The sequence below is a fragment of the Atractosteus spatula genome (assembly GCF_055471065.1).
Source record: "Atractosteus spatula isolate fAtrSpa1 chromosome 10 unlocalized genomic scaffold, fAtrSpa1.hap1 SUPER_10_unloc_1, whole genome shotgun sequence".
NCBI classification, from domain to species: domain Eukaryota; kingdom Metazoa; phylum Chordata; class Actinopteri; order Semionotiformes; family Lepisosteidae; genus Atractosteus; species Atractosteus spatula.
Window position 1 is genome coordinate 4605182 of NW_028296612.1, and position 136644 is coordinate 4741825.

The following is a 136644-nucleotide window of genomic DNA, read 5'->3' on the forward strand; positions in this document are numbered from 1 at the left end:
AGCACCTGGAGGGGAGACTCCTGGGAGGAGAGCTGAGGTTGCTGCTGGAGGAGGTGTCAGTGAGGCCAGCAGGTGGCGCTCTCACCCTGAGGTCTGTGTGGGTCCTGATGCCCCAGTATAGTGACGGGGGACACTGGACTGTAAACAGGCGCCGTCCTTCGGATGAGACGTCAAACCGAGGTCCTGACTCTCTGTGGTCATTAACAATCCCGGGGTGTCTCTCGAGAAGAGTAGGGGTGTTACCCCAGTGTCCTGCCCCAATTACCCCCCTGGTCTTGACCCATCATGGCCTCCTAATCACCCCCCTCTCTGAACTGGCCCCATCCCTCTGCTCTCCTCCCCACTGAGAGCTGCTGTGTGGGGAGCGTTCTGGTGCACTATGGCCCCAGGTGGGGCTGCACATTGGTGGGGGTGGAGGGGATCCCCATGACCTGTAAAGTGCTTTGAGTGGAGTGTCCAGAAAAGCGCTATAGAAGTGTAAGACATTATTATTATTATTATTATTATTATTATTATTATTATTATTATACACCTTAAAGTTAAAACAATCATACAGGCCCTAAAAAAAAGGTGAGGCTTGAGTTTAGATTTTAAGAGAGTAAAGGAATTTGTCTCTGTTACAGACTGAGGAAGGGCATTCCATAAGAGACAGAAAACGTCCAGTCAGCAGAAGTCCTTTGTGAACATACTGCAACTTGCTGAGAGGGCAGTTATGGAGCCCGCAGAGGAAGGAGTTGGAGGAATCAAGGCTTGAGGTTATAAATGTGTGAGTCAGGCCTTCAGCTTCGGACACTGACAGAAATTCTTACTGTGAACAATATTTCCAAAGTGAAATATCATACAAATGGTCATTTGTAAAAAAACACCAAAATCAGCACCCAAAGACATATTCAGCGATCAGTTCGATCTCTGTTAGCAATCTGCAGTAAAACTGATTTCCTATACATTGAATTCAGATTGTAATAATATATACAGATGATCTGGGGTCTGATCAGGACTTTCAAATTAGTTTATAAAGAAAAGTGTTTTACAAAGGAAACTAGACTTTTTTCATTTCCATTCTTTAGTCTTTGTCATATTAATATCACAACTGAAACATGTAGGTAGAGCATGTGTTAGTTTATCTTCTCACAGGTGTGAACAGTTTCCTTGGCCACAGATGAAGAGCACACAGGTCACTCCAACAGTGACAGAGCTGACGGAGTCTGACAGACACACTGAGCAGGAATGAGTCCCTTCAGCAGCCCTGAGTCTCTGGATTCCTGTCTGTCCTCAGTGTCTGATAACTCCCTCAGTTCTTCTGTCTGATCTCTGGATGATCTCTTCTTCTGATCAAACAATTCACCTGTGGTCAGCTGGTCCTGGTTGTTAATTAAGAGGAACAATCTCTGGGTTTTCCCCATCCTGGGCTGGCTGTCGTCCTCCTGGTGGTGATCCATCCTGCTGCTTCATCTTCCTCCTCCTCCTACACCATCAGATCCCAAATCCTGCTGCTGCTACTGCTACTACCGAACCTATTACAGCTCCCAGGACACTGGATACACCTGCTGTCACACCAGTAGACCCATCTCCCTGGTCAGAGTCTGCAGGGAAACACAGCAACAGTAACAGACTGTTCTACTGCACTGGGACTGGAGCTCCTACTGTAACAGACTGGTCTACTGCACTGGGACTGGAGCTCCTATTGTAACAGACTGTTCTACTGGACTGGGACTGGAGCTCCTATTGTAACAGGACTGTTCTACTGCACTGGGACTGGAGCTCCTACTGTAACAGACTGGTCTACTGCACTGGGACTGGAGCTCCTATTGTAACAGACTGTTCTACTGGACTGGGACTGGAGCTCCTATTGTAACAGACTGTTCTACTGCACTGGGACTGGAGCTCCTATTGTAACAGACTGTTCTACTGCACTGGGACTGGAGCTCCTATTGTAACAGACTGTTCTACTGGACTGGGACTGGAGCTCCTATTGTAACAGACTGTTCTACTGGACTGGGACTGGAGCTCCTATTGTAACAGACTGGTCTACTGCACTGGGACTGGAGCTCCTATTGTAACAGACTGGTCTACTGCACTGGGACTGGAGCTCCTATTGTAACAGGACAACTCCTGTAGTAACAGGACTGGTTTAACGTGGTCTAGTTTCTTGACAAATCAGCTGGACATACATCATATACAGTACAAAACTCACCCAATGATAGTGTTACTTTATATTATAAGAGATATTTAACACTTACTTTTATCTGAATCTTGTGATTGTTTCTTGGTGTCTGGTGGTAGAAAGAAACAGAATAATTGTTACACACTATCTACCACTGTCATGATTAATACACTTTGTGAACCTAAACACTAACTAACAAATGAGCAGATTTAATTTGTTTTTTGCGACTTTCTCAGTTGCTGTTTTACTTAAATGTCCTGTACATATTGGTCACTCTGAACTCAACGGTGCAGTATTTCAAATAAGTAGTGGTTTTAAATATTTAAGCAAAATGTCAAAATTAACACAAAAGGTTAAGACTCCCAGACCACAGAGAGGGTAGCTACTAACATTATCTTCACTTGGACATGATACCAAACCGTTGTGTTATTCAATATTCACACAGCAAGCATTCATGGAGCTGAAAAATCGATGACAACACACATCCAGTTAAAGCTGTGTTTTCAGAAATGAAAAGATGTTGAAAGTTTTGAGCAGTGGAGGAATATTTATATTGGATGCTCATGTTACCTTCGACAGTGACAGTGATGACACTGACGGCCCTCTTGGTACTCCTGTCTCTCACAGTGTAGATGCCCTGATCAGCCTGCGTGACTCTGTGTATGATCAGGTATCCCTCACGCGCTGAGACACGATCTTGTTGGGTGTCTGAGCTCTTTGGATAAACCACAGTGTTGTGAAACAGCACCTCCACCTCATCAGCGAACACAGGGACTGAGAGATCTCCTCCAGGCTTCACACTGCGGGTCTCTGTATGAGCTGAGAGAGACACAGGTCATCGCACTACATACAGCCTTGTATAAAATGTGTCCAGTACCTTGTATACATTGGGAGAGAAAGAGGTCAAAGCCGTAAGGTAAAACTCAGAAGGAGAGCCTCACTATTGCTAGTGACAGAAAGCTGTATTCAAGGTAAGTTTGAAACAATGAGTAACAGGTCTCCATTCTAACCCCAGTGCGACTGGGCTCACTGACTGACTCCCCACTAGGCCCAGGCAGTGAGAAGCACTGGAATTCTGTCCAGGCATGGAAAGCACTGGAAGTTCCTGGATCGTTAGCCCAGTCGCACCGGGAGTGGACAGGAGGCCACACTGGGTTTAAGGACGAAGAGATAAAGAGGCATCACTTATTGAAATTGAGGAGTGGTTACCTCTCAGAATGAGCGTAACTTCCTCAAGAAACACTGCTTCCTGGTAATCCCTTCCCTGATAAAAACAGGAGTAAGTGCCTTCATCAGAGAGCTTTGTGTGGCGTATCGTCAGGGAGAAGTCGCCCTCTCGGATCTTCTCTCTGGACACCTCGACTCTGCTCTCGAACCCAGGGCCAGTGTAGTTTTTTCCATTGATTAAATCCCACACAGGTCTGGAAGGGAGCTCCCACTTGATCTGAAGCTGGTCTGCAGGGAGGTGCGAAGCTGCTTTTCCATTGCAGGGCAGAGTGACTGGGTCACCGACTGGTGCCGATTCTGGGAGAATCAGAGAAACTGCAAAACACAGCGAAGAAAGACTGAGACACACAGCAACACAACTGGACACCCCCTCACAGACACACACTGGAGAGAGAGAGACACAGCAACACAACTGGACACCCCCTCACAGACACACACTGGAGAGAGACACAGCAACACACCTAGACACCCCCTCACAGACACACACTGGAGAGAGAGAGACACAGCAACACAACTAGACACCCCCTCACAGACACACACTGGAGAGAGAGAGACACAGCAACACAACTAGACACCCCCTCACAGACACACACTGGAGAGAGAGAGACACAGCAACACAACTAGACACCCCCTCACAGACACACACTGGAGAGAGAGAGACACAGCAACACAACTAGACACCCCCTCACAGACACACACTGGAGAGAGAGACACACAGCAACACGACTAGACACCCCCTCACAGACACACACTGGAGAGAGAGACACAGCAACACACCTAGACACCCCCTCACAGACACACACTGGAGAGAGAGACACAACTAGACACCCCCTCACAGACACACACTGGAGAGAGAGACACAGCAACACAACTAGACACCCCCTCACAGACACACACTGGAGAGAGAGAGACACAGCAACACACCTAGACACCCCCTCACAGACACACACTGGAGAGAGAGACACAACTAGACACCCCCTCGCAGACAGGCACTGGAGAGAGAGACACAGCAACACACCTAGACACCCCCTCACAGACACACACTGGAGAGAGAGACACACAGCAACACAACTAGACACCCCCTCACAGACACACACTGGAGAGAGAGAGACACAGCAACACACCTAGACACCCCCTCACAGACACACACTGGAGAGAGAGACACACAGCAACACAACTAGACACCCCCTCACAGACACACACTGGAGAGAGAGAGACACAGCAACACAACTAGACACCCCCTCACAGACACACACTGGAGAGAGAGACACAGCAACACATCTAGACACCCCCTCACAGACACACACTGGGGAGAGAGAGACACAGCAACACAACTGGACACCCCCTCACAGACACACACTGGAGAGAGAGACACAACTAGACACCCCCTCACAGAGACACACACTGGAGAGAGAGAGACACAGCAACACATCTAGACACCCCCTCACAGACACACACTGGAGAGAGAGAGACACAGCAACACATCTAGACACCCCCTCACAGACACACACTGGAGAGAGAGACACAAACTAGACACCCCCTCGCAGACAGGCACTGGAGAGAGAGACACAGCAACACAACTAGACACCCCCTCACAGACACACAGCAACACAACTAGACACCCCCTCACAGACACACACTGGAGAGAGAGACACAGCAACACAACTAGACACCCCCTCACAGACACACACTGGAGAGAGAGACACACAGCAACACACCTAGACACCCCCTCACAGACACACACTGGAGAGAGAGAGACACAGCAACACACCTAGACACCCCCTCACAGACACACACTGGAGAGAGAGACACACAGCAACACATCTAGACACCCCCTCGCAGACACACACTGGAGAGAGAGACACACAGCAACACAACTTCTGGATTTGTTTTCCCATCCCAGTGTCAGTTACACAACTGAACTCGAAACCGACTCGATGAGATTCATACGAACGTCTTGACCGTGTTCAACTCCGGAACGTGTTGGAGGTGTGAAGTTTGACTTTTTGCCAGGACATTTCTGAGGTCCAGTAAAATTCCATTTCATCGGCATTTTATTTTACCTTTCAGATTTCCGCAGCGAGAGGATATACACGCTGGCGTTCGCATCATCGTGATGGGCTCCGAACTGAAAGAGTTCGGTACTTTGATTGAACCTTCTTCAGCTCTACTTACCCTGTGGGAAAGTCATCAGAATGGGCAGAATGAGAGAGATCCTCATGTCAGCTACCAGAAAAACAAAAACAACAAACTCGGTTTATACGAGAAAATGATTGTGTTAAAAACGCAATAGTTGATCTGTGCACAATGTTGCATGCTATACAAATACCGTAAATGACATTGAACTGTAAATGCAGTGATTTTGTCCCGTGCACAGTGACTTTAACAACAGCAGGATATCCTCACACTCCTCTGTTTTGGGGGAAAAAATATCCTAACGGGGCACATGTTCTGTCTTTTGTAAACATGCAGTACAGCACCGTGTCCGTGAGCTTTCCCGGGTTACACGCGTGTTTCTCGCCGTGTCTGTGACAAGTAGAAATGATAGGACTTTCCAAACACACGGTTGTCTTGACGTGAGGCTGCAGAAACCGGTCCTGTGCGTAGTTTTCGCCGACTCTTTGAACATTGAGCGGAATGCATTCATGCAACAGCAAACGGCGAGCCAGCAATGTACAGACCGTGTAACGGATGCGCTCTGGAGTTTTCATGAAACTCACGTACGTATGAGAATAAACCTCAACTTGATCTTGCTTAGAAATGACTTAAAAGAAGCCCCAGGGTATCGGCTTAAACATCCCAGCCGTGCTGCTTGTTCCCCACCCCCACCCCCCTCTGTGTACAGAAGAGCCTCCTGTCCTGACTGGAGGAGCTCATCCAGTCGTTTATATATAACGACAAGGCTTTCGGAATTGTACAGATTTTTATTTTTATTCCTCATGAATTAAGCGACATAAAATGGCCGACGAAATGAAACCGAAAGCTCAAAGTATTAAAGAGAAAAATTACCTCTGGCGGTTAATTGTTTTTTTTCTGTTTGTGTTTGTTTTCTTGTACCTGTTTTGATCCTCTGGTTGTATTTGTATTTGTAAATTCTTTATACATTTTAATACAAAAACGATCAAAATGGGGAACTAGAAAATCTCGTGAGCTGGTTAAACTTCATTTCACTTCTCTCTGAACAAAACATTTCCCGCAGAATTCGCTGATCAATGTCGCCTGTCGCTGTGCCCTTACAGCAATGAGATAATTGAATGAGATCCATTAAAACGTGCATATATAGATTATAGACTATTTCCACCGTAGCCTGATATATTATAGCGCATGTAGCAGTTCTCAGAAAGCTGAGAAAAATACTTGAGCCCCGCTTACCTGCAAAAATCAGGATCCCAGCTTCGCACAAGTGTTCAGGATGGTCCCCCACGCCAATAAGACTCGGCTATTCGCAGCTATCGATTAATTGATTAATTGATTAATCGATACACCGTTGAGAGCGAGCGTACTTCCTCCTGCTGGACCCCAGGAAGGGCGGTCCCTCGTGACGTCAGGCGACCACAGGGGACACTCACGTCAGGTCCCGCGATCGGGACACGGGGCTCGGACCCGGAGCCGGCGGCCTGTGGTTTTATCTCGGCTTGCCGAGAGTGTGCGACCGTCCCGAACAGGGTGGAACAACACGTCCTGTCCTAAAAATATCTCGCCTGGAATAGCTGTACTGCGGAAAGCATTTTTTTTAAGCGATCAACAGAAGCAAGGGACTTAAATAAATATAGATGTATAAAAATCGAACATTTCAGCTGGTTTTGAAGTTAGGAAAAACACAGTTTCACTACCGTTTCAGTCCCGTCTCTATCACTGTCACAGAAAATGCGTCTGACGGAAGAGACGTTTCTGGGGAAAGTACCTTGTCGGATATGCCCGCCCTGCATACAAAACTATTGTAACGCAACGGGGGCTCAGGCGGGCGCCCTCGCCGCATCAGGTCGGCCCCACACCGTCCGGGGCTCGAACCCGGGACTTCGGCGTCGCTCTGCAGCGACCTAGCCCCGTGAGCTAAAGAGAGGTCTCTCCACAGCCCAGTAGCTGTAGTCCTGCTATCACAGGGAAGGGCGGTGACGTCACCTGCTCTGGTACGCCGGCTCTTACACAGTGCCTGTCGGCCGTAAGCGTTACAATATGCAGGGATGAGCTCCACAAAAAATGAGCTCCACAAAACAAAATGTGGATCCTGAGCACATTTGTGGATGATCCACAAAACAAAACTTGTCCTTCCATTTGCCGAGCGGGCCGAGGGGTTTGCTGATCCTGCACCGCCACCTAGTAGCCACGAAGAACTGCTACCGCCATCGGCAAAACAAAAACAAACTTCCCGTACGCCCCCACTTCAGGTTAACAAATACGGCCCGTGGCCATTGCGCTCATTAACAATCCCGGGGTGTCTCTCGAGAAGAGTAGGGGTGTTACCCCAGTGTCCTGGTCAAATACCCCCCTGGTCTTGACCCATCATGGCCTCCTAATCACCCCCCTCTCTGAACTGGCCTCATCCCTCTGCTCTCCTCTCCCCTGAGAGCGCCCCCTGCTGGGCTCCAGGGGGCTGTGAGCTGGGTGAGAGCGCCCCCTGACCTGGGCTCCAGGGGTCTGCGAGCTGGGTGAGAGCGCCCCCTGCTGGGCTCCAGGGGGCTGCGAGCTGGGTGAGAGCGCCCCCTGCTGGGCTCCAGGGGTCTGCGAGCTGGGTGAGAGCGCCCCCTGACCTGGGCTCCAGGGGTCTGTGAGCTGGGTGAGAGCGCCCCCTGCTGGGCTCCAGGGGTCTGCGAGCTGGGTGAGAGCGCCCCCTGACCTGGGCTCCAGGGGTCTGCGAGCTGGGTGAGAGCGCCCCCTGACCTGGGCTCCAGGGGTCTGCGAGCTGGGTGAGAGCGCCCCCTGCTGGGCTCCAGGGGGCTGTGAGCTGGGTGAGAGCGCCCCCTGCTGGGCTCCAGGGGTCTGCGAGCTGGGTGAGAGCGCCCCCTGACCTGGGCTCCAGGGGTCTGCGAGCTGGGTGAGAGCGCCCCCTGACCTGGGCTCCAGGGGTCTGTGAGCTGGGTGAGAGCGCCCCCTGCTGGGCTCCAGGGGTCTGCGAGCTGGGTGAGAGCGCCCCCTGACCTGGGCTCCAGGGGTCTGCGAGCTGGGTGAGAGCGCCCCCTGACCTGGGCTCCAGGGGTCTGCGAGCTGGGTGAGAGCGCCCCCTGCTGGGCTCCAGGGGGCTGTGAGCTGGGTGAGAGCGCCCCCTGACCTGGGAAGAGCTCTGAGTGGAGAGTCCAGAGAAGAGCTCTAGATGTGTGAGGAGTTATTATTATTATTATTATTATGATTAAATTCCACTCTGAAGGGGACGCCACCCCACCTCTTTATGAGCAGAGCCTACTCAGAGTCAGGTTTCGAGCTGACACAGTACAATAACATCCCCTTACATCACCATCACCCTCTCTCTGCTCTGCAGCGCGGGTGGACAACTTCTCGATGGCAGCCGGAGACAGTCTGTCTCTCCCTCTCCACACTACTGAGCCAGCGGAGGACAGGACAGGAGGCTCTACTGTACACAGAGGGGGGTGGGGGTGGGGAACAGGCTGCCCAGCCCTGTGGTTGAAGCCGATACCCTGGCTTCTCTCACACAGACACAGCTGGGTGAGCTCCTCCAGTCAGGACAGGAGGCTCTACTGTACACAGAGGGGGGTGGGGGTGGGGAACAAGCTGCCCAGCCCTGTTGTTGAAGCCGATACCCTGGCTCCTCTCCAGACACAGCTGGGTGAGCTCCTCCAGTCAGGACAGGAGGCTCTACTGTACACAGAGGGGGGTGGGGGTGGGGAACAAGCTGCCCAGCCCTGTGGTTGAAGCCGATACCCTTCTGGAGGAGCTGGATGAACACCCCATGTTAATTACCAAACGAGCCAGCTGGGCTCACCAGCCTCCTCTATGCTGTAACGTCATGTTCAATGATATGGATACACTTACACTAGGACTACAGCACGATTGTCTAGTCTACATTATTACTTTCTCCGCATTCACATGCCGTTAAAAGCAGCGCGTCATCAAATCTGGAGACTTCAAGACACTACACAATTCCCAGAAAGAGGAAGCTGAGTACACCGCCCTGTTCTATCGTTGCAACAAAAAGCCGTAGAATCTGACTTCGTCTTACGAGGGACGATTCCAACTGTGTGCTCAACAGCACGGGGGACTGGTCACAACGCAAGATGGTCTTCTTCGTATTATTATTAACCTCAGGGAGTTGGAACGTGAACAAAACAGAATGCGTGTAGACAGGCCCAATTCACGGAACTTAAAAACGAAAGTAAATAAAACACACACACACACACTTCCTCCATGACCTGCTAGATAGAGCCTAACAGAAAAATGCGTTTACTTATGTAACGCAACGGGGGCTCAGGCGGATTAGGTCGGCCCCACACTGTCCGGGGCTCGAACCCGGGACTTCCGCGTCTCTCTGCAGCGACCTAGCCCCGTGAGCTAAAGAGAGGTCTCTCTACAGCCCAGTAGCTGTAGTCCTGCTATCACAGGGAAGGGCGGTGACGTCACCTGCTCTGGTACGCCGGCTCTTACACAGTGCCTGTCGGCCGTAAGCGTTACACTTACATCAGGAGTCGTTTTCCACATACAAGCCGCAGAAGTGAAGTCCTGTGCCGGTAACAGTTTTCACGAGTGGGAGTTTGGAGACCTGATGCCTGGGTGACGCAGTGATGACGCTCTGTCTCTGGGACCCGGACGTGTTTTGACACGTGGTCGGCACAGCTGACACAGAAAGACGCCAGAGACAACGAAGGATACAAAATGTCTTGCCCGCCAGCGCCAAAGTCTCAGCTTCCCCCGTTGGCCCTGCTGTGAAAAACTTTTATTTCTACATTTATTTTAATTTGCAACCCCGAGTTGGTTTTGGAAAAAAAAAACCCATCCACATTTTGTGCCTTAGCTCTTCACGCCGAGTTGCGTCCTCTGTAATGGCGTATTTCCCTGCTCTTTCTCTCAGTTCAGTTCAGTTCAGTTCAAGGTGCTTTATCAGCATGACCGACGGGTACAATCAGTGTTGCCAAAGCAAATGAAAGTAATGATATTTACATGAAACAAAACAAAAAATAGAAGTAAAATAAAATCTACAGACGTGTTACAGACATTTACAACAAAGACATATTATACAATATTGACACAGCTGACATACTGTAGGCGGCTGGAGCAGTATTGGGAGACAGACTCACAGATTCACTCATCTCTCTCACTTCTAACCTGCCGGAGCTGCTAATCAGACTTGGCGTCGAATCGATTTGAATTTTTTTTTTATATCACGCCACTCGCTTTTCAAGTGTGAAACAGTTTGATGTTCGCTAGGGGGCGCTGAAAGCCTTCATGTGGGATGAAGGTGGCTCACGCTATGAGCGTTTTTTAAAAACAGGCAAAACATAAAATCACAAGCGACAGAAGCCATTCGATCCTTCCAGTCTTTGTGGTACTTAGTAGTTCATTGATCCCAGGAGCTCATCCAGCTGCGTCTGGGGAGAAGCCAGGGCATCGACTTCAACCACAGGGCTGGGCAGCTTGTTCCCCACCCACACCCCCCCTCTGTGTACAGAAGAGCCCCCTGTCCTGACTGGAGGAGCTCATCCAGCCTGTTCCCCACCCCCACCCCCCTCTGTGTACAGTAGAGCCTCCTGTCCTGACTGGAGGAGCTCACCCAGCTGTGTCTGGAGAGAAGCCAGGCTATCGGCTTCAACCACAGGGCTGGGCAGCTTGTTCCCCACCCCCGCCCCCCTCTGTGTACAGAAGAGCCTCCTGTCCTGACTGGAGGAGCTCACCCAGCTGTGTCTGGAGAGAAGCCAGGGTATCAGCTTCAACCACAGGGCTGGGCAGCTTGTTCCCCACCCCCGCCCCCCTCTGTGTACAGTAGAGCCTCCTGTCCTGACTGGAGGAGCTCATCCAGCTGCGTCTGGAGAGAAGCCCCAGGGTATCAGCTTCAACCACAGGGCTGGGCAGCTTGTTCCCCACCCCCGCCCCCCTCTGTGTACAGTAGAGCCTCCTGTCCTGACTGGAGGAGCTCACCCAGCTGTGTCTGGAGAGAAGCCAGGGCATCGACTTCAACCACAGGGCTGGGCAGCTTGTTCCCCACCCCCACCCCCCTCTGTGTACAGTAGAGCCTCCTGTCCTGACTGGAGGAGCTCACCCAGCTGTGTCTGGAGAGAAGCCAGGGTATCGGCTTCAACCACAGGGCTGGGCAGCTTGTTCCCCACCCCCGCCCCCCTCTGTGTACAGTAGAGCCTCCTGTCCTGACTGGAGGAGCTCACCCAGCTGTGTCTGGAGAGAAGCCAGGGCATCGACTTCAACCACAGGGCTGGGCAGCTTGTTCCCCACCCCCACCCCCCTCTGTGTACAGTAGAGCCTCCTGTCCTGACTGGAGGAGCTCACCCAGCTGTGTCTGGAGAGAAGCCAGGGTATCGGCTTCAACCACAGGGCTGGGCAGCTTGTTCCCCACCCCCACCCCTCTCTGTGTACAGAAGAGCCTCCTGTCCTGACTGGAGGAGCTCACCCAGCTGTGTCTGGAGAGAAGCCGGGGTATCGGCTTCAACCACAGGGCTGGGCAGCTTGTTCCCCACCCCCACCCCCCTCTGTGTACAGAAGAGCCTCCTGTCCTGACTGGAGGAGCTCACCCAGCTGTGTCTGTGTGAGAGAAGCCAGGGTATCAGCTTGTTCCCCACCCCCACCCCCCTCTGTGTACAGTAGAGCCTCCTGTCCTGACTGGAGGAGCTCACCCAGCTGTGTCTGGAGAGGAGCCAGGGTATCGGCTTCAACCACAGGGCTGGGCAGCTTGTTCCCCACCCCCGCCCCCCTCTGTGTACAGAAGAGCCTCCTGTCCTGACTGGAGGAGCTCACCCAGCTGTGTCTGGAGAGAAGCCAGGGTATCGGCTTCAACCACAGGGCTGGGCAGCTTGTTCCCCACCCCCACCCCTCTCTGTGTACAGAAGAGCCTCCTGTCCTGACTGGAGGAGCTCACCCAGCTGTGTCTGGAGAGAAGCCAGGGTATCGGCTTCAACCACAGGGCTGGGCAGCTTGTTCCACACCCCCACACCCCTCTGTGTACAGTAGAGCCTCCTGTTCTTGCTTTTAACTCAACTTCCACCTGTGTCCTGTGGTTGGAGTCTCACTGTTGGTCCTGGAGACGTCTGCTGGGTTGATTTTGAACGAGAGACTCAATTCCTTCAGCCTGTTTCGGTAGTTTATTCATTTAAGCTTCGTTTGCTCTGCCCCAGACAGACCTGTGAAGAACATGAATGCCGAGCAGATGACACATCTAGAAGCACTGAAATAAACTGTTGCTCTGGAGGTCTGGGTCTCATACTGTCTCGTACTGAACAACAACAACAACAAGAAGGTTATTAACAACAACTGCTACACAGATACACTTGTTATTGCTTATCCAAATCCAAATGCAAATTCCTAAACCGAAATTATTGGTCCAGGCTCAAACCTGAACTGGAATCTCGTCCTTGACAACAGGAAAAACCGGTCTTTCCACACCTCTCTGCCAGAGCTGGCAACAGCGCTACCCTGGCACGATTGTGCGTTTTGCTAATGCCAAAGATATCCCAGAGGCAGCAGACCTTCAACAGGCAACATAAATACAGTAAACCAGATCTCAACGTGAAGCGCATCTGAAACTAAGGAAGGTACAATACCTCTTCCATTAAGAGTTCATCGACGTCACCGGGAGACTTCACACTGGGCTGACCTACAGCATCTACCTGGGATCTACATCTGGTGAAATCCTGGTTAATTAAGAATGGCGCCCGTACCTGTCACATCAAATCTCCAGTCCCAGCTACAGAATAGGCAGAGAGCTGGTTATTTCACCCGACCTGAAATCTCTACATTTCGTTACGTTCTCTATTTGTGTTCTTATGGGCGGTCCTGAACCACGCAGCTTCGTAGTGACGAAGGTGCACTTTATCGACACGGTGCTCTTTAACTCCTGCGACACTACCTCAGTCACTGCCCCCCGATCTACTACCCTCTCTCTATATACAGTATATCCACACTATTGACATATCCGTGTACTGTATCATCTGCGCAGTACGCCAACTCGTCAGGATCACACTAACAACCTGTAACACATTTGTTTCCTGTAAAGTCAGGCGCTGTGTTCAACACAAGATCTTGGTGCCGACTGCCAAGGCTCTGAACGCCCCCCGTGGGCTCTGCTCACTGTCCCCAGGACTAAATCTCGGACCCTTTGTGACCGCGTCCTTTTCCGTCGCTGCTCCAACGCTACGACAAGACCAATTCTTCAACTCCCCTCCAACAGCTCAACTTTTTTTTTACAGAGGCTCAAGTCTGATTGCCCTGCGTTCCGCAACTGTATGAACCTCTCTGACGTTATTATGATTATTTTTTTTTTACTTCTCATTGCACTTTTTGTCTTTCGGTATATACAGGTGGATTTATTATGAATGATTTTATAAATATATAGAGAGAGAGAGAGATTTTAATCAATCACTTGGACCGGTTTCACTTCACATACAGTACACTCGGGGTTAAAACACGAAATACAACCAAGATGCAAACGAAAAAATAAAATCCATGACCGTTCGAAATTTTCCGGATTCAGTTTGAAATGAAATTTCGCCACATGAACCTGAAATATTTTCACTACTAACGGGTAGTTTTACACTACCGGGCGAACAACACCAATCACACAGACGCGTGCTGTAGGGGCAAACAGAAAGTGAAAGATGGGTTTTTCTTAAAGTAATCACTTACCACCGCGCTCCTGCTGCCTTCTGGCACTGGCCGGTATGACAGCACTGATCCTCACATGATAATTAATCTGAACTCATGCGCACTTCGATGAATCTATTGACTTTACACGCCGTCGTCGTTGTGCGCTTTGCCATTTCAAACAGCTCATTTCACGTGTTGACGGCGTGTCGCACTGTAGGTCTGGGTGAGAGCGCCCCCTGACCTGGGCTCCAGGAGTCTGTGAGCTGGGTGAGAGCGCCCTCTGCTGGGCTCCAGGGGTCTGTGAGCTGGGTGAGAGCGCCCCCTGACCTGGGCTCCAGGGGTCTGCGAGCTGGGTGAGAGCGCCCCCTGACCTGGGCTCCAGGGGTCTGCGAGCTGGGTGAGAGCGCCCCCTGACCTGGGCTCCAGGGGTCTGCGAGCTGGGTGAGAGCGCCCCCTGCTGGGCTCCAGGGGGCTGTGAGCTGGGTGAGAGCGCCCCCTGACCTGGGCTCCAGGGGTCTGCGAGCTGGGTGAGAGCGCCCCCTGACCTGGGCTCCAGGGGTCTGCGAGCTGGGTGAGAGCGCCCCCTGCTGGGCTCCAGGGGTCTGCGAGCTGGGTGAGAGTGCCCTCTGCTGGGCTCCAGGGGTCTGTGAGCTGGGTGAGAGCGCCCCCTGACCTGGGCTCCAGGGGTCTGTGAGCTGGGTGAGAGCGCCCCCTGCTGTGCTCCAGGGGTCTGTGAGCTGAGTGAGAGCGCCCCCTGACCTGGGCTCCAGGGGTCTGCGAGCTGGGTGAGAGCGCCCCCTGACCTGGGCTCCAGGGGTCTGCGAGCTGGGTGAGAGCGCCCCCTGACCTGGGCTCCAGGGGTCTGCGAGCTGGGTGAGAGCGCCCCCTGCTGGGCTCCAGGGGGCTGTGAGCTGGGTGAGAGCGCCCCCTGACCTGGGCTCCAGGGGTCTGCGAGCTGGGTGAGAGCGCCCCCTGACCTGGGCTCCAGGAGTCTGTGAGCTGGGTGAGAGCGCCCTCTGCTGGGCTCCAGGGGTCTGTGAGCTGGGTGAGAGCGCCCCCTGACCTGGGCTCCAGGGGTCTGCGAGCTGGGTGAGAGCGCCCCCTGACCTGGGCTCCAGGGGTCTGCGAGCTGGGTGAGAGCGCCCCCTGACCTGGGCTCCAGGAGTCTGCGAGCTGGGTGAGAGCGCCCCCTGACCTGGGCTCCAGGGGTCTGCGAGCTGGGTGAGAGTGCCCTCTGCTGGGCTCCAGGGGTCTGTGAGCTGGGTGAGAGCGCCCCCTGACCTGGGCTCCAGGGGTCTGTGAGCTGGGTGAGAGCGCCCCCTGACCTGGGCTCCAGGGGTCTGCGAGCTGGGTGAGAGTGCCCTCTGCTGGGCTCCAGGGGTCTGTGAGCTGGGTGAGAGCGCCCCCTGACCTGGGCTCCAGGGGTCTGTGAGCTGGGTGAGAGCGCCCCCTGCTGTGCTCCAGGGGTCTGTGAGCTGGGTGAGAGCGCCCCCTGACCTGGGCTCCAGGGGTCTGTGAGCTGGGTGAGAGCGCCCCCTGACCTGGGCTCCAGGAGTCTGTGAGCTGGGTGAGAGCGCCCCCTGACCTGGGCTCCAGGGGTCTGTGAGCTGGGTGAGCGCGCCCCCTGACCTGGGAAGAGCTCTAGATGTGTGAGGAGTTATTAATATTATTATTATTATTATGATTAAATTCCACTCTGAAGGGGACGCCACCCCACCTCTTTATGAGCAGAGCCTACTCAGAGTCAGGTTTCGATGTGACACAGTACAATAACATCACCTTACATCACCATCACCCTCTCTCTGCTCTGCAGCGCGGGTGGACAACTTCTCGATGGCAGCTGGAGACAGTCTGTCTCTCCCTCTCCACACTACTGAGCCAGTGGAGGACAGGACAGGAGGCTCTACTGTACACAGAGGGGGGTGGGGAACAAGCTGCCCAGCCCTGTGGTTGAAGCCGATACCCTGGCTTCTCTCCAGACACAGCTGGGTGAGCTCCTCCAGTCAGGACAGGAGGCTCTACTGTACACAGAGGGGGGTGGGGGTGGGGAACAGGCTGCCCAGCCCTGTGGTTGAAGCCGATACCCTGGCTCCTCTCCCGTCCTCATGTGTGACCGGTCTTCCCATCTCTCCGATACACAGACAGACGCCACTCACAGTCCTTCACAGCTTCAACAGTTGAATGTTTTATTGTGTTCCCATTATAAAAAAAAAAAGATCAGCTGCACTCCTGTCTACTCTAAGGCAACGCTAAAGGACGTGCAGTCCTATTTCCACTGGGTCCTTCATCATTTGTCCCCCCCACCCGCCACCCCCCAGCCTCCTCTTCCTCACTCCTCCCTCCCACCGCGCTCGATCTCGGGGACGCTAACCCCCATCAACAAAAACAATCCGTCCCAACGCAACTACCGGGACACAACTGGGAAACCGGGGCACTTTTCCCTAGGGAGAGAGAGAGAGAGAGAAACAGACATCCCCCACCGGAGAAAGATAGGAAAAATAGTTGCTCGTACAAATTCTGAACGGATATGAAAAAGGTTTTCCTGTTGGAAGTGGTTCTCCTGACCCCCTATGTGGGGGAGTAGGGGCGGGGCTTCGTCAGTGGAGCCCCTCCCACCCGATGACAGGTGGGCGTGGCCACACCGCTGGGCCCCTCCCCCCCCGGTCGGCCGTGTTCCGCTTCTCCCCCCACCGATTGGCTGCAGCCCGCGGCGGGAGGGGCTAGAGCTCCGGTTTGCGGTTGATGAGGAGGCAGAAGGAGGACAGGCCGCCCCCCAGCTTGGCGGCTTCGCTGCAGGCGGTGGGCAGCAGCGTGCAGTCGGTCAGCTTCTGGAAGGCCTGGGAGGAGGGAGGAGGAGGGAGGAGGGAGGAGGAGGGGTTAGGACAAGCAGCTGGGCCGACAGGAGAAAGGTCACAGGCCCAGCAGAAAGAGAGGTCGCACAGACGCACACACCAGGCGAATCGTGCACGCACGCCCGTACCAGCAGAGCCATGCACACGCACGAGGGGCCAGTCGTGGACGCACGCACATGCACGAGGGGACACCCACACGCATGGGGCGACAATCCCATACACACACGCACGAGGGGACAGTCGTGCACGAGGACAGTCACATGTGCACACGCACGAGGGGACAGTCGCGCGCGCACACACACGAGGGGACAGTCGCGCACGGGAGGACAGTCGCGCATGCGCACGAGGGGACGTTCACGCACGAGAGGACAGTCGCATGCACACACGCGCACACACACGAGGGGACAATCGCGCACGAGAGGACAGTCGTATGCACACACGCGCACGAGGGGACAGTCACGCACGAAGACAGTCACGCGCGCACACGCACGAGGGGACACCCACATGCATGGGGCGACAATCCCATACACACACGCACGAGGGGACAGTCGTGCACGAGGACAGTCACATGCGCACATGCACGAGGGGACAGTCACGCATGCACACGCGTGGGGCCACAATCGTGTACACACACACGAGGGGGCAGTCGTGCACGCACGCACGCACACGCACGAGGGGACAGTCACACAGGGGGACAGTCATGTGCGCACACGCATGGGGCCACAATCGTGTACACACACAAGGGCAGTGGCGCACGAGGGGACAGTCGTGCGTACACGCACACACACGAGGGGACAGTCACGCGCGCGCGCGCATGGGGCGACAGTCAGACAGGACCGTCAGGCACACGACGGGGGGCTCCCCGGCCCGCGGTGGGACTCACGGCTGCGCTCTGGGGGTGCTCCTCGGCGGGGCGGTGCAGCAGGAAGCCGGTCCGCGCCGGCCCGCGCACGAACACACAGTTCGCCGCGTCGTCGTCGGGAACGCTCAGGATCTCGTAGTGGTGGTCAGTCAGCTGGCCCATCGTCTGCGGCGTTGGTGGGGGGGGGGGGGGGGGACGGACACGGGGTCAGCGCGGGCCAGGGTTCAAGAGCCCAGAGACAGAACCCCCCCACCCCCCCAGTAACAAACCCCAGACTTCAAACTGTACTAAATTACTAATCTCTCAGTCAAACTCTCCCCTGTCAGTCAGCTAGTGAATTCACAAACACGCCTGGACACTGCCTGGATCTGCACAGGACTGTCCATCTGTAGCACATGTCCGATCTCTTGAGCTCCACTGACCTTCAGAGCCTTCCTTGCCCCCTCACTGCCCCCAATCACCAGGGTGTCCGGCCCACCCATCGTACAGAAACTCTTCAGGTGTGTCTCTCCATAGACTGGTACTGTGGACACAGCAAAGTCCTGAGAGAGAGAGAGAGACAGGGATTAATACAGATACACTGACTGGACACTCCAGTACATGAACACTGCACTGAGAGAGAGAGGGGTTCATACACACACACTGACTGGACACTCCAGTACATGAACACTGCACTGAGAGAGAGAGGGGTTCATACACACACACTGACTGGACACTCCAGTACATGAACACTGCACTGAGAGAGAGAGGGGTTCATACACACACACTGACTGGACACTCCAGTACATGAACACTGCACTGAGAGAGAGAGGGGTTCATACACACACACTGACTGGACACTCCAGTACATGAACACTGCACTGAGAGAGAGAGGAGTTCATACACACACACTGACTGGACACTCCAGTACATGAACGCTGCACTGAGAGAGAGAGAGGGGTTCGTAAAGACAGTCCACTCACCCTGAAGGTATCGGCCACTGCTTCTGCCCCCTTGTGGTTTGTGTGGGAAGAAATGCCCACGAAGAACTCCCTCCCTGCAAGGGGGGGAAGAGCCAGGGGTCAGTCTGCCCACCCCCACCACAGCTGGGTGAGCAGTCGAACCCGCGGTCAGATCTGCAGCAGTCCCTGAGACTTGCAGTCAGGTCGGGACTGACCACCTTGGGGTCATCCCAGTCCAGGTCCACTTTTCTGGCCCAGTCCAGTCCAGTCCAGCTCGCTGGTGTGCAGGATCTGGCCCAGTCCAGTCCAGCCCAGCTCGCTGGTGTGCAGGATCTGGCCCAGTCCAGTCCAGCCCAGTCCAGCTCACTGTTGTGCAGGATTTGGCCCAGTCCAGTCCAGTCCGGCTCACTGGTGTGAAGGATTTGGCCCAGTCCAGTCCAGCCCAGTCCAGCTCACTGGTGTGCAGAATCTGTCCCAGTCCAGTCCAGCTCACTGGTGTGCAAGATTTGGCCCATTCCAGTCCAGTCCAGTCCGGCTCACTGGTGTGCAGGATTTGGCCCAGTCCAGTCCAGTCCAGCTCGCTGGTGTGCAGGATCTGTCCCAGTCCAGTCCAGCTCACTGGTGTGCAGGATTTGGCCCAGTCCAGTCCAGCTCGCTGGTGTGCAGGATCTGGCCCAGTCCAGTCCAGTCCAGCTCGCTGGTGTGCAGGATTTGGCCCAGTCCAGTCCAGTCCAGCTCACTGGTGTGCAGGATCTGGCCCAGTCCAGTCCAGCCCAGTCCAGCTCACTGGTGTGCAGAATCTGTCCCAGTCCAGTCCAGCTCACTGGTGTGCAGGATTTGGCCCATTCCAGTCCAGTCCAGTCCGGCTCACTGGTGTGCAGGATTTGGCCCAGTCCAGTCCAGTCCAGTCCAGCTCGCTGGTGTGCAGGATCTGGCCCAGTCCAGTCCAGTCCAGCTCGCTGGTGTGCAGGATCTGGCCCAGTCCAGTCCAGCTCGCTGGTGTGCAGGATCTGGCCCAGTCCAGTCCAGCTCACTGGTGTGCAGGATTTGGCCCAGTCCAGTCCAGTCCAGCTCGCTGGTGTGCAGGATCTGGCCCAGTCCAGTCCAGCTCACTGGTGTGCAGGATTTGGCCCAGTCCAGTCCAGCTCGCTGGTGTGCAGGATTTGGCCGTACCTGTGAACAGGACATCGCTGCCGTCGAGTGTGGCTCCCTCGTCTGTCACCTCGACCACCCGCAACTTCAGCTCTGAGAGCACCTGCCTCACCGCCTCAGCCTGCGCACAGGGCACACACAGTCAGCACAGGGCGCACACAGTCAGCACAGGGCACCTGCCTCACCGCCTCAGCCTGCGCACAGGGCACACACAGTCAGCACAGGGCACCTGCCTCACCGCCTCAGCCTGCGCACAGGGCACACACAGTCAGCACAGGGCACCTGCCTCACCGCCTCAGTCTGCGCACAGGGCACACACAGTCAGCACAGGGCACCTGCCTCACCGCCTCAGCCTGCGCACAGGGCACACACAGTCAGCACAGGGCACCTGCCTCACCGCCTCAGCCTGCGCACAGGGCACACACAGTCAGCACAGGGCACACACAGTCAGCAAAGGGCACCTGCCTCACCGCCTCAGCCTGCGCACAGGGCACACACAGTCAGCACAGGGCACACACAGTCAGCACAGGGCACCTGCCTCACCGCCTCAGCCTGCGCATAGGGCACACACAGTCAGCACAGGGCACCTGCCTCACCGCCTCAGCCTGCGCACAGGGCACACACAGTCAGCACAGGGCACACACAGTCACCACAGGGCACCTGCCTCACCGCCTCAGCCTGCGCACAGGGCACACACAGTCAGCACAGGGCACCTGCCTCACCGCCTCAGCCTGCGCACAGGGCACACACAGTCAGCACAGGGCACCTGCCTCACCGCCTCAGCCTGCGCACAGGGCACACACAGTCAGCACAGGACACACACAGTCAGCACAGGGCACCTGCCTCACCGCCTCAGCCTGCGCACAGGGCACACACAGTCAGCACAGGGCACCTGCCTCACCGCCTCAGCCTGCGCACAGGGCACACACAGTCAGCACAGGGCACCTGCCTCACCGCCTCAGCCTGCGCACAGGGCACACACAGTCAGCACAGGGCGCACACAGTCAGCACAGGGCACCTGCCTCACCGCCTCAGCCTGCGCACAGGGCACACACAGTCAGCACAGGGCGCACACAGTCAGCACAGGGCACCTGCCTCACCGCCTCAGCCTGCGCACAGGGCACACACAGTCAGCACAGGGCGCACACAGTCAGCACAGGGCACCTGCCTCACTATCCACAGGTACACACAGTCAGCACAGGGCACACACAGTCAGCACAGGGCACCTGCCTCACCGCCTCAGCCTGCGCACAGGGCACACACAGTCAGCACAGGGCACCTGCCTCACCGCCTCAGCCTGCGCACAGGGCACACACAGTCAGCACAGGGCACCTGCCTCACTGCCTCAGCCTGCGCATAGGGCACACATAGTCAGCACAGGGCGCACACAGTCAGCACAGGGCACCTGCCTCACTATCCACAGGTACACACAGTCAGCACAGGGCACACACAGTCAGCACAGGGCACCTGCCTCACTGCCTCAGCCTGCGCACAGGGCACACATAGTCAGCACAGGGCGCACACAGTCAGCACAGGGAACCTGCCTCACCGCCTCAGCCTGCGCACAGGGCACACACAGTCAGCACAGGGCGCACACAGTCAGCACAGGGCACCTGCCTCACCGCCTTAGCCTGCGCACAGGGCACACACAGTCAGCACAGGGCGCACACAGTCAGCACAGGGAACTGCCTCACTGCCTCGGCCTGGACAATAGCTCCCAGTCCACAGATGTCTGATCCACAGTGCCACCAGACGCACTATACCTGCCTCTTAGACCATAAAGCTGCCAGTAGCAGCTACAGATCTCAAGCGCGACACTGGGACTCCAGAGGCACTGCTCACTGAGCCTGATCCTACTTGTCTGCCTGCCCGAGGAGGTTCAACACTGCGGTGGTGGAGCAGGACCGGACCACAGAGCTGTACAGCTTGGATCCGACCCGTTTCCCGAAACCGCAAACGAGCAGGAAGAGTAGGAACACGCGCGCACACACACACACGTGCAGATGTTATTACAGCTGCAGACAGCTCGCTCAGTCAGTGTCTGGACCCTGGGGTTGTGTGCAGCAGGTCTAATCCCCAGATTGGGGTCAGTGTTACCGAGGGACAGCGCGGTAACTCTCGCTCTCCCTGTCGCTGGGCGCCAGCTTCCTACTACGTCCGGCCACCAGGAGGCGCTCCAGGCCACACTTCACCATATGAACAACGGCGTTCGATTGCGCTCCCCTTCGCACGAGACGCAATTCAAGTTCATCTGTGATCTCCATCTGCTGCCGAGATGGCCGGCTGAGGACAGCCTCGACACCAGCGCAGCGATACAGTGGGCAGCGATGCAGTGGTACAGTCTAGAGTACATTGTGCAGTGATGCAGTGTGCAGTGAAGAGTCCATTGTGATACAGTGTGCTGTAATATAATACAGTGTGCAGAGATGCAGTGTGCAGTGAAGAGTCCATTGTGATACAGTGTGCTGTAATATAATACAGTGTGCAGAGATGCAGTGTGCAGTGAAGAGTCCAATGTGATACAGTGTGCTGTAATATAATACAGTGTGCAGAGATGCAGTGTGCAGTGAAGAGTCCAATGTGATACAGTGTGCTGTAATATAATACAGTGTGCAGAGATGCAGTGTGCAGTGAAGAGTCCATTGTGATACAGTGTGCTGTAATATAATACAGTGTGCAGAGATGCAGTGTGCAGTGAAGAGTCCAATGTGATACAGTGTGCTGTAATATAATACAGTGTGCAGAGATGCAGTGTGCAGTGAAGAGTCCATTGTGATACAGTGTGCTGTAATATAATACAGTGTGCAGCGATGCAGTACGGTGTCCAGTGCACAGTGATACAGTGTGCAGCGATGCAGCGACGCAGGACGGCGTGCAGTGATCAGAGTGACAGTGTGCAGTGATACAGTCTAGAGTACACTGTGAAGTTACAGTGTACAGTGACGCAGTGCGCAGTGATACAGTACAGTGCGCAGTGATACAGCGACAGTGTACATTAACAGTGTTAGGTAATACAGTGATACAGCGATGCAGTACAGTACAGTGTGCAGTGATGCAGTGTACAGTGATACAGCGATGCAGTGTGCAGTGGCGCAGCGAAAGTGACACAGCGAGTGTGCAGTGACGCAGTGATACAGTGTGCATTGTACAGCGATGCAGTGTGCAGTGGCGCAGTGTACAGTGATTCAGTGACGCAGCGTACAGTGACGCAGTGATGCAGTGCGCAGCGTGGCGGTGATACAGTGACGCAGTGCGGCGGTGATGCAGTGACGCAGGGACGCAGTGCGCAGCGTGGCGGTGATACAGTGACGCAGTGCGGCGGTGATGCAGTGACGCAGGGACGCAGTGCGCAGCGTGGCGGTGATACAGTGACGCAGTGCGGCAGTGATGCAGTGACGCAGGGACGCAGTGCGCAGCGTGGCGGTGATCCAGTGATGCAGGGACGCAGTGACACAGTGACGCAGTGTCACAGTGTCGCAGTGCGCAGCGTGGTGGTGATACAGTGACGCAGTGCGGCAGTGATGCAGTGACGCAGGGACACAGGGACGCAGGGACGCAGGGATGCAGTGCGCAGTGTGGCAGTGACGCAGTGACGCAGTGACGCAGTGACGCAGGGACGCAGGGACGCAGGGACGCAGGGACGCAGTGTGGCAGTGTGGCAGTGTGGCAGTGTGGCAGTGACGCAGTGACGCAGTGACGCAGGGACGCAGGGACGCAGGGACGCAGTGTGGCAGTGATCCAGGGACGCAGGGACGCAGGGACGCAGGGACGCAGTGTGGCGGCGGCCGGGGTACCTCTCCGCGCCTCTGCTGCCGGAAGGGCCGGGTGACGAGCGCCGTGTCGCCCTGGACGACGGCCAGGTCCTCGAGCCGCCAGCTCTCGGGCAGCCGGGGGTCGGCGGGCACCTCGATCACCTGGAGCCCCACCTTCTGCCGCAGTGCCCCCGTCAGCACCCCGAGCTGCCTCTGCGCTTTGGCCAGGTCCACCGCCGCCGGCGCCGCGCCCCCCTCCTGCCCGAAGGTCTCGGGGATACCGCGGACCACCGCGTGCGTGAAGCGGCCGTAGGGGGAGACGCCGGCCATCGTCCGGGGGGGGCAGGGACACCCCAATACCGCTCACAGAGAGAGCGGGGGCAGGGACACCCCAATACCGCTCACAGAGAGAGAGAGAGCTGGGGCAGGGACACCCCAATACCGCTCAGAGAGAGGGGGGTGCAAGCGGGTCGCGAGTCCTGGTGCCGAGCCACAGAACCGGAGCTCTGGGGGGAGGGAGGGGAGGGGAGGCCCGGACAGACAGAGCCGGGAGACGGGAGAGGCGCCGGACACTCTTCTGTCCTTCTTCCCTCTCGGACCTGGGACCACGGATCACTGCTGCAGTCCCTGAGAGAGAGGAGAGAGGAGACAGGAGACAGGAGAGGTTTCAACAGCGAGCAGGAAGAGGAGACAGGAGACAGGAGAGGTTTCAACAGCGAGTAGGAAGAGGAGACAGGAGACAGGAGAGATTTCAACAGCGAGCAGGAAGAGGAGACAGGAGACAGGAGACAGGGGAGAGGAGACAGGAGAGGTTTCAACAGCAAGCAGGAAGAGGAGACAGGAGACAGGAGAGGTTTCAACAGCGAGTAGGAAGAGGAGACAGGAGACAGGAGAGGTTTCAACAGCGAGCAGGAAGAGGAGACAGGAGACAGGAGAGATTTCAACAGCGAGCAGGAAGAGGAGACAGGAGACAGGAGACAGGGGAGAGGAGACAGGAGAGGTTTCAACAGCGAGCAGGAAGAGGAGACAGGAGACAGGAGAGGTTTCAACAGCAAGCAGGAAGAGGAGACAGGAGACAGGAGAGGTTTCAACAGCGAGTAGGAAGAGGAGACAGGAGACAGGAGAGGTTTCAACAGCGAGCAGGAAGAGGAGACAGGAGACAGGAGAGATTTCAACAGCGAGCAGGAAGAGGAGACAGGAGACAGGAGAGAGGGGAGAGGAGAGGTTTCAACAGCGAGCAGGAAGAGGAGACAGGAGACAGGAGAAAGGGGAGAGGAGACAGGAGAGGTTTCAACAGCGAGCAGGAAGAGGAGACAGGAGACAGGAGAGGTTTCAACAGCGAGCAGGAAGAGGAGACAGGAGACAGGAGACGGGAGAGGAGAGATTTCAACAGCGAGCAGGAAGAGGAGACAGGAGACAGGAGAAAGGGGAGAGGAGACAGGAGAGGTTTCAACAGCGAGCAGGAAGAGGAGACAGGAGAAGGGAGAAAGGGGAGAGGAGACAGGAGAGGTTTCAACAGCGAGCAGGAAGAGGAGACAGGAGACAGGAGAGATTTCAACAGCGAGCAGGAAGAGGAGACAGGAGACAGGGGAGAGGAGACAGGAGAGGTTTCAACAGCGAGCAGGAAGAGGAGACAGGAGACAGGAGAGGTTTCAACAGCGAGTAGGAAGAGGAGACAGGAGACAGGAGAGATTTCAACAGCGAGCAGCAAGAGGAGACAGGAGACAGGAGAAAGGGGAGAGGAGACAGGAGAGGTTTCAACAGCGAGCAGGAAGAGGAGACAGGAGACAGGAGAGATTTCAACAGCGAGCAGGAAGAGGAGACAGGAGACAGGAGAAAGGGGAGAGGAGACAGGAGAGGTTTCAACAGCGAGCAGGAAGAGGAGACAGGAGACGGGAGAAAGGGGAGAGGAGACAGGAGAGGTTTCAACAGCGAGCAGGAAGAGGAGACAGGAGACAGGAGACAGGGGAGACAGGAGACATGCTTTCGGCTGTGTCTGTCGTGTCTCAGCCCGAGGCGCAGCAGCCGGCTTGTTGAAACTCCCTCCGCGGGAGCAGAGGAAGTGTCCAGGACACGCGGAAACGGCTCGCTTTTAAAAACACGGGGGGGGGGGGGCAGCTCCACGGACCCGTTTAAGAGCCCCCCACCCCACGCACACACGTCTCTCTCTCGGCCCCTCTCAACCTCAACGTGACGAGCTGGCCGCGCGTGTTCGCCGGCGGGACACTTCCACGGCTCGCGGGCGCGCCAGCCGCACGGCGGTTTCAACAAAGGAAATAAAACCACTACCCCCCCCACGCAACCACACGCCCACCCCGCGGTCACCAGCGGGCCGGCGACGCGCCGCTTCCCCGCGAGTCGTGTGAACCACAGAGACACAGAGAGAGAGAGAGACCCCGCTTTGTCTCGCGTTGACCTGGGCGACGCCTTCCCCCGGCTCCCCACTTCCACGCACAATCTCCCCCGCCACCCGCGCCGGCGCCTCGTTCGCCTCGGCAAGGAACAACAACAACAACAATAATAATAGAAATAATAATAATAGTAATAATAATAATAATAATAATAATAACAACAACAGAAACCTGGGGGCGATTCCCGACACGAGAGACGCTTTTCTTCTCCTTCTCGAGCGCGGATCAAGTCGCAGCCGGACACGGAGCCCACGCCCCGCGTGTCCCGGCGCGCCCGCACCGCGAGTCGGTTCCGGGAGGCGGAGCGGAGCGGACCGGACCGGACCGGACCAGACCAGACCGGACCGGGCGGACAGCGGCCGGCTGCTTTTACCCTGCGGATTATAATCCCCCTCCTCCTCCTCCTCTTCCTCTTCCTCTTCCTCTTCCGCTCCTCCAAACAACCCCGATAGCTCTCCGGTTCCCCGTTTTCTCCTCTTCCTCTCTCCTCTCTCTCCTCCCACCCCACGCTCCGTTAGACGGATTTCTCCTACTTCAGGAATCTCCCACCCCTCTCCTCTCTCCTCTCTCCTCTCCCTCTCCCTCTCTCTCTCTCTCTCTCCTCCTCCCACCCCTCTCGCTCTCTCTCTCTCCTCTTCTCTCCTCCTCCCACCCCTCTCCCCTCCACTCCACTCCATCTCCTCTCTCCTCCCCTCCATCTCCTCTCTCCCCTCCGTCTCTCCTCTCCTCCTCCCTCTCTCCCCGGCCGGGGGGGGGATGTGGCCCCACGCCTCGCGCCGCCTTCATGATCACGCCGTTCCGTTGTCTCTGTGTCGTGGATCTGTTTCGTTTCTCTCGTCCTCACGCCCACGCGGTCCACGCCGCGAGTGGACCGGCGCTGACCGGCGTCTCTCCCCCTTCCTCCTCCTCCTCCTCCTCCTCCAGGAGCGCCACGGAACCGAACCGGCACCCGGACTCGGTTCTGGTGGTGGTCCTTCTCTGATATGAGCGAATCCCAAACCCCCCCCCCCGATTCGTGTCCCTGTCTGCGTGGGTCTCCCTCGGCCCGGAGGTACAGACACGCTAATAAAACGGAGGAGCGGGGGTTTCACGCGTGTTTCTCTGCCCCGGTTTGTGGCGGCGGAGGGGGCATCAGGGGGGTGAAAGACTCAGCCCCCCTCTTTCGAATATTTAGATGTTTAATAATATTTATAAGACACTTCCGGCGGGAGCGGCGCGTCACGGCTTCCCAAATGCTGATTTTTGGAAAAAATATATTTTTAAAGCAGATTTTATTCGTGCCGGCTGCACCCCCCCTCTCTGTGCGTGTGCGTGTGCGTGTGTGAAACTCACCGGACAGTAAACAGTCACCCTCTCTCTCTCTCACAGTTCACGGTGCTTTATTAGCATGACCGATGAGTACAATCAGTGTTGCCAAAGCAAATAAAAATAAAAAAAATCACACGAAACAGAACAAAAATACAAGTAAAATAAAATCTACAGACATTTACAGCAGAGACATGTCCTAAAATATTGACATATACTGTGGACGGATGATCTCTTTCTCTCTCTGTCTGTCTGTCTGTCTCCGCCCACCTGGGAGTTTGGGGGGGACCCTCTGCTTCTCCGCTCTCCGCGCGCATCCGCCCTGTGTACCCCCCGCCCCACACCTCCGCCCGCGCGCCGCACAGCTGGCGTCTCGAGGGACCCCTCGTGTTTTGACAGGAAACGACTCCTCGAGACTCGCTGCTTTGTGTCTCTGTGTGTGTGTGTGTCTTTCTCTCTCTCTCTCTGTGTGTGTGTGTGTTAGTTTTTTGATTCGGTGTGTATTTGTATATTTTCCAATAAGACCATCGCAGTCCTACAGATACCGATTCCTGTCGCGGGCGGAGGAGCGTTCATTTCAAGTTGAAGTTCATTACTGGTGCCCGGAGACGGGGCTCATAAGACCCAGTGGACCAGTTCCAGTTCACAAACTCCAGTTCTGCCCGTCTCTGACGAGGAGCGGCGCGGCAGCGTCGGAGCCACGCGGGACAGTGGCGTGAAAAAGCAGCACGAAGCCGAGGCAGGGGATTCTGTGTGGAGCAGGACGCGGCGGGCGATGTCCTCAACAGCGCAAGGCGTCTCCGGCTGGAGCCCCAGGTCTGTCCCCCAGGGGCAGGGCTGAGAGGACGTCGCCGAGTCGCCCCCTTGCGCTCAGAACGCGGCACTGCAGCCGGGCTCTTCCACCGATCCCTGCTCGGAGGAGGGAGACGCACGTTGACTCCCATCCCCACCAGTGACCCCACCTGGGAGATGCTCAGCGATCATTCCACACCAGTAACCCCACCTGGGAGACGCACAGCGATCATTCCACACCAGTAACCCCACCTGGGAGACGCACGTCAATCATTCTGCAACCAGTAACCCCACCTGGGAGACACACAGCGATCGTTCTGCACCAGTGACCCCACCTGGGAGACGCATAGCGATCGTTCTGTCCCAGTAACCCCACCTGGGAGACACATAGTGGTCAGTCTGCACCAGTAACCCCACCTGGGAGACGCACAGCGATCGTTCTGGAGCAGTAACCCCACCTGGGAGACGCACAGCGATCAGTCTGCACCAGTAACCCCACCTGGGAGACGCACAGCGATCGTTCTGGAGCAGTAACCCCACCTGGGAGACGCACAGCGATCAGTCTGCACCAGTAACCCCACCTGGGAGACACACAGCGATCGTTCTGCACCAGTGACCCCACCTGGGAGACGCGCAGCGATCGTTCTGGAGCAGTAACCCCACCTGGGAGACGCACAGCGATCGTTCTGCACCAGTAACCCCACCTGGGAGACGCGCAGCGATCGTTCTGGAGCAGTAACCCCACCTGGGTGACGCACAGCGATCGTTCTGGAGCAGTAACCCCACCTGGGAGACGCACAGTAATCATTCTGCACCAGTAACCCCACCTGGGAGACGCACAGCGATCAGTCTGCACCAGTAACCCCACCTGGGTGACGCACAGCGATCGTTCTGGAGCAGTAACCCCACCTGGGAGACACACAGTAATCATTCTGCACCAGTAACCCCACCTGGGAGACACACAGCGATCAGTCTGCACCAGTAACCCCACCTGGGTGACGCACAGCGATCGTTCTGCACCAGTGACCCCACCTGGGAGACGCGCAGCGATCGTTCTGCACCAGCGGATCAGCTCATCTCCCTGTCTCTCCCCTCCCCTCTCGACCAGCACGCTGTGCAGTCACGCGCCTGCAGTCAGATGACAGTCACGGCTGCACCCAGACATCGTCCCTCATTAGAGCTGATTGAATTTCCTCCGCTGGGTGTGAGTCTGGAGCTGTGGCCTTGCTGTCTCTCCGAGCTGCTGCCTGTCAGTCAGTGTGTCAGTCTGTCAGTGTGTCAGGCTGCTAGTCAGTGTGTCAGTCAGTCAGTCAGTCAGTGTGTCTCTCAGTCAGCGTGTCAGTCTGTTAGTGTGTCAGGCTGCTAGTCAGTGTGTCAGTCAGTGTGTCAGTCAGTCAGTCAGTGTGTCTCTCAGTCAGCGTGTCAGTCTGTTAGTGTGTCAGGCTGCTAGTCAGTGTGTCAGTCAGTGTGTCTCTCAGTCAGCGTGTCAGTCTGTTAGTGTGTCAGGCAGCTAGTCAGTGTGTCAGTCAGTCAGTGTGTCAGTCTGTCAGTCAGCGTATCAGTCTGTTAGTGTGTCAGGCTGCTAGTCAATGTGTCAGTCAGTCAGTCAGTCTGCCGGTCAGTGTGTTAGTCAATGTGTCAGTCAGCGCGTTTGTCTGTAAGAGTGTCAGACTGTCAGTGTGTCAGTCTGTTAGTCAGCGTGTCCAGACATCAGCATCACACATGCATGCACACAAACACACGTACGCAATCACACACACAGACCCATGTACACACACACAGACACACTTGCATGCACGCACACAGACAGGCACACAAAACGACACACACAAACACATCCTTCTTCAGCCTCCTCCCTCCCAATTAAGTCGTTATCTGTCCAGTCGAGGGAGGGGGTCCCGGGTGTGGCTGGAGCTGTACATAGGGCTGGGAGAGGCGAGCTGGAGCCAGCAGAGCCAGAGAGGGACAGAGGGATCGTCTGGGACAGTGCTCACAGCGGACTGGGGGAGACAGAGAGAGACACACAGCAGGGATCGTCTGGGACAGTGCTCACAGCGGACTGGGGGAGACAGAGAGAGACACACAGAGAGAGTCCGATGTCCCGGCTGTTGATTCTAGTCCTGCTGACCTGTCTGCTCTCTTCGAGGGGTGAGGAGAGATAAGAGACGCAGAGCACAGGAGACAGAGAGGGAGACAGAGAGACAGATATATACAGAGAGACAGGGCATTGTGTGATGTACGAGTGTCTCTGAGAGTGTGTGAGCGTGCGAGGGGAGGTATGTGTGTCTGTGAGAATGTGTGTGTCTGTGAGCGTGCGAGGGGAGGTGTGTTTGTGAGAGTGCGAGGGGATGTGTGTTTGTGAGAGTGTGAGTGCGAGGTGATGTGTGTTTGTGAGAGTGTGAGTGTGCGAGGTGAGGTGTGTTTGTGAGAGTGTGAGCGTGTGAGGTGAGGTGTGTTTGTGAGAGTGTGAGCGTGCGAGGTGAGGTGTGTTTGTGAGAGGACAGAGTGTGTGAGCGTGCGAGGGGAGTTGTGTTTGTGAGAGTGTGTGAGGGGAGGTGAGTGTGCGAGGGGAGGTGCGTTCGTGAGAGTGTGTGAGTGTGCGAGGGGAGGTGAGTGTGCGAGGGGAGGTGCGTTTGTGAGCGTGCAAGGGGAGGTGTGTGTGTCTGTGAGCCTGCGAGGGGAGGTGCGTTTGTGAGAGTGTGTGAGCGTGCGAGGGGAGATGTGTTTGTGAGAGTGTAAGAGTCTGTGAGCTTGCAAGGGGAGGTGTGTGTGTCCGTGACAGTATGTGTGTGTCTGTACGAGAGTGTGTGCATTAACCCCTCTCTCTCTGCAGCAGACTGCCTGCGCTGTTACACCTGTGTGTTCCCGGCTATCTCTCCTCTGGACTGCATCAAGTTCCCTCAGAAATGTCCAACAGGTCAGAGCTGCCTGTCCAGCACTGCAGTGGGCACCAGAGGTACTGTCTGTGTGTGTGTGTGTGTGTGTGTGTGTGTGTGCGCGCTCTGCTTATCTTACTACCTGTCCAGTAGTCAGTATTAACCCCTCTCTCTCAGTGCAGTGTTCATGTACTGGAGTGTCCAGTCAGTGTGTCTGTATGAACCCCTCTCTCTCTCAGTGCAGTGTTCATGTACTGGAGTGTCCAGTCAATGTGTCTGTATGAACCCCTCTCTCTCTCAGTGCAGTGTTCATGTACTGGAGTGTCCAGTCAGTGTGTCTGTGTGAACCCCTCTCTCTCTCAGTGCAGTGTTCATGTACTGGAGTGTCCAGTCAGTGTGTCTGTATGAACCCCTCTCTCTCTCAGTGCAGTGTTCATGTACTGGAGTGTCCAGTCAGTGTGTGTGTATGAACCCCTCTCTCTCTCAGTGCAGTGTTCATGTCCTGGAGTGTCCAGTCAGTGTGTGTATGAACCCCTCTCTCTCTCAGTGCAGTGTTCATGTCCTGGAGTGTCCAGTCGGTCAGGATCAGTATTAACTCCTCTCTCCCTGTGCCCAGGTCAGCTCAGAGTGGTTCTCTATGAGAAGAGCTGTGTGGTTTCTGAGCTGTGTGGGCTGACAGGAGAGAAGTACACCATGGGCATCAACTTCACCTTCACCAACACCTGCTGCGACACCGACCTGTGCAACAGCGCCCCCCAGAGGCCAGGGATGCCCCCGGCGCTGGGGCTGGCCATGCTGGCTGCTGGGCTGAGCCTGGTGGGGGTGCAGGGTTAGAGTTCAAGGGTCATAGGGTTACGGGCGTTCGTATGCAGGTTTCACTGAAATTACTTTGGAGTGCACAGACTCACACAGACACAAAACAGACACACACAGACACACTCACACACACTTTCACAATATAGACAAACTCACAAAGACGCGCACTCTCACAAAATAGACACTCTCACAAAAGACACACACACCCTCTTATAAAAGACACACAAAGACACACACTCTCAGAAATGTATACACACACACTCTCACAAAAGACACACAAAATAGACACACACAGAAAGACACACTCACAAAACAGACACACTCACACACACTTTCACAATATAGACACGCACTCTCACAAAAGACACACACTCTCAAAAATGTATACACACACTCACAAAATAGACACATACAGAAAGACACACTCTTACAAAACTGTAACACATTCTCACAAAACACTCACAAAATAGACACCCTCTCACAAAATACGCATTCACCCACAAACGCACTCACAAGACAGACACACACTCCCTCTAAAAAGAGACGCTCTCACAAAGTAAGACACCCACATACACACAGTCACACACAACTTCACATACATACACAAAGACACACACACACACTCGGACTCTCACACTCACTCTCAGAAACAGACACATACCAGGCGATTATCCAGTTAAGAACTGGGAATACTGGGGACAAGATGTCCAGGACCTGCAGAAGATGCACTGATCCTGAAAACCTTATTTAAAAAACTGTGTAATTCTGACAGTCAAACAGCGCCACCTGCTGGGCTATATACAGTAAAACTTGTAATAATAATAATAATAATAATAATAAACTTTAAATACCTTTTTAAAGTATTTCTGTTTTCATTGTGTTTCTTCTGTACTGGGACTGGAGCTCCTATTGTAACAGACTGTTCTACTGGACTGGGACTGGAGCTCCTATTGTAACAGACTGGTCTACTGGACTGGGACTGGAGCTCCTATTGTAACAGGACTGTTCTACTGGACTGGGACTGGAGCTCCTATTGTAACAGGACTGTTCTACTGGACTGGGACTGGAGCTCCTATTGTAACAGACTGTTCTACTGCACTGGGACTGGAGCTCCTATTGTAACAGACTGGTCTACTGCACTGGGACTGGAGCTCCTATTGTAACAGACTGTTCTACTGGACTGGGACTGGAGCTCCTATTGTAACAGACTGTTCTACTGCACTGGGACTGGAGCTCCTACTGTAACAGACTGTTCTACTGGACTGGGACTGGAGCTCCTATTGTAACAGGACTGTTCTACTGCACTGGGACTGGAGCTCCTATTGTAACAGACTGGTCTACTGGACTGGGACTGGAGCTCCTATTGTAACAGACTGTTCTACTGCACTGGGACTGGAGCTCCTATTGTAACAGACTGGTCTACTGGACTGGGACTGGAGCTCCTATTGTAACAGGACTGTTCTACTGGACTGTAACAGGACTGCTCTTCAACATTAAACATATTTTAAAAACAAAACATCCGCAACCTCATTTCCTTCTATGGTTACGTTTATTTCAATTTTCGATAAAGAGGCACTGGGTGACAAAATGAGAACACAACGCCGACTAACTAAAATAAAAATCAATTCAGTCCCTGGTGATTTGAAATTAAAGGACTGTGCTACCTTTATCACGGGATCCGCGTTTTTAAATTAAATTAAAGAGAGATCAATCACTAGTATCCGCTAGCAAGTGCAACCTGCTTCGATTTAAAGGGAAGGTGCAGAAGGTGTCTTTAAATATTTGGCCAACACAGAATACACAAATACACAACCGACCGAGCACAGGGCCCAGGAGAGACAGGGAGAGAGAGACAGGGGGAGAGCCAGAGAAGGAAGGGTAGAGACAGGGTGAAAAAGAGGGAGGGAGAGAGAGAGACAGGGTGGAACAGAGGGAGAGAGAGAGTGGAAGAGAGGGAGGGAGGGATGGAGAGAGAGAGAGAGAGGGAGAGAGAGAGTGGAAGAGAGGGATGGAGAGATAGAGATAGAGGGACAGAGAGAGACAGGGAGAGGGATGGAGGGAGAGAGAGATAGGGGGAGTGACAGAGGAGGAAGGAGACAGGGTGAAAAAGAGGGAGGGAGCGAGACAGGGAGAGGGATGGAGAGAGAGTGGAAGAGAGGGATGGAGAGATAGAGACAGAGAAAGGGAGAGAGAGAGAGAGCCGGGGAGAGGGCTGGAGGGAGAGATAGAGGAGGAAGGATAGAGACAAGGTGAAAAAGAGGGAGGGAGAGAGAGAGACAGGGTGGAACAGAGGGAGAGAGGGAGTGGAAGAGAGGGAGGGAGGGATGGAGAGATAGAGCGAGGGAGAGAGAGAGTGGAAGAGAGGGATGGAGAGATAGAGATAGAGGGACAGAGAGAGACAGGGAGAGGGATGGAGGGAGAGAGAGATAGGGGGAGTGACAGAGGAGGAAGGAGACAGGGTGAAAAAGAGGGAGGGAGCGAGACAGGGAGAGGGATGGAGAGAGAGTGGAAGAGAGGGATGGAGAGATAGAGACAGAGAAAGGGAGAGAGAGAGAGAGAGACGGGGAGAGGGCTGGAGGGAGAGATAGAGGAGGAAGGATAGAGACAAGGTGAAAAAGAGGGAGGGAGAGAGGGAGACAGGGAGAGGGAGAGGGAGAGGGATGGAGGGGGAGAGAGGGGGTGTGTGAGAAGAGGAAGAAGGAAAGGAAACTGAAGCAGTTTCAGGTCGGGAGGAGAGGGAGCCAGACGCCACCCCCGCCCCCCACAGTAACACCGCAACGCACCGCATCCCTGCAGCCGTAGAAACAAGGGCGATAAAAATGACGACAACAGCAACAGCGACAACACAAAAATTGAAATTCCTTTGACCAGTCTGACAGCCGACCGTGATGCCTACAGGGGCGTGGGCGGTCAGGGGTGGGGTTGCGCCACTCTTGGGTTCTGATCACATTTCAGGGGTTCTCAGGTACCCCAAAATACAGAAGCCCCGTGGGGACCCCGTCCATCCCCCTCCAACCCCCCCCCCCCCCCCAACGACGACTCCAAGACCGAGAGTGCAGGAAAGTGACACGTGGAAACACAAGCTGAAGAGTGACCGGAGTGACCGGAGTGACCACAGCCAGGTGTCCTTTTTCCACACAGAGTGACCAGAGTGACCACAGCCAGGTGTCCCTTCTTCTCACAGAGTGACCAGAGTGACCACAGCCAGGTGTCCCTTTTCCACACAGAGTGACCGGAGTGACCACAGCCAGGTGTCCCTTTTCCACACAGAGTGACCAGAGTGACCACAGCCAGGTGTCCCTTCTTCTCACAGAGTGACCACAGCCAGGTGTCCCTTTTTCACACAGAGTGACCACAGCCAGGTGTCCCTTCTTCTCACAGAGTGACCACAGCCAGGTGTCCCTTTTCTACAGAGTGACCAGAGTGACCACAGCCAGGTGTCCCTTTTTCACACAGAGTGCCCAGAGTGACCACAGCCAGGTGTCCCTTTTTCACAGAGTGACCGGAGTGACCACAGCCAGGTGTCCCTTTTCCACAGAGTGACCAGAGTGACCACAGCCAGGTGTCCCTTCTTCTCACAGAGTGACCAGAGTGTCGAGCGAATGTGATCAGTGTGCAGAGTGTACAGAGATTGTGATCAGAGTGACCAAAGTGCACAGAGATTGTGCCCAGAGTGACAGACTGTGCCCAGAGTGTACAGCAATTGTGCACAAAGAATACGTAAAACAGTTGTGCCCAGAGTGTGCTGAGTGTGTGCACAGTGCTTGTGCCGAGAGTGTGCAGAGTCTACGCACGGCACTTGTGTCCAGAGTGTGGAGAGTGTACGCACAGTGACAGCGATTGTGCCCAGAGTGTGCAGTGTGCGCACAGTGCTTGTGCCCAGAGTGTGGAGAGTGTACGCACAGTGACAGTGATTGTGCCCAGAGTGTGCAGTGTGTATACAGTGCTTGTGCCCAGAGAGCACGTGTGGTGATTTTGCCCAGAGAGCGCAGTGTATGAGCTGTGCTTGTGAGAGAGGAGGAAGAGGGGGAGAGTGCACAGTGTGTGAGTTTTTACAGTGTCTGTACAGAGTGTGTGCACGTTTACTGCTATTGTACAGTGTGTGTTGTTACAGTATTTGCACAGAGTGCTTGTGTGTGTTGTTACAGTATTTGTACAGAGTGTGTGTGTGTGTTGTTACAGTATTTGTACAGACTGTGTGTGTCTGGGTGCAGAGTGTGTGTTGTTACAGTATTTGTAGAGAGTGTGTGTGTTGTTACAGTATTTGTACAGACTGTGCATATCTGGGTGCAGAGTGTGTGTTGTTACAGTATTTGTAGAGAGTGTGTGTGTCTGGGTACAGATGGTGTATATTCACCATCAGTGTCTGCCAACAGTAAACCCTACAGCGTGTGTGTGAGTGAGTGAGTGGGGGAGTGAGTGAGTGAGTGGGGGAGTGAGTGTGTGTGTGTGTGTGTGTGTGTGTGGGGGGGGGGGGGGGGGGTTGGGGGTCGGTGCGGGAGAGCGGGGGGCCCTGAAATTTCCTCTATTTCAGGGCCCGGGCCACGGAGGCGTAGGCGGTTTCGATCTCCTTGTCCGCGGGGCAGGTGGAGGCGAACTCCTCGCGGGCGTACGCGGCGTCCAGGTACCGCCACAGGGAGGACAGCGAGCGCGGGATCTGGAAGCCGCGGTACTTCAGGCACACCACCTGGCCGGGGACACACAGCGGAGCGGGCGGTTACTACGCCGGCACTACGCGGGGCGGCGGGAGGAGGCAGGACGGCGACGGGCATAGCCGCGGCTACCTTGACGATGTGCAGCTTGGGCAGCAGGTTGCAGTCTGCCAGAGTGAGGTCCTGTCCGTCCAGGAAGGGGCGAGTGGACACTGCGATGTCCTCCGCGCTGTTCTCATCGATCTCATCGGGCAGCGGCGTGGACAGGTAGTCATCCAGCTTCTTCAGGGCTTTGAGCAGGCCCTTCTCTAGATCTGGACACACACACACACTGCATCAACACCCAGACTGTGTATTTACACTGAAACACACACTGCATCAACACCCAGACTGTGTATTTACACTGAAACACACACCGCATCAACACCCAGACTGTGTATTTACACTGAAACACACACTGCATCAACACCCAGACTGTGTATTTACACTGAAACACACACTGCATCAACACCCAGACTGTGTATTTACACTGAAACACACACCGCATCAACACCCAGACTGTGTATTTACACTAGCACGCACTGCATCAACACCCAGACTGTGTATTTACACTGAAACACACACTGCATCAACACTCAGTGTATTTACACTGAAACACACGCTGCATCAACACCCAAACAGTGTATTTACACTGAAATACACATTGCATCAACACCCAAACAGTATATTTACACTAACACACACTGCATCAACATCCAGCGTATTTATACTGATACACACACTGCATTAACACCCAGTGTATTTACACTGAAACACACTGCATCAACACCCAAACAGTGTATTTACACTGAAACACACTGCATCAGCACCCAGTGTATTTACACTTGCACACACTGCATCAACATCCAAACAGTATATTTACACTAACAAACACTGCATCAACACCCAGTGTATTTATACTGATGCACACACTGCATCAACATCCAAACAGTATATTTACACTAACAAACACTGCATCAACACCCAGACTGTGTATCTACACTAGCACGCACTGCATCAACACCCAGACTGTGTATTTACACTGAAACACACACTGCATCAACACCCAGACTGTGTATTTACACTGATACACACACTGCATCAACACCCAGACTGTGTATCTACACTAGCACCCACTGCATCAACACCCAGACTGTGTATTTACACTGAAACACACACTGCATCAACACTCAGTGTATTTACACTGAAACACACGCTGCATCAACACCCAAACAGTGTATTTACACTGAAATACACATTGCATCAACACCCAAACAGTATATTTACACTAACACACACTGCATCAACATCCAGCGTATTTATACTGATACACACACTGCATCAACACCCAGTGTATTTACACTGAAACACACACTGCATCAACACCCAGACTGTGTATTTACACTGATACACACACTGCATCAACACCCAGACTGTGTATTTACACTAGCACGCACTGCATCAACACCCAGACTGTGTATTTACACTGAAACACACACTGCATCAACACTCAGTGTATTTACACTGAAACACGTGCTGCATCAACACCCAGACTGTGTATTTACACTGATACACACACTGCATCAACACCCAGACTGTGTATCTACACTAGCACGCACTGCATCAACACCCAGACTGTGTATTTACACTGAAACACACACTGCATCAACACTCAGTGTATTTACACTGAAACACGTGCTGCATCAACACCCAGTGTATTTACACTGAAATACACATTGCATCAACACCCAAACAGTATATTTACACTAACACACACTGCATCAACATCCAGCGTATTTATACTGATACACACACTGCATTAACACCCAGTGTATTTACACTGAAACACAACTGCATCAACACCCAGTCTATTTACACTACCACACACTGCATCAACACCCAGTGTATTTACACTGAAACACACTGCATCAACACCCAAACAGTGTATTTACACTAGCACACACTGCATCAACACCCAGTGTATTTACACTAACACACACTGCATCAACATCCAGTGTATTTATACTGATACACACACTGCATCAGCACCCAGTGTATTTACACTGAAACACACTGCATCAACACCCAAACAGTGTATTTACACTAGCACACACTGCATCAACACCCAAACAGTGTATTTACACTGAAACACACTGCATCAGCACCCAGTGTATTTACACTTGCACACACTGCATCAACATCCAAACAGTATATTTACACTAACAAACACTGCATCAACACCCAGTGTATTTATACTGATACACACACTACATCAGCATCCAGTGTATTTACACTGAAACACAACTGCATCAACACCCAGTCTATTTACACTAGCACACACTGCATCAACACCCAGTGTATTTATACTGATACACACACTGCATCAGCACCCAAACAGTGTATTTACACTAGCACACACTGCATCAACACCCAAACAGTGTATTTACACTGTAACACATTGCATCAACACCCAGTGTATTTACACTAACGCACACTGCACCAGCACCCAGTGTATTTAAAGTGTTTTGTACACTAACACACACTGTATTTACACCCCAAAAGTGTATTAACACTGATACACACACTGCATCAAGACCCAGTGTATTTACACTGATACACACACTGCATCAACACCCAAATGCTGTATTTAAACTAATGCCTGTATCAATACCCACACTGCATTACTGCATTTACACACTATGCACTGACAGGCTGCATTAACACACACTGTGTCTCACTCACTGTCGTTCATGCTGGGGTTCGAGTTCTTGATGTAGGCAGAGAACTTGGAGAAGACGTCCAGGCCTGCAGTGTTGGACTCGGGGTTCCTGGCAGCAAGTTTGGGGTACCTGAGAGGCACACAGACAGAGAGAGAGAGAGAGAGAAAGAGAGAGAGAGAGAGAGAGAGAGAGAAGATCGGTTCATCAGGGAGTGAAGGCACCCTACAGCACCAACCATCCCACCCCAAAAAATCTGGCTGTGACTGTCTGAAAAGAGAATCCCACCCACTGCCCCTACATGGCAGTGAAGTGTGGGGTCCCCTCACAGACCAGGATGACACTAACTGGGACAACCCCCCCGCAGAAGCCCTGCGCACAGAGGTCTGTACAAAACAACCACTCTGGGCAGAGACAGACTGGGGGAGAGAGAGGGAGAGATAGAGAGAAGGGGAGAGGAGGGGTGTTGCACTGGGGAGACAGAACGAGAGTGGTGTCGTACTGGGGAGGGCAGAGGTTCTCCTCCAGAAACTCCTCGATCTTGTTGGTGTCGGTCTTCACCTCCGTCCCGTACAGCAGGAAGGGGGGCTGGGCTCCTGGGGCCAAGTCCTTCAGGATCTCCGGTTTCCTACAGGGAGAGAGGGGTTATTACAGGTGACCAGGCAGACAGGTACAGGTGCAGACACGGGTTATTACAGGTGAGCAGGCAGACAGATACAGGTACAGAGGGAGGGAGACAGGTGAGCAGGCAGACAGGTAGAGGTGTAGACAGAGGGAGACAGGTGAGCAGGCAGACAGGTACGGGTGTAGACAGAGGGAGACAGGTGAGCAGGCAGACAGGTACAGGTGTAGACAGAGGGAGACAGGTGTACACTGAGTACCTCTTCATGTCCACTGTGGTGACGTTAAAGGTGACTCCCTTCAGCCACAGGACCATGAAGAGCCTCTGGGAGAAGGGACAGTTCCCAATGCTCTGTCCATCTGACCCTGCCTGCACAACACCACACAATTATTACACAGCACTACACAATCATCACAACATTTTTACACAACACAACACAACACTACACAGTCAATACAAAATCATCACAACATTATTAAACCACACTACACCACCATCACACCACAGCAGTTATTTGACAATTTTATTGACAGTAAAACCCCTGCTTCTGAGACACGGGTGCCACACGTCGAGACAGAACACGACCCAAAATACAAAGAAATATAGATTCTACAAGAGAGCCCAGCTCTGTTTATAACCTGAATTTAACCTTAAGTTTCAATTAGAATTAAAAGTTTTCACGGCGATAAGGGGAAGGGTGCGGTTCACTTCCCCTGTGGGAATATGACCGTTTTTTACAATGTAAAAACGTACATACAGTAGTAACATAATAATAATATACTCGTAGTAGTAAAAAAAAAAGGACTTAAAACCACCACGGTTATGAAAATGTTTATATTTTTTCGACGTAAGGGTCATAACGGACAGAAAACTGGACAGGACGAGCCAGATTCGGGAGTCGGAGGAAAGGAAGGATATTACTTTTAATATTTGTGTTCAAAACACAGAGTGGGACAAGACCCAGCGACCAGACAGTGACATGTGTGAGAAGAGGCTTTTTACTCGTTTTATGTTAAAAAAAAAAACAAAAAAGAGGGGGGAAAAACTCTTTAATTCATAGTGAATTAATTTCAGACTCTCCGCTCCCCCGGTCGGGCGACCGTTATAACGGCAGCCGAACCCGGGCCACGAGGCGGCGCCTCTGACGCGGCCTGGAAACGGCCCGGCTCGAGAGCCCTGTTGCTAAGGCCGGCCGGGGGGGGCGGGGGCTGCCGGGAGCGAGAGCGAGAGCGAGGCGGCAGGAAGCGGACAGAGTCGCCCTTCAGCCCCGACCGACAAGAACTACTCCTCCTACTACCACACACACACACACAGTGGCCGCTTTATTCCTGCTCTTTTCGCCTTTTTTTAAAAAAAAAATAAAGAGCACAGCCACACTCTCCACCCTCCGCCCCGGCCAGCCAGCCAGTTAAAATATAAACATTGACTGAAGCCGAGCTCCCCCATCAGAAACGCACTTCCTTTCCGAAAAACACACAAGGTTTTTCGTTCAACACCACGCGTTTCTCCCTCTCTCCAACTTTAGTTTTGGGCTTACAACCCCCTCCTCCTCCTCCTCCTCCTCCTTTCCATCTTTTTTTTTGTTTGTTTAGTTCGGTCATAAAAGCTGAAAGCGCCGCCACGCACCCTCCACGATGCTCGTCACGGCGCTTTCCGGTCCCCTTCAAAAGTTTGAGAGCACGAACTTTTTAAAATAAAAGTGTAAGTTCCCCCCTCCCTCCACACACACACTCACACACTCTCTCCTTCCAGTAGTTTCCGTAGCAAAAAATTCAAGTTTTGTTTTGGGGTAAAATAAAAAAAAAGACAGAAAAGGAAACAGGACATCCTCTGAGGGAAACGTCGCCTGTGTTAGCTGCGTTTTGTTCTCCAGAAAGTCAGTTTCCAGGCTCAATTGCACACAAAAAAAAAACGACAAGACAACGGTCCCCTTTCCCCTATCCCATCCCTCCGCTCTCCCTCATCCTCCCGGTTTTTTTTTTTTTTTTTTGGTGGGGGTTGTTTGACCGAACCGGACCGGACCGAACCGAACCGGACTCACCTTGACGAACAGCTCGACCTGTGGCTGCCGGTCCTCGTCGCCCATAACTGCACGTCTGCCACCGCCTGCACACGCAACAGGAAAAAAACACACACACACGGGTGCAAATTTAATGAATCCAGGTCTGTCAATGTTTCACCCCCACACGGCAAGAACCAGACGAATCGGGGGTTTGTTTTTTTTTGGAAAAATGCATCCCCTCTAGCAAAGCAAAGCCCCCCCAAAAAAGAGTTAAAAAAAACCCGCCTTCCGCTGGGCATGTGTAGGATTGAAAAGTAATTTTTTTTAAAAAAAAAAAACTTCCCCATTTTGCAGACTTTCCCTGTACTGTATATCCGCGGGCATCTCGCTCGTTTTTTTTTTGGATATGGGTTCGAGCGGCTGGGTCGGGTTGGTACAAAAAAAAAACCCCGATTAAATGAGAGAAAAACAGAGAAACAGACTCGCCTCTGATCCGGGGACTGCTGCGGCACAGGTGTGAATAAAAAACCCCCGCGGGTCAGGTCTGTGTTTTTGGGGGGTCTTGTCGCAATATGTCGCCGAGCAAGTCGTGAGCGGAGCAGAATGGGTCCGCCTTAATTTTTTTAGTTTTTTTTTCTCTCTTCTGGTGAGTGTGCATGCATGTAAAGGCGGTTTTGTATGACAATATCCTCTCTCCTCCTCCTCCTCCCTCTCTCTCTCTTTCGTTTCGCTTCCTGGTTTTGTGCACAAGAAATGACCTAATTGAACCGACAATGTCGTCCCCTCTCCGGTTTTGCCTCTACAGTATTTGCCAACTCCACCCAGCTCCGAGCTGACTAAAATAAAGAGAGATTTGTGTGTGTGTGAGAGAGAGGGAGAGAGAGAAAGAGAAAGAGGACGACGTCCCGTGTTTTATGGCTGAAAAACGTCCAATAATTTGGACTCCCTGTCCAAATGCGAGCAAATGCCAAGGGTGGCTCGTTAAGGGAGCTCATTTAGAGCAGCCCCCCCCCCCCCCCCCCAAAAAAAGGGGGGAGAAACACAATAAAATAATAAAATAAACTCGACGAGGTGTGGGAGAGCCGGGGTGATTATAAGGAGATTTACCCCCCCAGTTTAAAAAAGTAATTCTCCTTCACGGATGCGTCTCCCACAGACGTCCTAGTACAGCACCGTGGCGCCCAAACTGTCCAGAAATGTCATTTTTTAAAGGCGCAGCCGGGAGGTCAGACGTCCCACGGGTGTCCGTGTCAGCGCATTTTGTGTTATTTTGTGTTATTTGTAACTCTGGGAATAAAAGGGAGGGGTTGTCATCACCCACACGGACCGCAAGGGGCAACGTGCGAGCTCCCCCCAGAAGGGACCGGCAACACCGTCAGGAAAAAAACAAACAAAAAAAACACCTCTTATTTTTGTGTGAAATGCTACTATCTCCAGGAATGGGGGGGGATGTTCTTAATAATTCAACTTGTGATTAAAGAGCGTTAAAAAATCCAGTTTATGGAGAGGGGGGAGGGGGTTAAATCACTTATTTTTGTCCTTAGCAATGTGCTAAGTGTGGAACTATTATAAGAGACGGGCGTGGTTCAAGTACAGACGTGTCCGTTTATTTATTAATTTATTTTTGATGATCGTTAACAGCGTTGAACGCCCATCTTATATAGAGTATAGGGAGCGACGATGTCCACTTCCGAGACGGTTGAACGGTGTTTGTGTATCACACGTCAGTCGTATACAATATCAAATCACATCCAGCTGCTTCTCCCAGTTGCCTTATTAGAGGAAATGCGATTAAAAGTTGTGTAATGTGGCGCACAAACTGGACAGAAATATAATTTTAAAGGTACAGTCAGTAGGTAACTGGCGACTGGCGACTGGCGCCGTGGGGCTGTGGCGGGCGGGACCAACGGTCGGCGGCACGAGGGGTTCAAATCCAACGTTCAAAAATAAGGGCGGGTGTTGCCACGGCTACCCGGGGTCGATCGCCGCTCGAGAGGCTCGGCCTTACCGCAAGTCCGCTGGGGGGGGGGGGGAGGGGGCGCCGCCTGCGCAGTCGGAGTCCGAGCGGGGGCCGGTGGGCAGCGGGCGCGCAGCGGGCACGGCGCGGCAGGAAAGTCGCAGGCCTGAACACGGGCGGGGAAGGGGGAGACCGTTAAGGCCGGGCGAGGTGCGGACGGCGGCGTTTGGCGGCTGGAGCTCGACAGGCCCTAGGTGTGAAGGTGAGGTCCCCGGGGACGTAACGCTCACACATGCCCCCCCAGAATGTATGTATTGTTGACATTTCTTTAGTTTTTTGTTCAAATCAAACTTTTTTTTTTTTACTCTGCCCCTCGTCCAAAAAAAAGGCACCGGAGTAAAAAATACACCTCGGTCGGGTCACAAATTCACAAGATCAAACAAGCTTTCGTTTTCTGTCTCACGCCGGCTGAAATAACAGGTTTCTCCGAATTTTAATTTTACTCTTAAGACGGAGAAGTGCCGACACGGGTCACTGGTATCTTCAGAGGTGTCGTGTTTCTGAAATATTTCAATCCTTTACGCAGCCCGTTTGCCTCACGGGGTTCAGATTGACGAAAGTCTTAACGGCGTGAGGTAGAGAGTTGATGATTTGGTAAAAAAAAAATTAAAGAAACAAATTATAATGGAGACCCCGGTCTGGGACGTTAACTGCGACACGTTTCTGAAGAAGGACATAATGATCAGAAACGGCCTATTCCTGCTCTCGCATGGAGGCTGCGAATATATTTCTTCCTGAATTATTAACACGACAGTATTTGAAGCCGAGCTCTGACGGGGGGGGCTGAGGGTTTTGGTGTTTTGCCACAGAAAACGGTTCTGCAGGAATTGGAAGTGCAAGAGCCGTCCCTTGTGCTAGTCAGGGTGTGTGTGTGTGTCTGTGGTGTGTGTGCAGGATGGATCCCGGAGCTGACAGCGATCTGGGATCTACTGGGAGAGCAGCAGGAGCAGGAGAGAAGGACACGCCAGAGGTAACACACACACACACACACACACGCCTCACGCAGGCTAACACACGCCACACATGCCAGAGGTAACACACACGTGCCTAACACATGCCACACACACACACACGCCTCACGCAGGCTAACACACACCACACATGCCAGAGGTAACACACACACGTGCCTAACACATGCCACACACACCAGAGGTACACACACACACACACACACACACACGCCTCACGCAGGCTACCACATGCCACACACACCAGAGGTAACACACACATGCCTAACACGCGCCACACACGCCAGAGGTAACACACACACACAAACACACACAAACCTAACACAGGCTAACACGCCACACACGCCAGAGGTAACACACACAGGCCTAATGCAGGCTAACACACGCCACATACACCAGAGGTAACACACACATGCCTAACACTCACCACACACACATACACACATAACACACGCCAAAGATACACTTAATAAATGCTAACACATGCCATACACACCTAACACACGCCTCACACACCGAGACACTGTCACACACTGAGATACAGAGTCACTGTCACACTGACACAGTGAGACACCGAGATGGTGACACACACTCTGGGGTGTCCAGGCGCTGTGCTGTGACTGTGCTGTGCTCTCTTGTTGTCTCAGTCACTGACGCACAGTGTGCACAGTCACTCGGACACACTGTCACAGTGATACACAGTCACTCTGACACACTGACACACACTCTGCGGTGTCCAGGCGCTGTGCTGTGACTGTGCTGTGCTCTCCTGTTGTCTCAGTCACTGACGCACAGTGTCGCACAGTCACTCGGACACACTGACACACACTCTGCGGTGTCCAGGCGCTGTGCTGTGACTGTGCTGTGCTCTCTTGTTGTCTCAGCTCTATCTCAGCGTGCTGTTTCACCACGGGCAGCTGGGCCTGTCTTACTACGACACCGAGGACTACACTGTGTACTACATGCCCGACACCACGGACACCTGCAGCCTGACGCTGCTGGACAAAGGTACGGTCAGAGAGAGAGAGAGAGAGAAAGGGGTTGGTACAGACACGCCGACTCACAGTGTGTGTGAGTGTGTGTGCCCTGTGTCCCATGATGGACTGGTGTCCTGTCCAGGTTGTGTGAGTGTGTGTGTGTGTGTCCTGTGATGGACTGGTGTCCTGTCCAGGGTGTGTGAGTGTGTGTGTGTCCTGTGATGGACTGGTGTCCTGTCCAGGGTGTGTGAGTGTGTGTGTGTCCTGTGATGGACTGGTGTCCTGTCCAGGGTGTGTGAGTGTGTGCATCTGTGTGTGTCCTGTGATGGACTGGTGTCCTGTCCAGGGTGTGTGAGTGTGTGTGTGTCCTGTGATGGACTGTTGTCCTGTCCAGGGTGAACCCTGCCCTGTGCCTGTTGCTTGCTGGGATAGACTCCAGCTCCCCTGTGACCCTGGTCTGGATAAAGCTGCATCACCCCCGTCTCCCTCTGTCTCTGTCCCAGTCCTCCAGGAGCTGACCCCCAGGGCGATCGTCACCAGCGCCAAGCAGGACCGCAGCGTGGCCGAGTTCCTGAGGAGACTGGGTGAGGGAGGAGGCAGAGGGACAGACAGAGAGAGAGGGACACACCCAGAGAAAGAGACAGAGAGAGAGGGACACACCCAGAGAGACACACAGGAACATACAGAGTGAGAGAGAGACGGAGTAACAGACAGACAGATAGAGACAGACGGTCTCAGAGACAGATAGCTAGGTCAGAGGTCTGGGTGGGGTTCGAGTCTCCTCGCCCTGCGGCCAGGGGGCTGCTCATTACCCCAGCAGGTGAAGTAAGTTCCTCCATAATGATTCACACATCCACAAAGCTCTCGGCTCTCGGGGGGGGGGGGGGTTCCCCAGTGGAAAACGCTCCCGCCTGCGGCCCAGAGGACGTTCCTGATAACGCCGCCCAGCCAGCGTTCCTCCTGACCCGCCCGCTCTGTGTGCGAGACGCTCTCTCTGTGGCCCGGTCAGGAGTGGTGACCCCCCCAGCCTGGCCAGACACCCTCCTGCGCCCCTGAAACGCTCTGACAGTCCCCAGCGCTACCCATCAGCCCCTGCGCCGCGCCGCCCTCCCTCCTGACTCTCCGGGCCGGAGTGGGGTGGGGTGGGGGTGGATTCCTGGCTGTGGAAGAGCGGATAGTGGGGTTTCTCCACAGCCCGGTCCGAGGGCTCTCTCTGTGGGACAATGTACCGTGCCTGGACACTAGACAGCTTCGCTTCTGATACCGACTTTCTCTTCCTCCTCTCTCTCCCTCTCTCCCTCCCTCCCTCCCCTGTCCTGTGTTTGTGTGTTTCTGCTCGGTTGTCCCAGGCAACAGTGCGGGAGATAAGCCGGAGGTGGTGCTGTACCCGAACACCGACTTCGGTGAGAGCTTAGAGGAGCCTGTCGGGCAGCCCGGGGACGGGCCCGGTCACTCCCTCTGCCTGCAGTCGCCCCTCCCTGTTACTCATACTCACCTCGTCACCACCCCTCTCTCTCTCAGTGCAGTGTTCATGTACTGGAGTGTCCAGTCAGTGTGTCTGTATGAACCCCTCTCTCTCTCAGTGCAGTGTTCATGTACTGGAGTGTCCAGTCAGTGTGTGTGTATGAACCCGTCTCTCTCTCAGTGCAGTGTTCATGTACTGGAGTGTCCAGTCAGTGTGTGTGTATGAACCCCTCTCTCTCTCTCAGTGCAGTGTTCATGTACTGGAGTGTCCAGTCAGTGTGTCTGTATGAACCCCTCTCTCTCAGTGCAGTGTTCATGTACTGGAGTGTCCAGTCAGTGTGTGTATGAACCCCTCTCTCTCTCAGTGCAGTGTTCATGTACTGGAGTGTCCAGTCAGTGTGTGTGTATGAACCCCTCTCTCTCTCAGTGCAGTGTTCATGTACTGGAGTGTCCAGTCAGTGTGTCTGTATGAACCCCTCTCTCTCTCAGTGCAGTGTTCATGTACTGGAGTGTCCAGTCAGTGTGTCTGTATGAACCCCTCTCTCTCTCTCAGTGCAGTGTTCATGTACTGGAGTGTCCAGTCAGTGTGTGTGTATGAACCCCTCTCTCTCTCAGTGCAGTGTTCATGTACTGGAGTGTCCAGTCAGTGTGTCTGTATGAACCCCTCTCTCTCTCAGTGCAGTGTTCATGTACTGGAGTGTCCAGTCAGTGAATGAACGTCTCTTTCTCAGGTTTTGAGGTCAGCAAACAGAGGCTGCTGTCTGCTCATCTATCCTTCCTCCCAGCCTCCCTGACAGAGACAGAGAGACTGTCCTACCTTGGCTCCTCTCTCCCTTTAAACTGCACACAGATGGTGGGTCCCTGTCTTTATCCTTTCAATATAGTGTAAGATCAGATCAGATATACAATGTCTTGCATGAGGAATGTGTCTTCACGCAGACCCCAGCCTGCTCTCCATGAGACACACAGACAGGGAGAGAGAAGCTGGGGGTCAGAGCGCAGGGTCAGACATTTATACAGCACCCCTGGAGCAGCTGGGGTGAAGGGCCTTGCTCAGGGGCCCAACGGAGTAGGATTCCTCTGCCGGCCGTGGGATTCGAACCAGCAACCTTCCAGCCACAAGCACAGATCCTGAGCCACAGAGCCACCGCACCACCCCTGTGTTAATGTACTGGAGTGTCCAGTCAGGGTGAACCCCCCTCTCTCTCTGTGCCCCAGGTGCGCTCTCTCGGGGGGCTCCTTAAGCTGCTGGAGAGGCGGAGAGTGGGGGTGGAGCTGGAGGACAGCATCGTGGGGGTGCCCGTCCTGGCCCTGCGCAAGTTCTCCCTGTAAGCCTGCCTGTCTATGCATCGCCCGCTGAGTCCCCGCTGGGGGTGCCTCCTCTCCTCCTCCTCCTCCTCCTACACTGTCTTTCCCTCGCCCCCGTCTCCTTTCCCCACTGTCTGCCCCCCCCCCCCGCTGTGGGGTCTCACGGATCGATAGTTGCCCGGGCGCCCTGCTTCCTGTGTGACTGCGGGCGCCGGCTGTCCCGGCGGAGGAGGAGCAGAGAGCCGGGGAGGAACAGAGCAGGCCGCACGCGCGCCAACTCCCACCTGTCGTTCTCTTCCAGGGCCGACGCGGTTTACCTGGACAAGGACACGTACAGGTGAGCGTGAGGCACACACTCACACACACACACACACACACACACACACACACACACACACACTCTGGACAGGACACCAGGCCATCACAGGACACACACACACACCCTGGACAGGACACCAGTCCATCACAGGACACACACACTCACACACACCCTGGACAGGACACCAGTCCATCACAGGACACACACACTCACACACACCCTGGACAGGACACCAGTCCATCACAGGACACACACACACACACACACACTCTGGACAGGACACCAGTCCATCACAGGACACACACACACTCACACACCCTGGACAGGACACCAGTCCATCACAGGACAGACACAGGGGGCGGCGGTGGCGGCTCTCAGCCGCCCGTGAAACTCTCTCTCTCTCTGTGTGTCTGTCTGTCCGCCTCAGCGCCCTGCAGGTCTTCAAGTCTGAGCTCCACCCCTCCGTGTACAAGCTGGCGTCCGGCGTGAAGGAGGGCCTCAGCCTGTACGGTGAGTCTCGCGTCTCGGCCCCAGTCGAGCAGGCAGACCCGCCACAGGCCAGAAACGCAGACGGCGGCGCACCGGGCAGGTCAGGCGCCGCGTCCAGCGTGCACCGGAAAAGGCGCCGGGGTGAGACCCTCAGCCAGGGGCTGCCCGGAAGTGGCCTACGTCTGTCCTACGGCCAGGGGGTCGGCCCTCGGCCCAGCGGGTGAAGCCAAGCGCCGGCTTCACGACAGCTCGTCGCGCTTCGAATCTGGGCCTCGGCGTTCCCCCTGAAGCCCGAGCGCCCTTGACCGGTCGGCGGGGCCCGAGGCCGCGGTCGTGACCGGCGCAGGGGTCATCACCAACAACCTGCTGCTGCTGCTGCTGCACGGCTGCGTTGTCGTGCTTTTGACAAATAAACTTTGCTTTGATTTGATTTGATTTTGAGAAGCCGGAGAGCGAGGGGAGACCGAGGCGAGGAGCTCCGGCGGGGCGCCCCGTACCCCCGAGTCCCTCAGTCCTGTGTGTGTGTGTGTGTGTGTGTGTGTGTGTGTGTGTGTGTGTGTGTGTGGCACTGACGGGGTTGGGCGATGAGCTCACGAGCCTGCGTTTGCGAGGACTGGGAGCAGGCTGGTGTCTGCTCAAGGCCTGACTGGCCCATCCCCGGACCCCTCGGGGACCCCTGGGCATCCTGTCTCGTGTGCACACACACGCGGGGGGCCGCGGGGGGGGTCAGCCGTGCCGCCCCAGGAGCCGGGAGAGGCCCGTCCGGGACGTCCGCGCAGCGCCCCGCCTCGCCTCCTCGCGGGCCACTGCCAGCCGCCACCAGAGGGAGACAGAGACTGCGCGACCGTCCCCGACGCCCCTGCAAGGCCCGCGGCCCTGTGCCTCTCCTCGTCCTCTTTCCCCCTTCCTTGATCCTGTCCTGTCTCTCCTTGCTCTTGATCCCTTTTTATTTTTTCCCGCGGAGAGACGCCGCTCACCCCGGCCCCCCGTCCTGACCCTCTCGCCGTCTCGCTGTCGCAGGGCTCCTGGACCGCTGCAGGAGTCCGTTTGGCTCCAGGCTGCTGCGGTAAGGCGCCGCCCTCCCTCCCTCCCTCTCCCTCGCTTGACCCTTCTTCTCTCCTGTCTCCCCCTCTCCCTCTTTCTCCCCCTCTCTGAATTCCCCCCTCTCTCCCTCTTTTCCCTCTCTAAACCCTCTCTATCCTCTCCCTCTCCCCTCTCCTCCTGTCTAAACCCTCTCTCCTCTCCCCTCTCCTGTCTAAACCCTCTCTCCTCTCCCCTCTCCTCCTCTCTAAACCCTCTCTCTCTCCTCTCCTCTCCCCTCTCCTCCTGTCTAAACCCTCTCTCTCTCCCTTCTCCTCCTCTCTGAGCCCTCTCTCTCTCCTCTCCCTCTCCCCTCTCCTCCTCTCTGAACCCTCTCTCTCTCCCCTCTGTCCCAGGCGCTGGCTGCTGCACCCGACTCGCAGTCTGGGCGAGCTGATGAAGAGACAGGAGGTGGTTCAGTTCTTCTGCTCCCCCCGAAACAACGAGGTGCTGAACACCCTGCAGGACTGCCTGAAAAACATCAGGAGAGTCCCGGTAAAACTCTCTCTCTCACACACACACAGACAGTGTACGACACTCTGACACCCTGCAGGACTGCCTGAAAAACATCAGGAGAGTCCCGGTAACACTCTCACACACACACACACACACACACACACACACACACACACACAGTGTACAGCACTCTGACACCCTGACCATACCATCTGTAAGCATGTTTGCAGTGCTTCTTCCTGTTGGAGTGGGGGTCAGTGCAGAGCTGTCTCACCCTCGCTCTCTATCTCCCGTAGATGTTGATCCGCAGGATGACTCTCTCTCAGACCAATGTCCACGACTGGCAGTGCCTGTATAAGGTGAGAGAGCCTTCCCAAGCGGCTGTCCACTCAGGCAGTATGTCTGCATGAACCCCACTCTCTCTCTGCAGACAGTGTACAGCGCGGTGTGCATCAGAGACACAGTGCAGGCCCTCCCTCAGTCGATCCTGCTGTTCCGAGAGATCTCTGGGGCCTTCAGCGACGACCTGCACTACATCGCCAGCCTCATCAGCAAAGTGGTAAAGACCCGCTCTGTGTCCACAGGGGCGGCCAGTATACAAAACTCCATCGAAATCCTCTGCCTGTGATGGACTGGTGTCCTCTCCAGGGTGTGTGTGTGTCCTGTGATGGACTGGTGTCCTGTCCAGGGTGTGTGTGTGTCCTGTGATGGACTGGTGTCCTGTCCAGGGTGTGTGAGAGTGTGTGTGTGTGTCCTGTGATGGACTGGTGTCCTGTCCAGGGTGCGTGAGTGTGTGTGTGTCCTGTGATGGACTGGTGTCCTGTCCAGGGTGTGTGAGAGTGTGTGTGTGTCCTGTGATGGACAGACAGACGAGCGCCGTCACGTCACGCACACGCATGCGAGGGGGTCTCACCGGGGTCTCTGTGTCGCCGCGGCAGGTGGATTTCGAGGCCAGTCTGACCGAGAACCGGGTCACCGTCAAGCCCAACGTGGACCCAGCCATTGATGAGAGTGAGTGAGAGACACTCTGTGTCTGTGTGCAGCGGGCTGCTGTCTATGTCTCTCTGTTGAGCTCTCTCAGGGCGGTGTTGAGCCCTCTCTCTCCCTGTCTCTCGGGGCGGTGTTGAGCTCTCTTGGGGCGGTGTTGAGCTCTCTCCCTGTCTCTCAGGGCGGTGTTGAGCTCTCTCCCTGTCTCTCTGTCTCTGTTTCTCTCAGAGAAGAGGAGGATGATGGGATTGTCTGACTTCCTGACGGATGTCGCTCGCAAGGAGCTGGAGAACCTGGATCCTCGCATCCCCTCCTGCAGTGTCATCTACATACCGCTGGTCAGGGCCCTGTCCACACCTGTCCACACCTGTCCACACTGCAGTGTCATCTACATACCGCTGGTCAGGGCCCTGTCCACACCTGTCCACACCTGTCCACACTGCAGTGTCATCTACATACCGCTGGTCAGGGCCCCTGTCCACACCTGTCCACACTGCAGTGTCATCTACATACCGCTGGTCAGGGCCCTGTCCACACCTGTCCACACCTGTCCACACTGCAGTGTCATCTACATACCGCTGGTCAGGGCCCCTGTCCACACCTGTCCACACCTGTCCACACTGCAGTGTCATCTACATACCGCTGGTCAGGGCCCTGTTCACACCTGTCCACACCTGTCCACACTGCAGTGTCATCTACATACCGCTGGTCAGGGCCCTGTTCACACCTGTCCACACCTGTCCACACTGCAGTGTCATCTACATACCGCTGGTCAGGGCCCCTGTCCACACCTGTCCACACCCTGTCCACACTGCAGTGTCATCTACATACCGCTGGTCAGGGCCCCTGTCCACACCTGTCCACACTGCAGTGTCATCTACATACCGCTGGTCAGGGCCCTGTTCACACCTGTCCACACCTGTCCACACTGCAGTGTCATCTACATACCGCTGGTCAGGGCCCTGTCCACACTGCAGTGTCATCTACATACCGCTGGTCAGGGCCCCTGTCCACACCTGTCCACACCCTGTCCACACTGCAGTGTCATCTACCTACCACTGGTCAGGGCCACACGAGCCCCCACTGCTGTCCACTCTCCGTGTGTGGACCCTGTCCACCTCTCTGCGGAGCGAGCTGACCCCTCCTGCCGCTCCTTCTCCTCCCAGATCGGCTTCCTGCTGTCCGTCCCCCGGCTGCCCAGCATGGCGGACAAGGAGGACTTCGTCATCCAGGGGCTGGACTTCATGGTGAGTCTCCGCCGGCCGGCCGCCGCTGGCTCCTGATGGACGCCCCCTCTCCGTTACCCCGCCCGTGGCGTCGGGGCTCTGTCTCCCCGCTGTCCGTGTGATTGTCCACCTTCCCTTCCTCTCAGTTCTTGTCAGGAGACCGACTTCACTACCGCAGTGAGCGCACCAAGGAGCTGGACAGCATGCTGGGAGACCTGCACTGTGACATCAGAGGTGTGTGTGTATGAACCCCTCTCTCTCTCAGTGCAGTGTTCATGTACTGGAGTGTCCAGTCAGTGTGTGTGTATGAACCCCTCTCTCTCTCAGTGTAGTGTTCATGTACTGGAGTGTCCAGTCAGTGTGTGTGTATGAACCCCTCTCTCTCTCAGTGCAGTGTTCATGTACTGGAGTGTCCAGTCAGTGTGTCTGTATGAACCCCTCTCTCTCTCAGTGCAGTGTTCATGTACTGGAGTGTCCAGTCAGTGTGTGTGTATGAACCCCTCTCTCTCTCAGTGCAGTGTTCATGTACTGGAGTGTCCAGTCAGTGTGTCTGTATGAACCCCTCTCTCTCTCAGTGCAGTGTTCATGTACTGGAGTGTCCAGTCAGTGTGTGTATGAACCCCTCTCTCTCTCAGTGCAGTGTTCATGTACTGGAGTGTCCAGTCAGTGTGTGTATGAACCCCTCTCTCTCTCAGTGCAGTGTTCATGTACTGGAGTTTCCAGTCAGTGTGTGTGTATGAACCCCTCTCTCTCTCAGTGCAGTGTTCATGTACTGGAGTGTCCAGTCAGTGTGTGTATGAACCCCTCTCTCTCTCAGTGCAGTGTTCATGTACTGGAGTGTCCAGTCAGTGTGTGTGTATGAACCCCTCTCTCTCTCAGTGCAGTGTTCATGTACTGGAGTGTCCAGTCAGTGTGTGTGTATGAACCCCTCTCTCTCTCAGTGCAGTGTTCATGTACTGGAGTGTCCAGTCAGTGTGTCTGTATGAACCCCTCTCTCTCTCAGTGCAGTGTTCATGTACTGGAGTGTCCAGTCAGTGTGTGTGTATGAACCCCTCTCTCTCTCAGTGCAGTGTTCATGTACTGGAGTGTCCAGTCAGTGTGTCTGTATGAACCCCTCTCTCTCTCTCTCAGTGCAGTGTTCATGTACTGGAGTGTCCAGTCAGTGTGTCTGTATGAACCCCTCTCTCTCTCAGTGCAGTGTTCATGTACTGGAGTGTCCAGTCAGGGTGTGTGTATGGACCCCTCTCTCTCCCAGACCTGGAGACCGCAGTGGTGACGCAGCTGGAGGCGAAGGTGCTGGAGAGGACGCAGTGTCTGTACCGGGTGATGGAGTTCTCCGCCCAGCTGGACTGCCTCATCGCCCTGGCCTTGGTCTCCCGGGAGTACAGCTTCTGCAGGCCCACGCTGACCGCGGCCTCCGTCATCCACATCCGGGAGGGCAGGTAACGCCGAGACAGAGCAGGCCCCCCCCGACTGGACGCTGCCGAGCAGCTGTTAGCGAAGGGGCGGACCCTCTGCGGGTTAGGGGTCGCGACACACCGAGTTAACAGCGAAACCCAAGGTCCAGGTCAAAAACTAGGGGAGCCAGAAAGGAGACAAAGCCTAAGGCATCCTAGTGAGAGCGGAGCGGCGGCTCTGTGGCTTGGGATCGGCGCCTGTGACTGGGAGGTTGCCGGTTCAAATCCCGTAGCCGGCAGAGGAATCCTACTCCGTTGGGCCCCTGAGCGAGGCCCTTCACCCCAGCTGCTCCAGGGGCGCCGTATAAATGGCCGACCCTGCGCTCGGACCCCCGGCTTCTCTCCCTCCCTGTCTGTGTGTCTCATGGAGAGCGGGCTGGGGTCTGTGACAAGACACGTTCCTCACGCAAGACGTTGTACGGGGCCGATAAAGCAACGTTATTATGATAGTGCGGGTGGGGAGCTGGCCAAGTCTGCAAAGAGAGGAGAGAAGACCGCAACGTTTCGGCCGTGAAGCCTCCTTCGGGTGCGAAGAAGGCAGCCCTCAGGGTCAGAGCCAGTCCTGCAGGGTTTGAACAGGCCGGAGGGGGGCGGTGTCGTGAGGGGTTCATGAGGCCCGGTGGTCCTACTGTTCACCTCCCCAGAGAGGAGAGGTGTGTACCAGGGGAGCCCTCTGGCGGCTGGAGAGTGGTACTGCAACAAGGACCTTCGAGGGCAACTGCAGTCTCGGTTTGAGGGACAGCAAAGTGACCTCTCGGCGACGGTCTCGCGACCCTACAATTCGATCCCGACCCCGAGTTCAGCCCCCGAGCCCCTGTGAGCTCTGTGAAAGCGCTGTGGGGCGGCCGCGTCGTCGCTAAAGGCGGAAACCGTCCGGCAGCCGAGAGCGGTATTCTCGCCCTGGGCGAAAGGAGGGCTGTTTTTCGCAGGCCTGCTCGGTCCCGGAGCAGTAAGGGCGGGGCGGGGCTCAGCTGGGCAGGGGTTTAGCGGCCTCATCCCGAGACGCAGATCGTAACGCTGCGCACGCCTGGAAATTGTGTCTCTCTCTCTCTCTCTCTCTCATGGAGTGGAACTGGAGGCCGATGTCGGGGACGGTGCCCCTGGAGCCGAAAAGCTCCTCTGTTCTGTGAGCGCAGTGCACTCGCCTGCGCTGACTCTTTCTAACCCCCCGCCCCGTATGAAACCGGCCCTGTGTGCTGTGTGCTGTGCCCCCCCCCCCCCCCCAACCGCAGGCACCCGCTGGTGGAGCTGTGCGCCCCTGTGTTCGTCCCGAACCCCACCGTCGGCGCCGGCGCGGCGGGGAAGGTCAAGCTCATCACCGGGCCCAACTCCAGCGGGAAGAGCATCTACCTGAAGCAGGTGAGCGGGCTCTCTATCCTCTCCACTGACCCCTGACCCCATGACCCCACGACCTGACCCCGGAGTCCACGGTCAGCGGGCTCTCTATCCTCTCCACTGACCCCCGACCCCGTGACCCCACGACCTGACCCCGGAGTCCACGGTCAGCGGGCTCTCTATCCTCTCCACTGACCCCCGACCCCGTGACCCCACGACCTGACCCCGGAGTCCACGGTCAGCGGGCTCTCTATCCTCTCCACTGACCCCCGACCCCGTGACCCCACGACCTGACCCCGGAGTCCACGGTCAGCGGGCTCTCTATCCTCTCCACTGACCCCCGACCCCGTGACCCCACGACCTGACCCCGGAGTCCACTGTCAGCGGGCTCCCTATCCTCTCCACTGACCCCCGACCCCGTGACCCCACGACCTGACCCCGGAGTCCACCGTCAGCGGGCTCCCTATCCTCTCCACTGACCCCCGACCCCGTGACCCCACGACCTGACCCTGGAGTCCACCGTCAGCGGGCTCCCTATCCTCTCCACTGACCCCCGACCCCGTGACCCCACAACCTGACCCTGGAGTCCACCGTCAGCGGGCTCTCTATCCTCTCCACTGACCCCCGACCCCGTGACCCCACGACCTGACCCCGGAGTCCACTGTCAGCGGGCTCCCTATCCTCTCCACTGACCCCCGACCCCGTGACCCCACGACCTGACCCCGGAGTCCACTGTCAGCGGGCTCCCTATCCTCTCCACTGACCCCTGACCCCGTGACCCCACGACCTGACCCTGGAGTCCACCGTCAGCGGGCTCCCTATCCTCTCCACTGACCCCTGACCCCGTGACCCCACAACCTGACCCTGGAGTCCACCGTCAGCGGGCTCTCTATCCTCTCCACTGACCCCTGACCCCGTGACCCCACAACCTGACCCTGGAGTCCACCGTCAGCGGGCTGGGTACAGTTAAAGGTGTCTGTCCCCTCCACTGACCCCTGACCCCATGACCCTGGAGCCCATTGTCAGTGGGCCACGTACTGTTAAAGGTCTGTCCTGTCCACTGACCCCCGACCCTGTGGCCCCATGACCCTGGGGTTGTTGTGAGGTCACACTGCTAACCCCCAGCAGGCCTGTCCCCCCGGACCCAACCGCGCTCTGATTGGATGACGGTGTCGGCCCCTCCCCCCCGACAGGTGGGGCTCATCGTGTTCATGGCCCTGATTGGCTCCAACGTGCCGGCCGCGCAGGCGGAGGTCGGGCTGATGGACGGGATCTACACCCGCATGCACAGCCGGGAGTCCGTGTCCCTGGGGCTGTCCACCTTCATGATCGACCTCAACCAGGTCTGTGTCCAGTCCGGGGGTCAGTGATTCTGTATGAACCCCTCTCTCTGTCTGTCTGGAGTGCCCAGTCTGTGGGTCAGTCTGTGTGAACCCCTCTGTCTGTCTGTCTGGAGTGTCCAGTCTGGGGGTCAGTCTGTGTGAACCCCTCTGTCTGTCTGTCTGGAGTGTCCAGTCTGGGGGTCAGTCTGTGTGAACCCCTCTCTCTGTCTGTCTGGAGTGCCCAGTCTGTGGGTCAGTCTGTGTGAACCCCTCTGTCTGTCTGTCTGGAGTGTCCAGTCTGGGGGTCAGTCTGTGTGAACCCCTCTGTCTGTCTGTCTGGAGTGTCCAGTCTGGGGGTCAGTCTGTGTGAACCCCTCTGTCTGTCTGTCTGGAGTGTCCAGTCTGTGGGTCAGTCTGTGTGAACCCCTCTGTCTGTCTGTCTGGAGTGTCCAGTCCGGGGGTCAGTCTGTGTGAACCCCTCTGTCTGTCTGTCTGGAGTGTCCAGTCTGGGGGTCAGTCTGTGTGAACCCCTCTGTCTGGAGTGTCCAGTCTGTGGGTCAGTCTGTGTGAACCCCTCTGTCTGTCTGTCTGGAGTGTCCAGTCCGGGGGTCAGTCTGTGTGAACCCCTCTCTCTCTCTGTCTGGAGTGTCCAGTCCGGGGGTCAGTCTGTGTGAACCCCTCTGTCTGTCTGTCTGGAGTGTCCAGTCCGGGGGTCAGTCTGTGTGAACCCCTCTGTCTGTCTGTCTGGAGTGTCCAGTCCGGGGGTCAGCGAGTGTCTCCCTCTCTCCTGTCTGTCAGATGGCGTCGGCTCTGAACGACAGCACAGGCAGCTCCCTGGTGCTGATAGACGAGTTCGGGAAAGGGACCAACACGGTGAGGAGGAGGAGGAGGAAGATCGGGTGGGGAGCGAGTCACTGTTCCTCTTGACCCCCTTCTCTCTCTCTCTCTCTCTCTCAATTCAATCCAATTCAAGGTGCTTTATTAGCATGACCGATGAGTACAATCAGTGTTGCCAAAGCAAATAAAAATAAAAAAATTCACATGGAACAAAACAAAAAAATAGAAGTAAAATAAAATCTACAGACATTTACAACAGAGACATATACTAAAATATTGACATATTATGTAGGCGGATGGAGCATGACTGGGAGGCAGGCTCACTGTTCCTCAGGCTGGGACAGGAGATCACACACTGTATTATTATTATTGAGAGACAGGCTCACTGTCTGCTCCTCAGGCTGGGACAGGAGATCACACACTGTATTATTATTATTGAGAGACAGGCTCACTGTCTGCTCCTCAGGCTGGGACAGGAGATCACACACTGTATTATTATTATTGAGAGACAGGCTCACTGTCTGTTCCTCAGGCTGGGACAGGAGATCACACACTGTATTATTATTATTGAGAGACAGGCTCACTGTCTGTTCCTCAGGCTGGGACAGGAGATCACACACTGTATGATTATTATTGAGAGACAGGCTCACTGTCTGTTCCTCAGGCTGGGACAGGAGATCACACACTGTATTATTATTATTGAGAGACAGGCTCACTGTCTGTTCCTCAGGCTGGGACAGGAGATCACACACTGTATTATTATTATTGAGAGACAGGCTCACTGTTCCTCAGGCTGGGACAGGAGATCACACACTGTATTATTATTATTGAGAGACGGGCTCACTGTCTGTTCCTCAGGCTGGGACAGGAGATCACACACTGTATTATTATTATTGAGAGACAGGCTCACTGTTCCTCAGGCTGGGACAGGAGATCACACACTGTATTATTATTATTGAGAGACGGGCTCACTGTCTGTTCCTCAGGCTGGGGCAGGAGATCACACACTGTATTATTATTATCGAGAGACAGGCTCACTGTTCCTCAGGCTGGGACAGGAGATCACACACTGTATTATTATTATTGAGAGACAGGCTCACTGTTCCTCAGGCTGGGACAGGAGATCACACACTGTATTATTATTATTGAGAGACGGGCTCACTGTCTGTTCCTCAGGCTGGGGCAGGAGATCACACACTGTATTATTATTATTGAGAGACAGGCTCACTGTTTCTCAGGCTGGGACAGGAGATCACACGCTGTATTATTATTATTGAGAGACAGGCTCACTGTCTGTTCCTCAGGCTGGGACAGGAGATCACACACTGTATTATTATTATTGAGAGACAGGCTCACTGTCTGTTCCTCAGGCTGGGACAGGAGATCACACGCTGTATTATTATTATTGAGAGACGGGCTCACTGTCTGTTCCTCAGGCTGGGACAGGAGATCACACACTGTATTATTATTATTGAGAGACAGGCTCACTGTCTGTTCCTCAGGCTGGGACAGGAGATCACACGCTGTATTATTATTATTGAGAGACAGGCTCACTGTTCCTCAGGCTGGGACAGGAGATCACACACTGTATTATTATTATTGAGAGACAGGCTCACTGTCTGCTCCTCAGGCTGGGACAGGAGATCACACGCTGTATTATTATTATTGAGAGACAGGCTCACTGTCTGCTCCTCAGGCTGGGACAGGAGATCACACACTGTATTATTATTATTGAGAGACAGGCTCACTGTTCCTCAGGCTGGGACAGGAGATCACACACTGTATTATTATTATTGAGAGACAGGCTCACTGTCTGTTCCTCAGGCTGGGACAGGAGATCACACACTGTATTATTATTATTGAGAGACAGGCTCACTGTCTGTTCCTCAGGCTGGGACAGGAGATCACACACTGGGCTGCCAGTTCAGCTGAGTTCCCTCCTCCCTCTCCCAGTAGGATTGGGACCCTTTGGGATGCTGGCAGGTGTGGGAACTCTGGGATGAGATTTCTGAATTCGGGGAAGACTGTTTGTCTAATCCCAGAGTACCTCACTCTCTCTCTCCCCCCCCGTGTCCGACCGGCCCACAGGTTGACGGCGTGTCCCTGCTGGCCGCCTGCGTCCGGCACTGGCTGAGGAGGGGCCCCCAGCACTGCCCACACGTCCTGCTGTCCACCAACTTCCACAGCCTGGTGCAGATGGGCCTGCTGCCCCAGTCCCCCCTGCTGCAGTACCTGGTAATACCCCAGACACCCCAGTGACACACCGACAGCCCCAGTGACACACCGACAGACCCAGCCCCAGCACTAACAGGGCCGTCCTGTACTCAGACCCTGGAGACGACACACTGACAGCCCCAGTGACACACCGACAGACCCAGCCCCAGCACTAACAGGGCCGTCCTGTACTCAGACCCTGGAGACGACACACCGACAGACCCAGCCCCAGCACTAACAGGGCCGTCCTGTACTCGGACCCTGGAGACGACACACTGACAGCCCCAGTGACACACCGACAGACCCAGCCCCAGCACTAACAGGGCCGTCCTGTACTCAGACCCTGGAGACGACACACTGACAGCCCCAGTGACACACCGACAGACCCAGCCCCAGCACTAACAGGGCCGTCCTGTACTCAGACCCTGGAGACGACACACTGACAGCCCCAGCCCCAGCACTAACAGGGCCGTCCTGTACTCAGACCCTGGAGACGACACACCGACAGACCCAGCCCCAGCACTAACAGGGCCGTCCTGTACTCAGACCCTGGAGACGACACACTGACAGCCCCAGTGACACACCGACAGACCCAGCCCCAGCACTAACAGGGCCGTCCTGTACTCAGACCCTGGAGACGACACACTGACAGCCCCAGTGACACACCGACAGACCCAGCCCCAGCACTAACAGGGCTGTCCTGTACTCAGACCCTGGAGACGACACACCGACAGACCCAGCCCCAGCACTAACAGGGCCGTCCTGTACTCAGACCCTGGAGACGACACACTGACAGCCCCAGTGACACACCGACAGACCCAGCCCCAGCACTAACAGGGCCGTCCTGTACTCAGACCCTGGAGACGACACACTGACAGCCCCAGTGACACACCGACAGACCCAGCCCCAGCACTAACAGGGCTGTCCTGTACTCAGACCCTGGAGACGACACACCGACAGACCCAGCCCCAGCACTAACAGGGCCGTCCTGTACTCAGACCCTGGAGACGACACACTGACAGACCCAGCCCCAGCACTAACAGGGCCGTCCTGTACTCGGACCCTGGAGACGACACACTGACAGCCCCAGCGACACACTGACAGACCCAGCCCCAGCACTAACAGGGCCGTCCTGTACTCAGACCCTGGAAACGACACACTGACAGACCCAGTGACACACCGACAGACCCAGCCCCAGCACTAACAGGGCTGTCCTGTACTCAGACCCTGGAGACAGCTCTGGACGGGGAGGAGCTGGTGTTCTTCTACCAGCTGAAGGAGGGCGTGTGCCAGTCCAGTCATGCCGCCAACATCGCCACGCTGGCAGGACTGCCACCCCCACTGGTGCAGAGGGCCGTGGAGGTCAGTGTGTGTGTGTGTGTGTGTCCGATCCCCTGTGTGTGTGTGAGTCTGATCCCCTGTGTGTGTGTGTGTGTGTGTGTGATCCCCTGTGTCAGTTGAAGACAAGGCTCAGGACAGTGTCTGTCCCGAGGAGCCCAGCAGGTGTTCCGTGTGTGAGGACGGCTGTCCTGTGTGTTCCAGGCGTCGGAGCTGTACCGAGCGGGCAAGGCCATCGAGCGCGTCGATCGCCCGTCCAGCAAGGAGCAGGCCGCCAGGTCAGAGAGCGCCCCCCCCCCCCCCCCCCAGTCCCTCTCGCTCCCCCGCCCCGCTCCCCTCTGACACACACACCCGCAGTCTGTTTAGCACTTGCCCACATCGCAGGGGTCAGCGCTGGGGCTCTGGGCTCAAGACTAGACAGGGGGCGCTGTCTGTGTGGAGTCTGCATGTTCTCCCCGGGTCGGAGTGGGTTTACAGACAGGCTGGAGGGTTAAAACTGGCCCTGGTGTGAGTGTGTGTGTCTGGTGTGTGAGTGTGTGTGTCTGTCTGTTTCTGAGTATGTGTGTCCTGTGAGTGTGTGTCTGTGTTTGAGTATGTGTCCGGTGTTTGAGTGTGCGAGTGTGTGTCTGTGAGTGTGTGTGTGTCTGGTGTGTCTTTGAGTGAGTGTGTGTCTTTGTGTGTGTCTGTGTGTCAGGTGTGTGTGTCTGTGTGTTTGGTGTGTGTCTGTGTGTGAGTGTGTGTGTCTGTCTGTTTCTGAGTATGTGCGTCCTGTGAGTGTGTGTCTGTGTTTGAGTATGTGTCCGGTGTTTGAGTGTGTGAGTGTGTGTCTGTAAGTGTGTGTCTGTGTTTGAGTATGTGTCCGGTGTTTGAGTGTGTGAGTGTGTGTCTGTAAGTGTGTGTCTGTGTTTGAGTATGTGTCCGGTGTTTGAGTGTGTGAGTGTGTGTCTGTAAGTGTGTGTCTGTGTTTGAGTATGTGTCCGGTGTTTGAGTGTGTGAGTGTGTGTCTGGTGTGTCTGTGAGTGTGTGTGTCTGTGTGTCCGGTGTGTGTCTGTGAGTGTGTCAGTTGTGTGTGAGTGTGTCTGGTGTGTCTGTGAGTGTGTGTCTATGTGTCCGGTGTGTGTCTGTGAGTGTGTCTGTGTGTCCGGTGTGTGTCTGTGAGTGTGTCAGTGTGTCTGTGTGAGTGTGTGTGTCCGGTGTGTCTGTGTGTCCGGTGTGTGACTGTGAGTGTGTGTCCGGTGTGTGACTGTGAGTGTGTGTCTGTGTGAGTGTGTGTGTCGGTGTGTCTGTGTGTGACCTGCATGTTTCCTCTGTTTTTGACTCGACACTGGGGGTTTTGACACGTCACTGTGAACATTTCACCAGTGCTGCGGGCTGAAAGACCGCAAGTCAAACCGCGCCCCCAGGTGGTGGGCTCTCTCCGGGAGACTGTGGATCTCCTCATCGCGCCCCAAACCCCCCCCCGTCTCTGAGCCCCCCCGTCTCTGTCTGCCCCCCAGGTGCCGGGCCATCGTGGACCGGTTTCTGGGCCTGGACCTGGACAGCCCCTCCGTCGACCTGCCCCAGTACCTGAGAGAGGAGGTGCTGCCCTCTGCGGGCGACATCCTGTAGCGCCTGGCCCTGGGGGCACCGGGGGACCCCAGTCACCCCTGATCACTCCCATCTCCCCCAGTCAGCCCCAATCAACACCAGTCTCCCCCCGACACCCCTGATCACTCCCTGTCACCCCCAGTCTCCCCCAGTCACCCCTAATCACCCCCAGTCACCCCCAGTCTCCCCCAGTCACCCCTAATCACCCCTGATCACTCCCTGTCACCCCCAGTCTCCCCCAGTCACCCCTAATCACCCCTGATCACTCCCTGTCACCCCCAGTCTCCCCCAGTCAGCCCCAATCAACACCAGTCTCCCCCAGTCACCCCTAATCACTCCCTGTCACCCCCAGTCACCCGTAATCACCCCGTCACCCCTAATCACTCATAATCACTCCCTGTCACCCCCAGTCTCCCCTCATCACCCATAATCACTCCCTGTCACCACCAGTCACCCCTAATAACTCCCCGTCACCCCCAGTCACCCCTAATCACCCCCATCTCCCCCAGTCAGCCCCAATCAACACCAGTCTCCCCCAGCCACCCCTTATCACTCCCTGTCACCCCCAGTCACCCCTTATCACCCCCAGTCTCCCTTAATCAGCACCACCCACCTTCAATCACGCCCAATCAGCCCCAGTCACCCTCAATCACCCCATTTACCCCCAGTCACACCTAATCACCCCCAATCTTCCCCGGTTAGTCCTAATCACCCCGAGTCTTCCTCAGTCAGCCACAATCTCCCCCAGTCACCCCTAATCACTTCTCATCACCCCCAGTCACCCCTGATCCGCGACCTCTCTCACGCTGTCGTTTCAGAGGGGCTGAAACAGTTACTGGAACAGCCTTTATTAACAACAACAACACCTCACTGTTTCTGCTCACCTGCTTCCCTGTTCATACCTGATATATAACGTTATTTATTGTTGTTGTTGTTGTTGTTGTCTGTTAAGAACACATTTCGCCAAATAAACCCTTCGGAGCCAAAGGCCAAGGTGTGTCCTGGCTTGTTTCTGCTCAGCGGTCTGCAGGGACTGGAACAGGCCCAGGGTTCGACCCCCCAGATAGAGGAAATGTGCTGGTCACACACAGTAACACGCTCATAGACAGACACACCCACACACTGGACACCCACACTCATAGACACACACACACCCACACACAGACACACACACTCATAAACAGACAGACAGACACACACACACACACACACACACACACACATAAACAGACAGACACACACACACACACAGACGCACACCGGACACACATACTCATAAACAGACACACACACACACACACACAGACGCACACCGGACACACATACTCATAAACAGTCAAACACACACACAGACACACAGACACATACCAGATACACACACTCATAAACAGACAGACACACCCACACAGACACACACACAGATACACCCTGGACACACACACTCATAAACAGTCAAACACACACACAGACACACAGACACATACCAGACACACACACTTATAAACAGACAGACACACCCACACAGACACACACACTCATAAACAGACAGACACACACACAGACACACCCTGGACACACACACTCATAAACAGTCAAACACACACACACACAGACACATACCAGACACACACACTCATAGACAGACACACACACAGACACACAGACACATACCAGACACACACACTCATAAACAGACAGACACACCCACACAAACACACACACTCATAAACAGACAGACACACCCACACAAACACACACACTCACACATAGACACACACTCACCGACACACGCCAGACACACATACTCGTAGACAGACACACGCACTCACATACTGACACACACTCACAGACACACGCCAGACACACATACTCACACACTCACAGACACACACACACTCACAAACAGACAGACACACACACACTCGCACCAGGGCCAGTTTTCCCAGAAGCCCATTTACCCAGCAGCCTGTCTGTGGACTGTGGGAGGAAACCCAACTCCGACCTGGGGGGAACATGCGGACTCCACCCAGACAGCGCCCCTGTCCTTGAGCTCGGGGGACCCCCGGGCTGCGAGGCCCCCCTGCCTGCCCCGTGAGAACGTCAGTCGGGGGTCTCAGAAGCGCTCGCGTGTCTCCCGTGTGCTCTCCGCTGTGCGGCTGTGTTCTGGGCGTGCACATTTCTCACTGTCTGCGTGGCGACACGGCGTGCGGGCGCTGTCTGTCTCTCTCCCTCTCTCTCTCTCTCCCTCTCCCTCTCTCGCTGTCTCTCTCTCCCCCTCTCCCTCCCTCTCTCTCTCTCTCTCCCCCTCTCCATCTCTCGCTGTCTCTCCCTCCCTCTCAGTTCAATTCAATTCAGTTCAAGGTGCTTCATTCGCACGACCGATGGGTACAATCCGTGTTGCCACAGCCGATAAAAATCATGAAATTCACATGAAACAAAACAAAAAATTAAAAGTAAAATAAAATCTACAGACGTATTACAGACATTTACAACAGGGACATATCCTAAAGCTATTGACATATCCTGTAGACAGATGGGGCATTACTGGGAGACAGGCTCACTGGTCCTCAGGCTGTCTCTCTCCCTCCCTCTCCCGCTGTCTCTCTCTCTCCCTCGGGCGCCGCGCTCGCCTGGTGCCCAGAGCCGCAGGCAGGAATGCGACCCAGCCAGCTCCGGCAGGAATCTCGCCCGCACCCTCTCCTCCGAGGTGGTTTCTGGCAGGTTTCTATGACGGGTGACTCTCTCTCTGCCCCCCTCCGTCTCATCCCAGCGGGCTCTACTGCGCTGTGCTCCGCTGTGGCCTTGTTGTCAGCGGACTTTACCGCGCTGTGCTCCGCTGTGGCCTTGATGTCAGCGGACTTTACCGCGCTGTGCTCCGCTGTGGCCTTGATGTCAGCGGACTTTACCGCGCTGTGCTCCGCTGTGGCCTTGTTGTCAGCGGACTTTACCGCGCTGTGCTCCGCTGTGGCCTTGTTGTCAGCGGACTTTACCGCGCTGTGCTCCGCTGTGGCCTTGTTGTCAGCGGACTTTACCGCGCTGTGCTCCGCTGTGGCCTTGATGTCAGCGGACTTTACCGCGCTGTGCTCCGCTGTGGCCTTGTTGTCAGCGGACTTTACCGCGCTGTGCTCCGCTGTGGCCTTGATGTCAGCGGACTTTACCGCGCTGTGCTCCGCTGTGGCCTTGTTGTCAGCGGACTTTACCGCGCTGTGCTCTGCTGTGGCCTTGTTGTCAGCGGACTTTACCGCGCTGTGCTCTGCTGTGGCCTTGTTTTCAGCGGACTTTACCGCACTCTGCTCTGCTGTGGCCTTGTTGTCAGCAGTTGTTACTGCACTGTGCTCTGCTGTGGCCTTGTTGTCAGCGGACTTTACCGCACTGTGCTCTGCTGTGGCCTTGATGTCAGCGGACTTTACTGCACTGTGCTCTGCTGTGGCCTTGTTGTCAGCAGACTGAAATGCTATTTTTTCCAAAGGCTACATTTAAGAACACACATCAGTGCACACTGAGATAAGTAATAGTGCAGTTTCACATAAAAAAAGGTGATGACAGCTGGAGAACCAGTTTGTGGTATTTGTTTTGAAAGCCACAAAAAAAAGAAGGATTTAGATAAGGGGAGGGAGAAGGAGTTATGTCAATACCTTACACTAATACCGCATTGAGAGAGAGAGAGAGGGGTTCATACAGACACACTGACTGGACACTCCAGTACATGAACACTGCACTGAGAGAGAGAGGGGTTCATACAGACACGCTGACTGGACATTCCAGCACATGAACACTGCACTGAGAGAGAGAGGGGTTCACACAGACACACTGAGTGGACACTCCAGTACATGAACACTGCACTGAGAGAGAGAGGGGTTCATACAGACACACTGACTGGACACTCCAGTACATGAACACTGCACTGAGAGAGAGGGGGGTTCATACAGACACACTGACTGGACACTCCAGTACATGAACACTGCACTGAGAGAGAGGGGGGTTCATACAGACACGCTGACAGAGACACAGGTCCACAGTCCGTCACTTTGGTTGTTGTGGGACCAATCTCCCCAGAAACAGGACCATAGCAAGAAACCCGAGACACGTCATATATTGTTTTACAGAGTTTATTATTTTTTTTCCCAGTAAATCTTGTTGGTCACAATTTTTTCCCAGTGTTAACATTATTGACCAGAAAGGAGGTTAGTAACATTCTTCACCTAGAGAAGAGCACGGTACCTTTCAGCATGGCTCGAGCAAGATCTCGGCCGCGCCACATATCCGGACTTCCGGGTCCGGCCAGAGTCCAGGCTTCACGCTAGGAGAGGGAACACGCAGAACCACACAGCAGTGACCGGGACACCGGGAGATTCGGGGTGATTCGGGGTTACTTGGGGTGATTCAGGGCAATTGGGGGTGACTGGCAGATACTGGGGGTGATTCGGGGCGATTGGGGATGATTGGCAGTGACTGGCAGTGACTGGGGGTGATTCAGGGTGACTGGGGGTGATTCAGGGCGATTGGCAGTGACTGGGGGTGATTCAGGGTGACTGCGGGTGATTCAGGGTGACTGGGGGTGACTGGGGGTGATTCAGGGTGACTGGGGGTGATTCAGGGCGATTGGGGGTGACTGGCAGTGACTGGGGGTGATTCAGGGCAATTGGGGGTGACTGGCAGTGACTGGAGGTGATTCAGGGTGACTGGGGGTGATTTGGGTTGACTGGAGGTGATTCGGGGTGACTGGGGTTGATTCAGGGCGATTGGCAGTGACTGAAGGTGATTCGGGGTGACTGGGGGTGATTCAGGGCGATTGGGGGTGACTGGCAGTGACTGGAGGTGATTCGGGGTGACCGGCGGTGACTGGCAGTGACTGGAGGTGATTCGGGGTGCCCGGGGGTGACTGGCAGTGACTGGGGGTGATTTGGGTTGACTGGGGGTGATTTGGGTTGACTAGAGGTGATTCGGGGTGGCCGGGGGTGACTGGCAGTGACTGGAGGTGATTCGGGGTGACCGGCGGTGATTCAGGGCGATTGGGGGTGACTGGCAGTGACTGGAGGTGATTCGGGGTGACCGGCGGTGATTCAGTGCGATTGGGGGTGACTGGCAGTGACTGGAGGTGATTCGGCGTGACTGGGGGTGACTGGCAGTGACTGGAGGTGATTCGGGGTGACTGGGGGTGATTCAGTGTGATTGGGGGTGACTGGAGGTGATTCGGGGCGATTGGGGGTGACTGGCAGTGACTGGAGGTGATTCGGGGTGGCGCGGGCCTAGACCAGCCCCAGGAGCCAGACGGCGGCCAGGGCGCCCCCCGTCAGAGCGGACAGGCGGGCGGCGCTGGCGCTGTTGCACAGGTCCGTGGTGCAGCAGGTGATGGTCTGCGTGTAGTTCGTCAGCAGGAAGGTCTGGATGGTCGTCGTGTTGCACTGCAGGCTGCCGAGTTGAGACTGGCAGCCCTTCGAGACGAAGGTGGAGGCGAAGTTCGAGCCAAAATCTGGGAGAGAGAGAGGGGAGAGGGGGGTGAGAGAGAGAGGGGAGAGGGGGGAGAGAGAGGGGGGTAAGAGGGGTGAGAGAGAGGGGAGAGGGGTGAGAGAGAGAGAGAGGGGAGAGAGAGAGAGGGGTAAGAGGGGTGAGAGAGAGAGAGGGGAGAGGGGTGAGAGAGAAGGCAGAGGGGTGAGAAAGAGAGAGGGGAGAGGGGTGAGAGAGAGGGGAGAGGGGTGAGAAAGAGAGAGAGAGGGCAGAAGGGTGAGAGAGAGGGGAGAGGGGTGAGAAAGAGAGAGAGAGGGCAGAGGGGTGAGAGAGAGGGGAGAGGGGTGAGAAAGAGAGAGGGCAGAGGGGTGAGAGAGAGAGAGGGGAGAGGGGTGAGAAAGAGAGAGGGGAGAGGGGTGAGAGAGAGGGGAGAGGGGTGAGAAAGAGAGAGAGAGGGCAGAAGGGTGAGAGAGAGAGAGGGCAGAGGGGTGAGAGAGAGGGGAGAGGGGTGAGAGAGAGGGGAGAGGGGTGAGAAAGAGAGAGAGAGGGCAGAAGGGTGAGAGAGAGAGAGGGCAGAGGGGTGAGAGAGAGGGGAGAGGGGTGAGAGAGAGGGGTGAGAGAGAGGGGAGAGGGGTGAGAAAGAGAGAGAGAGGGCAGAAGGGTGAGAGAGAGAGAGGGCAGAGGGGTGAGAGAGAGGGGAGAGGGGTGAGAAAGAGAGAGAGAGGGCAGAAGGGTGAGAGAGAGAGAGGGCAGAGGGGGTGAGAGAGAGAGAGGGGAGAGGGGTGAGAAAGAGAGAGAGAGGGGAGAGGGGTGAGAGAGAGGGGAGAGGGGTGAGAAAGAGAGAGAGAGGGCAGAAGGGTGAGAAAGAGAGAGGGCAGAGGGGTGAGAGAGAGGGGAGAGGGGTGAGAAAGAGAGAGAGAGGGCAGAAGGGTGAGAGAGAGAGAGGGCAGAGGGGTGAGAGAGAGAGAGGGGAGAGGGGTGAGAGAGAAGGCAGAGGGGTGAGAGAGAGGGGAGAGGGGTGAGAGAGAGAGAGAGGGCAGAGGGGTGAGAGAGAGGGGTAAGAGGGGTGAGAGAGAGAGGGGGCAGAAGGGTGAGAGAGAGGGGTAAGAGGGGTGAGAGAGAGAGGGGGGGAGGGGTGAGAGAGAGGGGAGAGGGGAGAGGGGGGTGAGAGAGAGGGGAGAGGGGTGAGAGAGAGAGAGAGGGGGGGGAGGGGTGAGAGAGAGAGAGGGCAGAGGGGTGAGAGAGAGAGGGGAGAGGGGGGTGAGAGAGAGGGGAGAGGGGTGAGAGAGAGAGAGAGGGGGGGGAGGGGTGAGAGAGAGGGCAGAGGGGTGAGAGAGAGAGAGGGCAGAGGGGTGAGAGAGAGAGGGGGGGAGAGAGGTGGGAGTGTCTCCGAGTCTCTTACTTGCTGTCAGGCTGTAGCACTGCTCTGTACCAGCACAGTTGGTCTGCGTCGAGACGCACAGGTTTAGGAACCCAAAGTTGCATTTGTTGCACTTCAGAGTCTCCACTGTACAGGGGAGGAGCAGAAACCGTGAGCAGCAGTTCTTGTAAAAGGAGTAGACGCACACCAGCCATTCTGTACCAGCGACCCCACCTGGGAGACGCACACCAGCCATTCTGTACCAGCCACCCCACCTGGGAGACGCACACCAGCCATTCTGTACCAGCGACCCCACCTGGGAGACGCACACCAGCCATTCTGTACCAGCCACCCCACCTGGGAGACGCACACCAGCCATTCTGTACCAGCGACCCCACCTGGGAGACGCACACCAGCCATTCTGTACCAGCCACCCCACCTGGGAGACGCACACCAGCCATTCTGTACCAGCGACCCCACCTGGGAGACGCACACCAGCCATTCTGTACCAGCGACCCCACCTGGGAGACGCACACCAGCCATTCTGTACCAGCCACCCCACCTGGGAGACGCACACCAGCCATTCTGTACCAGCCACCCCACCTGGGAGACGCACACCAGCCATTCTGTACCAGCGACCCCACCTGGGAGACGCACAGCGATCGTTCTGTACCAGCAACCCCACCTGGGAGACGCACACCAGCCATTCTGTACCAGCAACCCCACCTGGGAGACGCACACCAGCCATTCTGTACCAGCAACCCCACCTGGGAGACGCACAGCGATCGTTCTGCACCTTGACTTACACACTGAAACACTGACGCACTGAAACACAGACACCCTGAATGACACACTGACACCCTGATTGACTGACACACTGAAACACAGACACACTGACTGACACCCTGACTGACTGACACACTGAAACACAGACACACTGACTGACACCCTGAAACACAGACACCCTGACTGACACCCTGACTGACTGACACACTGAAACACAGACACACTGACTGACACCCCACTGACTGACACACTGAAACACAGACACCCTGACTGACACTCTGACTGACTGACACACTGAAACACAGACACACTGACTGACACCCTGACTGACTGACACACTGAAACACAGACACCCTGACTGACACTCTGACTGACTGACACACTGAAACACAGACACCCTGACTGACACTCTGACTGACTGACACACTGAAACACAGACACACTGACTGACACCCTGACTGACTGACACACTCTCTCTCTCTCGGACAGATCCCAACGGGCGGGACAAAAAACCACAGCTGCTGGTGACGGGGCTCAAGCACTGACGTAGTGGCACCCTGCCCGTCTGTCTGTCTGCCCGTCACCTGCCTGCCTGTCTGTCTGCCTGCTTTCCTGTCTGCCTCCTAACCTGTCTGTCTGCCTGCCCGTCACCTGCCTGCCTGCCTGCCTGCCTGCTCGCCTGTCTGCTTTCCTGCCTGCTCGTCTGTCTGTCTGTCTGCCTGCCTGTCTGCTTTCCTGCCTGCCTGCTCGTCTGTCTGTCTGTCTGCTTTCCTGCCTGCCTGCCTGCCTGTCTGTCCGTCTGTCTATCTGCTTTCCTGCTCGCCTGTCTGTCTGCTTTCCTGCCTGCCTGCTCCCCTGTCTGTCTGTCTGTCTGCTTTCCTGCCTGCCTGCTTCCCTGTCTGTCTGTCTGCTTTCCTGCCTGCCTGCTTGTCTGTCTGTCTGTCTGTCTGCTTTCCTGCCTGCCTGCCTGCTCGCCTGTCTGTCTGTCTGCTTTCCTGCCTGCCTGTTCTCCTGTCTGTCCGTCTGTCTGTCTGTCTGCTTTCCTGCCTGCCTGCTCGTCTGTCTGTCTGTCTGCTTTCCTGCCTGCCTGCCTGCCTGCCTGTCTGTCCGTCTGTCCATCTGTCTATCTGCTTTCCTGCTCGCCTGTCTGTCTGCTTTCCTGCCTGCCTGCTCCCCTGTCTGTCTGTCTGTCTGCTTTCCTGCCTGCCTGCTTCCCTGTCTGTCTGTCTGCTTTCCTGCCTGCCTGCTTGTCTGTCTGTCTGTCTGTCTGCTTTCCTGCCTGCCTGCCTGCTCGCCTGTCTGTCTGTCTGCTTTCCTGCCTGCCTGTTCTCCTGTCTGTCCGTCTGTCTGTCTGTCTGCTTTCCTGCCTGCCTGCTCCCCTGTCTGCCCGTCTGTCTGTCTGTCTGCTTTCCTGCCTGCCTGCTCCCCTGTCTGTCCGTCCGTCTGTCTGCTTTCCTGCCTGCCTGCTTGTCTGTCTGTCTGTCTGCTTTCCTGCCTGCCTGCCTGCTCGCCTGTCTGTCTGTCTGCTTTCCTGCCTGCCTGTTCTCCTGTCTGTCCGTCTGTCTGTCTGTCTGCTTTCCTGCCTGCCTGCTCCCCTGTCTGCCCGTCTGTCTGTCTGTCTGTCTGTCTGCTTTCCTGCCTGCCTGCTCCCCTGTCTGTCCGTCCGTCTGTCTGCTTTCCTGCCTGCCTGCTCCCCTGTCTGCCCGTCTGTCTGTCTGTCTGTCTGCTTTCCTGCCTGCCTCCTCACCCGTCTGTCCGTCTGTCTGTCTGCTTTCCTGCCTGCATGTCTGTCCATCTGTCTGCTAGTCTCCCTGTCTGTCTGCTTACCGGTCTGCCTGTCCGGTGTCTTGCCCTTTCCCCTCTGTGTCCCTGTCCCAGCTCACCCAGGCCTGCTCTCATTCCCAGACACAGGACCCCCGGGACAGAAGCCTGTCCCCGCCCTCCGTCCCCACCGCCACTACTCACCGGCCGTGAAGCACAGGGCCACAGCCAGGACGGCGCCCAGGAGCCCGTACATCTTCAGTGGAGTCGGGGGGTCACGGCAGGAAGCCCACGAGGGACGAGTCGGGTCGGGTCAGGACCGGGCTGGGACAGACGCACCTCGGTGTCGGCGAGAGACGAGACGAGACGGGCTGGACCGGGCGCGCGGGGCTCTGGACACATACAGGAGCGGGGGAGGATGCGGGGGCCTATTTGTACCGGCTCAGGGCGTGTCCCCCCCAAAACCAGTCCGGCTGGTTTGGATCCTGTTTGCTTCCACTCCAGTGACATCAGAGACCGAGGGGGGGGGGGGTAGACAAACAGGGGGGCCTAGCCCAGCTGCAGCAGGGCCACTGGCCACGTCGTGGAGGGGGGGGTTCCCTCAGCGCACCCCAAAGCGCTCTTCCGGGGGCAGAGAGAGCTGCCGGCTCTTCCAGAAACTACACTCCCACCCTGACAAAGGGGACACCTCCTGTAGCTCCAAGGGTCCACCATGGAATTCATTTATTTTTGGGGACCCCTCCAGGACCGCAGCTGGGGAATTAACAATCAGCACCCCAAGAATCCGGGGGAAAAAAGGCCAGCAGTCGAGAAACACAGGGATGAAAACCACCCCCCACCCCCCCACCACTCCAAGCAGTTTAACTCGTTCTGCAAGCAGCTGTTCAGCATTTTTGAAAACAAGACAGAAAAATGTGCTTCACCAGGAACTTCACCAGCCCAGGGCCAGTATCCGAAACCCATCAGGCGCTTGAGCCGAAGCCTGCCGAAACCGCCGCAGGAATGCGGCGTGGAATGTCGCTCCAAACCAGGAAGAGACCTCCTGACCCACCTTTTCCAGCATGGCCCGGGACCCTCTCTGAACCGGCCGGCACCCCCCCGCCCCATCTGCCTTCGCCAGCAGAAAGGAGAGGCAGAGGAGGAGGAGGAGGAGGACCGACCCCAGCTCCGAAGAGCCTCCCTGCCCCTTCAAAAAACAAAAACAGCCAGCGAGCCTGGGGGAGGGTGTGTTTAAAAACTTTATTCAAGGCCACATCACACCAGCATGAGGGAAAACCTCCACATCAGCCCCCCCCCCCAAAAAAAAAAAAAACAGGATAATTACAGTATGAGCCCAAATAACAAAAACAAGTCATTAAAAGCCAAACCTAACCCCCACCGCCACGTACAGATCCGCCTGGCCACAAACAGAACCGGCCAGGACTTCACGTCAGGTACACACGGAGGAGCGCAGGAGTCGAGTCACTTACAGCACAAGTCACTGCCCCACCCCCCCACAGGGCAGCCGGACCACCCCACTGTGGAGACGGGTTCAAGGTCCCCAACCAAGAGAGGGGGGGGGGGGGTTAAGACAGCCGAGGAAGGCGGTCATCCTGCGAGAAACGACTGCAGTGCGAGGAGGAAGGCGGAGTCTGGGGGTTTCCCAGCAGTCACTTCGCAAGGGGAGGAGGAGGAGGAGGAGGGAGAGAGGGGTCCCTGCATAGGCCAAACACCCACCCCCTGCTGCCCCTCCAGGGCCTACACCCCGGTCCTGAACCCCCAAACTTTCACCTCTCCAGTCCTGCACCCCCCCAGCCCCCAGGCTTTAGGGAGCAGCCACTGGGGTCCCCCTCCAGCCACGGGGGCCGGGCTCGAGGAGGGGGGTGGGGGGGGTTAAGTGCTTGGGCCGAGCACGAGTATGGTGGCTCACCTCCCCCCCCATCAATGTTCCCAAAAGCAGGGGAACGCAGGATGACCTCCCTCATCATCAGCACCACCACCCCCTCCTCCTCCTCCTCCTCCCGCCGGCCCCGCTCAGACCAGGCCCGCGGCGAGCCAGGCCGTCGCCACGGCGACCGCGGACAGCGCCGACAGCGCGGGCGCGCCGGCGGCGTTACACAGGTCAGTGGCGCAGCAGGTCTTGTTCATGGTGTAGAGGCTGGTGCCGGCGAAGGTCACGTTGGAGACCAGGTTGCAACTGGCGAGAGGGAGACAGCCCTTCTGGGTGATATCCACAAACCCAGCTAGAGAGAGAGAGAGGGGTTCATACACACACACTGACTGGACACTCCAGTACATGAACACTGCACTGAGAGAGAGAGGGGTTCATACACACACCCTGACTGGACACTCCAGTACATGAACACTGCACTGAGAGAGAGAGGGGTTCATACAGACACCCTGACTGGACACTCCAGTACATGAACACTGCACTGAGAGAGAGAGGGGTTCATACAGACACCCTGACTGGACACTCCAGTACATGAACACTGCACTGAGAGAGAGAGGGGTTCATACACACACACTGACTGGACACTCCAGTACATGAACACTGCACTGAGAGAGAGAGGGGTTCATACACACACACTGACTGGACACTCCAGTACATGAACACTGCACTGAGAGAGAGAGAGGGGTTCATACAGACACACTGACTGGACACTCCAGTACATGAACACTGCACTGAGAGAGAGAGGGGTTCATACAGACACCCTGACTGGACACTCCAGTACATGAACACTGCACTGAGAGAGAGAGGGGTTCATACAGACACCCTGACTGGACACTCCAGTACATGAACACTGCACTGAGAGAGAGAGGGGTTCATACACACACACTGACTGGACACTCCAGTACATGAACACTGCACTGAGAGAGAGAGGGGTTCATACACACACACTGACTGGACACTCCAGTACATGAACACTGCACTGAGAGAGAGAGGGGTTCATACACACACACTGACTGGACACTCCAGTACATGAACACTGCACTGAGAGAGAGAGGGGTTCATACACACACACTGACTGGACACTCCAGTACATGAACACTGCACTGAGAGAGAGAGGGGTTCATACACACACACTGACTGGACACTCCAGTACATGAACACTGCACTGAGAGAGAGGGGTTCATACACACACACTGACTGGACACTCCAGTACATGAACACTGCACTGAGAGAGAGAGAGGGGTTCACACACACACACACACACTGACTGGACTCTCCAGTACATGAACAGTGCAGACACAGAGAGACAGATTAATCTCACGTCAGCCAAGCCCTCTCACCTGCTTTCCCAACCCCACTGAAGCACTGGTCAGTGGGCCCTGTACAGTTGGTGATCGACGTCACACACAGGTTCCAGAAGCCCACGTCGCACTTGTAGCACCTCAGGGCCTCCCCTGTGGAAAGAGTAGACACACACACAGAGGGTGAGGCACTGAGCACTCCATCAGTCCCACAGGAAGACTGATCACAGCAGCCATCACCTCCCTGGGAAACACAGACACCCTGACTGACACTCTGACTGACTGACACACTGAAACACAGACACCCTGACTGACACACTGAAACACAGACACACTGACTGACACTCTGACTGACTGACACACTGAAACACAGACACCCTGACTGACACACTGAAACACAGACACACTGACTGACACTCTGACTGACTGACACACTGAAACACAGACACACTGACTGACACCCTGACTGACTGACACACTCTCTCTCTCTCGGACAGATCCCAACAGGCGGGACAAAAAACCACAGCTGCTGGTGACGGGGCTCAAGCACTGACGTAGTGGCACCCTGCCCGTCTGTCTGTCTGCCTGTCACCTGCCTGTCTGTCTGTCTGTCTGCCCGTCACCTGCCTGCCTGTCTGTCTGTCTGCCTGCCCGTCACCTGCCTGCCTGCCTGCTCGCCTGTCTGCTTTCCTGCCTGCTCGTCTGTCTGTCTGTCTGCCTGCCTGTCTGCTTTCCTGCCTGCCTGCTCGTCTGTCTGTCTGTCTGCCTGCCTGTCTGCTTTCCTGCCTGCTTGCTCGTCTGTCTGTCTGTCTGCTTTCCTGCCTGCCTGCCTGCTCGCCTGTCTGTCCGTCTGTCCATCTGTCTATCTACTTTCCTGCCTGCCTGCTTGCCTGTCTGTCTGCTTTCCTGCCTGCCTCCTCACCTGTCTGTCTGTCTGTCTGCTTTCCTGCCTGCCTGCTCCCCTGTCCATCTGTCCGCTTTCCTGCCTGCCTCCTCACCTGTCTGTCTATCCGACTGTCTGCTTTCCTGCCTGCCTGCTCGTCTGTCTGTCTGCTTTCCTGCTCGCCTGTCTGTCTGTCTGTCTGCTTTCCTGCCTGCCTGCTCACCTGTCTGTCTGTCGGTCCGTCTGTCTGCTTTCCTGCCTGCCTGCTCACCCGTCTGTCCGTCCGTCTGCTTTCCTGCCTGCCTGCTCACCCGTCTGTCCGTGTGTCTGTTTTCCTGCCTGCATGTCTGTCCATCTGTCTGCTAATCTCCCTGTCTGTCTGCTTACCGGTCTGCCTGTCCGGTGTCTTGTGTCCCTGTCCCAGCTCACCCAGGCCTGCTCTCATTCCCAGACGCAGGACCCCCGGGACAGAAGCCTGTCCCCGCCCTCCGTCCCCACCGCCACTACTCACCGGCCGTGAAGCACAGGGCCACAGCCAGGACGGCGCCCAGGAGCCCGTACATCTTCACTGGTGTCGGGGGGTCACGGCAGGAAGCCCACGAGGGACGAGTCGGGTCGGGTCAGGACCGGGCTGGGACAGACGCACCTCGGTGTCGGCGAGAGACGAGACGAGACGGGCTGGACCGGGCGCGCGGGGCTCTGGACACATACAGGAGCGGGGGAGGATGTGGGGGCCTATTTGTACCGGCTCAGGGCGTGTCCCCCCCAAAACCAGTCCGGCTGGTTTGGATCCCGTTTGCTTCCACTCCAGTGACATCAGAGACCGAGGGGGGGGGGGGTAGACAAACAGGGGGGGCCTAGCCCAGCTGCAGCAGGGCCACTGGCCACGTCGTGGGGGGGGGGGTTCCCTCAGCGCACCCCAAAGCGCTCTTCTGCCGGGCCCAGCCGGGTCAGGACCCTCTCCCGGCCCGGCTTCCCCACCTCCGGGGGCAGAGAGAGCTGCCGGCTCTTCCAGAAACTACACTCCCACCCTGACAAAGGGGACACCTCCTGGAGCTCCAAGGGTCCACCATGGAATTCATTTATTTTTGGGGACCCCTCCAGGACCGCAGCTGGGGAATTAACAATCAGCACCCCAAGAATCCGGGGGAAAAAAGGCCAGCAGTCGAGAAACACAGGGATGAAAACCACCCCCCACCCCCCCACCACTCCAAGCAGTTTAACTCGTTCTGCAAGCAGCTGTTCAGCATTTTTGAAAACAAGACAGAAAAATGTGCTTCACCAGGAACTTCACCAGCCCAGGGCCAGTATCCGAAACCAATCAGGCGCTTGAGCCGAAGCCTGCCGAAACCGCCGCAGGAATGCGGCGTGGAATGTCGCTCCAAACCAGGAAGAGACCTCCTGACCCACCTTTTCCAGCATGGCCCGGGACCCTCTCTGAACCGGCCGGCCCCCCCGCCCCATCTGCCTTCGCCAGCAGAAAGGAGAGGCAGAGGAGGAGGAGGAGGAGGACCGACCCCAGCTCCGAAGAGCCTCCCTGCCCCTTCAAAAAACAAAAACAGCCAGCGAGCCTGGGGGAGGGTGTGTTTAAAAACTTTATTCAAGGCCACATCACACCAGCATGAGGGAAAACCTCCACATCAGCCCCCCCCCAAAAAAAAAAAAAAACAGGATAATTACAGTATGAGCCCAAATAACAAAAACAAGTCATTAAAAGCCAAACCTAACCCCCACCGCCACGTACAGATCCGCCTGGCCACAAACAGAACCGGCCAGGACTTCACGTCAGGTACACACGGAGGAGCGCAGGAGTCGAGTCACTTACAGCACAAGTCACTGCCCCACCCCCCCCACAGGGCAGCCGGACCACCCCACTGTGGAGACGGGTTCAAGGTCCCCAACCAAGAGAGGGGGGGGGGGGGGGTTAAGACAGCCGAGAAAGGCGGTCATCCTGCGAGAAACGACTGCAGTGCGAGGAGCAAGACGGAGTCTGGGGGTTCCCCAGCAGTCACTTCGCAAGGGGAGGAGGAGGAGGAGGAGAGAGAGAGGGGTCCCTGCCTAGGCCAAACACCCACCCCCTGCTGCCCCTCCAGGGCCTACACCCCGGTCCTGAACCCCCAAACTTTCACCTCTCCAGTCCTGCACCCCCCCAGCCCCCAGGCTTTAGGGAGCAGCCACTGGGGTCCCCCTCCAGCCACGGGGGCCGGGCTCGAGGAGGGGGGTGGGGGGGTTAAGCGCTTGGGCCGAGCACGAGCATGGTGGCTCACCTCCCCCCGTCAATGTTACCACCCCCCCCACCCCTCCCAGGGGGCCAGACCCCAGGGGTCACCCCCCTCGGCCACTAGCGTCTAACAAGACCGCATCCCCCTCACCCACCATCCCGGCTCGGCTGTGGACTCGGGTTCGAGCTGGAAAGGCAGGGGAACGCAGGATGACCTCCCTCATCATCATCGGCACCACCACCCCCTCCTCCTCCTCCTCCCGCCGGCCCCGCTCAGACCAGGCCCGCGGCGAGCCAGGCCATCGCCACGGCGACCGCGGACAGCGCCGACAGCGCGGGCGCGCCGGCGGCGTTGCACAGGTCAGTGGCGCAGCAGGTCTTGTTCATGGTGTAGAGGCTGGTGCCGGCGAAGGTCACGTTGGAGACCAGGTTGCAACTGGCGAGAGGGAGACAGCCCTTCTGGTTGATATCCACAAACCCAGCTAGAGAGAGAGAGAGAGAGAGAGAGAGAGAGAGAGAGAGAGAGAGAGAGAGAGAGAGAGAGAGAGAGAGAGAGAGAGAGAGAGAGAGAGAGAGGTTCATACAGACACACTGACTGGACACTCCAGTACATGAACACTGCACTGAGAGAGAGAGGGGTTCATACACACACACACTGACTGGACACTCCAGTACATGAACACTGCACTGAGAGAGAGAGGGGTTCATACACACACACTGACTGGACACTCCAGTACATGAACACTGCACTGAGAGAGAGAGGGGTTCATACAGACACACTGACTGGACACTCCAGTACATGAACACTGCACTGAGAGAGAGAGGGGTTCATACACACACACACACTGACTGGACACTCCAGTACATGAACACTGCACTGAGAGAGAGAGGGGTTCATACAGACACACTGACTGAACACTGCAGTACATGAACACTGCACTGAGAGAGAGAGGGGTTCATACAGACACACTGACTGGACACTCCAGTACATGAACAGTGCAGACACAGAGAGACAGATTAATCTCACGTCAGCCAAGCCCTCTCACCTGCTTTCCCAACCCCACTGAAGCACTGGTCAGTGGGCCCTGTACAGTTGGTGATCGACGTCACACACAGGTTCCAGAAGCCCACGTCGCAGTTGTAGCACCTCAGGGCCTCCCCTGTGGAAAGAGTAGACACACACACAGAGGGTGAGGCACTGAGCAGGCTGAGAGACACACACACACACCCACCCACACACTCTGGGGTACCCCAGGTCTCCCCCCCCCTCCCCTCCGAGGCTCCAACCCGCACTGAGAGCGGGGGTACACAGGCCAAAACCAAACCAGACTTCATATGCATTTACCACATCGCAACTGTGCTAAGCTTTTTTTTTGGGGGGTCCACATTTTTTTGGGGTAATAACAGGGTCCACAAAACACGTTGCGTGTTCGTCTCCCCCCCGAGCCGAGCCCGGCCTGACCGACCCGTCCGCACCATTCGAGCCCGGGCTCTGGGACAGAACTGAAAGAGAAAAATGGAGATAAGATCGCTATTTTTCTTGCGAACGGCAAGTGCGGACAGCGTGAAAAAACACAGAACCGGGTCACGACGCACAGCTCTCCCGCCCGATGCTCCAGGAAGAGAGAGGGAGAGGGAGCGCAGAATGCCACCCAGCCGGTCCGGCTCGTTCTCGGCTACTCCCCCCACCGATCAGAAGCAAGATGAAGCAGAGGCTCATGGGAGAACCGTCAAGCACGAACCCAGCCCAGTGGCTGACTTAAAAAAAAAAAAAAAAAAAAAGGGCAGTGGGCTAGCCCTGTCCACACTGCAAAGGTGCTCTATATATTAATAGCAGCCCAGCCTCGTGCTCGCTAGACGAGCGCTTCAGAAGAGTGGGGGAGCTAGGCCGTCACACAGAGCCCTCGAACCCAAGCTCGGCCACAGGCCGCGACACGGGGGGGGGGGGGGGGGGCCCGATTGCAACACTCACACAGCAGCAAAACAGGCATCATGTTTCTCCCCGGGGGAAAACAGAAAACCACACACACACACACACACACACACACACACACACACACACACACACACACACGCCCGGGAAAGGTCCACGAGGAGGAGGAGAAACAGGCTTGGCTTCGCCCAGCCACGCTAATGGGGAAGATTCCTCACCGACCGGTTTTTAAGAGGGTTTTAACCTGGGTGGTAAAAAAGCTGGTCCGCTCGGTCACGTGGTAACTGCGGCTCGTTCAAGCTCTAGGATTTTCCCAGGCATTTCCCGCAAGCAGGAAGGAGCCAAGTTCGCACTCCACTCCCATCCGCAAGGATCGCCGAGCCTTCACGGCCCCCCCCCCCCCCCCTCCCTCCCTGTTCACCGGGGGAAGGAGGAGGCAACACCTCCCTCCGCCACCAGAGGGAGCCCTCACACCGCGGAAAAGGCACAGCCACCAGAGGGAGGGAGGGAAGAGGGAGTCATTCATCTGAACCCAGCCTGACTGCCGGCCTCACCGTGATAAACAACAGATGGGCAGGATTTGGATACCAAGCCCCAGGGAGAGGCGTTTCACGAACCAGCTTCAGAGCCCTGCCGACCCCAGGCGCTGGGGTGACGCGTCCCCCCCCACCCCCAATTCAGGGCACCTGACTAAAAAGTTGAAGACGACCCTCCACCCCCCAAACAAGGGGCCGAACAGCAACCCCCCTCCGAGCTAGTTTTTTTGTTGCCGTTGCCCGAGCACAGCGCATTAAAGAGGAGTTCACACGTTTCAACATCAGTGACATACACACTCACTCTGTCCCCTGAACTGGGGGGGGGGAAAAAGCAACAACCCCCCCCCTCTCTCTCCCCTCCCTGTAGCTGGGATTCCCACACAGCCCAGGACACCACACTCCTGGCGCGAGGAAGAGGAGGAGGAGGGGCTGTCCGTGTCAGCGCAGTGCCAGCCAGCTCACTCCACCAGGTAAGAGCGGCCGAGCTCAACAGACAGAGCGACAAGCATGAGAAAGCAAGAACAGGAGGCCTTTCTGTACACAGAGGGGGGCGGGGGTGGGGAACAGGCTGCCCAGCCCTGTGGTTGAAGCCGATACCCTGGCTCCTCTCCAGACACAGCTGGGTGAGCTCCTCCAGTCCCGACTGGAAGAGGGGTCCCCCCCCCCCCATCCACCCCAATGCAATATTTAGGTTTACAAAAATAGAGCGAGCGAGTGGGTTAGGAGGAGATGTGTTAATAGTGGTTTCAATGCCCAGTCAGGAAACAGCACTGATAACCGAGCACAGCGAGGGGGGGGGGGGGGGGTGACATTTCCCAGCACAGAACCTCTCATAGAGGAACCAGCAGCCGACAACACTCACACTCACACACCTCCTGCGTCAGCCGGGAAGGAACCCTACCCCGCGCCCTCGCTCCGGCCCGGAGAGCCCCCGGATTCGAGGGACACCGTTGTGGGGCCCTGCCCCCGGAGACCGCCTCTACCCCCGCTGGGGTCGGACCGGGGGGGCCGCGCTCGTGTGCGACTCCACACCTAGAGAGCGAGCAAGCGAGCCGCGAGCCCCAGTGTGGGTGAACTGGGGCCGACCGCGTGGGCGTCTAGCTTGGGGTGTCCATACTGCCCCCTGACTCCCCTCGCCCAGAGGGAGAGAGACCCCGCCACTCACAGCCCTCCTTAACCCCAGACCCCCACCCAACACTAACACTTCCCGGATCCCAGCCTTGATTCACCTGTCCTTGGAGCAGACCGAGAGATCGATCGCCGGGATCTCACCTAAAATAGAGGCACAGCGCCCCCCCAACTCCTCCAGCACACCGAGGGGCTGCTCGCTCGCTCGCTCGGGTCTGGAGCCGGTGGAGGGCGGGACGGCGCCGCCCGACAGTGGGTCTCACAGCAGCAGCAGCAGCAGCAGCAGCAGCAGCAGCAGCGACCAGAACTGGGGATCCCCCCCCCCATCACCCTACAAGCTATCTGGGACAGATGGATATAAGGCTCCACAGCTCTTTAAAGCCGAGCCAGCACTCGCCCCCACCCCGCAGCCCCACCCGAGCTCAGATCGACAGGCCCCGGCAAGCAGCTGAAAACCCGTCCGGCGAGCTGAGCTCAGCTCTCTCTCCCACACCTCCTCCTCCTCCTCCTCGCCGTTATATAGCGGGCTGGGCCGCCGGCGAGAGGCTACAGGCCGGGAGTCAAGCGCTTCTTGGAGCAGAGAGACAGAGAGAGAGACATGCAGGTCCTCCGGTAAGACGTCTACACGCGTCGTGTACCGGGACGGACACGAGCAGTGCGCGTCGGTAGACTGTACTGGAGCGGGGACAGCTTTATCCCAGCCTGGAGAGCTGGAGGGGAAAACTCCCCCCTGCTGTACGTTTCGGCTGTGGCGCCTCCTTCTACGCCTGAACCCCCCCCCGCCCGTAGCCGAAACGTCGCTTCTCCTCGGCCCAGGAAGAAGCCCCCCCCTCCCCTCCTCTCTCGTTCGTTTTGGCTCCCCAAAATTTCTCCTGTCCGGATACACGCGCACACACGACACACACCGACACCCCGGCTCGGCGCTGGGCCGCAGCCCCGTTCTCACCCCAGCAGGACTCCTTAACACCCGCCCCCCCAAAAAAAAACAGACCCCCCCGAGAGCCGGGAAGAGCCCGGACAGCCCGTTCACACCGCGACTACTTCCCCACGGGAGAGGAGGAAGGAAGGGACCCGCCTTCCTCCGGACCCGTTAACTCCGCACGGAGCTGTCGTTTTTAAAACGAGCGCACAGACCTCTCTGGAAGAGCAGGGGAAAATATCTAACTGTTTGTCCCGCTACACGACGGACACACACAGGACACACACAGGACACACACAGGACACACACAGGACCGGCGAGCTGGTACCCCTCCCTCCTTCCCTCAACAACACCACCGCACGAACACAGAGCAGACCCGCACTCACCGACAGCGAAGAGCAGGGCCACTGCGGACACGGCGAACACCACCTTGTTCATGGCCGGAGGAGGGCGAGGAGGGGAGACAGAGAGACAGAGACACGACACCCGGGTCCAACTCGGCACAGGCGCCCGATCCCGACACGGCGAGAGAGAGCGAGCGAGCGAGCTGGGAGGGGGGGGAAAAAACTCAACAGCGCAGAACGAGAGAGGAGCTCGACTAAAACAACTCGACTACACCTCGCCCTCCCACCTCGGACTCTTATAGCGCCCGCCCGTGTGCGTGTGTGTGTGTGTGTGTGTGGGGGGGGGGGGTGCGCGCTCACGCCCGCGCCCCCGCCAGCCAATCGCCGCCGAGGGGAGCCGGCTGGCTGTGCACGCGGTCCCCCCCCGGGTCCACACCTGTCGACAGGTGAGCAGAGCGGCGGGGTGCAGGGCAGGGGGGAGGAGGAGGAGGAGGAGGAAAACGGGGAGGATGGTTGTTTTTTTGTCAATGTGTTGCTAACGCAGATGTGGAGAGCCCAGAGAGCCCGAGAGAGGGAGGAGTGTTAGTCAGTGTGGTCAGGGAGAGAGAGGGTCACTCACCGCATCGTGACTGCCCCGTGATCTCGCTGGGCGTAACTGTACTCTGCTGTGTTTTTACCCTGATCTCGCTGGGCGTAACTGTACTCTGCTGTGTTTTTACCCTGATCTCGCTGGGCGTGACTGCGCTGTACTGTGTTTTTACCCTGATCTCACTGGGCTTAACTGTGATCTCACTGGTCTTTACTGCACTGAACTGTGCTTTTACCACAGTCTGACTGGGCTTTACTGTGCTGTACTGTGTTTTTACCCTGATCTCACTCGGTTTTACAGCACTGTACTGTGTTTTTACCCTGATCTCACTGGGCATAACTGCGCTGGACTGTGTTTTTACCCCGATCTCACTGGGCTTAACTGTGATCTCTCTGGTCTTTACGGCACTGAACTGTGCTTTTACCACAGTCTGACTGGGCTTTACTGTGCTGTACTGTGTTTTTACCCTGATCTCACTGGGCATAACTGCGCTGGACTGTGTTTTTACCCTGATCTCACTGGGCTTAACTGTGATCTCACTGGTCTTTACTGCACTGAACTGTGTTTTTACCACAGTCTGACTGGGCTTTACTGTGCTGTACTGTGTTTTTACCCTGATCTCACTGGGTTTTACAGCACTGTACTGTGTTTTTACCCTGATCTCACTGGGCTTAACTGTGATCTCACTGGGCGTTACTGTACTCTACTGTGTTTTTACCCTGATCTCACTGGGCGTTACTGTGCTGTACTGTGTTTTTACCCTGATCTCACTGGGCTTTACTGTACTCTACTGTGTTTTTACCCTGATCTCACTGGGCTTAACTGTGATCTCACTGGGCGTTACTGTACTCTACTGTGTTTTTACCCTGATCTCACTGGGCTTAACTGTGATCTCACTGGGCTTTACTGCGCTGGACTGTGTTTTTACCCTGATCTCACTGGGCTTAACTGTGATCTCACTGGGCTTTACTGCGCTGGACTGTGTTTTTACCCTGATCTCACTGGGCTTTACTGTGCTCTACTGTGTTTTTACCCCGATCTCACTGGGCTTAACTGTGATCTTACTGGTCTTTACTGCACTGAACTGTGTTTTTACCACAGTCTGACTGGGCTTTACTGCGCTGGACTGTGTTTTTACCCTGATCTCACTGGGCTTAACTGTGATCTCACTGGTCTTTACTGCACTGAACTGTGCTTTTACCACAGTCTGACTGGGCTTTACTGTGCTGTACTGGGTTTTTACCTTGATCTCACTGGGCTTTACTGTACTCTACTGTGTTTTTACCCTGATCTCACTGGGCGTAACTGTGATCTCACTGGGCGTTACTGTGCTGTACTGTGTTTTTACCCTGATCTCACTGGGCTTTACTGCGCTGGACTGTGTTTTTACCCCGATCTCACTGGGCTTAACTGTGATCTCACTGGTCTTTACTGCACTGAACTGTGCTTTTACCACAGTCTGACTGGGCTTTACTGTGCTGTACTGTGTTTTTACCCTGATCTCACTGGGCTTTACTGTACTCTACTGTGTTTTTACCCTGATCTCACTGGGCTTAACTGTGATCTCACTGGGCGTTACTGTACTCTACTGTGTTTTTACCCTGATCTCACTGGGCTTAACTGTGATCTCACTGGGCATTACTGTGCTGGACTGTGTTTTTACCCTGATCTCACTGGGCTTTACAGCGCTGTACTGTGTTTTTACCCTGATCTCACTGGGCTGTACAGCGCTGTGAAGAGGAGCCTCCGGGAACCGGTGTGTGGGAGCGGGACCTGGCTGTGAACGGGGGCAGCGGAGAGAGAGAGAGAGAGAGAGAGAGAGGTCCTTGGCCAGCAGGTCCGCTGTCAGGGGGGGGGCAGGTGGGAGAACCGGTGAGTGAACAAGAGAAACAGCCCCACCCCAGCCCCATCCCAGCCCCGCAGCGAGCCGGCACGCCTGAGACAGACACACCCTCACGGCACGGAGAGCCCTGGCCACTCCCCACACACACACACCCCCACCACCCTCTGTGTACAGCAGAGCCTCCTGTCCTGACTGGAGGAGCTCACCCAGCTGTGTCTGGAGAGGAGCCAGGGTATCGGCTTGTTCCCCACCCCCACCACCCTCTGTGTACAGAAGAGCCTCCTGTCCTGACTGGAGGAGCTCACCCAGCTGTGTCTGGAGAGGAGCCAGGGTATCGGCTTGTTCCCCACCCCCACCACCCTCTGTGTACAGAAGAGCCTCCTGTCCTTACTGGAGGAGCTCACCCAGCTGTGTCTGGAGAGGAGCCAGGGTATCGGCTTGTTCCCCTCTCCCACCCCTCTCTGTGCACAGTAGAGCCTCCTGTCCTGACTGGAGGAGCTCACCCAGCTGTGTCTGGAGAGAAGCCAGGGTATCGGCTTCAACCACAGGGCTGGGCAGCTTGTTCCCCACCCCCACCCCCCTCTGTGTACAGAAGAGCCTCCTGTCCTGACTGGAGGAGCTCATTCGGCTTGTTCCCCTCTCCCACCCCTCTCTGTGTACAGCAGAGCCTCCTGTCCTGACTGGAGGAGCTCACCCAGCTGTATCTGGAGAGAAGCCAGGGTATCAGCTTGTTCCCCTCTCCCACCCCTCTCTGTGTACAGAAGAGCCCCCTGTCCTGACTGGAGGAGCTCACCCAGCTGTGTCTGGAGAGAAGCCAGGGTATCGGCTTCAACCACAGGGCTGGGCAGCTTGTTCCCCATCCCCGCCCCCCTCTGGGTACAGAAGAGCCTCCTGTCCTGACTGGAGGAGCTCATTCGGCTTGTTCCCCTCTCCCACCCCTCTCTGTGTACAGCAGAGCCTCCTGTCCTGACTGGAGGAGCTCACCCAGCTGTATCTGGAGAGAAGCCAGGGTATCAGCTTGTTCCCCTCTCCCACCCCTCTCTGTGTACAGAAGAGCCTCCTGTCCTGACTGGAGGAGCTCACCCAGCTGTGTCTGGAGAGAAGCCAGGGTATCAGCTTGTTCCCCACCCCCACCCCCCTCTGTGTACAGAAGAGCCTCCTGTCCTGACTGGAGGAGCTCGTTCAGCTGTGTCTGGAGAGAAGCCAGGGTATCGGCTTCAACCACAGGGCTGGGCAGCTTGTTCCCCACCCCCGCCCCCCCTCTGTGTACAGCAGAGCCTCCTGTCCTGACTGGAGATCCACATCCGTCCCCTCCTGCGGTCACCTTTTCCGCCCGTTGACCCTGGTCACGGCCGCGCCCCCGAGCGGTGTGTCGTAATCGTACCTGCTGTGACAGCACTGCACCTCCTGCGTCACGTGAGTAAAGCCCTTTCAGTGCGAGACAGAGGGATCGAAACACAGAGCCGGCCTCTCCCAGGAATGTGGTTCTTTAATCGCTGCAGGTGTGGGAGCTCGGCGTCACTGGTAGGTCTTTAGACACCCTTTTCAGTGCGAGACAGAGGGATCGAAACACAGAGCCGGCCTCTCCCAGGAATGTGCTTCTTGGATCGCTGCAGGTGTGGGAGCTCGGCGTCACTGTTGGGTCTTGAGACACCCTTTCAGTGCGAGACAGAGGGATTGAAACACAGAGCTGGGCACTGTGGCCGAGCCTGCTGGTGGAATCGGATTTTTCTTGATCATGCTCCACACGTCTGACTGTCCCGTGTAGCATGATGCGTCTGCATCGCGAGATGCACCTGGAAGGGCCCTGTGGAGGCTGCGTTCGTTGTGTGTGTGTGTGTGTGTGTGTGTGTGTGTGTGTGTGTGTGTGTGTGTGTGTGTGTGGCCAGTCTGGTTCTGCTCACGGGTCACGTCAGGCAGGCGTCTCGGAACTGCAGTGAACCGAGAGAGAGAGAGAGAGAGAGAGGAGGGCAGGAGGGACACCCTCGCACTCCCCTGCGCTCCTGGGTGGGGACGGTTCTCACATGATGGTGTGACTCAGACCGTCCCGGCGTGGAGCGTGAGATCATTCTCACCCACCCACAGCCGCCCCCCCTCGGCCCCGCTTTCCAGGGGGTTCGCCAGCACAGCCAGTCAATAACAGCCTGTCCTCCCTGTCCAGTGTCTGTGTCCAGGCTGCGGTCACCGAGCCTGTCCTCTCTGGACAGCCAGGTCTGCCTGTGTCCAGTGTCTGTGTCCAGGCTGCGGTCACCGAGCCTGTCCTCTCTGGGCAGCCAGGTCTGCCTGTGTCCAGTGTCTCTGTCCAGGCTGTGGTCACTGAGCCTGTCCTCTCTGGACAGCCAGGTCTGCCTGTGTCCAGTGTCTGTGTCCAGGCTGTGGTCAACGAGCCAGGTCTGCCTGTGTCCAGTGTCTGTGTCCAGGCTGCGGTCACCGAGCCTGTCCTCTCTGGGCAGCCAGGTCTGCCTGTGTCCAGTGTCTGTGTCCAGGCTGTGGTCACCGAGCCTGTCCTCTCTGGACAGCCAGGTCTGCCTGTGTCCAGTGTCTCTGTCCAGGCTGTGGTCACTGAGCCTGTCCTCTCTGGACAGCCAGGTCTGCCTGTGTCCAGTGTCTCTGTCCAGGCTGTGGTCACTGAGCCTGTCCTCTCTGGACAGCCAGGTCTGCCTGTGTCCAGTGTCTGTGTCCAGGCTGTGGTCACCGAGCCAGGTCTGCCTGTGTCCAGTGTCTGTGTCCAGGCTGTGGTCACAGAGCCTGTCCTCTCTGGACAGCCAGGTCTGTCTGTGTCCAGTGTCTGTGTCCAGGCTGCAGTCACTGAGCCTGTACTCTCTGGGCAGCCAGGTCTGCCTGTGTCCAGTGTCTGTGTCCAGGCTGTGGGCACTGAACCTGTCCTCTCTGGACAGCCCGGTCTGCCTGTGTCCAGTGTGTGTGTCCAGGCTGTGGTCACTGAGCCTGTCCTCTCTGGACAGCCCGGTCTGTCTGTGTCCAGGCTGTGGTCACTGAGCCTGTCCTCTCTGGGCAGCCAGGTCTGCCCGTGTCCAGTGTGTGTGTCCAGACTGTGGTCACTGAGCCTGTACAACGCCGAGGGCCCTGGTGGAGATGGGCTCTGTGTCGTGTTGGTGTGTCTTGCCTCAGCGTGCTGGAGCGATGCATCTGTCACGGTGATAATTTGACAGGTTACTGCCAACGCGAGGTGACTCCTGGGGAAGGAATTCGCTTACAGTTAGCGGGAGAGGGAGAGGGAGAGACGGGGCCGATCCAGCGAAAAACAGGATTCTGGTTTTTCCAGTCCCAGTCCCAGCCCACAACACAACACAACACAACAAGCCGGAGTCTCGTTATGGGCCGCACTCGGAGCCGAACCGGCGACTGGAGGCGGGGTGGGCGCGGGGGTGGCCCCGTTGTTGTTGACGAGAGCAGGGCGTGGCCAGGCGTGCGGGCGTGCGTACGGAGGGAACCGGCCCGAGCCGGAGCAGGTGAAGGTGAAGGTGAAGGTGAAGACGGACGGGTCACACCTCCGTTCAAGGCCTCGCGGGTTCAGGAGACCAACTTGTGGCTGCCGGGAGGCCCTTCTGTACACAGAGGGGGGCGGGGGTGGGGAACAGGCTGCCCAGCCCTGTGGTTGAAGCCGATACCCTGGCTTCTCTCCAAACACAGCTGGGTGAGCTCCTCCAGTCAGGACAGGAGGCTCTTCTGTACACAGAGAGGAGCGGGGGTGGGGAACAGGCTGCCCAGCCCTGTGGTTGAAGCCGATACCCTGGCTCCTCTCGTTCTCTTGCAGGCAGGGACAGTGGCGCTGGCTGTGCGGAGCAGCAGCAGCAGCAGCAGCAGCAGCAGCAGCGTTAGTTTCCCTAACAAAGCAGGTGGCAAAGAGACTACCACATGAGATGCAAATGGCCACGTTAAGATACCATGCAAATCCCCACAAGTCGTGGGGCCACGGTCCGCGACGCCCCCTCTTCCACACAGCGCCTGGGGCGTGTGGGCGGGGCCCTGAGCCACCGCCGCCCTCTCCCTGTTTGGGCGACATTCGAGGGGGGAGCAAGTGTGTAAGGGTGACCCCTTAAGACAGATCACAGGCTGCAGCCAGCCCCTCTGGAGTAAACGCTTTTCAACCCAGAAAGAGGAGGCTCTTCTGTACACAGAGGGGAGTGGGGGTGGGGAACAGGCTGCCCAGCCCTGTGGTTGAAGCCGATACCCTGGGGCTTCTCTCCAGACACAGCTGGGTGAGCTCCTCCAGTCAGGACAGGAGGCTCTTCTGTACACAGAGGGGTGTGGGGGTGGGGAACAAGCTGCCCAGCCCTGTGGTTGAAGCTGATACCCTGGCTTCTCCCCAGACACAGCTGGGTGAGCTCCTCCAGTCAGGACAGGAGGCTCTTCTGTACGCAGAGGGGGGTGGGGGTGGGGAACAAGCTGCCCAGCCCTGTGGTTGAAGCCGATACCCCGGCTTCTCCCCAGACACAGCTGGGTGAGCTCCTCCAGTCAGGACAGGAGGCAGAAGATCTGGCCTGCAGCTGTGGCTGCACTCCCTCACATTCGAAAACAAGTCTTTACAACCTCAGCTGGCTCCTCACCTTACCGGTTTCAACACCAGCAGCGGGTAAGAGCACAGCTCCGCAGTGACACCTTGTGGCCAGAGCGTGGTACCGACAGCAGTGAAGTTTAAGTGAGCACCTTGTGGCCACTTCTCGGTATAGCAGCGGCACTTGGTAAAACCGCAGTGCCGCTGTTGAGACACAAGCCTACCCGCAGGGGAGACTGATCATCTTCCAACGGCTGTGATAAATCCACTCGCCCAACAATTCATCTTATAGAAGCTTTCTGCAGTACAGGGTCACAGGGCAGCAACAGGCACTAGACAGCAGTCCATCACAGGACACACACACACACCCTGGACAGGACACCAGTCCATCACAGGACACACACACTCACAACCCTGGACAGGACACCAGTCCATCACAGGACACACACACACCCTGGACAGGACACCAGTCCATCACAGGACACACACACTCACACACCCTGGACAGGACACCAGTCCTTCACAGGACACACACAGACACACACTCACACACCCTGGACAGGACACCAGTCCATCACAGGACACACACACACCCTGGACAGGACACCAGTCCATCACAGGACACACACACTCACACACCCTGGACAGGACACCAGTCCTTCACAGGACACACACAGACACACACTCACACACCCTGGACAGGACACCAGTCCATCACAGGACACACACACTCACACACCCTGGACAGGACACCAGTCCATCACAGGACACACACACTCACACACACTGGACAGGACACCAGTCCATCACAGAACACACACACTCACACACCCTGGACAGGACACCAGTCCATCACAAGACACACACACACTCACACACACTGGACAGGACACCAGTCCATCACAAGACACACACACACACACTCACACACACCCTGGACAGGACACCAGTCCATCACAGGACACACACACACACACTGGACAGGACACCAGTCCATCACAGGACACAAACACACACCCTGGACAGGACACCAGTCCATCACAGGACACACACACACTCACACACACCCTGGACAGGACACCAGTCCATTACAGGACACACACACACACAGACCAGGGCCAGTTTTCCCCAGAAGCCAGTTAAACCAGCCTGTCTGTGGACGGTGGGAGGAAACCCACACTGACATGGGGGGGGGTGGGGAACACGCAGACTCCACACAGACAGCGCCCGGGTCCGTGATGGGACCCAGTGTTCCAGGGCTGTGAGGCAGCAGCGCTGACCGGTGTGACCGTGGACCGTGGGCGCCTCCGACCTGCTGGAACCGCGAGGAGCAGAGCGCGGAAAAACTCACAAGACGACCACCTCAAACCATCGTGGCTTTTTAGAAAAAGAAAATCAAGTTTATTGCGACTGGCTCTGAACAACCAAACAGCAGGGGAAAGTCACAATAATAACTATAATCGTCGTCGTCATCTCTATCGTCACGACAATAAAACCGACAGGCATACAGTCGAGGACCCGCAGGTCGCGCAACTTCTCGAGACTGAACAAAGAAACGAAACCTAACTAAACCGAGGAGCACGGACACAGGAGAACCAGGACCAGGAGGGGAGAGCGGACCGGAACCCAGCTGTCGCGGGGGGGGTCGGGGGTCAAGGGTCACCGCCGGCGCCCGTCCAGGCGACCTTCGGAGGCGTGGATGAATCCACACGCGCACGTGCCTGGCGTGTACCCACCGATCGGCACGCACGCACACGCACGCACACACGCACCCAGAGAGCCGCAGAACGAGTTCACTCCCTACGCCAGCCAGCTACCCCCAGAGGGAGGGGGACCGTCGCACAGGCCCGTCTGAGCGAACCGGGCCGCAGCCGATGACACCGAGCGACGTCCCCCGTCTGTCTGCCGCAGGGCGCTCCGCTCTCTCTCTCTCTCTGTGTGTGTGCGTGTGTGTGTGTGTGTGTGTGTGTGTGTGTGTGTGCGTGTGTGTGAGATCCCAGATCCCGATCGACATGACCTGAGGGCTCAGTGTGGCGCTCAGCTCCAGCAGGGTTTTGGAGGGTGTGTGTGTGTGTGTGTGTGTGTGTTTCACTGGAGAGAGAGAAAGACGCTGGGGGTGGGGGGTGGGGGAGAGAGAGAGAGAGAGAGAGAGAGTCAGTCTCCATCACAGGTGTTGTGCCTGCCTGCCTCTTACTCGCCCTCCCCCAGCCCCCCCTCTCCGGCGCGCCTCGGCGTTGCTGGGTGTCGCGTGCGGCCCCCCCTCCGGCCCGTGGGGCAGCGCCTTGCCCTAGCGGATGGCCTTGACCGGGCTCTTGAAACTGCTGGCCGCCTGCAGCTGGAGCTGGTAGGCCATGGGGTGGATCTTGAAGCCGTACAGCCTGGCGGGGAGAGAGAGAGAGATCAACACGCTGGCAGGGCGCGAGGAGGGAGGGGTGGGGCGGCGGCGGCGGGTGACCCCCCCGTCTCTTACCGGGGCACGAACTGGTTGGCGGGCCTCTTGGGCCGGTACTCGGGGTGCACCATGAAGAGCATGTGCGGGAAGCCGGTGCCGAAGTAGGCGCCGTCGGTGTGGTGGTGCCGGGACGACTTGGGGGTGTAGACGTCCATGCACTTGGGGCAGTACAGCTTCACCATGGCCTCCCCGGGGATGTCCGACAGACCTGGGGGGGGGCGAGGGAAGAGGTCAGAGAGCACGAGAGAGGAGGAGCAGAGGTCAGAGGGAGGAGAGCGAGAGGAGGAGGAGCCGAGGGCAGAGGGAGGAGGAGGAGTAGAGAGAGGAGGAGCAGAGGGCAAAGAGGAGGAGCCGTGGGCAGAGAGAGAGAGGAGGAGCCGTGGGCAGAGAGAGAGAGGAGGAGCCGTGGGCAGAGAGAGAGAGGAGGAGCCGTGGGCAGAGAGAGAGAGGAGGAGCCGTGGGCAGAGAGAGAGAGGAGGAGCCGAGGGCAGAGAGAGGAGGAGGAGCCGAGGGCAGAGAGAGGAGGAGGAGCCGAGGGCAGAGAGAGGAGGAGGAGTAGAGAGAGGAGGAGCAGAGGGCAGAGAGAGGAGGAGCAGAGGGCAGAGAGAGAGAGGAGGAGCAGAGGGCAGAGAGAGGAGGAGGGGCAGAGGGCAGAGGGAGGAGGGGCAGAGGGCAGAGGGAGGAGGGGCAGAGGGCAGAGGGAGGAGAGAGGAGGAGTTGAGGGCAGAGAAAGTGCGAGACAGACAGATGGACCAGGTGGAGGGTGAGCAGAGGGAGAGACCAGGGTGAGGAGGGAAGATGGAGCAGAGGACAGAGAGAGAGAGAGACACAGAGAGACGAGCAGTGACCGAGCAGAAGAGGCGCACAGACTCACCGATGGGCAGCATGGGCTGGTTCTCACAGTAGACGCGGGGGCAGTAGCCGAAATCTCCCTGCTGGTACTTCTCCAGCTGAGACAGAGACAGAGAGAGAGGGACTCAGAGAGACAGCACACGCCCGCGCTGGCGGAGAGACAGCCCCGTACAGACAGAGACAGAGAGAGCGAGAGACCGTGGACAAGTACCATCTGAGCGATCCCGCGGTTGGTGAGGATGTACCGAGCGTGGATCAGCCCGTACAGCATCTCCGCCGCCTGCTCTATCAGGTCACTCTGATTGGGGTTGTCTTCCAGCTCCTCGTCTGAGACACAGAGAGAGACAGGGGTTATTACATCAACACTGCACTGAGAGAGAGAGGGGTTCATACAGACACACTGACTGGACACTCCAGTACACATGCTGGATGGGTACTGACCAGGTTCCAGGTCCAGTATCATGTCCAGGGCCTGGCGGTAGTGTGGAACCTGCTCATTCAGCCCTGTGAGATTAAACTTGTCCTGGATGTAGTCCTCATCCACCTGAGAGAGACAGAGGAGAAGAAACAGCAGAGAGAGAGACACCAGTGAGAAACTGGGATCTGTCTGGGACTGAGAGAGAGAGACACACACCAGTGAGAGACTGGGATCTGTCTGGGACTGAGAGAGAGAGAGCGAGAGACAGGAGCAGGAGACACACCAGGGGACAGAGAGACTGACCTCACAGAAGAACTCGTTCCCTCGCAGGCCACAGAACCAGGAGATCCACGACACCTCCTCCGAGCTGCTCATCTTTGCCGTCTCTGTGGGGACAAAACCGGTCTGTTCGTACCCGTGACCACAGTGGACACCCCAGGACTGCACACTGGAGAGCTTGGGGGTGACCAGAGTGGACACCCCAGGACTGCACACTGGAGAGCTCGGGGGTGACCAGAGTAGACACCCCAGGACTGCACACTGGAGAGCTCGTGGGTGACCACAGTGGACACCCCAGGACTGCACACTGGAGAGCTTGGGGGTGACCACAGTGGACACCCCAGGAGTGCAGACTGGAGAGCTCGGGGGTGACCAGACTGGACACCCCAGGACTGCACACTGGAGAGCTCGGGGGTGACCAGAGTGGACACCCCAGGACTGCACACTGGAGAGCTCGGGGGCGACCAGAGCCCCACACCCCAGGACTGCACACTGGAGAGCTCGGGGGTGACCAGAGTGGACACCCCAGGACTGCACACTGGAGAGCTCGGGGGTGACCACAGTGGACACCCCAGGACTGCACACTGGAGAGCTTGGGGGTGACCACAGTGGACACCCCAGGACTGCACACTGGAGAGCTCGGGGGTGACCAGAGCCCCACACCCCAGGACTACACACTGGAGAGCTCGGGGGTGACCAGAGCCCCACACCCCAGGACTACACACTGGAGAGCTCGGGGGTGACCAGAGTGGACACCCCAGGACTGCACACTGGAGAGCTCGGGGGTGACCACAGTGGACACCCCAGGACTGCACACTGGAGAGCTCGGGGGTGACCAGAGTGGACACCCCAGGACTGCACACTGGAGAGCTCGGGGGTGACCAGAGCCCCACACCCCAGGAATACACACTGGAGAGCTCGGGGGTGACCAGAGTGGACACCCCAGGACTGCACACTGGAGAGCTCGGGGGTGACCAGAGCCCCACACCCCAGGACTACACACTGGAGAGCTCGGGGGTGACCAGAGTGGACACCCCAGGACTGCACACTGGAGAGCTCGGGGGTGACCACAGTGGACACCCCAGGAGTGCACACTGGAGAGCTCGGGGGTGACCACAGTGGACAGCCCAGGAGTGCACACTGCAGAGCTCGGGGGTGACCAGAGCCCCACACCCCAGGACTGCACACTGGAGAGCTCGGGGGTGACCACAGTGGACACCCCAGGACTGCACACTGGAGAGCTCGGGGGTTACCACAGTGGACACCCCAGGACTGCACACTGGAGAGCGACCAGTGTCCAGCCGTGTCGGCCGATGGACTCGCTGATGTTTCGTCACTTCTCGTCAGCGACACACACACACACAAACACACACTGGGGTATCAATGTGTGTGCGTGAGGATGGAGAGGGAGACGCATCGCTCGCACTGGTGCACCTCCACCGGCCCACAGAGCCGGTAACCTGGACCTCAGGCCGGCGAGACCTCAGCCAAACCCCCCCTTCCTCCTCCTCCTCCTCTCCTCCTCCTCGCCTCTGCCAGAGACCCGGCCGCCTGCAGCCCCCAGCCCCGTCCAAGAGCAGGACAAGGGCGGCCCTGGCCGAGAGAGAGAGAGCGAGGAGCCCAGGCCGGCGTGGACACACGCAAACACACACAAACACACACACAGACAGACAGACACACACACAGGCCAGCAGGCGCTCTGCGCGGCCCAGCGCCGCACCAACATGGCGCAGACGAATACAGACAGACCGAGAGAGACCGCAGGCCTCACTCCTCGCCTCCTCTCTCTCTCACACACACGCACACGCACACAACCAAGTCTCACCCCTCCCACGGACACTCACGAGGGCTTGGGACACCGTCCTCGGCAACCGGGCTGGAGTCGGGGATCCGCGTCTCTTCTGGTAGTGGTGGTGTTTTTTGTTTTGTTTTTTTTTTTAATCGTCGTCTTCTTCTGCCCCCAGTTCCCTCGGCCGACGGAGGCTGCCTCTGCTGCTAGAGGGGGGGGGGGGAAATGAGAGAGACCCGCGGCGTCAGAAGGAGAGCGCCGGCGCCTGACGTCATGTACCCGCGCCGCCTGCGCGGGGTTGTGGGAATTGTAGTCCCCGCCCGCCCAGTGAAACGCGGAAGAGCAGGGACCCGCCTTGTTCCTTCGTGAGAGAGTTCGGCGAGACGGTCCGGGAAAGCGCTGCCAGCCAGCCAGCCTGTTGTTGTTTCCCCCCCCATCATAACGCAGCATGGCGGTGACGGCCATTTCTGGCGTTTTGTCGTCTACCCGCGCTCGGCCAACGGCAAGCCCTGCCGTGTTTTAAAAACGGAGCTGCAGCACAGACGACGTGTAAGTCTGAATGAATGAAAAGTTTCGACACTGGTCTCCGTGCGTTTCTCCCTGCTCCAATCCTCCCCCCCCTCCGTCTATTATGAATTTATTGACCTTTTTGACCCCCCCCCCCATCCGAAACCTGAATGATCACCTCAGCTCTGCGAAATCTAAAATAATATGTTATATGACGAATAAAACATAAAACAAACTTAATCATTAAGAGTGCAACCCGACTCCAAACGAGATCCGAGCCCTGCGAGCTGCAGTACAGCGTCAACGTCGGACCAGAAGTCTGACTGCAGTCCAACCCCAGTTTAAACTGGGTTTAAACATTCTTATAGATGGAGTACGGTTGGGTTGAACTGGGGTTAGATTGGGGATAGACTGGGGTAGGACTGGGTTGAACTGAGGTTAGATTGGGGTTAGACTGGGGTTAAGGCTAGATTGAGGTTAGACTGGGGTAAGATTGGGTTGAACTGAGGTTAGATTGGGGTTATACTGGGTAAGACTGGGTTGAACTGAGGTTAGATTGGGGTTAGACTGGGGTAAGACTGGGTTGAACTGAGGTTAGATTGGGGTTATACTGGGGTTGGATTGGGTTGAACTGAGGTTAGATTGGGGTTATACTGGGGTAAGACTGGGTTGAACTGAGGTTAGATTGGAGTTAGACTGGGGTAAGACTGGGTTGAACTGAGGTTAGATTGGGGTTATACTGGGTAAGACTGGGTTGAACTGAGGTTAGATTGGGGTTATACTGGGGTAAGATTGGGTTGAACTGAGGTTAGATTGGGGTTATACTGGGGTTGGATTGGGTTGAACTGAGGTTACACTGGGGTTAGACTGGGGTTACACTGGGATTAGACTGGGGTTATGAAACCCGTAATCCTACAAGCGCGGTCAGACTGGGTTAGGGGACCAAAGCTCTTTCCCCCAGCTCGTCCCCGAGAGGGGACCATCTCCTTCCAGCGCCTGAAAACCCTCCCAGTCCGTTCTTCCCTGTGGGAAGGTGGCACCAAGTCTCCTGACCCACTCCCTTTCCTCCTGTCTCCGTCCAGGTGGGGTGGCCCTCCGGTCCCCTGGGCTGTGTGGAAGTGTGCCGCCGGGCGAGCTCCCGACGTTGAGCCAGGTGGGTTCGGATGGGGGTACCCGTTTCCCCCACGTAGGTCACCCCGCACTTTTTGTGCACTGGTTTGCCGTAGACGGCGTTGTTGGTCTTTTCTGAGCGCGCCCCTTGCAACTGGAAGATCTCTTTGGCTTCTTGGCGTGTGTGTGTGTGTGCGTGTGTGTGTGTGTGTGTATCTGTTTTCTTGCAGGTTTTAGTTTGCTTTGGACTAGACAACCCTGGAGGTCTGTGTCTTTTCTGTAGGCAGATCTCTGGTCTTGTGCTCCCTGGGTGTGTTTGTGTTGCCTGCTTTGGTGGCGAATGTAGACTTGAGTGTTTGGGTTGGTTCTTACTGTATGCTGAAGGTGGGAATATGTCGTGATGAGCCGTATTATTTTTCTGTCGTCTGGAGATTTTCTATTTAGAAGCGTTTGTGCCACATTCTTCACGAAACTTTGTGTGTATACGGCGAGACTGGGGTTACACGGGGGTTAGACTGGGGTAAGAGGGTTAGACTGGGGTTAGATTGGTGTTATACTGGGGTGAAATCAGGGCTACACTGGGGTTAGACTGAGGTGGAATCGAGGTTAGACTGGGGTTACACTGGGGTTAGACTGGGGTAAGAGGGTTAGACTGGGGTTAGATTGGTGTTATACTGGGGTGAAATCAGGGTTACACTGGGGTTAGACTGAGGTGGAATCGAGGTTAGACTGGGGTTACACTGGGGTTACACTGGGGTTAGACTGAGGTGGAATCGAGGTTAGACTGGGGTTACACTGGGGTTACACTGGGGTTAGACTGAGGTGGAATCGAGGTTAGACTGGGGTTACACTGGGGTTACACTGGGGTTAGACTGAGGTGGAATCGAGGTTAGACTAGGATTACACTGGGGTAGACTGGGGTTAGACTGAGGTGAAATCAGGGTTAGACTGGGGTTAGACTGAGGTGAAATCGAGGTTACACTGGGGTTACACTGGGGTTAGACTGAGGTGGAATCGAGGTTAGACTGGGGTTACACTGGGGTTACACTGGGGTTAGACTGAGGTGGAATCGAGGTTACACTGGGGTTACACTGGGGTTAGACTGAGGTGGAATCGAGGTTAGACTAGGGTTACACTGGGGTTACACTGGGGTTACACTGGGGTTAGACTGAGGTGGAATCGAGGTTAGACTGGGGTTACACTGGGGTTACACTGGGGTTAGACTGAGGTGGAATCGAGGTTAGACTGGGGTTACACTGGGGTTACACTGGGGTTAGACTGAGGTGGAATCGAGGTTACACTGGGGTTACACTGGGGTTAGACTGAGGTGGAATCGAGGTTAGACTAGGGTTACACTGGGGTTACACTGGGGTTACACTGGGGTTAGACTGAGGTGGAATCGAGGTTAGACTGGGGTTACACTGGGGTTACACTGGGGTTAGACTGAGGTGGAATCGAGGTTAGACTGGGGTTACACTGGGGTTACACTGGGGTTAGACTGAGGTGGAATCGAGGTTAGACTGGGATTACACTGGGGTAGACTGGGGTTAGACTGAGGTGAAATCGGGGTTAGACTGGGATTACACTGGGGTAGACTGGGGTTAGACTGAGGTGAAATCAGGGTTAGACTGGGATTACACTGGGGTAGACTGGGGTTAGACTGAGGTGGAATCGAGGTTAGACTGGGATTACACTGGGGTAGACTGGGGTTAGACTGAGGTGAAATCGGGGTTAGACTGGGATTACACTGGGGTAGACTGGGGTTAGACTGAGGTGGAATCGAGGTTAGACTGGGATTACACTGGGGTAGACTGGGGTTAGACTGAGGTGAAATCAGGGTTAGACTGGGATTACACTGGGGTAGACTGGGGTTAGACTGGGATTAGACTGGGGTTATGAAACCCGTAATCCTACAAGCGCGGTCAGACTGGGTTAGGGGACCAAAGCTCTTTCCCCCAGCTCGTCCCCGAGAGGGGACCATCTCCTTCCAGCGCCTGAAAACCCTCCCAGTCCGTTCTTCCCTGTGGGAAGGTGGCACCAAGTCTCCTGACCCACTCCCTTTCCTCCTGTCTCCGTCCAGGTGGGGTGGCCCTCCGGTCCCCTGGGCTGTGTGGAAGTGTGCCGCCGGGCGAGCTCCCGACGTTGAGCCAGGTGGGTTCGGATGGGGGTACCCGTTTCCCCCACGTAGGTCACCCCGCACTTTTTGTGCACTGGTTTGCCGTAGACGGCGTTGTTGGTCTTTTCTGAGCGCGCCCCTTGCAACTGGAAGGTCTCTTTGGCTTCTTGGCGTGTGTGTGTGTGCGTGTGTGTGTGTGTGTGTGTGTGTGTGTGTGTGTGTGTGTGTGTGTGTGTATCTGTTTTCTTGCAGGTTTTAGTTTGCTTTGGACTAGACAACCCTGGAGGTCTGTGTCTTTTCTGTAGGCAGATCTCTGGTCTTGTGCTCCCTGGGTGTGTTTGTGTTGCCTGCTTTGGTGGCGAATGTAGACTTGAGTGTTTGGGTTGGTTCTTACTGTATGCTGAAGGTGGGAATATGTCGTGATGAGCCGTATTATTTTTCTGTCGTCTGGAGATTTTCTATTTAGAAGCGTTTGTGCCACATTCTTCACGAAACTTTGTGTGTATACGGCGAGACTGGGGTTACACGGGGGTTAGACTGGGGTAAGAGGGTTAGACTGGGGTTAGATTGGTGTTATACTGGGGTGAAATCAGGGCTACACTGGGGTTAGACTGAGGTGGAATCGAGGTTAGACTGGGATTACACTGGGGTAGACTGGGGTTAGACTGAGGTGGAATCGGGGTTAGACTGGGATTACACTGGGGTAGACTGGGGTTAGACTGAGGTGAAATCAGGGTTAGACTGGGATTACACTGGGGTAGACTGGGGTTAGACTGAGGTGAAATCGGGGTTAGACTGGGATTACACTGGGGTAGACTGGGGTTAGACTGAGGTGAAATCAGGGTTAGACTGGGATTACACTGGGGTAGACTGGGGTTAGACTGAGGTGAAATCGGGGTTAGACTGGGATTACACTGGGGTAGACTGGGGTTAGACTGAGGTGAAATCAGGGTTAGACTGGGATTACACTGGGGTAGACTGGGGTTAGACTGAGGTGAAATCGGGGTTAGACTGGGATTACACTGGGGTAGACTGGGGTTAGACTGAGGTGAAATCAGGGTTAGACTGGGATTACACTGGGGTAGACTGGGGTTAGACTGGGATTAGACTGGGGTTATGAAACCCGTAATCCTACAAGCGCGGTCAGACTGGGTTAGGGGACCAAAGCTCTTTCCCCCAGCTCGTCCCCGAGAGGGGACCATCTCCTTCCAGCGCCTGAAAACCCTCCCAGTCCGTTCTTCCCTGTGGGAAGGTGGCACCAAGTCTCCTGACCCACTCCCTTTCCTCCTGTCTCCGTCCAGGTGGGGTGGCCCTCCGGTCCCCTGGGCTGTGTGGAAGTGTGCCGCCGGGCGAGCTCCCGACGTTGAGCCAGGTGGGTTCGGATGGGGGTACCCGTTTCCCCCACGTAGGTCACCCCGCACTTTTTGTGCACTGGTTTGCCGTAGACGGCGTTGTTGGTCTTTTCTGAGCGCGCCCCTTGCAACTGGAAGGTCTCTTTGGCTTCTTGGCGTGTGTGTGTGTGCGTGTGTGTGTGTGTGTGTGTGTATCTGTTTTCTTGCAGGTTTTAGTTTGCTTTGGACTAGACAACCCTGGAGGTCTGTGTCTTTTCTGTAGGCAGATCTCTGGTCTTGTGCTCCCTGGGTGTGTTTGTGTTGCCTGCTTTGGTGGCGAATGTAGACTTGAGTGTTTGGGTTGGTTCTTACTGTATGCTGAAGGTGGGAATATGTCGTGATGAGCCGTATTATTTTTCTGTCGTCTGGAGATTTTCTATTTAGAAGCGTTTGTGCCACATTCTTCACGAAACTTTGTGTGTATACGGCGAGACTGGGGTTACACGGGGGTTAGACTGGGGTAAGAGGGTTAGACTGGGGTTAGATTGGTGTTATACTGGGGTGAAATCAGGGTTACACTGGGGTTAGACTGAGGTGGAATCGAGGTTAGACTGGGGTTACACTGGGGTTACACTGGGGTTAGACTGAGGTGGAATCGAGGTTACACTGGGGTTACACTGGGGTTACACTGGGGTTAGACTGAGGTGGAATCGAGGTTAGACTAGGGTTACACTGGGGTTACACTGGGGTTAGACTGAGGTGGAATCGAGGTTACACTGGGGTTACACTGGGGTTAGACTGAGGTGGAATCGAGGTTAGACTAGGGTTACACTGGGGTTACACTGGGGTTACACTGGGGTTAGACTGAGGTGGAATCGAGGTTAGACTGGGGTTACACTGGGGTTACACTGGGGTTAGACTGAGGTGGAATCGAGGTTAGACTGGGGTTACACTGGGGTTACACTGGGGTTAGACTGAGGTGGAATCGAGGTTAGACTAGGGTTACACTGGGGTTACACTGGGGTTACACTGGGGTTAGACTGAGGTGGAATCGAGGTTAGACTGGGATTACACTGGGGTAGACTGGGGTTAGACTGAGGTGAAATCGGGGTTAGACTGGGATTACACTGGGGTAGACTGGGGTTAGACTGAGGTGAAATCAGGGTTAGACTGGGATTACACTGGGGTAGACTGGGGTTAGACTGGGATTAGACTGGGGTTATGAAACCCGTAATCCTACAAGCGCGGTCAGACTGGGTTAGGGGACCAAAGCTCTTTCCCCCAGCTCGTCCCCGAGAGGGGACCATCTCCTTCCAGCGCCTGAAAACCCTCCCAGTCCGTTCTTCCCTGTGGGAAGGTGGCACCAAGTCTCCTGACCCACTCCCTTTCCTCCTGTCTCCGTCCAGGTGGGGTGGCCCTCCGGTCCCCTGGGCTGTGTGGAAGTGTGCCGCCGGGCGAGCTCCCGACGTTGAGCCAGGTGGGTTCGGATGGGGGTACCCGTTTCCCCCACGTAGGTCACCCCGCACTTTTTGTGCACTGGTTTGCCGTAGACGGCGTTGTTGGTCTTTTCTGAGCGCGCCCCTTGCAACTGGAAGGTCTCTTTGGCTTCTTGGCGTGTGTGTGTGTGCGTGTGTGTGTGTGTGTGTATCTGTTTTCTTGCAGGTTTTAGTTTGCTTTGGACTAGACAACCCTGGAGGTCTGTGTCTTTTCTGTAGGCAGATCTCTGGTCTTGTGCTCCCTGGGTGTGTTTGTGTTGCCTGCTTTGGTGGCGAATGTAGACTTGAGTGTTTGGGTTGGTTCTTACTGTATGCTGAAGGTGGGAATATGTCGTGATGAGCCGTATTATTTTTCTGTCGTCTGGAGATTTTCTATTTAGAAGCGTTTGTGCCACATTCTTCACGAAACTTTGTGTGTATACGGCGAGACTGGGGTTACACGGGGGTTAGACTGGGGTAAGAGGGTTAGACTGGGGTTAGATTGGTGTTATACTGGGGTGAAATCAGGGTTACACTGGGGTTAGACTGAGGTGGAATCGAGGTTAGACTGGGATTACACTGGGGTAGACTGGGGTTAGACTGAGGTGAAATCGGGGTTAGACTGGGATTACACTGGGGTAGACTGGGGTTAGACTGAGGTGAAATCGGGGTTAGACTAGGGTTACACTGGGGTTACACTGGGGTTAGACTGAGGTGAAATCAGGGTTAGACTGGGATTACACTGGGGTTAGACTGAGGTGGAATCGAGGTTAGACTGGGGTTACACTGGGGTTACACTGGGGTTAGACTGAGGTGGAATCGAGGTTAGACTGGGGTTACACTGGGGTTACACTGGGGTTAGACTGAGGTGGAATCGAGGTTAGACTAGGGTTACACTGGGGTTACACTGGGGTTAGACTGAGGTGGAATCGAGGTTAGACTGGGATTACACTGGGGTAGACTGGGGTTAGACTGAGGTGAAATCGGGGTTAGACTGGGATTACACTGGGGTAGACTGGGGTTAGACTGAGGTGAAATCAGGGTTAGACTGGGATTACACTGGGGTAGACTGGGGTTAGACTGAGGTGAAATCGGGGTTAGACTGGGATTACACTGGGGTAGACTGGGGTTAGACTGAGGTGAAATCAGGGTTAGACTGGGATTACACTGGGGTAGACTGGGGTTAGACTGGGATTAGACTGGGGTTATGAAACCCGTAATCCTACAAGCGCGGTCAGACTGGGTTAGGGGACCAAAGCTCTTTCCCCCAGCTCGTCCCCGAGAGGGGACCATCTCCTTCCAGCGCCTGAAAACCCTCCCAGTCCGTTCTTCCCTGTGGGAAGGTGGCACCAAGTCTCCTGACCCACTCCCTTTCCTCCTGTCTCCGTCCAGGTGGGGTGGCCCTCCGGTCCCCTGGGCTGTGTGGAAGTGTGCCGCCGGGCGAGCTCCCGACGTTGAGCCAGGTGGGTTCGGATGGGGGTACCCGTTTCCCCCACGTAGGTCACCCCGCACTTTTTGTGCACTGGTTTGCCGTAGACGGCGTTGTTGGTCTTTTCTGAGCGCGCCCCTTGCAACTGGAAGGTCTCTTTGGCTTCTTGGCGTGTGTGTGTGTGCGTGTGTGTGTGTGTGTGTGTGTGTGTGTGTGTGTGTGTATCTGTTTTCTTGCAGGTTTTAGTTTGCTTTGGACTAGACAACCCTGGAGGTCTGTGTCTTTTCTGTAGGCAGATCTCTGGTCTTGTGCTCCCTGGGTGTGTTTGTGTTGCCTGCTTTGGTGGCGAATGTAGACTTGAGTGTTTGGGTTGGTTCTTACTGTATGCTGAAGGTGGGAATATGTCGTGATGAGCCGTATTATTTTTCTGTCGTCTGGAGATTTTCTATTTAGAAGCGTTTGTGCCACATTCTTCACGAAACTTTGTGTGTATACGGCGAGACTGGGGTTACACGGGGGTTAGACTGGGGTAAGAGGGTTAGACTGGGGTTAGATTGGTGTTATACTGGGGTGAAATCAGGGTTACACTGGGGTTAGACTGAGGTGGAATCGAGGTTAGACTGGGGTTACACTGGGGTTACACTGGGGTTAGACTGAGGTGGAATCGAGGTTAGACTGGGGTTACACTGGGGTTACACTGGGGTTAGACTGAGGTGGAATCGAGGTTAGACTGGGGTTACACTGGGGTTACACTGGGGTTAGACTGGGGTTAGACTGAGGTGGAATCGAGGTTAGACTGGGGTTACACTGGGGTTACACTGGGGTTAGACTGAGGTGGAATCGAGGTTAGACTGGGGTTACACTGGGGTTACACTGGGGTTAGACTGAGGTGGAATCGAGGTTAGACTAGGGTTACACTGGGGTTACACTGGGGTTAGACTGAGGTGGAATCGAGGTTACACTGGGGTTACACTGGGGTTAGACTGAGGTGGAATCGAGGTTAGACTAGGGTTACACTGGGGTTACACTGGGGTTACACTGGGGTTAGACTGAGGTGGAATCGAGGTTAGACTGGGGTTACACTGGGGTTACACTGGGGTTAGACTGAGGTGGAATCGAGGTTAGACTGGGGTTACACTGGGGTTACACTGGGGTTAGACTGAGGTGGAATCGAGGTTAGACTAGGGTTACACTGGGGTTACACTGGGGTTACACTGGGGTTAGACTGAGGTGGAATCGAGGTTAGACTGGGATTACACTGGGGTAGACTGGGGTTAGACTGAGGTGAAATCGGGGTTAGACTGGGATTACACTGGGGTAGACTGGGGTTAGACTGAGGTGAAATCAGGGTTAGACTGGGATTACACTGGGGTAGACTGGGGTTAGACTGGGATTAGACTGGGGTTATGAAACCCGTAATCCTACAAGCGCGGTCAGACTGGGTTAGGGGACCAAAGCTCTTTCCCCCAGCTCGTCCCCGAGAGGGGACCATCTCCTTCCAGCGCCTGAAAACCCTCCCAGTCCGTTCTTCCCTGTGGGAAGGTGGCACCAAGTCTCCTGACCCACTCCCTTTCCTCCTGTCTCCGTCCAGGTGGGGTGGCCCTCCGGTCCCCTGGGCTGTGTGGAAGTGTGCCGCCGGGCGAGCTCCCGACGTTGAGCCAGGTGGGTTCGGATGGGGGTACCCGTTTCCCCCACGTAGGTCACCCCGCACTTTTTGTGCACTGGTTTGCCGTAGACGGCGTTGTTGGTCTTTTCTGAGCGCGCCCCTTGCAACTGGAAGGTCTCTTTGGCTTCTTGGCGTGTGTGTGTGTGCGTGTGTGTGTGTGTGTGTATCTGTTTTCTTGCAGGTTTTAGTTTGCTTTGGACTAGACAACCCTGGAGGTCTGTGTCTTTTCTGTAGGCAGATCTCTGGTCTTGTGCTCCCTGGGTGTGTTTGTGTTGCCTGCTTTGGTGGCGAATGTAGACTTGAGTGTTTGGGTTGGTTCTTACTGTATGCTGAAGGTGGGAATATGTCGTGATGAGCCGTATTATTTTTCTGTCGTCTGGAGATTTTCTATTTAGAAGCGTTTGTGCCACATTCTTCACGAAACTTTGTGTGTATACGGCGAGACTGGGGTTACACGGGGGTTAGACTGGGGTAAGAGGGTTAGACTGGGGTTAGATTGGTGTTATACTGGGGTGAAATCAGGGTTACACTGGGGTTAGACTGAGGTGGAATCGAGGTTAGACTGGGATTACACTGGGGTAGACTGGGGTTAGACTGAGGTGAAATCGGGGTTAGACTGGGATTACACTGGGGTAGACTGGGGTTAGACTGAGGTGAAATCGGGGTTAGACTAGGGTTACACTGGGGTTACACTGGGGTTAGACTGAGGTGAAATCAGGGTTAGACTGGGATTACACTGGGGTTAGACTGAGGTGGAATCGAGGTTAGACTGGGGTTACACTGGGGTTACACTGGGGTTAGACTGAGGTGGAATCGAGGTTAGACTGGGGTTACACTGGGGTTACACTGGGGTTAGACTGAGGTGGAATCGAGGTTAGACTGGGATTACACTGGGGTAGACTGGGGTTAGACTGAGGTGAAATCGGGGTTAGACTGGGATTACACTGGGGTAGACTGGGGTTAGACTGAGGTGAAATCAGGGTTAGACTGGGATTACACTGGGGTAGACTGGGGTTAGACTGAGGTGGAATCGAGGTTAGACTGGGATTACACTGGGGTAGACTGGGGTTAGACTGAGGTGAAATCGGGGTTAGACTGGGATTACACTGGGGTAGACTGGGGTTAGACTGAGGTGAAATCGGGGTTAGACTGGGATTACACTGGGGTAGACTGGGGTTAGACTGAGGTGAAATCAGGGTTAGACTGGGATTACACTGGGGTAGACTGGGGTTAGACTGAGGTGGAATCGAGGTTAGACTGGGATTACACTGGGGTAGACTGGGGTTAGACTGAGGTGAAATCGGGGTTAGACTGGGATTACACTGGGGTAGACTGGGGTTAGACTGAGGTGAAATCGGGGTTAGACTGGGATTACACTGGGGTAGACTGGGGTTAGACTGAGGTGAAATCAGGGTTAGACTGGGATTACACTGGGGTAGACTGGGGTTAGACTGGGATTAGACTGGGGTTATGAAACCCGTAATCCTACAAGCGCGGTCAGACTGGGTTAGGGGACCAAAGCTCTTTCCCCCAGCTCGTCCCCGAGAGGGGACCATCTCCTTCCAGCGCCTGAAAACCCTCCCAGTCCGTTCTTCCCTGTGGGAAGGTGGCACCAAGTCTCCTGACCCACTCCCTTTCCTCCTGTCTCCGTCCAGGTGGGGTGGCCCTCCGGTCCCCTGGGCTGTGTGGAAGTGTGCCGCCGGGCGAGCTCCCGACGTTGAGCCAGGTGGGTTCGGATGGGGGTACCCGTTTCCCCCACGTAGGTCACCCCGCACTTTTTGTGCACTGGTTTGCCGTAGACGGCGTTGTTGGTCTTTTCTGAGCGCGCCCCTTGCAACTGGAAGGTCTCTTTGGCTTCTTGGCGTGTGTGTGTGTGCGTGTGTGTGTGTGTGTGTGTGTGTGTGTGTGTGTGTGTATCTGTTTTCTTGCAGGTTTTAGTTTGCTTTGGACTAGACAACCCTGGAGGTCTGTGTCTTTTCTGTAGGCAGATCTCTGGTCTTGTGCTCCCTGGGTGTGTTTGTGTTGCCTGCTTTGGTGGCGAATGTAGACTTGAGTGTTTGGGTTGGTTCTTACTGTATGCTGAAGGTGGGAATATGTCGTGATGAGCCGTATTATTTTTCTGTCGTCTGGAGATTTTCTATTTAGAAGCGTTTGTGCCACATTCTTCACGAAACTTTGTGTGTATACGGCGAGACTGGGGTTACACGGGGGTTAGACTGGGGTAAGAGGGTTAGACTGGGGTTAGATTGGTGTTATACTGGGGTGAAATCAGGGTTACACTGGGGTTAGACTGAGGTGGAATCGAGGTTAGACTGGGGTTACACTGGGGTTACACTGGGGTTAGACTGAGGTGGAATCGAGGTTACACTGGGGTTACACTGGGGTTAGACTGAGGTGGAATCGAGGTTAGACTAGGGTTACACTGGGGTTACACTGGGGTTACACTGGGGTTAGACTGAGGTGGAATCGAGGTTAGACTGGGGTTACACTGGGGTTACACTGGGGTTAGACTGAGGTGGAATCGAGGTTACACTGGGGTTACACTGGGGTTAGACTGAGGTGGAATCGGGGTTAGACTAGGGTTACACTGGGGTTACACTGGGGTTAGACTGAGGTGGAATCGAGGTTAGACTGGGATTACACTGGGGTAGACTGGGGTTAGACTGAGGTGAAATCGAGGTTAGACTGGGATTACACTGGGGTAGACTGGGGTTAGACTGAGGTGGAATCGAGGTTAGACTGGGGTTACACTGGGGTTACACTGGGGTTAGACTGAGGTGGAATCGAGGTTAGACTGGGGTTACACTGGGGTTACACTGGGGTTAGACTGAGGTGGAATCGAGGTTACACTGGGGTTACACTGGGGTTAGACTGAGGTGGAATCGAGGTTAGACTAGGGTTACACTGGGGTTACACTGGGGTTACACTGGGGTTAGACTGAGGTGGAATCGAGGTTAGACTGGGGTTACACTGGGGTTACACTGGGGTTAGACTGAGGTGGAATCGAGGTTAGACTGGGGTTACACTGGGGTTACACTGGGGTTAGACTGAGGTGGAATCGAGGTTACACTGGGGTTACACTGGGGTTAGACTGAGGTGGAATCGAGGTTAGACTAGGGTTACACTGGGGTTACACTGGGGTTACACTGGGGTTAGACTGAGGTGGAATCGAGGTTAGACTGGGGTTACACTGGGGTTACACTGGGGTTAGACTGAGGTGGAATCGAGGTTAGACTGGGGTTACACTGGGGTTACACTGGGGTTAGACTGAGGTGGAATCGAGGTTAGACTGGGATTACACTGGGGTAGACTGGGGTTAGACTGAGGTGGAATCGAGGTTAGACTAGGGTTACACTGGGGTTACACTGGGGTTAGACTGAGGTGGAATCGAGGTTAGACTGGGGTTACACTGGGGTTACACTGGGGTTAGACTGAGGTGGAATCGAGGTTAGACTAGGGTTACACTGGGGTTACACTGGGGTTAGACTGAGGTGGAATCGAGGTTACACTGGGGTTACACTGGGGTTAGACTGAGGTGGAATCGAGGTTAGACTAGGGTTACACTGGGGTTACACTGGGGTTACACTGGGGTTAGACTGAGGTGGAATCGAGGTTAGACTGGGGTTACACTGGGGTTACACTGGGGTTAGACTGAGGTGGAATCGAGGTTAGACTGGGGTTACACTGGGGTTACACTGGGGTTAGACTGAGGTGGAATCGAGGTTAGACTAGGGTTACACTGGGGTTACACTGGGGTTACACTGGGGTTAGACTGAGGTGGAATCGAGGTTAGACTGGGATTACACTGGGGTAGACTGGGGTTAGACTGAGGTGAAATCGGGGTTAGACTGGGATTACACTGGGGTAGACTGGGGTTAGACTGAGGTGAAATCAGGGTTAGACTGGGATTACACTGGGGTAGACTGGGGTTAGACTGGGATTAGACTGGGGTTATGAAACCCGTAATCCTACAAGCGCGGTCAGACTGGGTTAGGGGACCAAAGCTCTTTCCCCCAGCTCGTCCCCGAGAGGGGACCATCTCCTTCCAGCGCCTGAAAACCCTCCCAGTCCGTTCTTCCCTGTGGGAAGGTGGCACCAAGTCTCCTGACCCACTCCCTTTCCTCCTGTCTCCGTCCAGGTGGGGTGGCCCTCCGGTCCCCTGGGCTGTGTGGAAGTGTGCCGCCGGGCGAGCTCCCGACGTTGAGCCAGGTGGGTTCGGATGGGGGTACCCGTTTCCCCCACGTAGGTCACCCCGCACTTTTTGTGCACTGGTTTGCCGTAGACGGCGTTGTTGGTCTTTTCTGAGCGCGCCCCTTGCAACTGGAAGGTCTCTTTGGCTTCTTGGCGTGTGTGTGTGTGTGCGTGTGTGTGTGTGTGTGTATCTGTTTTCTTGCAGGTTTTAGTTTGCTTTGGACTAGACAACCCTGGAGGTCTGTGTCTTTTCTGTAGGCAGATCTCTGGTCTTGTGCTCCCTGGGTGTGTTTGTGTTGCCTGCTTTGGTGGCGAATGTAGACTTGAGTGTTTGGGTTGGTTCTTACTGTATGCTGAAGGTGGGAATATGTCGTGATGAGCCGTATTATTTTTCTGTCGTCTGGAGATTTTCTATTTAGAAGCGTTTGTGCCACATTCTTCACGAAACTTTGTGTGTATACGGCGAGACTGGGGTTACACGGGGGTTAGACTGGGGTAAGAGGGTTAGACTGGGGTTAGATTGGTGTTATACTGGGGTGAAATCAGGGCTACACTGGGGTTAGACTGAGGTGGAATCGAGGTTAGACTGGGATTACACTGGGGTAGACTGGGGTTAGACTGAGGTGAAATCGGGGTTAGACTAGGGTTACACTGGGGTTACACTGGGGTTAGACTGAGGTGAAATCAGGGTTAGACTGGGATTACACTGGGGTTAGACTGAGGTGGAATCGAGGTTAGACTGGGGTTACACTGGGGTTACACTGGGGTTAGACTGAGGTGGAATCGAGGTTAGACTGGGGTTACACTGGGGTTACACTGGGGTTAGACTGAGGTGGAATCGAGGTTAGACTAGGGTTACACTGGGGTTACACTGGGGTTACACTGGGGTTAGACTGAGGTGGAATCGAGGTTAGACTGGGATTACACTGGGGTAGACTGGGGTTAGACTGAGGTGAAATCGGGGTTAGACTGGGATTACACTGGGGTAGACTGGGGTTAGACTGAGGTGAAATCAGGGTTAGACTGGGATTACACTGGGGTAGACTGGGGTTAGACTGAGGTGAAATCGGGGTTAGACTGGGATTACACTGGGGTAGACTGGGGTTAGACTGAGGTGAAATCAGGGTTAGACTGGGATTACACTGGGGTAGACTGGGGTTAGACTGGGATTAGACTGGGGTTATGAAACCCGTAATCCTACAAGCGCGGTCAGACTGGGTTAGGGGACCAAAGCTCTTTCCCCCAGCTCGTCCCCGAGAGGGGACCATCTCCTTCCAGCGCCTGAAAACCCTCCCAGTCCGTTCTTCCCTGTGGGAAGGTGGCACCAAGTCTCCTGACCCACTCCCTTTCCTCCTGTCTCCGTCCAGGTGGGGTGGCCCTCCGGTCCCCTGGGCTGTGTGGAAGTGTGCCGCCGGGCGAGCTCCCGACGTTGAGCCAGGTGGGTTCGGATGGGGGTACCCGTTTCCCCCACGTAGGTCACCCCGCACTTTTTGTGCACTGGTTTGCCGTAGACGGCGTTGTTGGTCTTTTCTGAGCGCGCCCCTTGCAACTGGAAGGTCTCTTTGGCTTCTTGGCGTGTGTGTGTGTGCGTGTGTGTGTGTGTGTGTGTATCTGTTTTCTTGCAGGTTTTAGTTTGCTTTGGACTAGACAACCCTGGAGGTCTGTGTCTTTTCTGTAGGCAGATCTCTGGTCTTGTGCTCCCTGGGTGTGTTTGTGTTGCCTGCTTTGGTGGCGAATGTAGACTTGAGTGTTTGGGTTGGTTCTTACTGTATGCTGAAGGTGGGAATATGTCGTGATGAGCCGTATTATTTTTCTGTCGTCTGGAGATTTTCTATTTAGAAGCGTTTGTGCCACATTCTTCACGAAACTTTGTGTGTATACGGCGAGACTGGGGTTACACGGGGGTTAGACTGGGGTAAGAGGGTTAGACTGGGGTTAGATTGGTGTTATACTGGGGTGAAATCAGGGTTACACTGGGGTTAGACTGAGGTGGAATCGAGGTTAGACTGGGGTTACACTGGGGTTACACTGGGGTTAGACTGAGGTGGAATCGAGGTTAGACTGGGGTTACACTGGGGTTACACTGGGGTTAGACTGAGGTGGAATCGAGGTTAGACTGGGGTTACACTGGGGTTACACTGGGGTTAGACTGAGGTGGAATCGAGGTTAGACTGGGGTTACACTGGGGCTACACTGGGGTTAGACTGAGGTGGAATCGAGGTTAGACTGGGGTTACACTGGGGTTACACTGGGGTTAGACTGAGGTGGAATCGAGGTTAGACTGGGGTTACACTGGGGTTACACTGGGGTTAGACTGAGGTGGAATCGAGGTTAGACTGGGGTTACACTGGGGCTACACTGGGGTTAGACTGAGGTGGAATCGAGGTTAGACTGGGGTTACACTGGGGTTACACTGGGGTTAGACTGAGGTGGAATCGAGGTTAGACTGGGGTTACACTGGGGTTACACTGGGGTTAGACTGAGGTGGAATCGAGGTTAGACTGGGGTTACACTGGGGTTACACTGGGGTTAGACTGAGGTGGAATCGAGGTTAGACTAGGGTTACACTGGGGTTACACTGGGGTTACACTGGGGTTAGACTGAGGTGGAATCGAGGTTAGACTGGGATTACACTGGGGTAGACTGGGGTTAGACTGAGGTGAAATCGGGGTTAGACTGGGATTACACTGGGGTAGACTGGGGTTAGACTGAGGTGAAATCAGGGTTAGACTGGGGTTACACTGGGGTTACACTGGGGTTAGACTGAGGTGGAATCGAGGTTAGACTGGGGTTACACTGGGGTTACACTGGGGTTAGACTGAGGTGGAATCGAGGTTAGACTGGGGTTACACTGGGGTTACACTGGGGTTAGACTGAGGTGGAATCGAGGTTAGACTGGGGTTACACTGGGGTTACACTGGGGTTAGACTGAGGTGGAATCGAGGTTAGACTGGGGTTACACTGGGGCTACACTGGGGTTAGACTGAGGTGGAATCGAGGTTACACTGGGGTTACACTGGGGTTAGACTGAGGTGGAATCGAGGTTAGACTGGGGTTACACTGGGGTTACACTGGGGTTAGACTGAGGTGGAATCGAGGTTAGACTGGGATTACACTGGGGTTAGACTGAGGTGGAATCGAGGTTAGACTGGGGTTACACTGGGGTTACACTGGGGTTACACTGGGGTTAGACTGAGGTGGAATCGAGGTTAGACTGGGATTACACTGGGGTAGACTGGGGTTAGACTGAGGTGAAATCGGGGTTAGACTGGGATTACACTGGGGTAGACTGGGGTTAGACTGAGGTGAAATCAGGGTTAGACTGGGATTACACTGGGGTAGACTGGGGTTAGACTGAGGTGAAATCGGGGTTAGACTGGGATTACACTGGGGTAGACTGGGGTTAGACTGAGGTGAAATCAGGGTTAGACTGGGATTACACTGGGGTAGACTGGGGTTAGACTGGGATTAGACTGGGGTTATGAAACCCGTAATCCTACAAGCGCGGTCAGACTGGGTTAGGGGACCAAAGCTCTTTCCCCCAGCTCGTCCCCGAGAGGGGACCATCTCCTTCCAGCGCCTGAAAACCCTCCCAGTCCGTTCTTCCCTGTGGGAAGGTGGCACCAAGTCTCCTGACCCACTCCCTTTCCTCCTGTCTCCGTCCAGGTGGGGTGGCCCTCCGGTCCCCTGGGCTGTGTGGAAGTGTGCCGCCGGGCGAGCTCCCGACGTTGAGCCAGGTGGGTTCGGATGGGGGTACCCGTTTCCCCCACGTAGGTCACCCCGCACTTTTTGTGCACTGGTTTGCCGTAGACGGCGTTGTTGGTCTTTTCTGAGCGCGCCCCTTGCAACTGGAAGGTCTCTTTGGCTTCTTGGCGTGTGTGTGTGTGCGTGTGTGTGTGTGTGTGTGTATCTGTTTTCTTGCAGGTTTTAGTTTGCTTTGGACTAGACAACCCTGGAGGTCTGTGTCTTTTCTGTAGGCAGATCTCTGGTCTTGTGCTCCCTGGGTGTGTTTGTGTTGCCTGCTTTGGTGGCGAATGTAGACTTGAGTGTTTGGGTTGGTTCTTACTGTATGCTGAAGGTGGGAATATGTCGTGATGAGCCGTATTATTTTTCTGTCGTCTGGAGATTTTCTATTTAGAAGCGTTTGTGCCACATTCTTCACGAAACTTTGTGTGTATACGGCGAGACTGGGGTTACACGGGGGTTAGACTGGGGTAAGAGGGTTAGACTGGGGTTAGATTGGTGTTATACTGGGGTGAAATCAGGGCTACACTGGGGTTAGACTGAGGTGGAATCGAGGTTAGACTGGGATTACACTGGGGTAGACTGGGGTTAGACTGAGGTGAAATCGGGGTTAGACTAGGGTTACACTGGGGTTACACTGGGGTTAGACTGAGGTGAAATCAGGGTTAGACTGGGATTACACTGGGGTTAGACTGAGGTGGAATCGAGGTTAGACTGGGGTTACACTGGGGTTACACTGGGGTTAGACTGAGGTGGAATCGAGGTTAGACTGGGGTTACACTGGGGTTACACTGGGGTTAGACTGAGGTGGAATCGAGGTTAGACTAGGGTTACACTGGGGTTACACTGGGGTTACACTGGGGTTAGACTGAGGTGGAATCGAGGTTAGACTGGGATTACACTGGGGTAGACTGGGGTTAGACTGAGGTGAAATCGGGGTTAGACTGGGATTACACTGGGGTAGACTGGGGTTAGACTGAGGTGAAATCAGGGTTAGACTGGGATTACACTGGGGTAGACTGGGGTTAGACTGAGGTGAAATCGGGGTTAGACTGGGATTACACTGGGGTAGACTGGGGTTAGACTGAGGTGAAATCAGGGTTAGACTGGGATTACACTGGGGTAGACTGGGGTTAGACTGGGATTAGACTGGGGTTATGAAACCCGTAATCCTACAAGCGCGGTCAGACTGGGTTAGGGGACCAAAGCTCTTTCCCCCAGCTCGTCCCCGAGAGGGGACCATCTCCTTCCAGCGCCTGAAAACCCTCCCAGTCCGTTCTTCCCTGTGGGAAGGTGGCACCAAGTCTCCTGACCCACTCCCTTTCCTCCTGTCTCCGTCCAGGTGGGGTGGCCCTCCGGTCCCCTGGGCTGTGTGGAAGTGTGCCGCCGGGCGAGCTCCCGACGTTGAGCCAGGTGGGTTCGGATGGGGGTACCCGTTTCCCCCACGTAGGTCACCCCGCACTTTTTGTGCACTGGTTTGCCGTAGACGGCGTTGTTGGTCTTTTCTGAGCGCGCCCCTTGCAACTGGAAGGTCTCTTTGGCTTCTTGGCGTGTGTGTGTGTGCGTGTGTGTGTGTGTGTGTGTGTGTGTGTGTGTGTGTGTGTGTGTGTGTATCTGTTTTCTTGCAGGTTTTAGTTTGCTTTGGACTAGACAACCCTGGAGGTCTGTGTCTTTTCTGTAGGCAGATCTCTGGTCTTGTGCTCCCTGGGTGTGTTTGTGTTGCCTGCTTTGGTGGCGAATGTAGACTTGAGTGTTTGGGTTGGTTCTTACTGTATGCTGAAGGTGGGAATATGTCGTGATGAGCCGTATTATTTTTCTGTCGTCTGGAGATTTTCTATTTAGAAGCGTTTGTGCCACATTCTTCACGAAACTTTGTGTGTATACGGCGAGACTGGGGTTACACGGGGGTTAGACTGGGGTAAGAGGGTTAGACTGGGGTTAGATTGGTGTTATACTGGGGTGAAATCAGGGTTACACTGGGGTTAGACTGAGGTGGAATCGAGGTTAGACTGGGGTTACACTGGGGTTACACTGGGGTTAGACTGAGGTGGAATCGAGGTTAGACTGGGGTTACACTGGGGTTACACTGGGGTTAGACTGAGGTGGAATCGAGGTTACACTGGGGTTACACTGGGGTTAGACTGAGGTGGAATCGAGGTTAGACTGGGGTTACACTGGGGTTACACTGGGGTTAGACTGAGGTGGAATCGAGGTTAGACTGGGATTACACTGGGGTAGACTGGGGTTAGACTGAGGTGGAATCGAGGTTAGACTGGGATTACACTGGGGTAGACTGGGGTTAGACTGAGGTGAAATCGGGGTTAGACTGGGATTACACTGGGGTAGACTGGGGTTAGACTGAGGTGAAATCGGGGTTAGACTAGGGTTACACTGGGGTTACACTGGGGTTAGACTGAGGTGGAATCGAGGTTAGACTGGGGTTACACTGGGGTTACACTGGGGTTAGACTGAGGTGGAATCGAGGTTACACTGGGGTTACACTGGGGTTAGACTGAGGTGGAATCGGGGTTAGACTAGGGTTACACTGGGGTTACACTGGGGTTAGACTGAGGTGGAATCGAGGTTAGACTAGGGTTACACTGGGGTTACACTGGGGTTAGACTGAGGTGGAATCGGGGTTAGACTAGGGTTACACTGGGGTTACACTGGGGTTAGACTGAGGTGGAATCGAGGTTAGACTGGGATTACACTGGGGTAGACTGGGGTTAGACTGAGGTGAAATCGAGGTTAGACTGGGATTACACTGGGGTAGACTGGGGTTAGACTGAGGTGGAATCGAGGTTAGACTGGGGTTACACTGGGGTTACACTGGGGTTAGACTGAGGTGGAATCGAGGTTAGACTGGGGTTACACTGGGGTTACACTGGGGTTAGACTGAGGTGGAATCGAGGTTAGACTGGGGTTACACTGGGGTTACACTGGGGTTAGACTGAGGTGGAATCGAGGTTAGACTGGGATTACACTGGGGTAGACTGGGGTTAGACTGAGGTGGAATCGAGGTTAGACTGGGGTTACACTGGGGTTAGACTGAGGTGGAATCGAGGTTAGACTGGGGTTACACTGGGGTTACACTGGGGTTAGACTGAGGTGGAATCGAGGTTAGACTGGGGTTACACTGGGGTTAGACTGAGGTGGAATCGAGGTTAGACTAGGGTTACACTGGGGTTACACTGGGGTTAGACTGAGGTGGAATCGAGGTTACACTGGGGTTACACTGGGGTTAGACTGAGGTGGAATCGAGGTTAGACTAGGGTTACACTGGGGTTACACTGGGGTTAGACTGAGGTGGAATCGAGGTTACACTGGGGTTACACTGGGGTTAGACTGAGGTGGAATCGAGGTTAGACTAGGGTTACACTGGGGTTACACTGGGGTTACACTGGGGTTAGACTGAGGTGGAATCGAGGTTAGACTGGGGTTACACTGGGGTTACACTGGGGTTAGACTGAGGTGGAATCGAGGTTAGACTGGGGTTACACTGGGGTTACACTGGGGTTAGACTGAGGTGGAATCGAGGTTACACTGGGGTTACACTGGGGTTAGACTGAGGTGGAATCGAGGTTAGACTAGGGTTACACTGGGGTTACACTGGGGTTAGACTGAGGTGGAATCGAGGTTAGACTGGGGTTACACTGGGGTTACACTGGGGTTAGACTGAGGTGGAATCGAGGTTAGACTGGGGTTACACTGGGGTTACACTGGGGTTAGACTGAGGTGGAATCGAGGTTAGACTGGGATTACACTGGGGTAGACTGGGGTTAGACTGAGGTGGAATCGAGGTTAGACTAGGGTTACACTGGGGTTACACTGGGGTTAGACTGAGGTGGAATCGAGGTTAGACTGGGGTTACACTGGGGTTACACTGGGGTTAGACTGAGGTGGAATCGAGGTTAGACTGGGGTTACACTGGGGTTACACTGGGGTTAGACTGAGGTGGAATCGAGGTTACACTGGGGTTACACTGGGGTTAGACTGAGGTGGAATCGAGGTTAGACTAGGGTTACACTGGGGTTACACTGGGGTTACACTGGGGTTAGACTGAGGTGGAATCGAGGTTAGACTGGGGTTACACTGGGGTTACACTGGGGTTAGACTGAGGTGGAATCGAGGTTAGACTGGGGTTACACTGGGGTTACACTGGGGTTAGACTGAGGTGGAATCGAGGTTAGACTGGGATTACACTGGGGTAGACTGGGGTTAGACTGAGGTGAAATCGGGGTTAGACTGGGGTTACACTGGGGTTACACTGGGGTTAGACTGAGGTGGAATCGAGGTTAGACTAGGGTTACACTGGGGTTACACTGGGGTTAGACTGAGGTGGAATCGAGGTTAGACTGGGGTTACACTGGGGTTACACTGGGGTTAGACTGAGGTGGAATCGAGGTTACACTGGGGTTACACTGGGGTTAGACTGAGGTGGAATCGAGGTTAGACTAGGGTTACACTGGGGTTACACTGGGGTTACACTGGGGTTAGACTGAGGTGGAATCGAGGTTAGACTGGGGTTACACTGGGGTTACACTGGGGTTAGACTGAGGTGGAATCGAGGTTAGACTGGGGTTACACTGGGGTTACACTGGGGTTAGACTGAGGTGGAATCGAGGTTACACTGGGGTTACACTGGGGTTAGACTGAGGTGGAATCGAGGTTAGACTAGGGTTACACTGGGGTTACACTGGGGTTACACTGGGGTTAGACTGAGGTGGAATCGAGGTTAGACTGGGGTTACACTGGGGTTACACTGGGGTTAGACTGAGGTGGAATCGAGGTTAGACTGGGGTTACACTGGGGTTACACTGGGGTTAGACTGAGGTGGAATCGAGGTTAGACTGGGATTACACTGGGGTAGACTGGGGTTAGACTGAGGTGAAATCGGGGTTAGACTGGGATTACACTGGGGTAGACTGGGGTTAGACTGAGGTGAAATCAGGGTTAGACTGGGATTACACTGGGGTAGACTGGGGTTAGACTGAGGTGAAATCAGGGTTAGACTGGGGTTACACTGGGGTTACACTGGGGTTAGACTGAGGTGGAATCGAGGTTAGACTAGGGTTACACTGGGGTTACACTGGGGTTAGACTGAGGTGGAATCGAGGTTAGACTAGGGTTACACTGGGGTTACACTGGGGTTAGACTGAGGTGGAATCGAGGTTAGACTAGGGTTACACTGGGGTTACACTGGGGTTAGACTGAGGTGGAATCGAGGTTAGACTGGGGTTACACTGGGGTTACACTGGGGTTAGACTGAGGTGGAATCGAGGTTAGACTGGGATTACACTGGGGTAGACTGGGGTTAGACTGAGGTGAAATCGGGGTTAGACTGGGATTACACTGGGGTAGACTGGGGTTAGACTGAGGTGAAATCGGGGTTAGACTGGGATTACACTGGGGTAGACTGGGGTTAGACTGAGGTGAAATCAGGGTTAGACTGGGATTACACTGGGGTTACACTGGGGTTAGACTGAGGTGGAATCGAGGTTAGACTGGGATTACACTGGGGTAGACTGGGGTTAGACTGAGGTGAAATCGGGGTTAGACTGGGATTACACTGGGGTAGACTGGGGTTAGACTGAGGTGAAATCAGGGTTAGACTGGGATTACACTGGGGTAGACTGGGGTTAGACTGAGGTGAAATCGGGGTTAGACTGGGATTACACTGGGGTAGACTGGGGTTAGACTGAGGTGAAATCGGGGTTAGACTGGGATTACACTGGGGTAGACTGGGGTTAGACTGAGGTGAAATCGGGGTTAGACTGGGATTACACTGGGGTAGACTGGGGTTAGACTGGGATGGAGTAAGTGGAGTTGGGGATATACTGTAGCAGCGTCTGACGGGTGGAGGTGACGTGCGGACGAGTGCCGGTTCGACCTGTCCCTGACACTTCGGAGTGCGGTCCCTTTTCGGGCTCCTCGCGTGCGGACGAGCGAGGCTGCGTTAGGTGACGCCACCTCCAGAGCCGACCCTCTCGGTAGCCCTGCAGCAGCAGCCCGAATTCTGCTTTTCCTCCCCACCTTCCTCTCCTGCGCTCGGTTTCGATCAGCGCGGCAGCCACGCGATAAGATTAAAAACCACCACCACCACCACCACCACCACCAACAACAACAACAACAACAACAACAACAACAACAACGCACCAGAGTCTTTATTCCTGGACCACACCCGGGCAGACCATCTTGAGCGCAGAAAAACGGAAAAGGGCAGCTGGCGATGTTTTGTTTGGTATTCACAGACGTATTTACAGCAGCAAAAAATAAATATACCGTAGCAACGAGCAGAGAAAAAAACCAACGCAAGCTCGCCGATCCTATCCCTCAGCGCGCCGCCGTCCCTGTTTCGCGGGCGAGAACGAACCGTTCATAGACGAACCCTGGAGTTACAGCCCCGTACAAGTGGGTTACCAAAGAGCTCTCGGCAAAACTAACAAGACAGGATTCAGAAGTACAGCGGAACGCAGATCAGATCGGTTTCTTGGTGGGTCTGGACACACTGGGCTCCGAGACCACGAATAACGAAGCAATTAAGCGATTTCCACACAGGGTTTGAGAAGGACAGTGGAGACGGGGGGGTTGAAGGTGGAAACAGCTCATGTGTGCTTGACTGTGGAGTAAATGACGTTCATCTCTCCTGCGCTGGACTTGTCCTTCGGTTTTCCTTCAGAGCTGTTGTCTGTTCTGGGTGAGAATGTCACACTCGTGTAGTGTTCCTCCATATTGGCCTGAGAGAGAGAGAGAGAGGGAGGGAGGGGTTAATCCAGACACCCTGACTGGACACTCCAGTACATGAACACTGCACTGAGAGAGAGAGGGGTTCATACACACACACTGACTGGACACTCCAGTACATGAACACTGCACTGAGAGAGAGGGGTTCATACAGACACACTGACTGGACACTCCAGTACATGAACACTGCACTGAGAGAGAGGGGTTCATACACACACACTGACTGGACACTCCAGTACATGAACACTGCACTGAGAGAGAGAGGGGTTCATACCTTGTGCAGTTTTCCCCTGTCAGCCTTGTTGTCTTTGTGGGCTCTGTTCTCTGTACCCGGGATGTCTTTAGAAAAGGAAGAGGAAGGAGAGACAGTCACTCTTAAATACAGAGGATAGAGAGAAACTATCACTCCCTCTCAACACTCACACACACATCCTCTCAACCACCCACGCTGCACTGACCAGCACACTGGACACTGTGATCATCACAGAGACACTCACACACCTCCACACTCACACACTGACCCCTCTGTCTCATGTAGACGACCACTCCCACTGCACTGACCAGCACACTGGACACTGGTCACTACAGACACACTCACACACCTCCACACACACACACTGACCCCTCTGTCTCATGATAATGACCACTCCCACTGCACTGACCAGCACACTGGACACTGTGATCATCACAGAGACACTCACACACTGACCCCTCTGTCTCATGATAATGACCACTCCAGCTGCACTGACCAGCACACTGGACACTGTGATCATCACAGAGACACTCACACACTGACCCCTCTGTCTCATGATAATGACCACTCCCACTGCACTGACCAGCACACTGGACACTGTGATCATCACAGAGACACTCACACACTGACCCCTCTGTCTCATGATAATGACCACTCCAGCTACACTGGCCAGCACACTGGACACTGTGATCATCACAGAGACACTCACACACACTGACCCCTCTGTCTCATGATAATGACCACTCCCACTGCACTGACCAGCACACTGGACACTGTGATCATCACAGAGATACTCACACACCTCCACACACACACTGACCCCTCTGTCTCATGATAATGACCACTCCCACTGCACTGACCAGCACACTGGACACTGTGATCATCACAGAGACACACACACACTGACCCCTCTGTCTCTTGGTCCTCCTCATGTAGATGACCACTCCCACTGCACTGACCAGCAGAACCAGGACAAACACGCCGGACACTGCGGCCACAGCATGTGGTGGCACTGCTGTGCCTCCTGATCCTGGCTCTGACTGGGTCACTACTGGTGTCACTGGTGTCTTCCCTGCTGGTGAGGTCTCTGTTCTCCCGGGATTCTGAGGGGTCGGTCTTGCACCAGACCCATCTGGAGAGAAAGAGAGGATTCAGGAGCACATCAGGAAGGTCAGCGCTGTGACTGCTGACCAGGGTCAGCTCCTGGTCCGACAGTCTGCCCCTGCTTGTCCCTGCGCACTGGAGCTGTATTTAATACAGTATGTTTAACCAGGAAACCATGCAAGGAAACATTAACAACTATTTTATTCACACACTGGTGACAACATCTGTGAGACTCTCACTGCTCCCTCCTGTGTTACATCACATCTCCACTGCCGGCTGTGGTCTGAGGGCTGCAGTCTCACAGTCACACAGAGGAACAGACAGACAAGCACCAGCAGCAGACTGTACCTGTGAGCAGAGTGGAGTATCTGTGTGTGAACGTCACTGCTCCCTCCTGTGTTACATCACATCTCCACTGCCGGCTGTGGTCTGAGGGCTGCAGTCTCACAGTCAGTGTGGACCTGCAGGGAGAGGAGCTGATCTGGTATCTGTCTCCCTGCAGCTCAGCTCCTGTCTCAGTCACCCAGATCACTTTAATTGATGCTTGTAGGTATGAGAGACAGAGTGCAGGACCCCAGTAAATGTCCAGGAGACAGTGCAGAGTCACAGTGCTGCTGGTCTTCAGCTCTGCCCCTGGAGAGACTTGAACTGGGAAACAGAGAGACGAGATCACAGGTCACAGAGCAGGGTTCAAACTGCAAATGTATTATCATTGTTTCTGCACATCATTGCAGTTATAGCTCAGAATCAGTTTGCAATCAGGTGAGGGCAAGTTCATTTCTTTAGCAACGGGGTTTTTTGACTTGAGAGAATTGTTTTATTGCATTATGGTCCAGTTGTGTTTTTAACTCTAACGTGAAGGTTGAGGAACCAGTAAAAGTCTGCTTCAGAGAGACAAAACCTGTTTGAATCTTTACAATTTGAGATTCGGCGGTATGAAACTGACACGAGACTTACTGGTGAGGAGGGACAGATAGACACGAGAATCCTGTCCTCGCTGCTGGTCATTGACAAACTGCTGACAGATGTACAGTCCAGCGTCCTGTGTGCTGAGAGTGTGGACGTGCAGAGAGCAGTCAGACCCCAGACTCACTCTCCCTGGCTCCTGGTCTCTGATCCTCCCCAGAGTAACCAGTTCAACAGCTGTTCTCTGAGGTCTGGAGCTGAAGACCCATGTAGTTGTGGAACAGTCTGGAGCTGTATTTATCACTCCTCTACAGGGCAGAGTGACACTCCCTCCCACAGTGGAGAACACATTGGGGACAACACCTGGGGGAAGGAAATGAAGAAATTCAATTCTCAGTAATCTGTCAGAGTGAGACACTGAGAGTCTGTGGTCAGTAACTGTGGGGCTCACTTCCCTGCCACTCCGATCCTCTGTTTCTCCTGCTTTTCAGTCCCGCTGGGCTCTTAATTAGGACCAATTAAACCCTCAGTCATCCTGTAAACACTTTTACACGCTTGGACAGCTGTGTGTTCCCAGGCAGGTATGAGCTGGACACGGACTCTGCCAGCACTGACCATCAGTGCCTGCAGACCAGTGAAGCACCTGCAGTGTCTCCTCTCCTCACCTGCAGTGTCTCCTGTCTGCAGTCTCTCCTGTCCTCACCTGCAGTGTCTCCTGTCTGCAGTCTCTCCTCTCCTCACCTGCAGTGTCTCCTCTCCTCACCTGCAGTGTCTCCTGCCTGCAGTGTCTCCTGTCTGCAGTGTCTCCTCTCCTCACCTGCAGTGTCTCCTCTCCTCACCTGCAGTCTCTCCTCTCCTCACCTGCAGTGTCTCCTGTCTGCAGTCTCTCCTCTCCTCACCTGCAGTGTCTCCTGTCTGCAGTGTCTCCTCTCCTCACCTGCAGTGTCTCCTGTCTGCAGTCTCTCCCCTCCTCACCTGCAGTGTCTCCTCTCCTCACCTGCAGTGTCTCCTGTCTGAGTCCGCTGTGTGATGCTCTTGAGTGTGAAGTCTCTGTCATCAAGCCCTTTCCCCCCGCGCTCAGCCTCTCAGCACGCCCCCTCTCGTGACCGCGCACCCCATCTCGTATCCGCGCGCCCCGTCTCGTACCCGCGCGCCCCGTCTCGAGCGCCCTGCGCTCAGAGTCTCAAGGCCGCCTGCAGCCCAGCAGGGGGTGGCTGAACGCGGCGCTGCCGCGCGGCTCCGAGCTCGGGTGGAAAGGGGAAGTGTCTGCTGGCCTCTGTGCCCGTGTCACTGTGGTGTGGCGGCGGGCGTTTCCGGCCCCCAGCAGGGCTCTGACACAGCAGCCAGCGGTGTTGTTCTGTTTGGTGTGTGTGTCTGTGTGTGTCTGTGTGTGTGTGTCAGTGTGTCAGTGTCAGTGTGTGTCTGTGTGTGTGTGTCAGTGTGTCAGTGTCAGTGTCAGTGTGTCAGTGTGTCAGTGTGTCTGTGTGTGTGTGTGTGTGTGTGTGTGTGTCAGTGTGTCAGTGTCTGTGTGTGTGTGTCAGTGTGTCAGTGTCAGTGTGTGTGTGTCTGTGTGTGTCTGTGTGTGTGTGTCAGTGTGTCAGTGTGTCAGTGTGTCAGTGTCCGTGTGTCAGTGTCAGTGTCAGTGTGTGTGTGTCTGTGTGTGTGTGTCAGTGTGTCAGTGTCAGTGTCAGTGTGTGCGTGTGTGTTAGAAAGACCATCACACCCTGCACCATCGGGTGACAGGTTCTGTCAGGTCCCCTGATGACCAGCTCACATCGATCGCTGCACACGGTGGGGACAGGACTTCAAATAGCACTTCCTGCGCCGAGCTGCTGCACACCGCGGTTCCTCATTCTCTCAGTGCCGGTTCTCACGCAGGAGGGAGGCTCTTACCTGCGCTGAGGTGAGCAGTGTTGAGTAGCAGCACCAGCAGCAGTCCTCTCTCAGTGTCCACACTCATTCTCACCCTGTCCCTGTGATCACTCTCTGCTCTGTATCTCTCCAGGACAAGCACAGCGCCTCAGAGTGTGAGAGTCGGTGTCTTATACTGAGAGCTGTGATGCGATTTCCTGGTATCCTGCTGGTATTCTAAACTTAAAAGCAACACATTTTCAGACATATATAGTAACGCTGATACAGTACTTCCGCATTCTTAAAACACAGGATGAATTCCTTCACATCTAGTGGGTTATAATCTGACTGAATGTATGTTTTCCAGCTAAATATTTTCATTTTTATGGACTGAATAGTTTTGTCTATATACATTTGCCTGCTGCTTTGTTCAGGCCAGGGTCGCAGGCAAGCAGAGGGAAGGCAGGGACACCACTACATCTCAGGACACACACACACACACACACACACACGTGCGCACACACTCACTCACTCACACCAGCGCCAGTTCACCCAGAAGGAAGTGAACACACCAGGGTGTCGCCATGCCTCCCTCAGGACTGCCAGCGTAGACTTACCCAGAAATCACACAGGTGCACAAGAGTGGGGCCTGACACACTGCCTGACACACTCTCTACACACTGGGGCCTGATACTGTACCAAGACTGACCCGCACTAACACAACCCCAGGGCTACACACTCTCTACACACTGGGGCCTGATACTGTACCAAGACTGACCCGCACTAACACAACCCCAGCGCTACACACTCTTTACACACTGGGGCCTGATACTGTACCAAGACTGACCCGCACTAACACAACCCCAGCGCTACACACTCTCTACACACTGGGGCCTGATACTGTACCAAGACTGACCCACACTAACACAACCCCAGCGCTACACACTCTCTACACACTGGGGCCTGATACTGTACCAAGACTGACCCACACTAACACAACCCCAGGGCTCCACACTCTCTACACACTGGGGCCTGATACTGTACCAAGACTGACCCGCACTAACACAACCCCAGCGCTACACACTCTCTACACACTGGGGCCTGATACTGTACCAAGACTGACCCGCACTAACACAACCCCAGCGCTACACACTCTACACACTGGGGCCTGATACTGTACCAAGACTGACCCGCACTAACACAACCCCAGGGCTACACACTCTCTACACACTGGGGCCTGATACTGTACCAAGACTGACCCGCACTAACACAACCCCAGGGCTCCACACTCTCTACACACTGGGGCCTGATACTGTACCAAGACTGACCCACACTAACACAACCCCAGGGCTACACACTCTCTACACACTGGGGCCTGATACTGTACCAAGACTGACCCACACTAACACAACCCCAGCGCTACACACTCTCTACACACTGGGGCCTGATACTGTACCAAGACTGACCCGCACTAATACAACCCCAGGGCTACACACTCTCTACACACTGGGGCCTGATACTGTACCAAGACTGACCCGCACTAACACAACCCCAGCACTACACACTCTCTACACACTGGGGCCTGATACTGTACCAAGACTGACCCGCACTAACACAACCCCAGGGCTACACACTCTGTACACACTGGGGCCTGATACTGTACCAAGACTGACCCGCACTAACACAACCCCAGGGCTACACACTCTCTACACACTGGGGCCTGATACTGTACCAAGACTGACCCGCACTAACACAACCCCAGGGCTACACACTCTCAACACACTGGGGCCTGATACTGTACCAAGACTGACCCGCACTAGTGTGTGTGTGTGTGTGTGTGTGTGTGTGTGTGTGTGTGTCAGCTCACCTATGTACGAAGTGCAGCGCAGACCCAGACCTTGAAACCCAGGTTCGAGTCCAGACCACAGAGAGAAACTCAGCCCGTGTTTGAAGAGACAGGAAGTGTCGGTCTCACTGCGCCGTACGTTCAAACACGTATATTTATCACAAAGTTCAAAATAAATTGTGGAGAAGAGACTCAGCAGTGTAAGGGAAATTGCGTCACAGCTCTCAGTATAAGACACTGACTCTCACACTCTGAGGCGCTGTGCTTGTCCTGGAGAGATACAGAGCAGAGAGTGATCACAGGGACAGGGTGAGAATGAGTGTGGACACTGAGAGAGGACTGCTGCTGCTGCTGCTACTCAACACTGCTCACCTCAGCACAGGTAAGAGCCTCCCTCCTGCGTGAGAACCGGTGCTGAGAGAATGAGGAACCGCGGTGTGCAGCAGCTCGGCGCAGGAAGTGCTATTTGAAGTCCTGTCCCCAGCGTGTGCAGCGATCGATGTGAGCTGGTCATCAGGGGACCTGACAGAACCTGTCACCCGACGGTGCAGGGTGTGATGGTCTTTCTAAGCCAGTTCAACAAGTCGGTCTTTTCACGTTGAGTGAAGCTCGTCGTGTCGAAAAACGTGAGAATCACGCTGCTGCTTGTGCAATGCTGTACTGCTGTTTACACTGTTATTGTTATTGTGTTACTGTCTGCTGTCCTGTTTCTATACTGCACCTGCGAGACTCCTGAGAGACACTTTTCACTATACAATGCACCAGTGGAGGCATGATGACAAATACAGTTGAATTACATGCATTTGCCTTGTCCTGGTTGGTTTTGTGGCTCCACAGAGACCGTGACTGGCCAGATTGACCCTCTGTTTCCCCCCAGGTGTTGTCCCCGACGTGTTCTCCACTGTGGGAGGGAGTGTCACACTAACAGATTATTGAGAATTTAATTATTTAATTTTCTTCCCCCAGGTGTCACTGTGTTTTTCTCCACTGTGGGAGGGAGTGTCACTCTGCCCTGTAGAGGAGTGATCAGGACAGACTGTTCCACAATTGCATGGGTCTTCATGTCCAGATCTCAGAGAGCAGCTGTTGAACTGGTTACTCTGGGGAGGATCACAGACCAGAAGCCAGGGAGAGTGAGTCTGGGGTCTGACTGCTCTCTGCACGTCCACACTCTCAGCACACAGGACACTGGACTGTACATCTGTCAGCAGTATGTCAATGACCAGCAGCAAGGAGAGGATTCTCGTGTCTATCTGTCCCTCCTCACCAGTAAGTCTCTGTCAGTTTCATACCGCCGAATCTCAAATATATTTTCCTGATATTTCAGCCAGGTGTTGTGTCTTAAAGCAGGATTCTGCTGGCCATCGCATCGGAATTAAAAACACAATCGGGCAACGATTCCTCACGAAAGAACGCCTCTGTGGGACGTCCCGAAACACACCGACAGAGGGACAAGGTGGCGTTCAGATGGTCAGGTGCCTGTTCCGCTCAGGGCGGCAGACTGGGACGCTACACGGTTTCACTGTTGACGGACGTGCTGACAGTCCTGTGCTGGACTGAGACCCAGCAGCAACCAGATGACGTCTGTTTGATCGAATCACACTGTTTCCCGAGGCTTTATTTATTTAGGGAATAAAATAATTATAGGGGCAGGAAATAATTACCAAGGAGCCCTCTGTTTATTCTGTCGCCTCCGTTGGATACCTTGCTCTTAAAGTCTGCCACAGGGGAGCGGAGACCTATCAGCCAGCCTGTGTCTCACTCTGTGCACAACGTTTGCTACCAGCTGCATTCAAACAAACAGCAGTTTATTCTTATTTTAAGGATAGATAGATACTTTATTGATCCCATGAGGGAAATTGCAGGGAAATTGCATTAAAACTCCTCTTACAGCGAACGCGTTCGGTAAACACACAGACAGTGCAGGAACTCCTGGTGGTGTGTCTTTGTACTGAGGCGTGTGCGATCGGTGACACAACAAGACAGTCAGTCCGCAAACTGGGACAGTTCACACACACCAGCAAGGGGGCAAAACTCAAAACCACAGAGAGTTTTTCAAGTGTTTAGCTCCAAAGCCCTTTTCTGTTCCTCTGAGTTGTTGTTTTTTTATTTTGTTGTTTGAAAGCGTTTCTTAAAAAGTCCTGTGTTTGCATATTTGACAGAGAAGCTGCTCTGTCCTCTCTGCTCAGCCCTGAGTCAGTCCTGCTCTGTGACCTGTGATCTTGTCTCTCTGTTTCCCAGTTCAAGTCTCTCCAGGGGCAGAGCTGAGGACCGGCAGCACTGTGACTCTGCACTGTCTCCTGGACCTCTACTGGGGTCCTGGACACTGTCCCTCACACCAACACTCTTATACAGTGATCTGGGTGACTGAGACAGGAGCTGAGCTGCAGGGAGACAGATACCAGATCAGCTCCTCTCCCTGCAGCTCCAATCTGACTGTGAAGCTCCAGCCCTCAGACCACAGCAGGCAGTGGAGATGTGATGTAACACAGGAGGGAGCAGTGAAGGTCACACACAGATACTCCACTCTGCTCACAGGTACAGTCTGCTGCTTGTGCTTGTCTGTCTGTTCCTCTGTGTGACTGTGAGACTGCAGCCCTCAGACCACAGCAGGCAGTGGAGATGTGGTCTGACACAGGAGGGAGCAGTGAAGTTCACACACAGATACTCCACTCTGCTCACAGGTACAGTCTGCTGCTGGTGCTTGTCTGTCTGTTCCTCTGTGTGACTGTGAGACTGCAGCCCTCAGACCACAGCAGGCAGTGGAGATGTGGTCTGACACAGGAGGGAGCAGTGAGAGTCTCACAGATGTTGTCACCAGTGTGTGAATAAAATAGTTGTTAATGTTTCCTTGCATGGTTTCCTGGTTAAACATACTGTATTAAATACAGCTGCAGTGCGCAGGGACAAGCAGGGGCAGACTGTCGGACCAGGAGCTGACCCTGGTCAGCAGTCACAGCGCTGACCTTCCTGATGTGCTCCTGAATCCTCTCTTTCTCTCCAGATGGGTCTGGTGCAAGACCGACCCCTCAGAAACCCGGGAGAACAGAGACCTCCCCAGCAGAGAAGACACCAGTGACCCAGTCAGAGCCAGGACCAGGACCAGAAATGACAAGCTCATCAGTGACAGGTACATAGCAGCCCCTGCCGATGATGGACACAGGCTGTGTTGTGTTGTCCATGAGCCACTGGGTGTCCATTCTGGTGTTTAAACGGGCTGCGAGCGTCCGGACCTGTCTTCACACTCGAGGGTTTGCCTGAGAGAGGACACGCAGGAAACACGGGGCTGGGCTGAGAGACACAGACCCCCCTCTCTCTCTCACCAGGGCCAGATGGGTGCGACAGACAAGGAGACAGAACTGTCCCCCCCTCCCCCTCCCCCCAGGCCTCCCTGTTTCTCAGCTTCTGAGCGGCTGTCTTGTACATGTAGACCTGTGACTCTCGGCTCCGGGTCCTCTGGAGACGCACTTCAGTCAGTGACTTCATGGGCTGTTTTTGCAAAATGTTTAGTCAGGGAGGAGGTGGGTAGTGACGGTGTATGTCTGTGACCTGTCTTACCAGCTTATGTCCTTAGTGAAGCTTGTACAGTATAGGCAGGCAGCTGAAGGGCAGAGTCCAGGCCACTGCCGGTCAACAACCAGGGAGTCTGGGTCAGGCGGATGTCTAGATGGAAGTCATGAGTACCTTTAATATAATGAAACCGACTCTTGTGTCATTTGTGTCGGCTGCAGTGTTGTCCGTGAGACTGACCGTCTTCTTCATTGTCCTGATCATCCCTCTGGTCGTTGGAGTCGTCATCTATACCAAGAGGAGGAACAGCAAACTCGCAGGCAAGTAACAGAGCAGTGGAGTCAGTTTAGAGCAGGTCTGTCCACAGGCTGTAAACTCCAGTAACAGAGCAGTGGAGTCAGTCTAGAGCAGGTCCGTCCACAGGCTGTAAACTCCAGTAACGGAGCAGTGGAGTCAGTCCAGAGCAGGTCTGTCCACAGGCTGTAAGCTCCAGTAACAGAGCAGTGGAGTCAGTCTAGAGCAGGTCTGTCCACAGGCTGTAAACTCCAGTAACAGAGCAGTGGAGTCAGTCTAGAGCAGGTCTGTCCACAGGCTGTAAACTCCAGAAATATTGTGTTCAGACACTCTCAGTCTCAGTCAGTTGAATTCTGTTGCTCCAGTAAGCAAGAACTGATTGTTATTCCATATGATTTTCCCTACAGAAGAATCCTGGACTGAACTTGACACCAGGAACTGATTGTTTAACCTTCTCACTACCGAGTCTGGCTTCTGAATCTCCTGATCTCGGCTAATATGCTGTCAAAGAGTTGTATGATACAGCCAAGCCTTATCTCAGAATGTTAGCTTAGCCCTGATAGTAAACATTGCACTAGATATATTCATGATGCTACATTATTATACACACTGTATCGCAAATGTTAGCTTGTAGTAAATATAGTAAATCCCGAAATAAAGCATAAAAAAAACATGTCGACTGCTGATTTTTACATACAGAGGAAAGAAAGGTAAAGAACAGTCATCTTTATTCTCATTTAAAACAATACCCTTAGGTATAAAAATAGGAATAGAACAGATTTAACAGCAAAGTTTTACAGCAGCACTGGCACAAATGCAGATCAAGAAGTAGGACATTGTAAGCACAGCTGGATTAAACACTGTATTTAGCCCATTTTTATTTGGAATTACGAAATGCCCATTTGCAGGCAATCATTGTCCTCTGGCGCAGTCTGACTGTGGTGTACTCTGTGCTCTGGGCAGCAGCGTGCTTTAGCAGTGAGTCAGTGTGGAGAGGCTGTGTCCTGTAGCGCAGTCTGACTGTGGCGTACTCTGTGCTCTGGGCAGCAGTGTGCTTTAGCAGTGAGTCAGTGTGGAGAGGCTGTGTCCTCTGGCGCAGTCTGACTGTGGCGTACTCTGTGCTCTGGGCAGCAGTGTGCATTAGCAGTGGGTCAGTGTGGAGAGGCTGTGTCCTCTAGCGCAGTCTGACTGTGGTGTACTCTGTGCTCTGGGCAGCAGTGTGCTTTAGCAGTGAGTCAGTGTGGAGAGGCTGTGTCCTCTAGCGCAGTCTGAGTGTGGCGTACTCTGTGCTCTGGGCAGCAGTGTGCTTTAGCAGTGAGTCAGTGTGGAGAGGCTGTGTCCTGTAGCGCAGTCTGACTGTGGCGTACTCTGTGCTCTGGGCAGCAGTGTGCATTAGCAGTGGGTCAGTGTGGAGAGGCTGTGTCCTCTGGCGCAGTCTGACTGTGGCATACTCTGTGCTCTGGGCAGCAGTGTGCTTTAGCAGTGAGTCAGTGTGGAGAGGCTGTGTCCTCTAGCGCAGTCTGAGTGTGGCGTACTCTGCGCTCTGGGCAGCAGTGTGCTTTAGCAGTGAGTCAGTGTGGAGAGCCTGTGTCCTCTGGCGCAGTCTGACTGTGGCGTGCTCTGTGCTCTGGGCAGCAGTGTGCTTTAGCAGTGAGTCAGTGTGGAGAGGCTGTGTCCTCTGGCGCAGTCTGACTGTGGCGTACTCTGTGCTCTGGGCAGCAGTGTGCTTTAGCAGTGAGTCAGTGTGGAGAGCCTGTGTCCTCTAGCGCAGTCTGAGTGTGGCGTACTCTGTGCTCTGGGCAGCAGTGTGCTTTAGCAGTGAGTCAGTGTGGAGAGGCTGTGTCCTCTAGCGCAGTCTGACTGTGGCATACTCTATGCTCTGGGCAGCAGTGTGCTTTAGCAGTGGGTCAGTGTGGAGAGGCTGTGTCCTCTGGCGCAGTCTGACTGTGGCGTACTCTGTGCTCTGGGCAGCAGTGTCCTTTAGCAGTGAGTCAGTGTGGAGAGCCTGTGTCCTCTGGCGCAGTCTGACTGTGGCGTACTCTGTGCTCTGGGCAGCAGTGTGCATTAGCAGTGGGTCAGTGTGGAGAGGCTGTGTCCTCTAGCGCAGTCTGACTGTGGTGTACTCTGTGCTCTGGGCAGCAGTGTGCTTTAGCAGTGAGTCAGTGTGGAGAGCCTGTGTCCTCTGGCGCAGTCTGACTGTGGCGTACTCTGTGCTCTGGGCAGCAGTGTGCTTTAGCAGTGGGTCAGTGTGGAGAGGCTGTGTCCTCTAGCGCAGTCTGACTGTGGTGTACTCTGTGCTCTGGGCAGCAGTGTGCTTTAGCAGTGAGTCAGTGTGGAGAGCCTGTGTCCTCTGGCGCAGTCTGACTGTGGCGTACTCTGTGCTCTGGGCAGCAGCGTGCTTTAGCAGTGAGTCAGTGTGGAGAGGCTGTGTCCTCTGGCGCAGTCTGACTGTGGCGTACTCTGTGCTCTGGGCAGCAGTGTGCTTTAGCAGTGAGTCAGTGTGGAGAGGCTGTGTCCTCTAGCGCAGTCTGACTGTGGTGTACTCTGTGCTCTGGGCAGCAGTGTGCTTTAGCAGTGAGTCAGTGTGGGGAGACTGTGTCCTCTGGCGCAGTCTGACTGTGGCGTACTCTGTGCTCTGGGCAGCAGTGTGCATTAGCAGTGGGTCAGTGTGGAGAGGCTGTGTCCTCTAGCGCAGTCTGACTGTGGTGTACTCTGTGCTCTGGGCAGCAGTGTGCTTTAGCAGTGAGTCAGTGTGGAGAGCCTGTGTCCTCTAGTGCAGTCTGACTGTGGCGTACTCTGTGCTCTGGGCAGCAGTGTGCTTTAGCAGTGGATCAGTGTGGAGAGGCTGTGTCCTCTAGCGCAGTCTGACTGTGGTGTACTCTGTGCTCTGGGCAGCAGTGTGCTTTAGCAGTGAGTCAGTGTGGAGAGCCTGTGTCCTCTGGCGCAGTCTGACTGTGGCGTACTCTGTGCTCTGGGCAGCAGCGTGCTTTAGCAGTGAGTCAGTGTGGAGAGGCTGTGTCCTCTGGCGCAGTCTGACTGTGGTGTACTCTGTGCTCTGGGCAGCAGTGTGCTTTAGCAGGGAGTCAGTGTGGAGAGGCTGTGTCCTCTAGCGCAGTCTGACTGTGGTGTACTCTGTGCTCTGGGCAGCAGTGTGCTTTAGCAGGGAGTCAGTGTGGAGAGGCTGTGTCCTCTAGCGCAGTCTGACTGTGGCATACTCTATGCTCTGGGCAGCAGTGTGCTTTAGCAGTGAGTCAGTGTGGAGAGACTGTGTCCTCTGGCGCAGTCTGATTGTGGTGTACTCTGTGCTCTGGGCAGCAGTGTGCTTTAGCAGTGGGTCAGTGTGGAGAGGCTGTGTCCTCTGGCGCAGTCTGACTGTGGCGTACTCTGTGCTCTGGGCAGCAGTGTGCTTTAGCAGTGAGTCAGTGTGGAGAGCCTGTGTCCTCTGACGCAGTCTGACTGTTACGTACTCTGTGCTCTGGGCAGCAGTGTGCATTAGCAGTGGGTCAGTGTGGAGAGGCTGTGTCCTCTAGCGCAGTCTGACTGTGGTGTACTCTGTGCTCTGGGCAGCAGTGTGCTTTAGCAGTGAGTCAGTGTGGAGAGCCTGTGTCCTCTGGCGCAGTCTGACTGTGGCGTACTCTGTGCTCTGGGCAGCAGCGTGCTTTAGCAGTGAGTCAGTGTGGAGAGGCTGTGTCCTCTGGCGCAGTCTGACTGTGGTGTACTCTGTGCTCTGGGCAGCAGTGTGCTTTAGCAGTGAGTCAGTGTGGAGAGGCTGTGTCCTCTAGCGCAGTCTGAGTGTGGCGTACTCTGTGCTCTGGGCAGCAGTGTGCTTTAGCAGTGAGTCAGTGTGGAGAGGCTGTGTCCTCTAGCGCAGTCTGAGTGTGGCGTACTCTGCGCTCTGGGCAGCAGTGTGCTTTAGCAGTGAGTCAGTGTGGAGAGCCTGTGTCCTCTGGCGCAGTCTGACTGTGGCGTACTCTGCGCTCTGGGCAGCAGTGTGCTTTAGCAGTGAGTCAGTGTGGAGAGACTGTGTCCTCTGGCGCAGTCTGACTGTGGCGTACTCTGCGCTCTGGGCAGCAGTGTGCTTTAGCAGTGAGTCAGTGTGGAGAGGCTGTGTCCTCTGGCGCAGTCTGACTGTGGCGTACTCTGTGCTCTGGGCAGCAGTGTGCTTTAGCAGTGAGTCAGTGTGGAGAGGCTGTGTCCTCTGGCGCAGTCTGACTGTGGCGTACTCTGTGCTCTGGGCAGCAGTGTGCTTTAGCAGTGAGTCAGTGTGGAGAGGCTGTGTCCTCTGGCGCAGTCTGACTGTGGCGTACTCTGTGCTCTGGGCAGCAGTGTGCTTTAGCAGTGAGTCAGTGTGGAGAGCCTGTGTCCTCTGGCGCAGTCTGACTGTGGCGTACTCTGTGCTCTGGGCAGCAGCGTGCTTTAGCAGTGAGTCAGTGTGGAGAGGCTGTGTCCTCTAGCGCAGTCTGACTGTGGTGTACTCTGTGCTCTGGGCAGCAGTGTGCTTTAGCAGTGAGTCAGTGTGGAGAGGCTGTGTCCTCTAGCGCAGTCTGACAGTGGTGTACTCTGTGCTCTGGGCAGCAGTGTGCTTTAGCAGTGAGTCAGTGTGGAGAGGCTGTGTCCTCTAGCGCAGTCTGAGTGTGGCGTACTCTGTGCTCTGGGCAGCAGTGTGCTTTAGCAGTGAGTCAGTGTGGAGAGGCTGTGTCCTCTAGCGCAGTCTGAGTGTGGCGTACTCTGTGCTCTGGGCAGCAGTGTGCTTTAGCAGTGAGTCAGTGTGGAGAGCCTGTGTCCTCTGGCGCAGTCTGACTGTGGCGTACTCTGCGCTCTGGGCAGCAGTGTGCTTTAGCAGTGAGTCAGTGTGGAGAGACTGTGTCCTCTGGCGCAGTCTGACTGTGGCGTACTCTGCGCTCTGGGCAGCAGTGTGCTTTAGCAGTGAGTCAGTGTGGAGAGGCTGTGTCCTCTGGCGCAGTCTGACTGTGGCGTACTCTGTGCTCTGGGCAGCAGTGTGCTTTAGCAGTGAGTCAGTGTGGAGAGGCTGTGTCCTCTGGCGCAGTCTGACTGTGGCGTACTCTGTGCTCTGGGCAGCAGTGTGCTTTAGCAGTGAGTCAGTGTGGAGAGGCTGTGTCCTCTGGCGCAGTCTGACTGTGGTGTACTCTGTGCTCTGGGCAGCAGTGTGCTTTAGCAGTGAGTCAGTGTGGAGAGGCTGTGTTTTCTAGTGCAGTCTGATTGTGGCGTACTCTGTGCTCTGGGCAGCAGTGTGCTTTAGCAGGGAGTCAGTGTGGAGAGCCTGTGTCCTCTGGCGCAGTCTGACTGTGGCGTACTCTGTGCTCTGGGCAGCAGTGTGCTTTAGCAGTGAGTCAGTGTGGAGAGCCTGTGTCCTCTAGCGCAGTCTGACTGTGGCGTACTCTGTGCTCTGGGCAGCAGTGTGCTTTAGCAGTGAGTCAGTGTGGAGAGGCTGTGTCCTCTGGCGCAGTCTGACTGTGGCGTACTCTGTGCTCTGGGCAGCAGTGTGCTTTAGCAGGGAGTCAGTGTGGAGAGCCTGTGTCCTCTAGCGCAGTCTGACTGTGGCGTACTCTGTGCTCTGGGCAGCAGTGTGCTTTAGCAGTGAGTCAGTGTGGAGAGCCTGTGTCCTCTAGCGCAGTCTGACTGTGGTGTACTCTGTGCTCTGGGCAGCAGTGTGCTTTAGCAGTGAGTCAGTGTGGAGAGGCTGTGTCCTCTAGCGCAGTCTGACTGTGGTGTACTCTGTGCTCTGGGCAGCAGTGTGCTTTAGCAGTGAGTCAGTGTGGAGAGCCTGTGTCCTCTGGCGCAGTCTGAGTGTGGCGTACTGTGTGCTCTGGGCAGCAGTGTGCTTTAGCAGTGAGTCAGTGTGGAGAGCCTGTGTCCTCTAGCGCAGTCTGAGTGTGGCGTACTCTGTGCTCTGTGCAGCAGTGTGCTTTAGCAGTGAGTCAGTGTGGAGAGGCTGTG

General features: G+C 55.4%; 11 protein-coding genes and 1 pseudogene across 14 annotated transcripts; 4 read left to right on the forward strand and 8 right to left on the reverse strand.

Annotated features, from left to right (window-relative positions):
- Positions 1-1210: 1210 nt before the first annotated feature.
- Positions 1211-10140, reverse strand: LOC148813551 (CD276 antigen homolog). Of its 3 annotated transcripts, none has more exons than XM_088908140.1 (6): positions 10022-10140; positions 5567-5617; positions 3374-3706; positions 2735-2983; positions 2241-2273; positions 1211-1583 (listed from the first exon to the last, which is right to left on the reverse strand). In XM_088908140.1, exons 2-6 carry the CDS (start codon positions 5610-5612, stop codon positions 1474-1476), a joined length of 771 nt encoding a protein of 256 aa, XP_088764266.1. In that variant the 5' UTR covers positions 5613-5617; positions 10022-10140; the 3' UTR covers positions 1211-1473. The 3 variants fall into 3 exon arrangements, with proteins under 3 accessions (XP_088764266.1, XP_088764265.1, XP_088764267.1); XM_088908139.1 differs by lacking the exon at positions 10022-10140 and adding an exon at positions 6764-7452; XM_088908141.1 differs by lacking the exon at positions 10022-10140 and having other exon boundaries at positions 5567-5699.
- Positions 10141-16314: 6174 nt separating this feature from the next.
- ddah2 (DDAH family member 2, ADMA-independent) lies at positions 16315-26735 on the reverse strand. 2 transcript variants are annotated; one of them, XM_088908142.1, is made up of 7 exons: positions 26493-26735; positions 23751-24335; positions 19978-20077; positions 18826-18899; positions 18286-18405; positions 17885-18028; positions 16315-16986 (listed from the first exon to the last, which is right to left on the reverse strand). In XM_088908142.1, exons 2-7 carry the CDS (start codon positions 24036-24038, stop codon positions 16870-16872), a joined length of 843 nt encoding a protein of 280 aa, XP_088764268.1. In that variant the 5' UTR covers positions 24039-24335; positions 26493-26735; the 3' UTR covers positions 16315-16869. The 2 variants fall into 2 exon arrangements, with proteins under 2 accessions (XP_088764268.1, XP_088764269.1); XM_088908143.1 differs by having other exon boundaries at positions 26291-26701.
- Positions 26736-30060: 3325 nt separating this feature from the next.
- lypc (ly6 domain containing, pigment cell) lies at positions 30061-32686 on the forward strand. The gene is made up of 3 exons (XM_088908377.1): positions 30061-30364; positions 31050-31172; positions 31709-32686. Exons 1-3 carry the CDS (start codon positions 30313-30315, stop codon positions 31924-31926), a joined length of 393 nt encoding a protein of 130 aa, XP_088764503.1. The 5' UTR covers positions 30061-30312; the 3' UTR covers positions 31927-32686.
- Positions 32687-33438: 752 nt separating this feature from the next.
- Positions 33439-42588, reverse strand: clic1 (CLIC family member 1). The gene is made up of 7 exons (XM_088908144.1): positions 42427-42588; positions 41980-42044; positions 40198-40307; positions 39819-39944; positions 39342-39448; positions 36693-36874; positions 33439-36595 (listed from the first exon to the last, which is right to left on the reverse strand). The coding sequence occupies exons 2-7, from the start codon at positions 42022-42024 to the stop codon at positions 36434-36436; spliced, it is 732 nt and encodes a 243-aa protein (XP_088764270.1). The 5' UTR covers positions 42025-42044; positions 42427-42588; the 3' UTR covers positions 33439-36433.
- A 2264-nt stretch (positions 42589-44852) lies between these two features.
- On the forward strand, positions 44853-63342 carry msh5 (mutS homolog 5). Its single transcript, XM_088908146.1, has 24 exons — positions 44853-44927; positions 45810-45933; positions 46406-46486; positions 47252-47305; positions 48098-48219; positions 48585-48694; positions 48976-49011; positions 49421-49503; positions 50503-50548; positions 50919-51057; positions 51315-51377; positions 51449-51577; positions 51957-52029; positions 52234-52343; positions 53172-53252; positions 53378-53465; positions 54487-54673; positions 55921-56047; positions 57217-57366; positions 58144-58218; positions 60271-60417; positions 61621-61758; positions 61939-62012; positions 63231-63342. The coding sequence occupies exons 1-24, from the start codon at positions 44853-44855 to the stop codon at positions 63340-63342; spliced, it is 2424 nt and encodes an 807-aa protein (XP_088764272.1).
- A 4066-nt stretch (positions 63343-67408) lies between these two features.
- On the reverse strand, positions 67409-73078 carry LOC148813556 (uncharacterized). The gene is made up of 3 exons (XM_088908147.1): positions 72881-73078; positions 70172-70276; positions 67409-68794 (listed from the first exon to the last, which is right to left on the reverse strand). The coding sequence occupies exons 1-3, from the start codon at positions 72930-72932 to the stop codon at positions 68571-68573; spliced, it is 381 nt and encodes a 126-aa protein (XP_088764273.1). The 5' UTR covers positions 72933-73078; the 3' UTR covers positions 67409-68570.
- Positions 73079-73902: 824 nt separating this feature from the next.
- Positions 73903-77486, reverse strand: LOC148813557 (prostate stem cell antigen-like). The gene is made up of 3 exons (XM_088908148.1): positions 77302-77486; positions 75947-76060; positions 73903-74898 (listed from the first exon to the last, which is right to left on the reverse strand). Exons 1-3 carry the CDS (start codon positions 77351-77353, stop codon positions 74690-74692), a joined length of 375 nt encoding a protein of 124 aa, XP_088764274.1. The 5' UTR covers positions 77354-77486; the 3' UTR covers positions 73903-74689.
- LOC148813558 (uncharacterized) lies at positions 76464-77200 on the forward strand (annotated as a pseudogene).
- An 881-nt stretch (positions 77487-78367) lies between the features above and the next one.
- Positions 78368-84243, reverse strand: LOC148813559 (prostate stem cell antigen-like). The gene is made up of 3 exons (XM_088908149.1): positions 83914-84243; positions 80058-80171; positions 78368-79493 (listed from the first exon to the last, which is right to left on the reverse strand). The coding sequence occupies exons 1-3, from the start codon at positions 83963-83965 to the stop codon at positions 79285-79287; spliced, it is 375 nt and encodes a 124-aa protein (XP_088764275.1). The 5' UTR covers positions 83966-84243; the 3' UTR covers positions 78368-79284.
- A 7954-nt stretch (positions 84244-92197) lies between these two features.
- On the reverse strand, positions 92198-96852 carry csnk2b (casein kinase 2, beta polypeptide). The gene is made up of 7 exons (XM_088908150.1): positions 96665-96852; positions 94845-94927; positions 94565-94667; positions 94335-94450; positions 94146-94221; positions 93290-93479; positions 92198-93197 (listed from the first exon to the last, which is right to left on the reverse strand). Exons 2-7 carry the CDS (start codon positions 94914-94916, stop codon positions 93107-93109), a joined length of 648 nt encoding a protein of 215 aa, XP_088764276.1. The 5' UTR covers positions 94917-94927; positions 96665-96852; the 3' UTR covers positions 92198-93106.
- Positions 96853-120783: 23931 nt separating this feature from the next.
- Positions 120784-125145, reverse strand: LOC148813561 (uncharacterized). Its single transcript, XM_088908403.1, has 6 exons — positions 125079-125145; positions 123237-123548; positions 122628-122927; positions 122083-122307; positions 121197-121261; positions 120784-120915 (listed from the first exon to the last, which is right to left on the reverse strand). The coding sequence occupies exons 1-6, from the start codon at positions 125143-125145 to the stop codon at positions 120784-120786; spliced, it is 1101 nt and encodes a 366-aa protein (XP_088764529.1).
- A 2052-nt stretch (positions 125146-127197) lies between these two features.
- On the forward strand, positions 127198-131065 carry LOC148813562 (uncharacterized). Its single transcript, XM_088908050.1, has 7 exons — positions 127198-127264; positions 127760-127795; positions 127879-128151; positions 129124-129420; positions 129887-130012; positions 130614-130712; positions 131052-131065. Exons 1-7 carry the CDS (start codon positions 127198-127200, stop codon positions 131063-131065), a joined length of 912 nt encoding a protein of 303 aa, XP_088764176.1.
- Positions 131066-136644: the final 5579 nt, after the last annotated feature.

What these genes read in the sequence shown, in the direction of transcription:
- LOC148813551 (XM_088908140.1), bottom strand. Translation starts at nt 5,612, where the DNA reads ATGAGGATCTCTCTCATTCTGCCCATTCTGATGACTTTCCCACAGG. An exon ending in AGTTACGCTCATTCTGAGAG is followed by an intron (nt 2,984 to 3,373) that starts GTAACCACTCCT and finishes TGTCTCTCTCAG; the next exon opens with CTCATACAGAGACCCGCAGT. An exon ending in ATCACAAGATTCAGATAAAA is followed by an intron (nt 1,584 to 2,240) that starts GTAAGTGTTAAA and finishes GTTTCCCTGCAG; the next exon opens with ACTCTGACCAGGGAGATGGG.
- LOC148813559 (XM_088908149.1), bottom strand. Translation starts at nt 83,965, where the DNA reads ATGAACAAGGTGGTGTTCGCCGTGTCCGCAGTGGCCCTGCTCTTCGCT. An exon ending in GGCCCTGCTCTTCGCTGTCG is followed by an intron (nt 80,172 to 83,913) that starts GTGAGTGCGGGT and finishes CTCTTTCCACAG; the next exon opens with GGGAGGCCCTGAGGTGCTAC. An exon ending in CAGTGGGGTTGGGAAAGCAG is followed by an intron (nt 79,494 to 80,057) that starts GTGAGAGGGCTT and finishes CTCTCTCTCTAG; the next exon opens with CTGGGTTTGTGGATATCAAC.
- LOC148813562 (XM_088908050.1), top strand. Translation starts at nt 127,198, where the DNA reads ATGAGTGTGGACACTGAGAGAGGACTGCTGCTGCTGCTGCTACTCAAC. An exon ending in GTTCTCCACTGTGGGAGGGA is followed by an intron (nt 127,796 to 127,878) that starts GTGTCACACTAA and finishes CCACTGTGGGAG; the next exon opens with GGAGTGTCACTCTGCCCTGT. An exon ending in ATACTCCACTCTGCTCACAG is followed by an intron (nt 129,421 to 129,886) that starts GTACAGTCTGCT and finishes CTTTCTCTCCAG; the next exon opens with ATGGGTCTGGTGCAAGACCG.
- csnk2b (XM_088908150.1), bottom strand. Translation starts at nt 94,916, where the DNA reads ATGAGCAGCTCGGAGGAGGTGTCGTGGATCTCCTGGTTCTGTGGCCTG. An exon ending in CCAGCCCATGCTGCCCATCG is followed by an intron (nt 93,480 to 94,145) that starts GTGAGTCTGTGC and finishes GCCCCCCCCCAG; the next exon opens with GTCTGTCGGACATCCCCGGG. An exon ending in GCCAACCAGTTCGTGCCCCG is followed by an intron (nt 93,198 to 93,289) that starts GTAAGAGACGGG and finishes TCTCCCCGCCAG; the next exon opens with GCTGTACGGCTTCAAGATCC.
- lypc (XM_088908377.1), top strand. Translation starts at nt 30,313, where the DNA reads ATGTCCCGGCTGTTGATTCTAGTCCTGCTGACCTGTCTGCTCTCTTCG. An exon ending in CTGTCTGCTCTCTTCGAGGG is followed by an intron (nt 30,365 to 31,049) that starts GTGAGGAGAGAT and finishes CTCTCTCTGCAG; the next exon opens with CAGACTGCCTGCGCTGTTAC. An exon ending in CACTGCAGTGGGCACCAGAG is followed by an intron (nt 31,173 to 31,708) that starts GTACTGTCTGTG and finishes CCCTGTGCCCAG; the next exon opens with GTCAGCTCAGAGTGGTTCTC.
- ddah2 (XM_088908142.1), bottom strand. Translation starts at nt 24,038, where the DNA reads ATGGCCGGCGTCTCCCCCTACGGCCGCTTCACGCACGCGGTGGTCCGC. An exon ending in GGCAGCAGAGGCGCGGAGAG is followed by an intron (nt 20,078 to 23,750) that starts GTACCCCGGCCG and finishes CCCTGTGCGCAG; the next exon opens with GCTGAGGCGGTGAGGCAGGT. An exon ending in AGCACCCCCAGAGCGCAGCC is followed by an intron (nt 16,987 to 17,884) that starts GTGAGTCCCACC and finishes CCCTCCTCCCAG; the next exon opens with GCCTTCCAGAAGCTGACCGA.
- LOC148813556 (XM_088908147.1), bottom strand. Translation starts at nt 72,932, where the DNA reads ATGTACGGGCTCCTGGGCGCCGTCCTGGCTGTGGCCCTGTGCTTCACG. An exon ending in GGCCCTGTGCTTCACGGCCG is followed by an intron (nt 70,277 to 72,880) that starts GTGAGTAGTGGC and finishes TCCCCTGTACAG; the next exon opens with TGGAGACTCTGAAGTGCAAC. An exon ending in GTGCTACAGCCTGACAGCAA is followed by an intron (nt 68,795 to 70,171) that starts GTAAGAGACTCG and finishes TCTCTCTCCCAG; the next exon opens with ATTTTGGCTCGAACTTCGCC.
- msh5 (XM_088908146.1), top strand. Translation starts at nt 44,853, where the DNA reads ATGGATCCCGGAGCTGACAGCGATCTGGGATCTACTGGGAGAGCAGCA. An exon ending in CTGGACAAGGACACGTACAG is followed by an intron (nt 49,012 to 49,420) that starts GTGAGCGTGAGG and finishes TGTCCGCCTCAG; the next exon opens with CGCCCTGCAGGTCTTCAAGT. An exon ending in AGAGCATCTACCTGAAGCAG is followed by an intron (nt 56,048 to 57,216) that starts GTGAGCGGGCTC and finishes CCCCCCCGACAG; the next exon opens with GTGGGGCTCATCGTGTTCAT.
- clic1 (XM_088908144.1), bottom strand. Translation starts at nt 42,024, where the DNA reads ATGGGCGACGAGGACCGGCAGCCACAGGTCGAGCTGTTCGTCAAG. An exon ending in GAGAACCTCTGCCCTCCCCA is followed by an intron (nt 39,449 to 39,818) that starts GTACGACACCAC and finishes TGTGCCTCTCAG; the next exon opens with GTACCCCAAACTTGCTGCCA. An exon ending in CCAAGCTGCACATCGTCAAG is followed by an intron (nt 36,596 to 36,692) that starts GTAGCCGCGGCT and finishes GTCCCCGGCCAG; the next exon opens with GTGGTGTGCCTGAAGTACCG.
- LOC148813557 (XM_088908148.1), bottom strand. Translation starts at nt 77,353, where the DNA reads ATGTACGGGCTCCTGGGCGCCGTCCTGGCTGTGGCCCTGTGCTTCACG. An exon ending in GGCCCTGTGCTTCACGGCCG is followed by an intron (nt 76,061 to 77,301) that starts GTGAGTAGTGGC and finishes CTCTTTCCACAG; the next exon opens with GGGAGGCCCTGAGGTGCTAC. An exon ending in CAGTGGGGTTGGGAAAGCAG is followed by an intron (nt 74,899 to 75,946) that starts GTGAGAGGGCTT and finishes CTCTCTCTCTAG; the next exon opens with CTGGGTTTGTGGATATCACC.
- LOC148813561 (XM_088908403.1), bottom strand. Translation starts at nt 125,145, where the DNA reads ATGAGTGTGGACACTGAGAGAGGACTGCTGCTGGTGCTGCTACTCAAC. An exon ending in CTATCTGTCCCTCCTCACCA is followed by an intron (nt 122,928 to 123,236) that starts GTAAGTCTCGTG and finishes TCTGTTTCCCAG; the next exon opens with TTCAAGTCTCTCCAGGGGCA. An exon ending in GAGGACCAAGAGACAGAGGG is followed by an intron (nt 121,262 to 122,082) that starts GTCAGTGTGTGT and finishes CCTTTTCTAAAG; the next exon opens with ACATCCCGGGTACAGAGAAC.